This window comes from Syngnathoides biaculeatus, chromosome 11 (assembly GCF_019802595.1).
Source record: "Syngnathoides biaculeatus isolate LvHL_M chromosome 11, ASM1980259v1, whole genome shotgun sequence".
Lineage (NCBI taxonomy): Eukaryota > Metazoa > Chordata > Actinopteri > Syngnathiformes > Syngnathidae > Syngnathoides > Syngnathoides biaculeatus.
The window spans coordinates 23,976,517-24,120,695 of record NC_084650.1 but is presented as its reverse complement, the minus strand read 5'-3'; the positions used below and the strand labels follow the sequence as shown (position 1 = coordinate 24,120,695).

The 144,179-nt window shown below is 40.5% G+C and overlaps 7 protein-coding genes and 2 long non-coding RNA genes across 23 annotated transcripts in view; 4 read left to right on the top strand and 5 right to left on the bottom strand.

Annotated features, from left to right (window-relative positions):
• The first annotated feature begins 30,600 nt into the window (after positions 1–30,600).
• On the top strand, positions 30,601–48,636 carry eda (ectodysplasin A). Of its 2 annotated transcripts, none has more exons than XM_061835362.1 (8): positions 30,601–32,816; positions 42,816–42,915; positions 45,243–45,281; positions 45,688–45,858; positions 46,159–46,193; positions 46,301–46,352; positions 47,242–47,366; positions 47,621–48,636. In XM_061835362.1, the coding sequence occupies exons 1-8, from the start codon at positions 32,487–32,489 to the stop codon at positions 47,879–47,881; spliced, it is 1,113 nt and encodes a 370-aa protein (XP_061691346.1). In that variant the 5' UTR covers positions 30,601–32,486; the 3' UTR covers positions 47,882–48,636. The 2 variants fall into 2 exon arrangements, with proteins under 2 accessions (XP_061691346.1, XP_061691345.1); XM_061835361.1 differs by having other exon boundaries at positions 47,242–47,372.
• Positions 48,637–51,396: 2,760 nt separating this feature from the next.
• On the top strand, positions 51,397–53,728 carry LOC133508694 (transforming growth factor beta activator LRRC32-like). Its single transcript, XM_061835004.1, has 2 exons — positions 51,397–51,536; positions 51,641–53,728. Exons 1-2 carry the CDS (start codon positions 51,450–51,452, stop codon positions 53,519–53,521), a joined length of 1,968 nt encoding a protein of 655 aa, XP_061690988.1. The 5' UTR covers positions 51,397–51,449; the 3' UTR covers positions 53,522–53,728.
• A 4,664-nt stretch (positions 53,729–58,392) lies between these two features.
• gjb1a (gap junction protein beta 1a) lies at positions 58,393–79,793 on the top strand. Of its 10 annotated transcripts, none has more exons than XM_061835351.1 (10): positions 58,395–58,811; positions 59,003–59,200; positions 61,370–61,502; positions 64,205–65,279; positions 65,489–65,622; positions 66,724–66,884; positions 68,680–68,834; positions 69,109–69,194; positions 75,660–75,857; positions 75,936–79,793. In XM_061835351.1, exons 1-10 carry the CDS (start codon positions 58,737–58,739, stop codon positions 76,412–76,414), a joined length of 2,694 nt encoding a protein of 897 aa, XP_061691335.1. In that variant the 5' UTR covers positions 58,395–58,736; the 3' UTR covers positions 76,415–79,793. The 10 variants fall into 10 exon arrangements, with proteins under 10 accessions (XP_061691334.1, XP_061691335.1, XP_061691337.1 ...); XM_061835353.1 differs by having other exon boundaries at positions 58,407–58,811; positions 75,660–76,061; positions 76,156–76,317; XM_061835350.1 differs by having other exon boundaries at positions 58,393–58,811; positions 75,660–79,793.
• Positions 79,794–81,706: 1,913 nt separating this feature from the next.
• On the top strand, positions 81,707–89,721 carry gja2 (gap junction protein, alpha 2). Of its 3 annotated transcripts, XR_009797169.1 has the most exons (3): positions 81,707–82,054; positions 83,606–85,934; positions 88,865–89,721. XR_009797169.1 is itself a non-coding variant. In XM_061835372.1 (2 exons), the coding sequence occupies exon 2, from the start codon at positions 83,631–83,633 to the stop codon at positions 84,693–84,695; it is 1,065 nt and encodes a 354-aa protein (XP_061691356.1). In that variant the 5' UTR covers positions 81,707–82,054; positions 83,586–83,630; the 3' UTR covers positions 84,696–86,408. The 3 variants fall into 3 exon arrangements, 2 of the variants coding, with proteins under 2 accessions (XP_061691356.1, XP_061691355.1); XM_061835372.1 differs by lacking the exon at positions 88,865–89,721 and having other exon boundaries at positions 83,586–86,408; XM_061835371.1 differs by lacking the exon at positions 88,865–89,721 and having other exon boundaries at positions 83,606–86,407.
• A 1,454-nt stretch (positions 89,722–91,175) lies between these two features.
• On the bottom strand, positions 91,176–93,259 carry LOC133509162 (uncharacterized). Its single transcript, XR_009797243.1, has 3 exons — positions 93,169–93,259; positions 92,562–93,044; positions 91,176–91,371 (listed from the first exon to the last, which is right to left on the bottom strand). It is a non-coding gene; the product is annotated as an uncharacterized LOC133509162 (long non-coding RNA).
• Positions 93,260–93,433: 174 nt separating this feature from the next.
• On the bottom strand, positions 93,434–96,379 carry vma21 (vacuolar ATPase assembly factor VMA21). The gene is made up of 3 exons (XM_061834849.1): positions 96,057–96,379; positions 95,800–95,909; positions 93,434–95,019 (listed from the first exon to the last, which is right to left on the bottom strand). Exons 1-3 carry the CDS (start codon positions 96,116–96,118, stop codon positions 94,880–94,882), a joined length of 312 nt encoding a protein of 103 aa, XP_061690833.1. The 5' UTR covers positions 96,119–96,379; the 3' UTR covers positions 93,434–94,879.
• A 792-nt stretch (positions 96,380–97,171) lies between these two features.
• Positions 97,172–98,607, bottom strand: LOC133508777 (uncharacterized). The gene is made up of 2 exons (XR_009797143.1): positions 98,231–98,607; positions 97,172–97,519 (listed from the first exon to the last, which is right to left on the bottom strand). It is a non-coding gene; the product is annotated as an uncharacterized LOC133508777 (long non-coding RNA).
• Positions 98,608–109,683: 11,076 nt separating this feature from the next.
• On the bottom strand, positions 109,684–127,689 carry mtnr1c (melatonin receptor 1C). The gene is made up of 2 exons (XM_061834998.1): positions 127,497–127,689; positions 109,684–110,666 (listed from the first exon to the last, which is right to left on the bottom strand). Exons 1-2 carry the CDS (start codon positions 127,687–127,689, stop codon positions 109,801–109,803), a joined length of 1,059 nt encoding a protein of 352 aa, XP_061690982.1. The 3' UTR covers positions 109,684–109,800.
• A 5,040-nt stretch (positions 127,690–132,729) lies between these two features.
• neurl1b (neuralized E3 ubiquitin protein ligase 1B) overlaps positions 132,730–144,179 on the bottom strand; it is a 36,398-nt gene continuing 24,948 nt past the window's right edge. For all 3 annotated transcript variants that reach the window (XM_061834995.1, XM_061834996.1, XM_061834997.1), the window contains exons 2-6: positions 144,172–144,179; positions 142,000–142,333; positions 137,387–138,121; positions 135,311–135,436; positions 132,730–133,483 (exon numbers count right to left, since the gene is read on the bottom strand). The exon at positions 144,172–144,179 is cut by the window's right edge and continues 234 nt beyond it. In XM_061834995.1, the coding sequence (XP_061690979.1) occupies positions 133,236–133,483; positions 135,311–135,436; positions 137,387–138,121; positions 142,000–142,333; positions 144,172–144,179 (1,451 nt within the window). In that variant the 3' untranslated portion in view covers positions 132,730–133,235. The remainder of the gene's footprint in view (positions 133,484–135,310; positions 135,437–137,386; positions 138,122–141,999; positions 142,334–144,171) is intronic.

Below are 144,179 nucleotides of genomic sequence, written 5' to 3'. Positions count from 1 at the left end.
AAAAATGCTCACATGAAGTGATTAATAATTATGTCTTTCTTTTCCTCATGGGAAATGTAGTTAAATGCTCATCCTTAATTTCTATAAATCAGTTTACAACAGATTACATGAGATCTGCAAAATTGATTGCAATGAAAAAATATAACAGCTGCATTTAAAATATCCATTTATAAAGATAATCATGCTCAGTTTTGATTGCCCCTGTCAGAGAGATACAATTGTTTGGTAGAAACGGAGAGCATCATACTGTTATGAGTTTGTAACATTTTGGTAGCTTAGTTTAGCAACGTGAGAAGGGAATACTACATAAAATCTGAGCTTTACTATCCAAATAATTTATGGGCGAACATTGAACAGTCTTAAAAAGTGGCTTGTACTACATTGTGGAGGTGGTGTTATCACAGCCTCCAAGCCGAGATAAAAGGCCCACCAATATAAGCATCAATCTTTTCCCTTCTTTCTTAACATAGAACCGCTATGGGCATTCTTTACAAATTCTTTAAAGACATATTTTTCAGGGAGGATATTTCACGTGTACAATTTATGGGATTTTTCAACTCCACGGAATGCCTTATCAGTCAGTAGCTGCTACAGTTGAGCTTTCTCCCTTTGCAGTACCCCTGTTTAATAGAACAGTAAGACGATACTAGCCCCAAACGCAGTTTAAATTGATTACAAACTCCATGTGGGCTGGGGATTTTGATAAAGGATTGATTCATTTTGCAGAGGGCTCGAAATAATAATCATCTGTTAAACCTTCGTGGCCTTTGGCTAAAACTTTTAATAATGTTATCTGAGATATGAGAATAGGGTTTGACTCGAGGCCTACTGTAGCTCTTTTTAAACGTCCTGCAAAATCCTTTTTTTTTTTTTTTGTTCCTGTGTCATCATGTGTTTGTTTTTGTTTGCGGGATTGGGTTGGAAGACATTCAGGATTTTGCCCTTGGGTTTATTTAAAAGTTATCAGCACATTCGGACAGCCAGTAACATGAACTTGTGTAGTGGTTGTGAGGACCATAACTATAAGAATTAAGGAGAGGTTAAAGACGCTAGGAGGTCCAACCAGGCCAGACCAAGTGAGAATAGCAGTTCCATGCTTCACAGGCTGCAACCAAATGCTAATTTATGAAATGCTGGATTGAGGGCACAAAACAGACCATGATATAAACAAAACTAAAATAGTTTTAAACTGCCTCAGGGGGTCATAAAAACTAAATGGAATCTGTGCAATGTGTGAAATATTTAAAAACTGAAGAGCAATGGCCTTACAGTCTGTACAATCTTGTACAAAAGGGGAAACAAGAGAAACTTACAGAGTTGGTTTCATCTTAGTAGTAATATATTCAGGAATCTATGCTGAAGCTTTTGTAATATTGTTTGAAAAAACAGATGTTGTGTAATTGCGTCGGATTTCTCCTTCTTCAAAGGCTGTTCTGCTGGATCAAGGGTGCATAAACAGTACTGATGTTGATTGAAGCCTTTTGTAATTTTATGCTATGTACAGAACTTCACATCTGCTTAAGGGCACAATACCAGAACTGTGCTTGTTTGGCAGCTGAACAAAGAAAGCCACAAGTCATAAAAAAATTAAGAACGGAATACGCAAAAAATTATTTCACACTTTGAGTTAGTGAAAACCAGCTGGACAAAAATCCTAGCATTTTAGTATAGTAAAAGTAATATAAAGCAACTGTTTGGACAGAGAGCTGTTGTGTGTTAGTATTACTGTAACCGGCAAATAACCATTTAGACTGCAGATTCAGAGTAAGGCAGGGGCATATGGCAACATTTGCTCGGGTGCTCTATAGGAAAATTCATGATTAATCATTCAATACAATGATAACACCTCTCAGGTTCTTATGTTAACTATCACATACCCATTTAGAGTCTGCATTTAGTGTTACAGGACAGGTTCTTGATCGATTGTAAGGAGAATGAAAGATTAACGTTCCAGTTCAGTTTTATTTGTTGAAAATATTACCTTTATGAGATGGAAGGCTATTTGTCTGAATGTTCTGAACTTGATCCATGAGCAAAGCCGGATACTGGAGTTGTCGTTTAGAAGCTCTTTTTGCAGATGTAGCCCTATTTCATGTTGGTCTCTGTTGGACTGCAAACTAGTTGCAAGTGGATCAATCATGCTACTTCTGGTTGTCACCAATTAGTGCACTGCATTTTGCACCCAGCTGCTTCAACACAGGATTAATCAATCAAGTCTACACAGTCAACCAATTCCTAAGGACAATTAACGATTCATTATGCAATGTCATGCTCATCTGCAGTCAGAGCATTGCCATGACATTAAAACTGTTTATTTTATTTTATGTTTTACAAGTAAGAAGAAAAGACAATACTTGCACAGCGAACCAATAAAGGGTATAATTTAATATGGTCAGGACTACATAAATGTCAGGATTTACACTACCGTCAGCCCAAGATGTTAATACTTCACCAGGTGGGACATGTCTCTCACAGCCACAAAACCCCATTATGATTGATAACTGATAGCATGACTTAATCATGACAGGATAAAGGCTTCGACCATCCCTAATAGAATGCCAATTGAATTAATGACATTCATTTAGCCCCAGTGTGGGCTTTTAACCTTATCCTGTCAATTCATCTTCTTGGGATTGATTGAGGTAAAACATGAACAGAAAGAAAGAGGGGAAGGAAAAAAATACTGCTTGGCTGAGATAAGAAGAAAATGAGAAAAGGAACCCACAGAGGAAAACTAAAGAGAGGAAACACAAGAGGAAAACAATTTTGAAAAATAGGTTAATTGAAACATTCTCAGCTGGCAGGGTGTGGTGCCAATCAAAGATTATCCAACAGCAAACCACCATCAACTTGCATCCACTCAAGAACACCTGGTCCGGTGGCGCTCTGATGCCACATTTCAGCAAAATCCTACTGGAACATCTGCGACCACCACAACAGCAAGGGCTTGGTCTCTGTCCTCATTAATAGAACCACCCAGAGGCGTAATGTGTGCTCACAGACCTCAGACTGAGAGTTAGAGGATGTCATTCAGCTTCAAAAGCCTTGCTAATGTCAGATTTTACCTGTTCAATATTGCTGTAAACAGTGGCAGGCAGTGCGTTTGATAGCCAGGCCTTAAGTGGGAATTTACCACACTTAATCCACCTTTTAATACCACCACTGTCACGTCGTAATGATAGGAACGATCATTACAATACAAAAACACAATATAACATCCCACAACTGTGCCGCATACTCTATATCCTCTGGAGGTGTTTAAAATCTATATTTATTTAATAACATGATGAAAAATTATATAAAATGCATCATAGTTACAAGAGATGCTTAGTAGTAAATGTTTTATACATCCATCCATCTTCTGAGCTACTTATCCTCACAAGTGGCCCCTATCCCAGCTATCAGGGCAAGGGACGCCCTGAACTGGTTGCCGGCCAATCACATGACACATGGAGACAGACAACAGTCGCACTCAGAATCACACGTAGGGGCAATTTATAGAATCCAACTACTGCATGTTTTTGGAATCTGGGAGGAAACCGGAGTGCCCGGAGAAAACCCACGCAGGCACGGGGAGAACAGACATACTCAACACTGGTGGGGCTGGGATTCGAACCCCAGACCTCAGAACTGTGATGCCAACGCTCCACAGCTGCGCCACCATGCCTTAAATGTACTAGTGTTTCAATCGTTACAGATGCATTTTGCCAGTGGAAAGTGGCCATAAGTTTTGGTCTGATCAGATGCTGACCTAATCGAGGGCCAATCCTCTGGCCTCGACCGGCACTCTGTTGGGGAGTCCATTAGGACTCTCAATCTGGGCGCAGATGAATTTGTCAACAACTCCCTCCCAACTAAGAAGAACAAGTTGCAAAGTTCCAGAAATTCATTGCAACAAAAATAGCTAAGGATTCTATCGGACCAGACGACATCATAAAGTTGAATGAAGTGCTATTAACGTTTGACATGCCTCTAACTCGAACTGTGACAATCTATTATGATGAAAACAGTTGGCCACAAGAGAACGCACCTCAGTTGTGTTTTGAGCTGCACCGCTTCCAGACAAATCTTCCAACAATGGTTATTTTTAAGCAGATCACTATGCCAAAAGAAAAACTCCCAAAAGGCACTGTTGTTAAAGTTAACAAAAAAAGCTGAATGATGCAAAGCTCAATGGCTGAATAGTTGATGGAGTGTTATTGTAGCTCCCCAGGAGGATATCTTTTGATGGAAAAAAAATCGTAGTTTGTTTTGGACATAACAAATTCTGTGAAAACAGCCATCAAGAGATCAAACTCCACTCCTGATGTGATTCCCAAAGGTACGACAACGTTTTTGCAGCCACTGGACATCGGCGTGAATCGTGATTTTAAAGGAGGACTCCGAGGTGAGTGGGAGACTTAGATGACCAGCTGCAAGACGTTTTTAACAAAAACTGTTCACATGCGAAGAGTGTTCTTCTCTCATCAGTGGCTAAAGAAAGTGTGGACTTTTACCAAAGGAGAACAACACAACAACATTTCAGCGCGAACTGTACTTCAAGATGAAAATGATGAGGGCGACAGAGACACCAGACGTAAACGTGTGTGACGTAAACATTCTGAGGCTCTTCAATTCCCATACTGAAGATGAGGACTTCACAGTGAACAGGAGGACAAATAAAAACAATGACTTTTCTGCTGTGTTTGAGCTGTTTTACTGCCGTGTTTCAGTTAAAAAAAGGTATGTGAATAAACATTGATGTACAAAGTCTTTCAGTGTGTGTGTGTGTGTGTGTGCGCATGCGTGTGTATGTATCTATTACGTTCACAATGTAAAGGCACGTTTGGTATTACGCATGTATGAAAAAAAAAAAAGAGTGGGCGCTGCCTATGAACCTTTGCCCACTGTTGTCCAGAAAATAGGGTACTCATATTCTTGATGTACGTTCAGTTATTATGTCCCGCTTTACAGATTCTGAAGGCTGGCCAGATTGGCTTCACATGGCATAGGCAAAAAATTGAGTGGACAGGAAAGTCTAACATCTTGATAAACTACTGGAAGCAAAGTAGTGAAGTGAAATGCTACAAAATAAAGAGAATAGACAATTGAATAGATCTTAATACAACTTCATGAAACAATATTAGAATTCAGATATAATTTACGTAGTGCGTGGCGTTTGGATGCCCTGATCTTCGGTGGGTTTCTTGGTGGACAATGTGCACGTTCGGTTCATTGAACACAGAGTGTGAGTGTGATAGTTGCTAATGTGCCCTCTGATTGTCTGGCGACCAGTCCAAAGTGTACCCAGCCTCTCACTCAAAGGCAGATATAGGTTCATGCTCCCCCACGACACCAATGAGCATTAGCAGTGTGGGAAATGGAGTGGTGCAATTTAAAAGGTCTGAGCAATAGAAAATATTATTTTGCAACTAAAGCTGCATCAGTCATTAATCTTTTACCTAGTTTGGCTTAACCATGATTTGCCTGCAAATACAGCTTCTGGCAATATTTCAGTATTTTCTATCTGGCGACACTGGTTGTAAGTCAAGCTATGGTATGTATGTAAGTGATGTGAAGCCTTGTCTATCTATCAGATGTCAGTGTTTTCTTCCACTTTGCTGAGCTCATTAATTTTGGCAAGTTGTAAGAATTTTGTAATAGTTTTAATGCATTTCATTTTGTACTTTTGTCAGTTTTGATCATCACCAGTTGAAGAACACTGAACTAAGCGTCCCTGTTCCACCCTTGGGTGCAATCTAACAAGACTTACAGCAATCATTTCTTTCATCTCATTTCACAAAGTGGTTCATATTGCGGTTATACCTGTAGAGTTTTGTGGGGTTGTATAGTTACAAGATTTGACCTAGAATAACTTCTGTGGTCATTTCGATATGCAAATGATGCAAACATCATTTGAAGAATAGCTATCATATGGCATCTCGGTATTATTACAGAGTAAAACTGCCCTATTATGAATATTCAAGAAGTATTTGGGAATTTTGAAAGTGATTTGTTGGTGGAAACTTTAAAGATGTTTTGCAAAAGTGATAGCTGCATAATGTGAGTGAGCTCAGTAATGAGTCTCACTAATTAAACTACATGGAGTTATATGGAACAGGACCTCCTCAAACTGGAGCAGTATCTCCACTGGGTGCAACTCTCTCAACGACAAAACTCAACAGAAAGTTTGCACAATGTGTAAAAGAATCATCTGTGAACCTATAAAATGTCTGTGCATGGATTCTGCACAGTAAAACGCGACAACAAACCTAATTTTGGATTAAGTGGGTTTATGAAGTTAGTGCCAAACCCTTAATTCATATTTATATATGAATAATGTCTTCAAGCAAAGTAATATGACACCCACTCTTTAAAGTGCCACCTAGCTGCACCTTTTTTTTTTTTTTTTTTAACACTGATTTGATGATGATTCGCCGGAGAGCAGTTGAAGAAAAGCTATGTTGTTAAGCTTTAATAGTTGGAGTTTTGATTTTGAAAAATAATCTTTGGAGAATGAATAAATGAGTAATAAAGTTGTAACCAATGAATGTCAAAAAACACACCCTGAAACATAGCAACATAGAGATCTTGCAATGGCTCTGTTTCGAACTGCAGTATCCTCGAAATACAAAGTGGTGTCAGAGAGGTTTTAGGACTGGGTGACCAAAAATATATTGTAGTTCAAATTCAAACTACATTTTTTTCCATTGAAATGACATTCCAATTCAATCACACAGAGCCAGGTTAGGTGAGAAGTTGCTCCAGCACGGGGATGTTCTTCCTGCCCAGGAATTGTCAGATGCTGAGAGAATTGTGAGCAGAAGGATTATCATGGGGCGACACGGTGACTCAGCTGTTAAGTGCTAGCCTCACAGTTCCAAGGTCCAGGTTTCGATCCCACCCCTGCCTGTGTGGAGTTTGCATTTTCTTCCCATGCCTGGGTGGGTTTTCTCCAGGCACTCCAGTTTCCTCCCACATCCAAAAAACATGTAACATTAATTGGACAATAAATTACCCCTAGGTGTGATTGTGATTGCGGCTGTTTGTCTCGATGTGTCTTGTGATTTGCTGGCAACCAGTTCAGGGTGTACCCTGACTCCTGCCCGTTGACAGGTGGGATAGGCTCCAGCACTCCTGCAACCCATGTGAGGATAAGCAGCTAAGAAAATGGATGGATGGAAGGATTATCATGGTGAAGCACCCATGAGTTGTCCTGCCACAACCCTTACCTCTTCTCACACACTTCCTGAAACAAACCCAACAGGATCTCCTTGGAGACGTACTGGTTGATCACCTGGCCACCGTTGAGGGCGGAAAATTCATATTTTGTAGGTTGCGTTTGAAATATATCTTTAGAGACGGCAGTCCTTGAACTTTTCTGACACCCCTTGTATGTTGCAAGCTCACATTCCTTCAATTTTTTTCACATCAGTCAGACTCATGCTCATTTTGCGAAGCTTTATTGGGTCATCTGCAGCGAGACAGAGGGAAATGAAGAGCTCCATTCGGGGTATTATATTTTTATGCAGCAGCAGGGGATACATAAGACAAATCTGAAACATGTGCAAGTCTGCAGCATCTAAAAATATAACTTGAGTTTAAAAAGGCCATCTTAACTCCAGCTCAGCTGCTCCAAAGCCAGCCTATAACACAACTGAATATCCAGTTACTTGCATGCCCCTCGCCAACCCCCCTCCACCCACCACCACCAGCACCATCCGATTCTAATGCCCTTGATTGTCATTTAGGGTGACTTAAGTAAGCTGGTTTAGCCTTGTGCTGCTTCCCTGCACGTCCAATTAGAAAAGCTCCGCATTATGAGATCAGTCACTGCTGCTTTACACACTTCTAATTTTCCTGCTGCGTTATTTTGAGAGCAGAAAGAGACAGCTATCAAAGGAATGTGTAGTTTTAATTTGACGGCAAGAGCAGCTCCATCTTATTTCCTGTCATGCACATGTTCATAACATAGGAATATCAGACAGAAATCTGCTATTGCGGGTTATAATCCCAGACCAAACATCACTGACTGATATCTGAGAAAAAATGTGAGCAAAACTAGCTGAGGCGTATTGAATAGTTTGATTTAATGAAAATGTTAGCAATGGTACAGGTACTTGGAAAGCAGAGCAATGGACTAACGTTTTGGGGGAGAATATCCCGCAAATGTCGCACAAAAACCGCTGTCATCCGAGAGGGGTCATCATACCACCTAGACTTCAGCAGATCTTGCAAGATGTCCTAGTTATACCTCACTAAAACTGATTAACCACCATCAAAGTTATCTGTCAAGTCATGCAAAAAGACTTCCAAAAACAATTTCAGATGTAAAGTAAAGTAAATTTTTAATTAACTAATATTTTTGTGGTTATTATTTTGACGTGTATGTTAAAATTACCTGTGTGGTTAATATATATTTTATAAGGGCCGCTGTTGAGCCCGCAACAGATTATTGAATAAATATTTTTATGGGAAAAGTTGTTTCAAAATCTGAACAAATTGATAGTTGACTAACGTCCCGCAGCAGGTTGTTTTACCATTTCCTTTGTATACATTTTGTTTTCATAAATAAAACACACAAATTAACCAATTATGAATTAATTAATTAAAGTGGTTGATCAATGAGATGAAGCAGAATGGACAAATCTTCTCATGCACCACCATGAAAGGGCATCAACCTTTGTCCAAATTAGGCCACATAGCCAGGGGCAGACTGGGAGGGAAAGTGGCCCAGGAGTCATTGACAGACTGGCCCAGTTCATGCGTGCCATGGGGATCCAGCGAGCTTGCAACACAAATTGAATATAATGAGATGATAAAAAAATATATATCGATATCCATCCATCCATATTTCAATGCCGCTTATCCTTGTTAGGGTCACAGGGCACTGGAGCCTATCCCAGATGACTGAACTGGTCACCAGCCAATCACATGGCAATGATGTAGATTAGTGCATCTCAAATCTTTCACACAAATTAGCACCCCCAAAAATACTTGAATCTCCAAGTATCATCAGAATGACCAGTGTTAAAATACAGTAGCGGGATAGGTAGTGTTCATCAACAACACGACAGACGTTTCTTTTTTAAAAAGTATATTTGATACTATTATATTCCAGTGCAACATTACACACAGTTTAAACATTAACAATAAATATAGTCAAATATAAATAAGTAATTAATTAATTTCAAATATTTTCAAGTCAAACTATAATAAAAATTGTACCTAATCAGATATTTTTATACAAAGAATTCAAAAGTTCTTAAATGCAACTGTAATTAACTTAAAAAGTATACACAACTGGACTGTACTCAACAAATATGCTGTACTTGATTTTTAAATAAGTTTAAGACACTGCAAAATTTTTTGAATTTTGAACATTTAATTTAAAGGGGAATTCCGGTGGTTTAGATTAACAACGTAGCCAATAGGTCATGTCATATGTACAGTATCTTGAAAATGTGATGTTAAGCCTTTCTCATTTAATGGTGTTTTGAGAACATTTTTATCCACCATTATGAATTTTCATGGGCGCCACCATTTTGGCAAGTCACAAGATCTAGATTCGCAGATGTGACGTATTAAGTGCCACAAGAAAGAAATTATCGTCAGTTTCTAGTGTCTTCACATGTGGGACCACCACGATCGGACACAGTAAAATACCTTACTGTATCGTGAAATTTTGCCATAATTCGGATAGAAATAAACGGCGGAATATTCGGTGGCATGTTCTGCCCAGTAAGAAAAAGAATCATTTAAGGACTGGAAACCAGAGTGCCCGGAGAAAACCTACGTAGGCACGGGGAGAACATGCAAACTCCACAATTCTCCACACACACACACACACACACACACATTGCCAAGGGTTGGTCTACACAAGGAAAGCAATACAAGTGCACACGCGTACCCACACACACACAAAATTCCACAAAAAAAAAAAAAAAAAACACAAAAATTGAACCCAGGTCCTCAGATCTGTAAGGCCAATGCTTTACCAGATGATCCACCATGCCACTGTTGTGGAAGCAGTATTAACTTCCACCAAGCCAAAGATCACTTCATTATCACTTGGACCCTGGCCAGCCTATTGGTTAAAACAACCTTTCCCTCAATATAAGGTCAACTTTTCACTGATGGGTTCTACCATCCTTCATAGCCACGAGTGCTGTCCTCAGTGCAGTTCCCCACTGGCTGGCCTAAACGCACTCCAAAATCAATAGGATAGATGAATGGCGTCAGCCTCTGTGTAGTCAGACTCATGTCATTCTCGTCCAAAGAACCATCCAAATATTCAACAATATTTACAGCCACAGGTTCAAATCTGTATGGACATATTGCTCGGTCTTCCCGAGCAACCGATACTGCTATTTCTTCAGCACATGAGGATAAATCCAAGAAATCAGCGCTCTCCATGATTGTGTAGAAATTTAACCGAGCCTTTGTTTACACACTTAATGTACCACGTGTCAGCCGAGTTGTCAGACTCCACGTCATTCCCGTCCAAAGAACCATCTGAAAATTCTACATTATTTACAGCCACAGGTTCAAATCTGTATGGAAGTATTCCTCCGCCTTCCCAACCAACCGATACTCCTATTTCTTCATCAGATGAGGATAAATCCGAGAAATCAGTGCTGGCCATAATTGTTTCCCATTGTAAGCGAGCCTTTGTTGCCGCATCTAATATGTCACATCAACGCACGTATGTCATGTAACTCCCCAAAATGGTGGCGCCCATTAAAATTCATAATTGTCAATAAAAATATTCTCAAAACACCATTGAATGAGAGAGGATTAAAATCACATTTTCAAGTTACAGTATGACATGACCTATTGGATACATTGTGAATCCAAACCACTGAAATTCCCCTTTAAGGGTTGTTACATACCAGGAGGGAGCTGGCATAATATTAGTGGTAACTACAATTTGACGATCACTGAATTTTAGACAATTTGAGGGTCATGGTCCTCTTAGGAGTCCCCTGTGGAACATGCATGCTGGGCTATGATTGGGAGACAACAAAATATGGATATACACATGGCTATGCAATTATGACCTCAGTATTTCTGAAATCCTGCTTACGGCCCTGTAAACAATAGTAATTATTGAGTCTGTTTTCAAAATACAGACAATAAAACTGAGAGGGTCTACTGTTTGATGTGGGCTTTAAGTATTCAGATCAAAGCAGTCCCCGTTCTCTTTTTTTCACTTCCTCCCATTGTGACTCCACAGCAGCGGATCATCTGTGGGCCTATTAATTAGTCCAATCACTGCCAAACAGACCTGCATTATCACTATTGCACAACATTGTTCCAGAGCTGAAACGAAACCATGCACACAGACAATGCCAAGGAGAGGAGTGATTTAGCTGCACTTGGACAAACTACCACCATTAAGCGGCACGAAGATGCCTGAAAGTGCAACAGGAGAGTGTATGACAATGTCGGTAACTGAGAAATGATGTTCAAACAGAAGAGATATGAACTGTTGATACATGGGAACGCCCTGAAAGAGAGCCTTTGACTAGGATCTTTATTGCTATAACAGGAATGTCTATTTACAGAAGATGTGGCTGTTGGTACTCATACTTCCAGTCTATACTGTGTCCACTTTGACAATAGTTAATGAGATTTCCTAGAAATAGTGATTTTGTTCTTTGGCATTCTACACACCCTTAAAAACGCAGATGTTGGAAATAAACCCTTTACTTTTATTTTCTGGGGGGTGTCGATGGGGGCATGGGCTGTACCGTCCTTTAATAAAACTATTTACTGGATCACTCGAGTTTCCTGAATCAACAGGTCGCTGAGGAGAGAAGTGCCAGCACAAAGGCAGAGAAGACTGATGCCATCCTCTGTCCAAGTTAGTGGAGGAAAGAGCATCAATCCAGGAATACATCACCTCGTCCATCAAACAATGTGCAGGTGTGACAACAAAGGTTTGCTGTGTCCAAACTCACTTTATGTTGTTGAAGAGGATGGTGTGAAATGAGTCTACTGCATTATGCAAATAAATGCAGTCAGGTTAGGAATCTGACTGTATATGCAGTTAGCATTCAAATGTACTGGGTTATCCCATATGGGGCTCATCTAGCAAATCCAAGGGTGAAGTGCTTCAAACCAAGCCCATCTGGAGACTACCCTCCTTGGGATTTAGTCTCCCGTGGTTGAGAGGGGCGGAACACATTCTGCAGTTCAACAGCTGCCACATCCTTAGCCCAGCCGTCCAGGTGCTTGTTAAATAAGCCTCAGCCTGGGGAGTCAAAAGGATATGGAAGCCGTCTGGTGCTGCAGTGGGAGACGAACGAGAGCAGGGAGAGAAGAAAGTTGGCGAGCAAAGTGAGAGTGGGAGGGGATAATTGGGCATCTGGTAAACTACATGTCTGTGGTGAGAGGTGAGAGTGTTGCTATGCAAACAAACATCAAAGGCAGGTTTAATTGAGTTGATCTCTTTTGTAAGGATTGCACCTCCTGCCTCTTAAAATGAATGGAAAACTACGAAAAATCTCATCAGATTTTTTTTTTTATTTAAGGAAACTCCCACGCTTCCATACACTGAGATTATCTACGGTGTGCCTTGAATTGCCAGTGGACAATGCATTTTGATTGTGTGTCTCGATCATTGCTCTACATACTACGGGCTAAACAACTACACACTGTATTGATTCTGTACATGGTGTGCTAGTTGTTGCTCGCATATACACCTGTTTATGTGTGTAATCCTACAGTATATCTACCAAGTGGTTTGTTCACTTCATGTCACCATGCCACAGTTCAGATTAGTAAATCCTGATCAGGCTTGCCTTTTCAAGATCAGGCTGTCCTAAAGACATCTGGATAGCAATGGTTGTTTTGCAGATGGTTATTTTCATGTGTAATTTACATTAAATTATTTCTGCAAAATATCCCAGGAATTGTTATGCAACAATATATGACTTTCATTCTCTGTTGGATCTGAAATTATATTCCCATAATCATCACTATAATCTTGCCAAGGTTCTCACAGGTCCAGCCAGAAACTAATGAGTTATTAAAGTACACCTAAAGTATTTACCTCAAATGACCTGGAATAAGGAGTTGTTTTATCTCACAAGTATTCTGTTTGTCAGCATATAGAAAATGCTATGATGATGCACATCCTTCGTAGGGATGTCACAACTAAACTACGTATCTACCAGTCTGAACTTTTAACTCCAATTGTATCAATCAGCGAGCTCGCATCAACCAGCCAAGTGTACTTATGTGACTTCAGACTTCAGCGACGTCAGCTAATTGTCTCTAATACTATTCCCCAAAATGTTTATTTTCTTTATTTCCATCAATAATCCTGAACAGTTTCATAAGAATCAGGAGCGTTGATTTGATCTCTGACTACAGCTCTCTCGAACACTGTGTTGACGAACTCTACACAAATGTGTCAAATGATTTTCCCAGGAACTATACTGGGAAAAGGCTTTGGGGACTACTACACAAACCAGAATTACATCCGGTGTACATAAAACAAAGCAACAGTGGCGCAAACATGGTCAAATCAGTAAGCCAAATACTGCAGCTGCATCATTTATCAGGCCTAACAAGAAGGCTCGAGGGCACACGTGTCACAATAGAACCACACACAGACTGTCGAGGGAAACTTGACAGTGTTTACTGAAGGGTCAACATGCACAAGAGATGAGCTCACAGGAATGTCAATCGCACACACTAGTCCTGTTATGCTCATGTAACCATCAATCACCATTCCTAATACAAATATATTGCTGCCAAGTCAAACAATTACACCAGCCTAATTACAGGTAATGTCAGTGAAAGCTGAAAGTCACATCGGGGCAGGCCACAAAATAAATACTGAACAAATTTAGATAGAAACATGACAATTTACAACATGTCTTCCACTGGCTTTATACAAACGCCTGGTAGGTATTGAAACAAGCAACCGTGCACATTACACACGCCGTGGTGTTAAAACATGCTCAAGAAAAGCCCACAAATAAACATTTTGAGAAGTAAGACAAAAGCTCTAATTTCTGAATTTTAAAGACCTCTCTTGGCTGGGAAAGTCATGCGGAGGCATAATGCTCATGCATAAATCATGCAATCATCATCAATGCATATTCAGAGGGGTGGTATCAGTCTTTTTCTCTATGGGAGATAAGAAGGAGCTTGTGACAAAAAACAGATGATTACATCTTTTTTGTGGTGGGGGGGGGCCGCGTTTACAGCACTGACAAGAGAACCCAAATAGTTTGTGATACGACCCTCCTACTGTAGCGAGGAAGTCGAAAATTTCCTTTGGATCCTAAATTGGCTCCTGATATGGAAAATTTTCTGATGCAATATGAAGGAATTCAAAGGTAATGGGTGACGCATGTTTTCAATAATTGGCTTCCCACTATTAAATATGACTCAGCCTATTTAATACGCCATCACCATTGGAAAGTGTTAGATAAGTGAGAGGAAGGAGGGAATAAACACGGGAAAATAAATTATTTTCCAAGCGCAAGCAGAAAACATGTGCCTACGCTAAAAAGAGTGGGCAGAGATTAGTAATTCTTAAATTTTCAACGCAATTTTATCAGCCTGTATTGACTTCACCATGTGACAATATAAAGTCAGTCGATTACTTCAGCATCGATGCAGGGTTTTCAACTGATTGGTGATAAATTCAAACAAGCACACATCCGTCACTTATAAAATGTATCACTGTAATTTGCTATTTGGTACACAGTTCTTTGACTCGGTTCAAAAGGGCTCTCCATTCATTTTTCAGGAGTTTGGAATTTGTTATCATGTTATTACATAGAAACTAGTATGTCACTGGGACTGCTATTTCAGTAGATTGAATACAGTCTGTTGCTGGATGCTAAGTTTTTTTTTTCAATCGTAATCTGTCGCCAACGTAAAACCTTTTTTTTAACTATTAAGCCATTCTTCACTAACATTGTAACATTCTTATAGGATGTAAGTTTGATAAAAGTGACTCACTTTAAAAGTTGTAAGAACAACAAATAATACATTTGTACAGGTGGGATGCAAAGCTGAGTGATGTTGGAGGACATTGCCTACATATCATTTATAAAGGAAAGAATCTATTACTAATCATTATAAATCACTAAAGCAGTTTATCATTGATAACATTTATAAGAATAACAAAAGGATGGTGCTGCGAAGTCAGTAACTTCCAATCATCCATCCATCCATTTTCTTTGCCGCTTATCCTCACGAGGGTTGCAGGGAATGGTGGAGCCTATCCCAGCTGTCAACGGGCAGCAGGCTGGGTACACCCTGAGCTGGTTGCCAGCCAATCACAGGGCACATGGAGACAGACAACAGTTGCACTCACAATCACACTTAGGGGCAATTTAGAGTGTCCAATTAATGTTGCATGTTTTTGGGATATGGGAGGAACCGGAGTGTCCAGAGGAAATCTACGCAGGCACAGGGGGAACATGGAAACTCCACACAGGTGTGGCCGGAATTGAACCCGGGACCTCAGAACTGTGAGGCCAATGGTTTACCAGCTGATCCACTGTGCCGCCAACTTCCAATCAAAATATAGTATTTTCGCAACGAGATGTCAATGTTCTTTACCCCCCATACCCACACCTCCAGCCAAACAACATTAGTGTCACTTTTCCTTCCATCTGGATATGGATATATTGATGGCCTTCTGGCGACCAATTGCACAAGTACTACCAAATGTGCCAAAGGGGAAAAAAGGGAGTATATCATAACCTGTGTCCAGATATGAACTAAAAAAGATCTTTGCAGATTTAAAGTTGCACTGACCGTAACGCCAGAGAGTAAGGCCTGTTGGCATGGTAGCCAGATCATGCACACAAATGACATGACACCACAGTCTGTCACAAGCTGTTAGGTCAGTTCATTAACCTTTTGATTCCAGCCCAGATTTGGCCAGATGTGCAACACGAGACTCTCTTCAAATTGACCACCTGCTCAAAATGCAAACCATAATTGTTAATGTAATATTTTAACACTTTTTTAAAGGACTGCATACACCAGTATTTCTTTTGCATGAATTTGAGGAAAGAAAAGTTGGCAATTACTAGAAGAAAAAGATTTCAACCACACTTACTGTAGATGTGGGTTTATAGAGCTTATGTAATTGTTATTTAATTCCAACTCAATGCCAATAAAATGCCTGTAGTAAAAGTCAATGCTGACAATTTAAGTACCGTACTAGATTTTAAAATCAGTTTGGCCCTTATTACGTGGCGTATACATGTTTTTCCTGTGCTTGACTATCTTTTGTCTGCGTACTGCAGCTTGTTGTATTTTACACTTCATAAGGCGCCACACATTTTGGGAGACAGGTCTGGACTGCAGACAGGCCAGTAGTTTAGTAACCGCACTTTTATTATGAAGCCACACTGTTGTAACATGTGCAGAATGGGGTTTGGCATTGTCTTACTGAAATAAGCAGGGGTGTCAATGAAAATGACGTTGCTTGAATGCCAGCGTATGTTTCTTCAAAACTTCTATCTACCTTGCAGCATTAATGGTGCCTTCACAGATGTGTAAGTTACCCATGCCATTGGCACTGACACAGACCCATGCCAGTAGAGAGCCTGGCATTTGAACTTTGTGTCCATAAAAGTCTGGATGGTTCTTTTCCTCTTTGGCCAGGAGGACACGACGACCACGATTTACAAAAATAATATGAAATGTGGACTCATCGGACCACAGAACACTTTTCCACTTTGCATCAGTTCATCTTGCATGAGCTGGGTGTTGTTGATATGTTGGTGCTTTTGATTAGCAGTCGAATTTTGAAGTTGTGCTTACGGAAGTACCGCTGAACTGTATTAAATCACATTGGTTTTCTGAAGTGTTCCATGTGACGATCTTTACACATTGAGGTAGGTTTTAGATGCAGTGCCACCTGAAGGATCGAAGGTCACGGGCATTCAATGTTGGTTTTCGGCCTTGCTGCTTGCATGCATTTTTTTCTCCAGATTCTCTGTACCTTTTGATGATATTATGGATGAAATCCCTAAATTCCTTGGAATCGTACATTAAGGAACATTGTCCTTACACTGTTGGACTATTTTCTCACGGACTTGTTCACAAAGAGGCAAGCTTTGCCCAATCTTTGCTTGTGAATGACTGACCAATTCAGGGAAGCTCATTTTGTACCCAATCAGGGTACCCACATGTTCCCAATTAGCCTGTTCACCTGTGTGATATTATACACAGGTGTTTGATGAGCATTCCTCAACTTTCTTAGTCTTTTTTTGCCACCTGTCCCAGCTTTTTTGGAATAAGTTGCAGGCCTGCAGCAATAAAATTCAAAGTTAATGATTACTTTCTAAAAACTATAACATTTATCAGTTTGAACATTGAATGTCTTCTCTTTGTAGTGTATTCATTTAAATATAGGTTCAACATGATTTGTAAATCGTTGTACTGTATTCTGTTTTCAACACAACGTCCCAACTTCATTGGAATTGGGTTTGTAAACAGTCTATAAATCAGGGGGCGAACTGACTGAGACTCATCACCGGGAGAGAAAATTAAAAGACTCGGACAAGTCAGAATCCAGCAGCCGGTCGTATAAATTCAGATCTTCCTCGTAATCCGAAAAATCTGAGTCCAACAAGATATGTGGTGGTGAGCAGGTCATGATTGGCAAGTAATCAAGACACACAGGCAGTGCAGGTGACAAGGTAGGAGAGGACGATAGGACGGAGTTCACTCGGATAGGGTGTGCTTGGTCCGGGAGCGCCGGGAGGCAGACAAGCACCATGCACGACAGCGTGGCCGGCGATGCTGCGTCTTCCCTGCTGGGTCCTGTTTTGGCCAGTTCATTCCGTCACGATCCAGCGACACGGGGGCGGATCCAAATACAGGAGTTCCAGTCAATGACAATATTCAAAGTGGCTTTATTCCAGAAATAGGTCGATACCAAAAGGCAGTCCAAAACAAGGCAGAGGCACAAAAACGCTAGGCTAGAAGCAAGGTCCAAAAACATGAAACAAGGTCCGATGACTATGAGACAAACTAAGAAACTTGACAAGACGTAGTCAAACTTAAAGGTCACAGAATAGCTGTGACTAAGGATAGCTCTACACTAGAGTTTCGCACAACAGTGGGGAATCCACCATGCAGCAAATTCAACGCAACGAACTGGCAAATGCCAGTGACAAATTCCAAACCTAAATGGCTAGTCAATTAGAGTGCCGAATGCAAACCAGCTGTGACAGTTGTCAGAGGTGGTACCGCCCTGAGCAGTGGCCCTGCCACGCCCCCCACGGCAGCAGCCAGGCCTTGCTCATGACAGCCACTATTTATGCCTTTCAAAGAAGAGTGCCTAAATCACGGACTATTTTAAATACACCACAGAAGCAATTCTGGAAGCTGCTTTAAATATATTTCGATAAACGTTATCTACCACCTGAGAATTCCTGACCAAGTTTGATGACACTGTGGGTTATTAGATGGCAAGAAACCTGGGGACATCTCTAACCAAGTACCTACAGTACATGTAGCCCATGTCACTACCTAATGTGTATCAAACTGTGCCTGTGGTCTACCAGAGTTGACGAAGCAATATCCACACAAAGGGAGGCTGGGATGAGATGAGGGGAGCTGTTCCGACGTGGAGGAAATCCTAAATGTAAATTCCTTCCTCCGTGGCGGACAGATCCAAGGATTGGGCAGATCTCATTCCAGCCATGTACATACCTCAAAGACATGCGGAGTTTCTCATTTTAGGGCTCATCCAGTTTTTTTGCACATTCAACATTCTTTGATAATAGTAACTGGGTCAAACTAGCTCTCTCATATTCCGCTCACATCATTTCCATGGTGAGTGAACTTTTGAACATTTCCATTGTAGTCTTGAGTGCTGGAAAGAGGAGAGGACTTCAATTCAGCAAGTGAACTTTGGCGAATATGTTTTTCCTCCGAGAAGTGGAAGGAGTTAGACTACTTACAAAACTGGGATATGGTAATACTGTCGAAGAGTGGGGAATGATACTCTGCATTAAATATGTCCCAATACTCACCTAAAAGACAAATTATCAAACTTGAAATCTAAATGTTACAACAATTCTGTTCTCCTCATCATTGAAGAAAAATACAAGAATAATTCATACTGTGCGAATTCAACATGAGATTACAGATGCTGCTATTTACTTATAATGAGTTAGCATACATACAGAGGACATAAAATGGTAAAGAAAGAACTTAAATGATTTTACTGCAGAGTCTACTTACTATCTCACGCAATATGACATTACAACAGAGCCATATGGAGCATGTAGTCAGAGGGGCAATAAAACCCATAATAAACTGCAGACAGCAGTAAATAGAACATGCAGTTTAGCTGGTGGTGAAAAGTACTGATGACACATTGACTTTGTCAAAGAACTTAAAAACCAATTTTATCATTGAAAAACTTATCAAGAGTTCCCTGGCTTGGTGAAGAGACTGTGGTGAGGCTGTCAAATGAAAAGAATGATGCAAACTTAGACAAGATAAGGGAAGAAAATCTTAGTAAAGGCTTCTGGCAGTTATTCGAATGCCACACAGAAACCTGGGGCAGGTCACAGTGAACTGTCTTTAGAAATGGATGATCGGCTTAGCATTAAACGGTATTTTACTACTTATTCATGGACAATTTGGCCACTTTATATTTTGTGAGTTTGACACGGGCGCATTCCTGTCCATCCTTCGCCACTTCTGCTCATCACGGACAGACTGCATGACTAGGTAACCTAGATTAAGCTTCTCAAGGGAGCAACACAGAATAAATCCCAACAGGGATCACATTTATATACATTTGTACAAAGACTCCCGGGCTCAGCAGTATGTCTTATGAAGTTAAATGAAAACTCAAATACATAAATACAGTACCTCCCTAAACTTTTCTACAGTAAATAATGTTTTCCAAAAGTTCAACAGAAATGAAATGTTAATCGTTCTTTCATCTTTAATATCGTTATATCTGAGTTTCCAGGTTCTGCAGCATCTCTTACAAAATTAACAGAAAATTAAATAAATAGTAAGTAAACCTAAACTGTTCCCTGAAGTTTACCAGTTTTTTTTTTTAATGAATCTCTTAGTGGCAGATGGATTTTTAAGGAAATAAATGTCGGTATGAGTCAAAATGTCAAATATCACAGTCAATAATCAACCTGGCAAATAATTGGTTTATTCCTAGAAGGAGTTAAGCCTCAATTATCACCCCAAGCAATGTGTTAGCATTCACTTTTTTGTGGTATTTGGTGCCAAAAATTCAAAACTATCTTTCAACACTAACTTCTAACGCATGTTACTGATGTTATGGTTAATAAACAGTTAACTTTTGTATGTCTCTGATGTGGCGAGGCCCATACAAAACAATTCCGAGCAAAAGCACTTGTTCACTTAACGACCCCACTGTGGTACGGTTGAGTGAGCTTGTTACCTCACAGGCTAGCTTGTTAGCTCATGGGCTAGGGAAGGTCAAAAATCGTTAACTTTCCCTTAAGTGGCTCTGTTGTGTGCATCTATTTGCACTGCATGAAGCAAGGCTGTGAAGTATTGGACAGAGCCAACGGCAGTCCATTGCCGGTCCACGAGCCTATTAGCAGCTAATACGTTCTAGCCTAGCTGTTAGTAGCAGGCTTCTTGGCAGTGGCGCCATCCAACCAACAGTCAACTCTTCTTGCAAGCCGTGTGCACATCACCACAGTTCAGTACTAAATTGTTTTCAAGCTTAGCACGTTTTCAGCACTGCCCTTCAAACATATTTAACGTATTTTGAAACAAAACACAACAATGATTTATTTCAACTTTCAAAGCTTGCATTTCTTAATATGTTTGTCAAGTCTATGTAAAAATATCCATCCATCCTTCCACTTTCTGTAACGTTTATATCCTCACTAGTATCGTGGGCGGGCTGGTGCCTATCTCAGCTAACCCTGGGCGAGAGGCAGGGTGCACCCTCAACTCGTTTTTTTTTTTTTCCAAAGATTTCTGAGAACTGAAAGTAGTTATTTTGGGCTGGTGTTGATTTCTCTCTCCACCTTTTTATAGATAGGAATAACTTGCTGTTTTTGTTTTTTAAAGGAAACACCATTTTACTGCTGTTTGGCAATATTGATCATATAATACTATTTACTTATACACACTAATAAAAAGTGCTTTTGCAGTTATAAGTATTCAAAAGTCATTTATAGTGTATTTATTCATATATTCCTCAATTTGTTTTTTTCTTGGCTTGTGAAGTAAATCTCTTTGTAGTAGTAAGAGAATTCCTATACACTGTTCAAAGGTAAATCATTAAGGTGTATAATCTGAGCGTTTGAATTTTAATTTAAAAAGAGCATCATCCTATATCTTCTGCATTGTGTTATTCTATGATATTTTGTTCATGCTATAGCCAGTAAACATGGTGTAAATATTCAGGATCCTGATGGATAGTTTGATTATTAAAAGTGCATTCTATTTAAATTTGATGAGATACCGCAAGAAAATACAGTAGGTAGAAATACTACAATATTACTACCTTGCTTTCCAAAGTAATATAGTATATTATAAACAAATTAAGCTATTCGACCTTTTTGGCTCAGCTGTGGTCTCTTGCAGGATAACCATTAGTCTGACGTTAGACTACTTAATCTCTGGAAAATCTGGGTACATCAATCTGCCATGACTTGTTTATATTTAGGTTGATGTTGTGGCAAAGAGATGGAAAGAGAAGTTTTTCTTCCATTAATCCTTAGCTGCATCACAAAGTGATCATCCAGCCTTTTGTCTCATGGCAGATTGTTCTGCCAGTCCGTCTGCATTGCTAATGTGAAAATGCCAAAATCAACTAATCCCATCCTTCACCTCACCACCTTCGTATCTTCCTGATGAGCTCACGGAGTCATTTATTCTGCCCCTTTGTCTCTCCTTGAGGACTTGAGGAGTTGAGTTTGGTTCTGGCTTTCACTTTTAGAGTTTAAGGAGACATGCATCCCCCCAACAGGAGAGACAAAGCCTGTAGTTTTAAAAGACAGTCCTTATGACAATTTGCCAGGAAGTGAAATTCATGTGTTGTTATTTTTTTTGCAACGAATTACAAACAACTTTATCTATCTTTAATGAAAGATAACTTTTCAGCGCTTTCTAAAAACATAATTTTCACTCCACCTGACTTCCTAGGGTGCTCCACAGAGTATAGGGAAGATCAGAGACTGGCCCTTTCTTAGTCCCAACAATAACCACCAAGTGGGCTGCAAACAATGCATAAGTCAAATGTGGGTAGAGCCTAAAAATGTCATTCCTATGCTGCAGTATTTTTACATCAGATCTGACGAGCTAAGGACCTCTTCAAATTTGCTCTTCACATGATTATTTAAGTGCAGATCGTCCTCTTGTGGAGATCTGTGCTTTGGTTGGCCAAAACCATTCCTGGTATCAGTTTTAATAAGAAGCAACGTAATCGGGAGCACAGACCGACACAGATTCCCCATGGGAAAAGTAAAGCAGCACAGCTGACTCTGGAGCTGACAACCAGAGAGCATTAAGCACATTGCGGCCCAGTGCAAGAAATCAGTGAACCATGACGGTTTCATTTCTTTTAATAGGGCTTGTTTCTCTCAAGCAGGCTTCCTCATTCAGGGCTCTTCGTTTGAAGAAACGTCTTTTTTTCCTATTGTAGTGGAAATGAACAAACTCATTTCAGGAATTCATTTCCTTTATTCTTTAAATCCCGGACCTCATTGGGCTATTTTAAATGCCATACACAGGGATGCAGTTGTTGCTGAGAGTCCCAACAGACCGTGTGGAACTTTAATTGGTTTACTTAACCTTCAAAACACAATGAGCAGGCCATAATGAAGGGTACGAGTCAAGGCCATGTAATAAAGCTGAAGACGGCACTTCAACCAATGCTGCACACGCACATTCCTTAACACACTCCCAGGAACACGGCGGCATTTGTGCTTTAACACAACATCAAGAGCTTGTTGACAGACAGAGAAAAGCATTCATTCTTGGCAAGTGATTTTCATCAAAAACATGACAGCAATATGGTGACCTGGTGCTGTTCACCTAAATGTTGCATCCCAGAAGGGAAATGATTTGAGTATGTGACGTTTGACGACATGAAGATGTGCAGTCAGCAGCTTCTTAACACAAAATCTACCTTTTTTTGTAAGATTCACTCATTGGCTAAAGCCAAGTTAGATCCGATGCGGGGTATTTTGACAAAAGGCTTTCAGAGAGACGACATATCTGGCTCTCCGATAAGACATCGCATAGGACTAAAGGAACCTTGTCAGGACCAAAGGGGTGACATTTTCCCTGAAAGCTGAGTTAGCTTCTGTGAGTATGCAGGGCAGTGTGTGCATGTTTGTGTTGTGCATATCTGATGACTATTTTTAATGAACTGGCATACTTCTCAGAAATATTGCTGTGTCAGGGTATAGCCTGCCTTTTAAGGGCCTCTGAATAAGTTATGATATTTGGAGAGATAATGAGATGGAGGGAAAGCGATAGAGGATGAAAAAGGAGCTGAGATTGTCAGCCAGAAAGTCAACATAAAGTGACAGATGGAAGGTTCAGGCACTTTTCAAAGTCAAACTGATTACTTCTCATTCAAAAAATATTCCTTACAGCAGTGATTCACAAAGTAGGGTACACTTGTGGTTCACAGACCCCTCTAACTGGCTATGTACAGGTCAGTTGTATTGAACATTTAAAGTGGGACTGTCATCCCTATAACCTTCTAGAATAGATATTGTGATGAAAAATACATATAACACTATTCACTTCATTGTCTATACAAAAAAATATATAGGAGCCGATCGTGCGTCATCCATGCGCAAAGTTGCGCAATTGAGTGTCCCTCGACATCCAAGTGGTCGCCATATTAGTCGTGTCCTCTGTCCTTGACGTCATCGTCACTTCCGCCGTTGAAAACGCGCAGTCCCTGCTACTATGGAAGCCGAACAACAGAGATATTCGGATTTTTCCGACGCCCCTTCTGACTCCGAAGCTCTTTTCGAAAAGGACAACACCACACAACTAAGTGAAGTTACCGGGGCAATATTACACTATTGTTAAGAGCCCTCAGGGCAATATTACACTATTGTTTCGAGCCAGATTCGGATGATATGCGATCACGGCCAGACCACATCCCCGTCCGATCGACTTCCGCAGCGGAGATGAGCCATCGCGGCTCATCGCAGGCGGCCGGTGTGGTTTATGACAGAGCCGAGCGGTGCTGCTTTAGGGGGTGCTCACAGACGCCGCAGTACTGAGCAACACAGTCGAGCCGGGGAGCTTTATGCATGCACGCGACTGAGTAACGCATTCTCGGCTGGGTTCTTCAGAACTGCCCCCGTCGCAAAGCCCGACGCGCAGCCTTCGCAGAAGCTGTGACCGCCGAACGCGGCGCCTCAGCCGGTGTGGCTGATTTTCTGAGCTGGTGGCATATAAGGAGGAGGTGAGCTGAGCCATGCTGCTTTTAGGGGTATGTTCAAAGCCGCCGCAGTACGCGATGAACACTATCGAGAAGAGGCTGAGTGAGACATTGTTGGATGGGCGATGCGCACATCGACACAATTCATACGCGGATCTTTTGTTACGTTATGAGAGAGACCGATTACGTGGTCCGCCCCAAACTATTATTTTTTTTTAGTAGCTGTATGCGCACATCGACACATTTCATACACGGATCTTTTGTTACGTTATGAGAGAGACCGATTACGCGGTCAGCCCCAAGCTATTATTTTTTTTAGTAGCTGTATACACACCTACCTGTTATTTGGAACCCACGAAGCTCTCGTCCTCTGCACCCGTGCAATCCCTTTTTCACAACGAACAGCATCTCTTTCAAACTTATGAAGGGCATTTCCATTCTCCGGAGTATTCAAGCAATGTCCAGCAATGCAATGAGACGGCATTTTGGCTAACACGAAGGAAACACGAGCAACCTTCCCGGAGGTAAAATTAATGTAAACAAACGAGTCCACTAGGGGGGCCCGCTGTCCTTTACGTCACTTCCTGCTTCTTCTCGAAAACAAATCCCTGAGAGGATTTTCATGGCGGGAGTTACAAAAAGCTGTATACGTCAAAATCATGTGTTGGTGTGAAAAAATACATGGGACCATATTGGTTGTGGGTTTTTCATTAATAATATACCAAAAATCATCCATTTCATGACAGGCCCACTTTAAATTCAATACATTTGTAGTTAAGCGGCACAGTGAGTCAACTGGTTAGAGTATTGGCCTCATAGGTCTGAGGACCGGGGTTTAAATCCCAGTCCTGCCTGTGTGGAATTTGCATTTTCTCCTGTGCATGCGTGGGTTTTCTCCAGGCAGTCTGGTTTGCTCCCACATCTCAAAAACATGATGAGTGCGACTGTTGTCTGTCTCTGTGTGCCCTGCGATTGGGTGGCAACCAGTTCAGGGTGTACCCTGCCTCCTGCCCGATGAATTGGCCCCAGCACTCCCGCAACCCTTGTGAGGATAAACGACTCATAAGATGGATGGATGGATGGATATATTCAATGACATTGGTCAAAATCGGGTGTGGTCAACATGCAGCTCTTGGAACCTCAGTCTGGCTTATAAAGCACCACGTTATGTCAAAAGTAGTTAATTCTCTGGTGATTGATCAGCTGATTTTCCTTCTTACAAGAATGAGGAAGTACAGATTTCAGTGAACCTCTCGATGGGTTATCTTCAAATGGTGTATAGCAATCCAGCTCCAGATGAAGTCAAGTTCTTTAGCAAACCCATGGTCAAATTCTATTAAATAAAGGAAGTCGCAGAGCTGTTTTTTTTTTTTTTTGGTCATATGCTGCTGTTACAGACTGTGTATGCAGCTTCAGTTCTACGGTAATTGTTGCAATCATATGACCATGATGAGCCATTAAACCATTTGTTACTTACTGTACATACATTTAGGAATGTTCATCCATTATGGTCGTTAAATGGGATTAAAATAGTGTCATTTATAGTACAGAGAGAAATTTATTATTTTCATTAGAAAAAAAAACAGTGTACAGTAGTTGGAAAAAAAGAAGATGATCAATGTTGTGAAAAGGAAATTAGCCATTTTTATATATTTTTTTAAATCAAAGCTATTTAAGGTCTGGACCTTTACCCTTAGGAATCCCTTACAACTGGACCCTTCTAAATTTGGATTGAAAATCGCTATTCTAAATTTGACAGATTGATCTGACATCTCTATCTCCACACAGTCGGAAAGAGGAAACTATAATGCAACAGAAAACTAATAATAACAATAATAATAATGAGAAATCATTACAATAACTTCATGAAGAAGAAGACGAGCCTCCAATTACTATTCAGTGCGTTGCTGCCATCCAAGCATTGTGAAATGGTGTTGTTTTGGGGAAAACACAGCAATTCAGTTCCCTCTATTTTTGAACCAATAATAATTCAGTAGTAATCAGTAGTCAACAGTCATATTTAATTGGAGTCTTTTAAAGTGGGATACGCAAATGGACCAAAATGAATCAATTACTTTAACAAAACAATTTACAAATTACTTTCCCTTTCCTTTCATAAAAGCATAAATAAAACCAAGAGAAAGCACTTGAGTCACTTCCAAGACAGATGTGGATCAGCTGCAGCTTTTTCAAACTAGGAAGTTACACCTCCAAACAAGGTATCCAAATTAAAACTGTGAAATAGCGGTACTGATCAGAAGTCACCTTTGTGCATGATTATACAGTCAGGGGAAGAAGATCTGGTTTTTAACCTCTACTGAATATTAATATATAATGGACTGCCATGCAGCGTGAAGCCTACGCAATGAGAAATTGCAAAACAATGGTGAAACATTGTACCGCACAAAGCAATTTGATCAGGAAAAGATGGATTAACCAGTGTTTGTTCAGTTACCTTCCATAGCATTCGTTAGAGCGTGTCACAGGTGCCGAGACAATGTTGTGTAGAACCCAACACACAATGGTCCTTGCGCTGAGAGAGGCAGTGTAAGGGGCAAGTTTAAAAACAAATTAGTTCATTTCCAGTGATTGAACCCGTGCCATGTCGACCACCTGGGTAATTTAATATGCTGCTCTTTTTCTCCAAATATCATATTTGACGTTATTTCTACTCTCTAGTGAACACAACAGCAATTATTTTCTGTGGCTGGCCCTTTCACACTCCCATTCACAATTCTTTTGTGCTTGTCCATTCAGCTGTTGAAAAGAAGCGTGATTGTTAGATTTATCGTACTGCAGCCATTTTCAGTCTGAGAGCTCAAGTCATTCATCTTGTAGAGTACAGGTGAACACACATAAAATATAATGTGCACGCTGACACCAGAAAAGACATTTTTCCACCAACATTGACTGCTAAAACGCGGAAGTATCCAAGTTGAGAATATGAGGGAGATTGAGGGAGAAAGAACTAGGTGTGCAACAAAGTGCACAGTTGATGGCTTCGGAAATATAAAGTTACTTGTTCTTGGGGTGAAAAACCAAAACATTAACCTTTGAGGGTGCGCGTTCTCATGAAATAATACTACAGCAGATCCACAAATTAAGTCAAGAGGGTGATACTGGAAATGCCATTCACTTCAGGTAAAAAACAAGCTAATAGAATACAGAAAAGACAAGGGGACGAAATAGGCCAACTCTGGGTTCACCTCAGTTGGGCCTCTTGATCTGACCGCGACTTAAGAGGCTTTGATATGGATAGTGACTGTTTAATGGCGATGGCAGTGATAGTCTAATATGAGCCTGAAAAGCATCATGGCAAACGCCCTGGGAATAAAGACTATAACGATCATCTTGCCACATATAAAGGCTCATATAAACATGTATTACACTCATATTTCATCACAATATTGGACTTGGTTTCAGGGTCTCCAGCTTTATTATTGTAAGATCTGTGTTTTGTTTTATAAAACTCACATTTTCTGATTTCATGATTTTGTACACATTTACAAAAATTAAAAATGTTTATTTTTCAACAGCAGCCACTGATGGAGTAGTGATAGATTCACCTGACTTTGGCGCAGGCAGCGTGGGTTCAGTTCCCACTCAGTGACACCATCTATATGTGCCCTGCGAGTGACTGGTGACCAGTTCAGGGTGTAGTCTACCTTTCGCCCGAAGATGCCTGGGATAGGCTCCAGCAATTCTGTGACCTTTGTGAGGATAAGTGGCTTGGAAAATGGATGAATGAGTATTTCAGAGAGAAATGTGATTAGCATATCTGCCACACATTCAAGAGTTTTAGGATTAGAGTGTCGATTCTGTCACGGTTGGGGTCAGTGAAGGCAAGGCCTGGACGACCCAGGTGCAGGGAAGAAGGGAGGCAACCCAGGAGTTCAAGTGTCTCAACAAAAGGGTATTTAATCCCAAAAGAAGGCAAACAAGGCACATGAGTAAAAAAGGAGACTAAACAAAATAACAAAGAAACCCTTAACTAAACCCAAAACTAGGAAAACACAACTGATGACTAACATGACACAGACACAAATAAACATGAACAGCGCCATGGACAAACAACCGACCGACAAGAAATGAAAAAAAAAACTATGCAGCTAAATACACAAAGTGCCGAGACAATGAGGAACACCTGGTCAAGACACGAGTGGCTGGACAGAGCTGATTGGTCAACACAAGGTAGGAGGTTCAAGAGAGCAGGTGGACACAAATTGTCATGGCTAGAAGATGCGGCTGAACCCAAATGCACGACTCAGGCTTAGTAAGAGTTTGGGAAGAGTCTTTACTCCATTCAAAGTCCAAATACCGGTAAGCAGTCCGCGAAGGCAGCAGTAGTAGATTCGGCAGGCGGAAGAGAAAGGTCAATAACTGGTCCGGGGTCGGTACACGGGATAGCTAGAGCAGAAACAAGGAGTTACAGGAACGTGACATGGGATCAATAATCTGGCACAGACCAGACCACATGCGTGGCCATAAATACGTGGGAAGTAATTACATAGATGAGACACCGGTGCGCACATCTGCTGATAGGAGCAGGTGCACTGCACATCGGGGACCGGCACAGCCATAACAGGACCGGCACTGCCATGACACAACTAATGAACACAAGACATGCACTACAAGAAAACATCCATCCATTTTCTGAGCTGCTTACGCTCACGAGGGTCGTGGAAATGCTATAGCCAATCTCAGCTGTCATTGTGCAGGAGGAAGGGTGCACCCTGAACTGGCTGCCAGCCAACCGCAGGGCACATGGAGACAGACAACTGTCGCACTAACAATCACACCTAAGGGCAATTTAGACTCTGTAATTTATGCATGTTTTTGGGATGTGGGAGGAAACAGGAGTGCCTGGAGAAAACCCACATAGGCACGGGGAAAACGTGCAAACTCCACACATGCAAACCTAGGTCCTCAGAACTGTGAGGCCGACGCTCTACAGCTGCACAACCGTGCTGCCCAAAAAAACATGTAAAAACTAAATAAACCAAAATACAGACCAAGATAGACTTAGACTGTTCTTTGTGGAATTTTCATGTTTGCGCTATACATGTGTGTATTTATTTTGTGCACTCCAGCTTCTCCCCAACATTCCAAAAATATGCATCTATGTACATACAATATATGCATTTGCTATCAAGGACGAGGTCAGTTTTTACTTTACCAGGTTTTTCTTCACATTTTCTTAAAGAGTTGATGCAAATGACAGCTGGCATAATTTTTAAGTCATCAACTATCAGAATATAATTAAAATGTTTTTAAATAAACCTCCCAATGATATCCATTTTTATCATTATTAACAAAAATGTACCCATACGAGTTTCAAGACATTATACAAATTTTAAGATCTGAAAAGTAAAATTTGTCATATTTTGCTGTTAAGTATTCATACACAAACAATGATGAGAAAACTGCATAGCTGTGTGCTGCCAATAGGCAGTATAATGAGCTAGAACAGAAGAAAACATGAAGGAAGGTGGGTGGAAGCAATGGGGGGTTACGCTGCTTTCATCCACAACCCCTCAGAAATAGACAGTTTTGGTTTGTTGCAGAATTACATGAATAACTTCACCAAATTGGTCTGATGTCAACCTGTCAAATACATGTTGATTTTGCATCAAAATAGTTGAGATCCATTTTTGAAAGTTTGTAGTTTCAGTCCCCAAAATCATGTGACATTGTCGAGGGTGTATTTGATTGCTTTTTGTGAAAACTGAGACAATGTTAAATTTCCGTGATCTCTAGGACCATAAAATCAAAATCCAGTGTGTAGATACAAAGACTACCGAAGTTCCAGTTCCAGTGACTTCATCGCCGTGAATCACATCACTTATATGCATCCTCATAATGGCAATTAGAAGTCAGTTGTAGATGTTCAAGACACTTTGCCACAAAATAAGACAATGCAATATATCTCCTCATTGCCGGGACCAAGGCAAGTATCATCTTCCATTAGTGAGCTTTGGCTCATCCCACATCCTTTCATGGCAGAATGTAACATATCTATTCTGCTAACCTCATGAGGCATGGAAAGGCTCTAAATCTTATTATAAGCTCAGAGAGGCTTGTGGCACACCGTTTATACACACTGCATAGAAGCCCTGCGGATGGAAAAGGAATTACTCCTGCTTGCTATTTACTCAGATGTGGAAAAAAAAAAAAGAGGGGAATTTTTTTTTTTTTTTTTTGGGGGGGGGTCCCCTTGTCTCTGGGCCAACTAACAGAAAAGCAAGGTGGAAGGATTCTTTATGTCACACTTTTTCATATAGACTTGCCTAAATATATTGATGTATAAACGGAATGTTATGTGTCACCTATTCTGAATGCACTACTTCTCACGGTCGTTTTACGTGAGGCTCAGATGGAGAGTGTAACAAACAGGTTTAGACTGAGCCCCCACTCACTCACAACCCCTACGAGAGTTACTTTTCTCCTTTGATTCCATTTCTTCTTCCATCTTAGAAAGGGAGGAAGCGGAGGGTGATGCTCAAACTCTATTCCAAACAGAAGCTGCACCCAACTATCCATCCGCTCATGAAACAATGTGCTGATTTCATGTCATCAATATTGCATTAATTAAATTGTTATATTGTATCTTCTGTTAAACAGGATACTGGTATGCAGTTTATTTGATTTATGGCTTGGCAATGCTGCCCTTCAGTGGCAGCTGACTAGAATCACTTTGTAGGAAACAGCAAAGATGAGAAGCAGACAACTCTGCAATGACAGGCTGAACAAAATGAACCACAATACATTTGCTCCAGAGACTGTAGCATTCTTAAAGTAATCAACACCCTGCTAAGAATATCTCCCAGACATGGAACAGCCTTTCATCTCCAATTATCATATTGCTATTTTTCTTCAAAACACTAAATTAGTCATTATTTCAGGATATAGCAAGCCCTAACTAATTCTTGTTGCATGAGCTGGTGAAGCCTGCTCATTTGAGAGGAGAAACGTGTTCTAACGGCAGAACAGTCCAACGACCATCGATTCAATGCCCTGAGAATGAAATGAACTGGAGGAATGAAAATATTCCAAGAAACACAAAAATTAATCAGTGTCCACTGAGTAATTCTACATAACAAGGTTCAATCATACGCATTCATCTATAACGGCGACATATGGTGTAAGGCAGAATAATTGGATGCCCTTCCATGAAATGGTAGAAGGTACTGTTAACTTGTGAGTATATCGACTTTGCATTCAATTAAACATGCCTGAATTTCACTTTGTGTAAAATTGTTAACTGAGAGGGATCCTCATTGTTTTGAGCTTGGTCTGGCACTCGGGGAGCGGTGTACAAAGAGATATTTCTTGTGTAATAGGGGTGCAATGGCTTGATAAAGCTTGGGAAACACTGCGTCTGTGACTTTTTCTTCAGCTGGCTTTTGGGAAACTGTCTAGCTATTCACAAATTGAGCTGATATGTTTGGCGAAGTTGATGGTGTTGCACACAGACTGCTGACCTACCATATAATGTGACTCTCATGGCTGAGATGAATTGATTGTACAATACTTTTACAACATCTACAGTGTGTAGAGTCTGCATAAGAATGCCATGCTCTTCCACTCTTTGTGTGTCACACCTGTCCACAGCCTTTGTACCACCCACACAATATAAAACAAGATGCCAAACGTGGAAAAATAGCACGTTGACAGCCTGTACAAACAACATGCATCGCACCAGTAACCACACCACCGTGTTCACACTCATGTAGTAGAGAATAAACCAATGATGTGGTCACATGTCTCAAAGAATCACAAACAGAGGGGATTGATGTTTTTCACAGCACATCATCAGCATCCACGCGTTGCAGTAGCACAACGCGCCCGTTTGATGTCGCCCCACCACTGGGTCAGATGCGCCCAACCTTCCAACCTCTGGCGGGGTCCTTGGACCAATCGCAGAGGAGGTGGGTGGGGACGCTGGTGTCACTACGGATAGTGAAAGAAGTTTGAGCCGACCTGCCCGCGCCGCCGCCGCTGCTTGTGCTGCACCTATGAGTCTGCACGTAAATAAATAGCCGCGGCTGACTATGCCGAGTTAAAGAGCGACTGACTTGCGCCCTGTCCCATGATGGCACGCGATGTTCTACCCGTGGACGGTTTCACGGGCAAAGCGATGCCCAGAGGCGAGCCGTGTACATGCAGCGCCAACTGCCGGAGTCGGAGCAGCAGTGTCGTTTTCCTCGGATTATTCCTGCTGTCACTCTGCCTGCACGCGGTCACGCTCGTCTGCTACTTGGACCTGCGTTCGGAGGTCAAAAGGGAAATAATCCACCAAAAACGGGACTCCGTGCTGACACTAGCGGGGAGTGACTCGGGCAAAGCGGCGTCTGTGGTCCTACCGCCCGAGCCCCCGCGCCTCGACCCCGGTAGCAGTCGCTCAGCAGATGATCCTCAGGTAAATTGTATCTAAAATTTGACCAAAAAAAAAAGAGAGAGAAGAGAAAGGAAACAGCAGACATGAGCCGTTTGTCCGAGTGCGCGCATAGTCTGGCAGGGGTTGTCTATGATCTGACTTGTTTCATGGCAACTTTTTATAATTGACAGACCTGTACTGCCTGAATCTTTTAATGGGAATATAATTGAGTAAATGTTTGGGATTTCGCTCCTTGCCACTACGACAGCTTGGGCCCACACTTTACTTGGACCCATTTGGCCCTGTAACAGGTTCATATAGGGGACGGGGACATAAACACTGAATCATGCTGTTCGCCTCTGACTGACATTCATGCACAAGACATGAAATTACTGCATTGTGTAACCAAATTGAACACTAGCTTTTCTGTGATGATGGCTGAAAACCAAGTTGTCCACATAGGAAATAAGGTAAGAACAAATGATCAGTTTCAGTATCAAACTGTCACAGTCTAAAAACATTAACTACAGGCAATTTAGAAAGTAAAATTAGCAAATTTACGATGCTGTCATACAAATAAATGTGAACCACAGTATAATAACAGTCCAATTTTTTTAAAGTGTAACTTACTCTTTACTTCTTACACAAGTAATCTAACAAGCAAATAAAGAGCTCTCAGGAATTTGTTTGCTATGATTTTAGAATTTTACTGGAAATGATGAAATTAGTAAATATTCCCTGTCTGAAGGCAGAATAAGAAGACATCTTGACATGTTTGTTGCTTTTTCAGTGTCTACTGATGTGGAGCATTGTGACATACATTTTCAGCACTGTAAAAGTAAAAGTCTAAAAGTGTAAAAATGGCTCAGCTGGATAGCATTGGCCTCACAGTTCTGAGGTGCCGGGTTCAATCCTGGACCCGCCCGTGTGGAGTTCGCATGTTCTCCCCGTGCCTGCGTCAGTTTTCTCCGGGCACTCTGGTTTCCTCCCACAACCCTAAAACATGCACCATTAATTGGACACTCTAAATATGTGTGAATGTGAGTGCGACTGTTGTCTGTCTTCATGTGCCCTGATTGGCTGGCAACCAGTTCAGGGTGTACCCTGCCTCATGCCCGTTGACAGCTGGGATAGCCTCCAGCATTCCCTGTGACCCATATGAGGATAAGCGGCTAAGAAAATGGATGGATGGATAAAAGTCAGCAGGTTTGATGATGATTCTGTTCAGCTTATGTCACTACTTTGGGTGCGTTCAACTTTGGAGGTTGTACCCCACTCTGGCTTTATACTTCCTTAATGAAATCACAAGTGTGTTGTTTTCATAGCTCACCCCAGGTAAATATATTGTTGCACAAGCTGCGGGCTGGTTTTGCAATGATGGTCAAGTCAAAGTGCGGGTGGTCAGCTAAATCACTTATGAGCAGGTGCAGAGCCTGAAGCTTGATGTGCATTTATTGGCACTTGGACTAGTGACTGAAGCCAGCCACACCTTGTGTTTTCCTTTTGGCAGGAGTCAATTTAATGTTCATTGTGTTGTTGATGTCTTAAGAAATAGCACCCCATATAGTATTTTACTCTTAGCTTCATTAGCACTATTTAGGAGCAAACCGCAAGTTGGATTACACATAGCAATATGTCTTTTGTTAGTGGTTGTATAACCGTTTTATACTGATGAGAAGCCTCATTCAATGGGTAGAATAATAGCAGGTCTGAGTTTTTCTACCTTTGACTTCCAAAGAGACAGGGTTAGTACGTAGAACATTTTATCTCCAGAAATGCTACAAAGTTGCCATGAAGTCTCATACTTAGCCTTATGGTTAAACTTTAGGGACAAAACCAGAAAACATATATACAGTACCCTTACATATTGCACTGCAGACTCAATTTACATGATTAATAACAGGGAAAATGAATTTCAAAACGATTATTTTTAAGTTGGTAGGGGAATTTCTCTGAATGTTCTGAACCTACATTTCAATGTGAAGTTTATTTGTATAGCCCTTAATCACAAAAGAGTCTCGAAGGGCTTCACAGGTCCACAATTGTCAAAGATTGACAAGATCCTCTGATCTAAAACCCCAATCATGCAAAGGAAAACTGAATGCCAGTGTTGTTGAGTCAGATACATGCCATAACAGATGCCTGTGTGGGTGTAGCTCAACTTCCCACAGCTCTTTAAATCCATCCATCCATTTGCAACACAGTTTATCCCGGGTTAGGGTCATGGGGTGCTGGAGCCTATCACGGCTGACTCGTGGACTACACCCTGAACTGATCAGCAGTCAGTCACAGGCCACATATAGACACGGACACACATTCACATTCACTGATTGTGAAATGAACCCACGCTGCCTGCACCAAAGTAAGGTGAGTCCACCACTACACCATCAGTGACTAGCTCTTTAAATCAAAAACTAAAACTGAATCAACTGTGCCTCTGGAGATTGCACCCAAATAGTGCACAGCAATTTCCAAGTAAAGACATTACTTGGCATGAGATATGTTCATGTAAATGTGGGTGTTTGCTTTGTAACATTTTCCTTGTAGATAAAATAAACAGCAATGCTGAGACTATTGAGTTGGTCTCGTGTATCGCTTGCAAAGTCTGCTTTAGATGGTAGAAGTTTCCCTGGGTGAATCCAAGGAGATGGGTTGAGTATTCAGTCCAGATGGTGACGCTTCATGAAGTGAAAGACTGTGCCCCAGCTGTAAATATTTAACTGCGCTGTGATGCTGTACTCTCCAGATGTCTGCATTAAACAACTCTGATTACATATCCCACAGTTTACATAGTTGGAGAAACAGGAGCATGTGGCGTTTAGATGCAGCTGCCGCACTTGTTAGCTTTTGAGAGTTTTCCTTTGAAGAATCCTTTCCGGAGGCCGAAACATTATTCATTAGATTTTTCACTTCAGTATTCATCAAAGGCACTTTAGCAGCACTGCAGTGATTTAAAGTGTAGATACACAGCAAAGTGCAACAAGGGATTGTGTCCTCCAGTAATACAGAAATATACAAAAGCATTTGGCAAACCTGGGCATATTAGAGAACAGGACAGGACATCTCACATGCTGGACATGAACCATGTCTGCTTTCTCACTGTATAGAAGCAGCTCAGCAAAAATATTTTGTATATTTTTGTATACATACCACACTTTGAGCTTGTCAGAATTCATTTGGTAGATATCAGACCAATTAGTCAGCATTGGACATTCACCCCCAAAAGAGATTAAAAAGAGCCAATTGTTTTTTTTTTCTTTTGTTTTTTTTTTTTTTTTCTTCTTGAGCAGCGTGTGCATTAAAACAGGAATATCCTGTGTGGGGTTTTCATGTTCTCCCCATGGTTATCTTGGGTATTCTCTGGGTACTATGTCTGCCTCCCAAATTACCAAAACATACATGTTGGGTAAATTTAAGTCAAGTTCAGTGACCATATGTGCGAACATGAGCATCAATGGTTGTTGTTTTCTGTAGATGCCCTGTGATTGACTGGCAACCAGTCCATGTTGTACCTCACCTCATAACTTGTGTGGTGTGTATTGCCAAATGATGTGTACAGTTAAGTGAATGCATTTTCATACTGTGGATAAGTTACTGCCACTCAGCAGCTGCTTAATGCAAATAATGAAATAAGTTGTAAGTTAATTCACTTTTGAAATCAAGTAATCAGTAAAGTAACTAATTTTTCAAGGCAAGTGTGGCCATACCTCCCCCGACCCCAATGAGGACATGTGATATTCTGTCGATATGGATGTTGGGATTTAGCATTATTTTCTCAGTAGTGTGTACGACTGTAGATTTAATGTGTAAGATTCTTACCATGCTACAACTTCTAAATACTTGCAAAATACTGCACATACTAACACGCCACGACAACATACTTTTCAGTATTATTAGAATTTCTCATGTATAATGCGTACCCATGTATAATATGCACACCCAAGGTTGACCTAAAAATACAGGAAATTCTTTCTACCTATGTTTAATGTATTTTTACAACGCATGATTTTGCTTCTACCAATCGGATCAAAATATGAAGTATTGTCTGGATTTTCTTTGTTGTTTCAAAGAATTATTCTGAGATTAACCACTTTATTTGAACGTGCAATTCTTATTTACTTGCTCTTATTTTTAAATTCACAGCCCTACTTTTATTTAGTAAATGAGAAAACACACAGTTGTGTTCATTTGTTAGATTACTAAGGAGTATTTGTAGAAGGTGTAGATGTCTTTTAAGAAAACATGAAAGGCTTGCCGAAACGTATTTTACTGTGATTCAAATTAAACTGTCTAGCATTTCAGAAAAGCATAATCATGAAACAGAAAATTACCCTAAAGAAATTAATGACTGTTGTTTAGTCATCAATCATATTTAAAAAAAAAAAAAAGATCACATTTTACCTGGGTATTTAAACTTAAACTGAACACAACATTATTGTCTATATACAGGATGTCCCAAAAAGTGTATACAGTACACACTTTAAATAATTGTAAACTTGATGTTTATTATTATTCAAATAATTTTTAACATGAAAAATTATTAACAAATATCATTATTTAAAGTGTATATACATTTTTTGGGACATTAGATTTCAATGTTCATTTGGTATCCTCAATTTCATTTTTTTCTATTTTGCAAACAATGATCTCAGGTTGGTTTAATAAGAGTCTTGTAATATAACCAGGGAATGTTTTGTAAAAAAAAAAAAAAAAGCCCTGCGATTGGCTGGCAACCAGTTCAGGGTGTACCCTGCCTCCTGTCTGTTGGGATAGGCTCCAGCACTCCCCGTGACCCTTGTGACGGTAAGCGGTTAAGAAAATGGATGGATGGCTATATATGAGTTTTTGTTTTTTTTTAAGGGCACTAAGTAGGTTACGCTCTGGTTGTGAGGAGACTTACAGTATACCTTTCTTAGAACAACTGTAAAGTATTTTTGTGCCAAATAATTTTCTGCTCAAACATTCGCCTTCAAAGTCCTGCATAAACCAGATGTTAAAACATCTGGAGTCCCATTAACAGCTATCAGAAAAAAAAAATCTTGATGGGGCACTGAATCCAGCCTACATGTTGCGTTGGCACCCGGGTGGGTTGTCACCAGCAACTAATTCAAGACTACACCTCCAAAATCAGGCATTGATCAGTAGACTTATAAAAGCAAGGGCTTCTTACTGTTCATCCAATATAGCCAATTGTCCGTTACATTGACCCATTTTTTTCGGCCATATACACCCATATTTCGATACAGTACAACATTTTTTGTAGGGTTTTTTTTTTTTTGTGAATTAAAATGACCAGTACAGTACAAAGTTCATTCATTCAAAACGGGAGCCTTTTCTATCCCAATCATTTTCAGGTCTAGAGGTGGGGTACACCCTGAACTGGTCACCAGGCAGTAAACCACTGCTTGTTCCCCTCTCCATACTGCATGACTGACAAAACACGACAAGACTTAAAATGTGATTTGTTGGCAAATGATGGGGCATCTCTGTTGTAAATCCACTGTAATAATAGCTGAGGTTTGACCACTCATTTTGTATGAGAACCCATTTCACCAACATGGCGCAGAATTAACCTTACCAATATGTATTTAGTGCATGCTGCCAATGTAACACTGATGGGCCCTAGATTTCACTGTGCATCTGGTATCCTCAACTGTATCATTCAGTTTTACCTTGACTTTCCCACTGCAATTTTGTGGTTGTATTTCTTCACCATTTTGCAGTTTTGGATAATTACCCCTCGAATTCAATGTGAGGGCATCATAAGTGAGTCCACATTGAAAGCATCATTGTTTAATGCTTTACAGTTGTTCCCCTCTCATAATCAGCATAAAATCTTTATAAATTCCAGGTTCCTGAGTGCAGAAATGATGAGAAAACAAGCAATTGTTTTAAACTGAGTTAATAAAAACCCGTGATTTGAAAAAAAAATTCACATCCCTGGGGTGATTGAAATTTAGTCATATCCTCACAGAACAATGAGGAATGGTGTCCTCGACCCACACCGGAAACCCCTTACCTCACTTTAAAGAGTTGAAAGCCTTGTAATTATTAGCATTTTCTTCTTGTTGAAAAGTAAATCGTTTACTCAATATTTGGCATATAGCATACCAGCACATTGTCAGCCTGATTTACTGTAATTCCTTTGAAAAGTACAAAGGCTATGAATATTCTGATGAAGTTGTTCACATTAAATTATTTCATGTTATTTCATCCAAAACAGCAGTTTTACCTTAGTAGTAGCCTGGCAGATACTGCAGTTTATTTTTTGGCAATCGGCTGCAGCTTCATCTTGGGCCAAAACCTGCATGTGGAATGATGTTTGGCTGTCAGAACAGACGAAAGTTTAACGCCATGTGTCTGAACATACACCCGCAATTCTTTGAGAGGTAACAGGGCCTTATACCAACAGCTGTAGAGGAGATGTGGAGACACCTGCACACCAAATGAAACACAAACATCTGGAGGTCTGTGTGAAGACAAACCATAGTAGTCACACTCCAATCATCCCGAACTGCTCAGAAGTTCAGACGTCAAGTCAATTGGTCAAATGGGTCGCTATCAGCAGCAACTGGGGAGATCCCTTCCTAAATTTCACAAGTCTGGAAGGTCCTACCTTAAGTTCTGTCCAATAATTACATAAAACGCGGTTTATTGTTTTGTTTTGCCAAATTGAACTGACGTTATGTTATAGTCACTGCTCAAAGTTTAGATGCATTCTTGTTTTCACTATGCACTAAAACTGCAGAGGGCGCAGTTGGGTCCAACTAGTTTGCTGTCTCATGGGCCACCGAATTGAAACAAATCAAACAAACAAAATGTTTGCTTTCGTAAAGTATCATTCTGAATGAAAAATGAAATCACTGAAGTTGTCAGTTACCTATCTTCAAAATCGGTGCCGTTACACTACCTGTTGGCAAGTGCATTTGATTGTTAAGAGGTTTTCATTTACTGCTCTGCTTTATTTTTTTCTATTGTGCAAACAATGATATCAGGTTGCTTTAATAAGAGCTTTGTAATATAACTGTTAATGTTTTGTAAAAAAAAAAAAAATGATATTTCAACTACCCTCCTACTGTGGACATGAGCGCCTCCCAAACCTGTTGGTGATGAATTGCAAAGAATATTTTTACAGCTTTTATTGTGGCCCTGTAGCTCAGTGGTTAGAGCACTGGTTTGGTAAACCAGGGGCTGTGGGTTCGTATCCCACTGGGGCCTCCACTCCCTGAGAAGAGTTACGCCAGAAAGGGCATCCGGCGTAAAAATTATGCCAAACATATATGTGCGTTCATCTCAGATGACACGCTGTGGCACACCGAAAGGGACAAGCTGAAAGAAACTTACTTTATTTTTACAGCATCATACTGTGAGTAAATATGCGATTCCCAGTCTTCATGACCACATACACAAGTAAAAGAAATTAAAAATACACCAGGAAATAAATTACCTACCATCTAGCAATGTCATTGTTATTCAGACCCTCTTAAATCTTTCACTGTGCTGTATTGCAGCTGTTTACTAAAATCATTTGGGTGTTTTCCTCATTAAAAAACAAACAGCACGCCATATTAATAGAGAAAAAAATGGGATTTTTGAACTTTTCGCTAATTCAAAAAGAAAAACAGAAGTATGACACAGCCATAAATATTCAGACCCCTTGCTGTGACACTCATATTTAAAAGCCACACACCTATCTATATCAGACTAAGGTCTTATATACCTCACAGCTATATAAGCTCATGGTGCATCTCAAACCAAATGATGTCAAAGAAACTGCCTGAAGAGCTCAGAGGCGGAATTCTGGCAAGGCACGGATCTGGTCAAGGTTACAATAAATGTCTGCTGCACTTGAGGTTCCTAAGACCACAGCGGCCTCAATAATCCTTAAATTGAAGATGTCTGGTACCTTCAACAGAGTGCTCAGAACTTCAGGACTGGGCCAAAAGTTCATCTTCAAACAACACAATGACCCTAAGCTTAGAGATAAAATAATGAAGGAGTTGGGCAATTGGGCATCTGTGGAAAAACCTGAAAATGGCGACCCAGAAATGTTAACCATCCAACCTGACAGAACTAGGGACGATATGCAAGGAGGAATGTCACATGATTCACATATCCAGGTGTGAAGTACTTGTTTTCTCATTCCCCAAAAGAATCATGGTTGTATTAGATCAAAAGGGTCCTTCTACTAAATACTAAGCAAAGGGTCCGAGTACTTATGGCTGTGTGATAGTTCAATTTCTTTTTTTAATAAATCTGCAAAAATGTAATCAATCCCATTTTTTAAATATGTGGTCCTGTGTGTACATTAATGTTGAAAAAAATGGAGTTAAATGATTTTAGCAAATGGCTATAATATAAAGTGAAAAATGTAAGGGGGTCCACATATTTTCCGTACCTACTCTGAGAAATTTTGCTTTGCTTTGCCTTAAACATTCCCAAAAGAGGCCTACAATGTCACGTTAGAACGAACTAGAAATTACTTTGGCAGGATTCAATTAAATGTCATCCCTGAAATCAATCTGTGGATCCTTCCTTGACATTGACATGCACCATTTAACTACAGTGAGTTATTTTCTGTTTTTATAATATGGTGTTTCAGTTGCTCTCCATGAAACCACAAAAAAAAAGAGATTCTGTAAATTCATCCACCTTGGATGAGAAATTTGTCTCCTTTCGGGAATTGTGAATTTGAGTTATGTTTACTTCACTCTGAGCCAAATGACTAAATGATACATAGTTATGTACAGCTTTTTGAACCATGTAAGGATGCTGCATGTGTTCTTGCTTTGAGGATGTCATTGCATACTTTCAAAGCAGATGTTCAGTCCCTCAGACTTGGATCATCATTTGTGAAAAGTGTGACTGAACTCTTTGTTGATCACTGGGTGGTCTTGATGTGTTTCCAGCATTATAACTCTTTTACTTTAATATTTTACTTTTCTGCTAGTTCCCTTGTAGTGCAGCAGTTCAATCTGCAAAGACTGAACTCTAAGAGCATTGGTTTAAGGAAGGTGGAAGGTTTAAGAGTTGTTATGGACCTTGAAAAAGCCCATGAAGTGCTATGGAATTGACACTGATTAAAAAAAAAAAAAAATGGGGAAATACTGATACTAGTCCCAATTTGCATATGAACAATCCTACTGAAGGGGGTTGGTTGTCTTTTTGCCCTGTAATGATGCAATCACAAAGTAGCCTACACAGACAGATTTTGTAGTTTGAAAAAAGCTTCAAAGCTAAACTTGAAAAATTCTGTTCCATAGTTAATTTTGTGTCAATGCTAAGTTTAGCACATTAGAGTTCACTTGACTGTAGGTCGAAGAGACCCAATCAAAAGAAAATACAATGTCTCAAGAGAACAGACTCCCCACTGGCAATATTCTTATAAAAGATGGGCTCACATCAGTCCTTTCATTGACTTACATTATTCCATTCAGGCTATGCAACTCTGCAGGAATGGGACCAGGTGCTATTTGAACGTGCAATGACTCAGCTCAGACTCAACACAATTCTTGTCCTCTTTTTATAAATGGTCAGGAGTTTCACAGCATTTGTGACGAAGTGGATGTCTTGAGCATGTTAAGCATTGACAAAGTTGGCTTAAGTTACAGGATAGTTTACAGACCCAGAAGGAAAGACAATGACTTGGCAATATCATGTTGAATGTTCTTGCTTTCACATCTATCTTGAACAAACCCAGAATCTGAAGAAGGGAAGGCTATAACAGATAATGTGACTCATGTACATATTAAATTAATCAATAGTCTGTGCTAGAGTCCGCATTAATTGGTACCGTAGCAGTCCCATGAATTGTACTTTTTTAATATTTTGTGCTTCATTACATTAAACTGAAACATGATTCTAACATTCTGGTTTGCTCATGTATCTGAATAGTATTGAACAAACACTATTCAACCATCACCATCATAATTAATCATAATCTTTGTAAAAGCAAAATGAAAAACAAAAGTGTTGTTTTATAGTAAATTGTTCACTGTCTAAATGAAGGGACATGAATTAAATGGTCCCATGTTTCCCTAGGTGCAATTACTGATCAGAAATAGGGACACGGCTGCCAGAGAAGACAACACGGGCAAAACTCAAAGGGAGAAAAGAAGTGCCGCCAAGCAGCCAGAAACAGGTATGTGCTGTAAATATTCCAGAGTTTGAATGGTAAGCTTTATTGTTATTTTTTCAGCCAATTTTTTTTTATAAAAAAAAAAAAAAAAAGAAAATGCAACTGTAGTATTTTTAAACTGGGGATAGATTGTTGGATAAATGTGTCCTTTTCCCTCCTATTTCTTTAGCAAGTTCATCTATCCATCAATGTATTTTCTGTCATGTATGTTCTAACTAGGGTAGTGGGTGTTCTGCAGACACCCCCAGCCGACTTTGGGCACAAGGTTGGCTACGTCCTGAACTGAGTTACACCTACGGACAGTTTCAAGTCTTTAATTAACCTACCATGCATGTTTAGGGAATGTGGGAGAAACCCCACGTATGCACGCAGAAAACATGCACACACAGGATGGCCAGAGCCCGAATTTTAACTTGCAATTTCAATACTGATGTGCTAACTGGTCTCTTACCATGCTACAAAAGAATATTCATCCATCCATTTTCTGTGCTATCTATCCTAACAAGGATCACGAGAGTACTGGAGGCAATCCCAGCTATCCTCAGGCAGAATACACCCTGAACTGGTTGGCAGCCAATTGCAGGGCACATAGAAACAAATAACCATTCACACTCACAATCACACCTAAGGGCAATCTACTGTGTCTAATTAATGCATGTTTTAGGGATGTGGGAGGAAACCGGAGCTCCCGGAGAAAACTCATGCAGGCACGGGGAGAACATGCAAACACAGGGGCTGGTATTTTAACTCCGGTCCTCAAAACTGTGACGCCAACATTCTAACCAGTTGGTCTTCTGTTCCCAGAGAAGATTCAGTTCAGTGTAAATCAGAAGTTGATGCACAGGTTAAAAGCTTCAGTATTTTAAAACAGATTGTTGTTGAGCTCTCAGGTTTGACAATTTTTTTTATTTACTTTATAATATTGCCGTACCTTTATCTAACTGAGGTTAAGCAGTATGCAATCTAATAAAATGGGATTGATTATTACTTGGATGGCAAGCACCGAGTTTCACGAATGGGTTTCACCTCAGAGAAAAGCCTGTGTTTATTTCCCCCTTCTTAAAATATCACATCCCTGAAAAAATTTTTTGAGATTTCTATTGAGCAGAAAGGCTCTGTGTTATCAATCAATCTCCACTTTCAGTAAATATATTGTAAAAATCGTGGTTTCGAAGAGAATGCATTTTTTCAGTCAGCCATGCAATCATTTAAAAAGGCGGTCATCATCTGAGACTCTAGCGGCTTTCATAAATCCAGCGGAACTGATTCATCGTAATCGATGACTTGACAGCAAACCACATGGGCTGATACATTTGAACTAGCTTTCATACCTGTTTTTGTTTAGAATGTTAGCAATGCGAATTAAAAAAAAAGGGAAACCTTTGAAGTTTCACATCCGGGCCTAACAAGTGATCATAAGGCAAGCATTATGACATCGATGGCATGACACTGAATACTTAGTCGGGAGTGAGTTGGTGATTGTGTTTAATTTAGAAGTAAAAAGAAAAACCTCACCTTTGAGACTTGATACATAAATCAGTAAAGTCTTGAGCCTCTAAACACTAATCATTGCCAGCTCTCTCCTCAGATCGCGCTATACAGACAAAGGTTTTTCTAATCCCTGCCTTAGATGTGTGTGTGTGTGAGTGTGTGTGTGTGTGTGTGTACGCATGTGTCAACGTGTGTTCTCTGCCCTCATAACGGGCACCAGATTCCAGATAGGGCTTCTCATTAAGAAAAATCTATGCGGATGCATCCATTCATGTACCCAGAGGAGAAACTATGGCCATATGTTCATAGAGGATTCAAACTGTGAGGTTTTCAGGTTAAATGGCCTTTGTAGTTGTAATGACATGGTAAACACAAGAATACAGAGACGGCCTTTTGAAAAGAATTCATCTACACACAAAGAAGGCATGCTCAAGGTACATTCGCGTAGTGCCATAGATGCCCCACCGTCGTCTACACGCACACATATGCGCGTGGCCGTAAAATAAAGACACATGAACATTCACACACTTTCATCTGCATTCTCCATCTGGGCTTAATACAAAGAAAAGGATTTTGGCAGGATAAAGTATCTCTCTAATGATCTTCTCCAGTTCCACTGCCTGTGAATGCTTAAGGCACTTGTTCATACAGATGAGGTGAAACCACACTTACAAATTGCTCCACTGGACAAACCCGCAGGACTAACGTCAGTGCTCCCTACCCACTATGTCTGCACAGAGAGGATGCCTATGTGGCATTTACTGGGCTCTTGAGATGCAATACAAGATAACGATTGGTCTGAAAAGCTTTAAGATCAATCTTTTTTTTCCCCCTTCCAGAATCAACAGGCAAGGAAAAAAGGAAAGAGAAGAAAAAAGGTAATCAGATCTAATTTGTCTAAGATGATGCTCAGCTATCTGTGTTATCTAAGGTGGGCTAAATTGAGGGAGATTTTAGATCCAGTTTTTTGTAGATTCTTAGTCATCAAGTTCTCAGTAATTGGCAAAAGTCTGAAGGATTTTTCAAGGATCAACCATCTTTAGTCACCAGGAAGCCTAGTTATTTTGATTCCATTTCTGTGGCTGCAGATCCAGTAATTTTGAACATTAGTTTTCCAATACTAACTACATTCCTAGAATTCAGTAATCCAGATTCTGCCCACCATTTATGAAGCCCTTATCAATCGTGCGGCTGTTGCATGGATTGTCATGGGCCTTTACGATCATCACTGTCAAATAATTGACTTTCCCCATTTGCCAACCACCTTGCATTTTGTCTTCTAAGGCAAAAAAAGACCAATATCAGGCCCTCCTGGTCCTCCCGGCCCCCCAGGTCCGCAGGGGCCTCCAGGAATTCCTGGCATCCCTGGGATCCCAGGAAGTAATGCTGTGGGTCCGACTGGACCTCCTGGCCCCCCTGGACCACAGGGCCCTCCAGGTGCTCAAGGCCCAGCAGGTACGAAGTTCAAAATAGATGAGTGGTTACTTTACTACGAAAGCCCAAACTCAAGTGTTGTGCCCACTCTTCAATTAAACAGTACAAAGCTTGCTGCATGTAGCCATGTTCCCATGCTCATAAGAGGCAGAGTTGTCAAAATAAATAAATTCAAAGGCTTAACTGTGAGATTTTCTAATGCTGGGTGGCATACATTTTCTGGGATCGCAGTGAACTCTATGTATTCTATGGTATTTCATAATTTTCTTCCGCTGCAGTGGTATGGGCCAGAATCATGTTTTTTTGTTGTTGTTGTTCCAGGAGTTCCTGATAGGATGAAAACAAAAGAATTTCAGGTAGCAAATGTCACATACAGAAACATCAGTTATGTATTATATCAAACACAAGAAAACTGCTATGACTGCCTATTCATTCTAAATGCCATGGTATCTTTGCTTTTCAGCCTGCAGTGGTCCATTTGCAAGGGCAGGAAACAACCATCCAAGTAAGAGAAGGTGGGTTTCCTATCTTTCCTATTTTTCTTCCATCCGCACTCTCAGCTAGTCAACATCCTTGCTAAAATAAATATATAAATAAATAAGTAAGTAAATAAATATATAAAAGCAAACATGACTTATTGATAGGCAATGTAATGTGCCAAAATTGTACAATTTTTGAGAGTTTGGTTCCCTGAGATGTAGTGAATTAGTAGATAATTAATGGGATTGTCGAGGAGTAGTAATATACTGATATTGAGTTCCTTCTTTCATGTAGACTCTGGAGTAAAATATATTGCTGCACAGTGTTGTGCTGTTCTCTGACACTGCAGAGCTGCCAACCAACAGAGATTCACTACCAAAATTCTGAATTTCTGAAATTATATTAAGATTATTTACCCTGTGGCAGTTCAGTTGCGCAACAATTATTACTGTGTAATAATAATAATAATAAACTACGGCTTCAGTATATATTTTATGTATTGCATCAACCTTGTAATGGCGGATGCAATTGCATTCTGTATCACGGGACCGGTATATGAGATTTCAACTTGCCATTGTCAAAAATATCCCATCTGTGGCTGAATTAGCCTTTACCGATTGTTTTCGACTGCAGTAAAGAAAGTAAGTCTACTTAATCAGATTGATCAAATCTCAAAAGTCAAAATTAAATCAATTTTCCTGAAGGAAAAAGGTGAAGAATAAATACAGTATATAATCTTTATGAATATTGTGTTTAATAAATACTTCTTTGGCAAATTGAACACATGTCTTTATAAAGGTAGATGTTTTTTTTCATTAAAGCTCTTGTTGAGGATCTCTACACATTACTCTCCTCTACAGTGTAGTTTAAGGTGATCACTCGCCTTAACATTTGCTTTTTCTTGGTTTTCTCCAACATGTTTAGATCTTTCTGAAGGTATCCTCAGGAATTGGAAGATGGTGTCCATCCATCACCGTGTGTTTAAAATGCACTCTCGCTCTGGAGAGCTAGAAGTGCTGTTGGACGGGGTCTACTTCATATATAGTCAGGTAGAAGTGAGTACGGTCCTTGACGTAACTCTTATAATTTACTGGTCATTTCAATATAGTATCTAATTCCTGTTTCCAAAGCTTAGCCGTATGTCTACATTGAAAACTGGTTTTGTTCTTCCATACATGTCTGAATGTAAAGTTTAGTAATGTTAGCTATTCCACTACACAGCTGTTTCAGCTTAACACACTATATCTTGCTTGTACAAGCCTTAACTATCATTCATAAATTGGATCTCTCGCCTTTTCACCAGGTGTATTACCTCAACTTCACGGACATCGCCAGCTACGAAGTGATGGTGGATTCCAACCCGTTTCTCCGTTGCACCTGCAGCATTGAGACAGGCCAGCGCAAGTTCAACACCTGCTACACAGCTGGGGTGAGCCTGCTGCGTGCAGGCCAGAGAATATCCATTCGCATAGTATATGAGGACACGCTCATCAGCATGACCAACCACACCACTTTCCTGGGAAGTGTCAGACTTGGAGAGGTGCCATCTGCTGGACAGAACTGATGACTACACAAGTCAGCCCTCTCAACGCAAGTTTGTCTGCGTTTGAAGAAACCGTTTGGTCTGGATGCTTCCAGTCTTGCCCTGTGAGATCCTGCTAGGACATTGTGAAAGCATGTTGGGTGATAAAATTGAGGATCACTCAAGTTCACTCTCACAGTAATCACTCTCATTATGTCGGGAGGACATAATGGACTGTTCTTCTTGTGAATGAGAAGACAGAATGTCTGTTGACTATTCAAACAAATGTCACTAATTATAGTCCCCAGCTTCTCTTATCTTATCTCTCACCCCCCTCTTTCTTTCTTTCTTTCTTTCTTTCTTTGTTCATAACAAGGAATGATACTGCACAAACAGGTATTTTAAATTAACATGTTGTATCTCCCAAAAGGAACAACAATTAAAAATTGAGAAATATTGTTTAGTTGTACACTACCACTACTTAACTTTATTACCTACCTATTTGTGGTCTACCATAAGGAGCTCTAGATTCTACTACAGCTCTGAAGTTACAAAAATAAAAGTTGAGAAAATCTTTGCAACTAGAGTCAAGAGGTATTCAAAGAGCAACAGCACTATATATTTTGCGCACATTTTGCACTACAATATCCCTGCAGAATATCAGTGATATGTTCTGTGACAGTGCTATTGAGTTACTGTATGAAAGCATACATGTAGAATAAAGATTTGTTTATATGTCTGTGTACATATTGTATATAAAAATGGGATATACTTTTGTAACTTGAGAGGATGGATAGATTAAAATGTTTTGTTCTGTTGTAACACGTGTGTCATTTATGTTTGAGTAGTCTGAAGTTGAGTAGCTGAGCGGGCACATTGACTTGATCAGAAAACGATGATGTTTGGAGATTTTCTCATTAGCATATATAGAATTTTTTCTCAGGAAGTATCTACATTTCTTGTGTGATTTCCTCCTTTTGAGCAGTAACTAAAGTAAATATTGTAACCATTTATTTTGTTGGAGATTTCCTATTACACAGATCCAGTATTGGAAAAATTAAATGTATTTTGATCACTAAAGAAGAATGTAATCATGAAACAACTGAACTATGAAAAATCTGTTAGAAATAATAAGGTAATATAAGCAGAGGTTGGTAGAGTAGCCAAATATTGTACTTAAGTTGGAGTAAAGTAGTATTCCAAATAATTATTTGAGTTAAGAGTGAGAATCCTTTAAAAACTCCAAGTAGTGAGTAAATGGAAAGCTTACAAACAGTCAAAAAAAAAAGAGTATATGGATCCCTGTTCAAATGCCTGGTTTGAACAGGGTTCCGTATCATGTGGCAGTGGTCAAGAGTAACCAATCAGACTCAAACTCATTATATGGGAGTCCACACATACCTGCCAGGCTGCCATCAATTAAATATTTAAATGCTCCAATACACATGCACGCCTTTCACTTTATTCACAAAAATGACTGATTAAATGAGCTGTCTGCTGACCACTTATTGAAAGTGTTTGTGCGCACATCCCTGCGCACTTGTATCTGTGTACGTGTCCAAGTGAGCCTGAGAGATTACAGAGCTTGCCCGAAAGTTGCATGTTTCACAGGTTCTTATGACCATGGAATAGAGCAAATGCTGCACAGCCAAAACAAAACCATCTGGAACTTACCACAAGGTGTTTTCCCAAGTGTGGGCTGAAATATCCTAGTTTGGGCAGTCACAACATAAGACTATCAGGCATGACAAACTTGTTGTTTTTCGGGGTCTATAATGCTAACACATGTCGCTCAGTGGATTTTTTTCCACCCATTTTGACTCCTTTTGATTAGTGAAGGCTTTATGTGCGATCATGTGGCTCCCTTGTACTGAATTGAAAATTCAAAGTTGAGGATTTGTTTTTGATAGCTGTTCCAGAGAAACTCTCAAACGGTGGTCCAAAAAGGTGTCAATGCAAGTGAAAAGGCTCATTCTGCTGGGAAACAGCCAAAATAAGTAGACATTTGAGGAGACCAAATCTATAATCGACAGAGGAATGTACTGGCCACCTCAGTCACCGCAAAAGATCTGGAAAACCAGCGAAGACAAATAAAGTGTAAAGTGGATAATCACAGAAATCTATCCTTTGAGGGAAACATTTCACAATATGTAACCTGGTCGAGAATTTTACAGAGAAGCTTGGTGTATCAATGTCAAACTACAAAAATAGAGGCCAGAGGGTGAACATGAGGTCAAAATCACTACCAAGTAACACTCGAGAATAAAAATGGTTCCACCATTCCTGCGTTTGTGTGAGATATGCTTCTCTGTGGTGTGCGGCACAAATATGGAACAGAATGAAAGGGGTCAAAAGCCATCTATCCATCCATTTTTCCATTCTGCTCATGCTTCTTCGGGTTGCAGGTGAGATAAAGCCTGTAAAAGCTGGTTTACACCCTGGACTGGTACCAACCAATCGTAGGCCAACAACAACAACCATTCACATTCAAACCAAATGATAATTTAGTCTTCAATGAACCTAGGATGCATGTTTCTGGAATTTGTAACGAAGCTGAAATACCAGGGGAGAATCCATTGAAGCATGGGGAAGAAAATACAAATTCCATACAAAAAGGCCAGAGCCAGGATTTCAAACACTCAACCTCAGAACTGTGTGGATGATGTCCTAACTCTTGAATGTTTACATGAACGTTATTCAGGTGCGCATTCATGCAAGAGTTGGTATCAACCACAACTCACACCCAGTCACTCGACAGACACTCTAACTTGAGCCAATGCTGAAGTTGAAATGGTCCTTTCCCCTTTCATCTTTGCCAGATGGCAGACATATTGTGGTACAACAATATTCTCCACTGTCAAATTTAAAGTTCTGTAACAGTAACTGCTAAGTTTTCATTTTTCACAGAAAAGAAGATAACACTGATGCTTGCTGCAGGAACCAGGAAGTAGTGCTGTATGTGGAATGATAACAAATGGGTGATAGGAGCAGGAAGCCTGCTGATCTGAAAGATCATTTTAAATTTCAGTAAAAGCAGAAATGCTGTAGTTTCAAGTCGTCAATTATACTAACGCAAAGAAAATAGTTAACTTCAAAAGCATTATGTTTTTTAGCTCTCTTGTGTATGTGCCCTGCATCTTTGTTTACAACTGCAAACACAGTCTGGGTAAACCTATTTATACTGTACCGTGTCAGTGGCTTCCATCCCCTGCAAAACTGTGCCTTACTTTTTCTTGTCTGGCCTATTATAAAATATTTTCCATTTTGTCCGATTCTAGAAAAAAGAAATATAAGCATTCATAAGTTTCCCCCAGATAGAACTACCTAATGAAGTGTGTGAACACAAAATACATGGGGGAATTTTATTCAGTAAGATGAAATATCGTTCATGTGTTTGTATAATGGGTCAAACATGAGAATTTTCTTTACATAAAAGGCAATTTCAGACAAAGTGCAAAGACAATGCTCTCCATTCATTAATTGTCTAAAAATAGCATCCTGTAGCCTATCTGGTATCCACAGCTGCTTTGTTCCTCCCTTTTTTAAGAAGCGTGGCAATGAAAAAGGTTGTGTAAGAGGGTGAGAGAAGAACTGGAACAGCAGAGGAAACATGGTCAAACACATATTTGCTGATCTACTACTATGGTCACTAGGCCATGCACTTTATGGAACTGCAAAAATGGATGATGGTGAAAAGGTAGGCTCAAAAAAGTGAAATTATTGGATTCCTTACTCTCTATTCGTGTATAAATTTCTTCTGTGATCTTAAAAGTACACACTGACTGACTGTTTTATTTAAAGGGGCAATCTTGGAGAAACCAGAACCTTGACTCCATCCCTCTGAATTTGGATGTAGGGTTGAGGAGTCTTGACCTATCCAATAATTTCATCAGACATCTGCACAAACTTGATTTGCCATACTTGGAGCAGCTGGACTTGAGCAGCAACCAGCTGGAGCTCATCTCTGAAGGAGCTCTTGGAGACCTTGCTCTACTGGGGAAGTTGAATTTGTCCATAAATGCACTGAACAACAACCTTGACATGAACAGCAAAGGCCTCCAATCTATTGGTGGACTGAAGAGTTTAGACCTATCCCTGAACAGTTTGGGCAATGAAGCGGTGAAACTATATCTACGAAACAAATCTTCACTTGAGGAACTTAAGATGAGTGGGAATTCTTTAACATGGCTCACACACTACTTGTTCAAAGAGAGTGAAGGTCTAAGAAGCATTATCATTGATGACAATCTCATATCAGCAATTGATAGGGGAACTTTTGAACCACTGGAAAAACTAGAGAAGCTTAATCTGGCCAGAAATAACCTTGCACATATATGTGACTTTAAATTACAGCGAGTTAAATATTTAAATCTAAGTAGAAATTCCATTCAGTTTTTCATTGCTGTTGAGGATAACCACATGTACAGTCTTGAAATTCTTGACCTCAGTCATAACAAACTACTTTATTTCCCAATTCTTCCAGAATTCAACCAACTGAAATATCTTTATTTACATCATAATTTGGTGGGCACCCTAAATTCAGAGGCAACAATGGTGTTCGAGGCTAATACACTTTACAATGAGGTCGTCAGACAGGGTGATCATAGAATTGGGAAAAATAAACTCCACTCAACCTGGAGACTGATGTCGTCACTAAAGTACATTGATCTCAGCTATAACCACTTCACATCTTTCCCACTGGAAACGTTGAGCCTTCTCTCAGCTTTGGAAGGGCTTGATTTCGGTTTCAACTGTGTGCAAAGGCTAACATGGAATGTTCGCCATGACAGCGCATCCGAATACTACAGACAGATTTATTTTCCCTCCTTGAAGTATCTGAACATGCAAAGCAATGGATTAGTATCTATTTCGCCACTCTTTTTCTGGGCACTCACACAAATCGAGACAATAAATCTCCAAGACAACTCACTGCAGCCTTGTGGTCCCGTGGACCAAGTGCGCAGCTCCTCATCACCGCAGCAACTAAACTTAAACTCATCTTGTGTTGCCTTTGGAAAATTAAGAACTCTCAAACATCTAAGCCTTGAAGACAACAACATAAGGATTCTTCATGCTAAAGCATTTCAGAAAAGCTCTTTGGTCTCTCTCAACTTAGCGAGAAATTCGCATATGGTTATGCAGGCTGGCGCACTGGAGGACATAAAGGAAACCCTCCAGTCGTTGACAATCAGTGAATTAAATAGGACCGATTCTGAACTGTTCTTGCCCTGCATGCCAATGTTAATGCATCTGAATATTTCCAACAATAATTTGAATGCCTTACCAAACAATTTAAGTTGCTCTCCTCTGAGAGAATTCAACATAAGGAATAATGCCTTTGTGTCTTTAAACTACTCTTTGATTCGAGCTATATCAGGACAGCTTCGTGTTATGCATATTAGTGGAAATTACTTTTCCTGTTGTGACAGTCAGTGGCTGAGCACCCTCAGTAATTCAAGTATTGAAATGCCTGACATCACAAATACTGAATGCTTTATTGGTGATAGCAGTATCCCAATCAATGAGTATTTGAACAATTCGTCACAATACTGTTCACGTCACATCGAAGGGATTCACTTTGGACAAATTATTATAGTTGTTCTGTTTGTAACTGTACTGGTAACAGCGCTCACTATGTTCACTAGAAAAATGTGTTGTCTAAAAAGGTCATTCATAGTGTGACAAACTCACTGTTCCAATTTTTGGATTTCTGGAAAGGTAACCACTGCGGGGGAGATAATTTCATCTCCAAAAGGCGAGTGCTGCAAAAAAAAAAGGTTTGAGAACCACTGGGTTAAATGCTTGATAGTTTGTGTGCCTTTTGCCTTAATATTTGATTGTGACTTTTGTATACTGTACTTCTCTGTATGATGATATAGCTTGTTTTTTTTTTTTGGGGGGGGGTTAACTACTATTATGAACAACTGTGACATGTACCTACCTGTTAATGTTCAACAACATTTGGGGGGGGGGGAATCAGTAAAAGTCAAGTGACAAAGGTACAAAAGGAATACTTTTATCATACTATCAAAGTGATGAATCAGCTCTGAAGATATATTTATCTATCAGTTTTGACTATAGTATGGTAGAACTGAATCATATCAACCTAAGAGTGGTACTACTAGGCTAAAAAGGGCAGTTACCTAGCCAAGGAAAACCCAAGAACCATGTCAAAATTTAACACAGCTGCCCCAAAACTGGAAAGAAAAGCAGCTAAAACTCAACTAGCTGTCTTGACGGACTTTATCAAAACTACTGTGAAATCAACACTGGCTGATGTGTAGCAAATAATCAATTGACCACTTCAGTCAGGCAAGTTTCCTAAAACCTTTGTTGGATCCTTTCATTATCTTTTTTTGTGTGTGGTCGAGTGTGTGTGTTCTATTCCGCTGTGAGGTCAAGCAGAAGGGAGAATTTGCATTCCTCTTGTGCCAGAATATTGTGTCACAATGGAGTTTTTTAGCTTCATCTGTGATTTCCCAGTATTTTGAGTTCTAAGTTTATTGAGGATCAGAGTAGATCAGTCAAAAGAACAGAATTTATAGAAGGGAGACAGAGATAAAAGACAAAGCGGTAACTGTAAACAGAACTCTTCTTCTTCTTTTCCTTTCGGCTTGTTCCGTTAGGGGTCGCCACGTCGTGTCACCGTTTTGCATCTAAGCCTACGTATCTTGTGCATGCTCCTCTGTAACACACACTGTCCTCATGTCCTCCCTCACAACATCCATCAACCTTTTCTTTCGTCTTCCTCTCACTCTTTTGCCTGGCAGCTCCATCCTCAGCACCCTTCCACGAATATACTCGCTCTCTCGCCTCTGAACATGTCCAAACCATCGAAGTCTGCTCTCTCGAATCTTGTCCCCAAAACATCCAACTTTTGCTGTTCCTCTATTGAGCTCATTTCTAATGCTATCCAACCTGCTCACTCCAAGCGAGAACCTCAGCATCTTCATTTCTGCTACCTACAGTTCTCCTTCCTGTTTTTTCTTCAGTCCTACCGTCTCTAATCCGTACATCATGGCCGGGCTCGTCACTGTTTTATAAACTTTGCCCTTCATCCTAGCAGAGACTCTCCTGTCACATAGAACACCAGACACCTTCCGCCAACTGTTCCACACTGCTTGGACCCGTTTCTTCACTTCTTTACCACACTCTCCATTGCCCTGCATTGTTGACCCCAAGTATTTGAAGTCATCCACCCTCACCATCTCTTTTCCCTGGAGCTTCACTCTTCCTCCTCCACCCCTCACATTCATGCACATATATTCTGTTTTACTTGGGCTAATATTCACTCATCTCCTTTCCAGTGCGTGCCTCCATTTTTCTAATTGTTCCTCCGCCTGCTCTCTGATTTCCCTGCAGATCACAATATCATCTGTGAACATCCTAAACAGAATGTGAAAAGTAAATGAAGTTTTGTGCAGATGGTAGAAAACCAGCTGCTCACGCACCGAATCATATGAAATTTCGTATGAAGAATGTAAAATACCAAATCTAATAGTCTTTGCAATTTTTATCTGAAATCCTACTTACCTTTTATAAGATGGAAGGGTTTTTTTGTGACATAAAATTTTACAAAGCTGAAGCAGCTATCTTGTAAATCAGAAATTGAAAAAAGGAGTCAAACAAAGCATTGTTCAATCCTGAGTCCATTGAGACAAAACAAAAATATGTCTTGTAGCACAACACCCAGAGTTTTGTCCAATAACATTAAACATTTAGAAGGTGATAATAAATGAAGGTACGTGGAAAAATTAGAGACACTTGGCATGGAGGACCCATATTTAATGCCGAAGTCGATGTTTTCACCGATAAGAAAGTGGACTGTTCACCTGCTTCTGCTTGTCTTGGACAATTGGATCTACACATGTATCTGGTGAGGAAGCCGACGAGATATACACAGAAGAGTTTGAAAGCGTATAAAAGTCTGGACGCATACAAATACTTCGATGCCAGATCTGTTTTCAATCAAGTATAAATCCCACATAGTTATGGAGCCACTCAGATTTTTTCAATACAAACATCAATATTTAAATAAATGACCCCTGGTTTTACACAAACTCGCATTCATTAACTATGATTGGAAAAAAGAGGACGGAGACGGCTCCTCCATACATGGAAGCATTTTGCTGCCACACATAAACTTCTGCCAACCTTCTTTATGACAGATAGTTCATTTTCTTTTTTTAATATGCATTGTTCTCAAATGAGTGAATTTTGCATTATAAATACTTATTGGTAATTTGAGATTGACAAGAATAACTTACCTGAAATGAAATGATCGCTACACAGGCTTGTGTACTTGGTTGGGCAACAGCCATCACGTTTAATTGCCGAAATCCATTGATGTTGTTTTGGTCTTTTCAGATGGTACTCCATACAAATACTAATATTTAAACAACTGACCCCTAGTTTTACACAAACTTGCATTCATTAACTATGATTGGAAAAAAAAAAAAACAAAGGACACCGAGTCTGCTCCTTTGTACACGGAAGCGTATCGCTGCCACACGTAAAACTCTCTGCTACAGACGGTTTATTTTCATTTTTAAATATGCATTGTTCTCAAATGAGTCAACTTGGCAGTATAGCTACTTATTTGTAATTTGAGCTGGAGAAAAAGTCTCCTACCTGAAATGAAGTGATCGCTACACATGCATATGTATTTGGTTGGGCACCATCCATCACGTTTAATTGCCGAAATCCATCGTTCTTTTCTGGTCTTTTCAGCTGGTATGCTTTCGAATGATCTCTTTGAATATCTGTCTCGTCTGTTGTGACAACCAACAGCACCACAGGTCTCGGGTATTGTAAATATTGTCTTCCTGTTCAATGTGTCCCACAATGTCGAGCAGCTCTTTTTGACCGACAATATGGCGCCGTGAAAATGGTGACGTCACGTGTGCGAGCTCTATACAATACCCGACAGAAACATTCTCAGCTGTCAAGATGTACCAGCTGAAAATGGTAAATATAGTCCAGTGGAGTGGCCCAAATTCACGTTCGGGCAACTTAACGATATATGATTGAGTGTTTGATGGTTAATGAAGCCCACAATTTATTAATGAAACCTTTTTCATTTCAGATTATTCTGTGTGCTGCTTCTTTAGACAGCTGTTGTAGACCATGTGGCCGGTTGTGGTCATTGGAATTATTACAACGTTACCATTTTTAGGCTTTTGCGTGACACTGTTTTCTCAGTAGTACTGTTTTCATACAGCCTAATATTCAGTTTCATGTCTACGTTGGGGCGGATGCACGAGAGAAAATACGTCACATTTCACGGAGTTATCAAGCAGAACAAAAATAGCCCAGTTACAAATAAAGAGAGGAAGATCTCAAAGAACATTATAATAATGGGCTTTTACCAGGAGACTTAATCCTGTCCTTAGGACATGAGTGAGGGAGGATATTATGGTAGTAGCAGGGTTTGTCTTTTCATAACTTATCATCTCTGTCACATTAAGTTGTTGTGTAATGTTTGTAATGGGCAAAGAAATGTGAACTTTTCAAGTATCTTAAAATTGTCATTTAAAAAAAAGCACTTTTCAAAGATTTTCCACATCTCAGATTTAGAAGAACTCTTAGCTTTCAGGATAAAGTAAACCTATGAAAATACCATACGCATACAGCATATGGACAGAATATCTATCATATTGTAAAAGGAGTCACTGACAGTGTAGGGGTACACACGCCTGACTTTAAAAGATCTTAATTGATATAGATAGCAGAATGGTAGCTATGCAAGTTAGAACCCCACAAAAAGTGTGTAAAAACTCACCTGGTGTATAAACTATCCCTGTAAATGGATGGCGCTAGAGCATCGGGCCCACAACCGGCCATCACTGGCAGTTTTTGGCTTGTTCAGTGCCTGAGCCATGCCCCAACGTATAGGAGGGCCACCGGGGGAACAAGAACTTTTAAGGCTCAAGTGAAGAAGGGTTCCAGGTGAATAGCAGTTGAACATGGGTCAGTCTTGCCTAACGGATAGACGAGTGCTGTTCAGAAGGGCGAGGCGATGGGCTGCATTCCCCGGGCGAGTGAAAGGGAGTCAAGTTCAGATCCCTGTACCTGGAGGTGTGTAGACGGACGACATTCAGTAGTAAAATTGGCTTATTTGTTGGGTGTAATTTCATGATGAAAAGCCCCACAATGGTTTGAAAACCGGTTTCAAATTATTTCATTCATTAATGAAGAAAACTATCAACTAAACTAAACAACCATCCACCCATTTCCTGAGGCGTTTATCCTTAAAAGTGTTGCGGGAGTGCTGGAGCCTATCCCACCTATCTTTGGGCAAGAGGCGGAGTACACAGTCCCTTGTATCGAGGTTCCACTGTCTATAATATAAATACTAATTGATACATAAATTAATCCAGTTGAAATTCTCGAGCAGTGGTTTTTAACCTGGATTTGATCAAGCCCCAGGGGTTTGGTAAACCAGTCACTGGGGCTCAATGGAAGACTCGACGCAGACAGTGTGTGCAAACGTGCATGCAGTCCGATCCTCTGCCATAAAAGTGGCAGTTACCAAGGGGAATGCCAAGAGCAAAATTCACATTCACTAACAGTAAATGTCCTTTCAATTTATTCCCCCGGTGGAATTCGAGTTTTGTTATTTTAGTTCTTTCAACACTGAATTTTGTGTGGCACTAATGAGTGGTTCATTTTTGGCCATCACTTGGATGCCTGACAATTTACACACACACAATAAACTATACAACGTTTCAATTTAAAATAACCTACACGTTATTATTAGAAAAGGGTATGTGAACTCCCGATGAAACTGGTATGAATCCCTATGTCTAACAAGGTTATGAACTACTGATCGTGTTCAGGCCAGTAGACAAGGCGATGAAGGCCCTGAGTAAACGCCATTTACGTTTCAACCAAGCTAATGCTACATGTGCCAGAGCAAACAGCGCATTGTAATGTCGGTCACGATTGTGAACACACCCTTCATTGCTTTCAGGTGACGATTTAGAACCCTACATTTTACATACACAAAATAGTAACCCTTGTGACAAGATAAGACAAGCTTATGTTCTTGAAAATAACTGTATACCTTACATATAAGCGGAGTTGCTAAAGACGGGCAGCATCGTACCTTGTTTAGTTTGTTTATCCAGTGATTTCCCGGCTGCGTGCCCTCTGCGATACCAGATACCAGTTTTCCGCCGCCATATGCGACTCCGAAAGAAGATGAACCCCTTGTCACCAAAGACGCCTAATCTACAACTACTACAAAGGCGGGAGCAGCATCCCCACGCTTCCAACATGCTACAGTTACTTTCAAAAGTTTTGCTCCTCGAAGCTACTCGGAACCAGCTGGTAAAAGAGCTTCGTATCATCACAAACAAGGTACAGTAATTACGAGTCCGGCATAAATATTTAGCTATCAAATAGTTTGGCACCGATTCGTGACCAAAACAAGTTAAAATGATTAAAATGATCAATTTTAACATGTTACATATACATATAACATGTAAAATACGCAGGAACTGCGCCTGGCTAATTTGCCACGAGATTAGCTGTTTTGAAGGAAATCAATGTCAAGCGGCACTATCAGACATAATATGCTGACCAGGACAAGCTTACTGGAGACGAATGTGGCGAAAATTTGAAACAAATGGAAGCTTTTTAACAGCACAGCAGCACTTTTTCCACAAGAGTCCGTGAGTAAAATGTAAAATGAAAATACTACAATGCTGATTCCCGAGCACTGCAAACCTTTCACTGAGGGTGAATATGTCAAACACTGTGTTGCAAAAACAGTTGGGAAAATGTGTCCTGAGAAGAAACAATATTTTGCTATTGTTTGGCTGGTTATTAACACTTGTGCAGAGAATTGAAGGTGTTTCATTAGATAGATAGATCTTGACCTACAGAGCCTCAAAGATCAAACAAGAGGAACTATTTATTTGTTTCTTTGTTCTGCCATAGATGACATGAAACTACAATTGAAAAAAAGTCACTGGGATTTTTACAGATGGTGCACCCACCATGGCTGGCTAGCGAAGTGGATTATCAACCCTTGTCTATAACAAAGTCAGCAAGAAGGAAGCAAAGCTACTAAACCTCACTGTATTTTTCATCAAGAAGTTCTCTATGCCAAACACATTAAATATGATCATGCTATGAAACCAGTGATATAGGCTATCAACTGTATTCGCTCCAAAGCTTTGTGCCAACAGCTCTTTTAACAGTTTCTGCTTGACATCCAGGCTGAATACTGAGATATTGTGTATCACAATGACGTAAGACAGCTCAATTGGGGGTCAGCACTTCTAATGTCTTTGGGAGGAAATCGGACAATTTTTGGCAAGAAAGGGACAACCAAAACCAAAAATTCTACATTTTTAGTTGACAGAACACAATATCTAAATAAACTGAACACAAGCCTTTAGGTAGTTTCCCACAGAACAATATTTGTGCCCAAATGTCAAGATATGCAGGAGACATCTCATCACTGGCAGAGGAGTTTCAGCAGCGCATTCAAGATTTTGCTGCTATTGAAAAGGACACACTTTTTTTCCTCTCCTTTTTCCGTGGATCCCGATGACGCTCCAAGTCTCCTACAGCTGGAGCTCATTGAGTTTCAATGTGACATCGAGTGTCACAGCCGGTACTAACAGCTCTCGCTGGTCGACTTCTATCACCAGCTGGATCGAGGCAGGTTTCCAGAGATTCGAACAGTTGCTAGGAAAATGCTGAGCTTGTTTGGCTGAACACACTTATGTGAAAAGACATTCTCGGTCATGAACATTACCGAGGCGTGTGAGAACAAGACTAAGTGGCTCTCAACTTTGTGACATCTTGCAAAACAAAACAATAGTCATTGAGCCAGAGCGGGACTACATTGTGCAGGCAAGATCTCAGTTACACCCTTCACACTAGTGGAGGCAAGATATATTTTGAGTCTTCCTTGGTAAATAAATTCTAAAATAGCCATTTTTTTTTATGATCAGAACTACAGTTTTGAATATGCACTGGCCACAGTTTTGAATATAAAAGTTTATAGTGAGTTATATGTACTGTTTCAAAGATATTAGGTATGTTTAATAGTCCCAAAAGGATTTCTTTTTTCAGACAGACTTTTTCTTCATTTCATCTGGTCTTCAAATCGACTGATTTTGGTCAGAAACTTGAACATGGAAAAAAAAGGGTGTGTATGGCAGTGCCAAGTCTGCCATTTTGGGGAAAAATAATAATAATTCTTTTGTATATAATGTTATTGTATCAAAAAAAAATACCAGCTTGAATGCTCGGTCCCTTTTAACCTTACCAAATCTGGCCCTCATGGGAAAAAGTTTGGACACCCCTGAGAGTGTACCGATGCGCATATTAATTTATCCAGCAAGTGCAGTGGTGAAATAATCATCTTCATCCAAATATTCACATACATAAATGTATGAAGTGCTAATCACAGTATTGGTTCACTTAAGTATAATTGCTTCTTAATTCTTTTAGAACTAACGAGACACTAGTAAAAGTGCAAGCAGCTAACTGTCGAATTTTTCTTTCATGAAGGTATATGAAGATGTCAACATTTTCTTGATGTCACCTTTTTCGTCAAGCGTCTTTGAAGATATCTCAAAGGCTTTAGATGAGAAATATCAATCAATTGAAAAATTATCAGTTCTACTGAAGCACCTAACATTTGGTAAGTACACAAGGAAATCCTTAAAGGTCCCCTCCCATCATTCAGACATCCATTTTGTAAGACGCTTATCCTTACAAGGGTCATGGGAGTGTTAAATTAGTCTTTTGATGCAGCGTTCAGACTCTCACCCCTAGACCTGCCCCCCAATGTTACACCGCGAGTGGCCACAGCAACAAGCGGGATCCCCGTACCCTGTTGCTATCATTGTGAAGCACAATTCGTCGTGTTGGATCATTATCTAAAGCAGACATTAGGGTACAAAAAATGAAGAGATGGCAGGGTTCGCACGCAGCCCTAAAACTCCCTAAATTTTCGAAAGTGCATCTAGGGGCTCCTAAAAGTCTTTAGAAATCCGCGAAAACCAGTCAAGCCCCTAAAAAGGCCTTAAATTTTAAAAAATCAAAGGGAGGACTTCTACCGCCAAAATTCTCCCTAAAAAAAATTCATCTTTTATTTAAAAAAAATTAGCGATCCGTCTGGCGTCCAAAACAGCCGGAAATTGTCAAAGGAAGTCACCGTGTTGACAACTAGTCGCCATCTTGTCGATATTCCATTGTTTGTTTCCGTGAGTAGGCATTTCACTTCGTCTTCGTTACGACGTAGCATAGTTCTTTCATTGATCCAACTTGTATCACGGGGAAGTGCATTTTTCAAGAAGCTTGGGTTGAAAGTAAAGAGTTTGGGAGCTGGGTTCGTCGAGATCCAAAAGATTGGCACATGTTTTACTGCCATCTGTGCAAGCAGAGTTACCAGCTTGAAAAGATGGCCGTCAAAGCGCTGGAGTCGGACCGGAAAAACAGGAGACATGCTGATTTGGCGAAGACCCTCTCATCTTCCGTTGGTAATCATCTGTTTCTAAAATATCAAGATAGTGAAGCATCAACTTCAGGCAGTGGTACTAGCAGTGCATGCGCACCTACAGTTGTCCAGCCATCAACTTAAACCAGCCAGAAGTCAGGCTCTATGAACGTAGTTCAATACACGAAGGCAGACTCGTGAAAGGCAGAGATCGTGTGGACTTAAAAAGTGATCTGCAGCCATTACAGTTACAACTCTTGTGAAAATAATTCGAAAGTGTTTGCAGTCATGTTCCCAGACAGTGACATTGCTAAAAACTACCACTGTGGGGAAATGAAGACTTCGTACCTGGCTACATTTGGCATCGCTTTTCACTTTTGATCTCTACTGCCTCAAAGCCAAAAAAGCCAGAATAGAGAGTGACATATCAACGCTTATTGAGAAGGCTGACAGGCTGTGTGAGGAGGCAGAAGAAAAGAGGAATTTGAGGTTTATCACCGAGGCCAATGCACTCAGAGGCAGAGCGAAGGACAAGAGAGCCACTTTGGCACCTGTGCAGCAACAAATAGAGGAGGCACTGGGTAGGCTCAAGGAGCTAGAGTAAGGGTGCTGAGACAGACATCAGTAGAAGACATTTGTGTATATAGTTGCAATTGTAGTTAGAATCAGTTTTTCTGTATACTGTTATGTGAAGACGTTGACAATGGTCATATCAATGAGAACAACCACAAGGGGCGACAGGTGATCACTGTCACAGGTACTGAGGTACTGGAACCTTTGATGAACCAAGAACGGTTGATGGCACCATTGGGTGAGTCTTTTTTCCTTACTCTTGATTTCCCACGAAGGCCCTAAATTTTTCGTGTCGGCCCTAAACTTTTTTCATGTCAGCCCTAAATTTTTCTTGTCAGCCCCTAAGAATGCCCCTAAAAAGCGCTTAATTTTTTTTGGTCAGACTGAGTATGAACCCTTGATAGGGATATATAGAGGATATGCTAGTCAACTACTCCCATTTTTTTTTTAATTTAACCTGTCACAATGATGATTACTAGCAGCAATGAATTCCAGTTTCAATATTTCATCCACTCATAAATTATGAATATACACTATATATTGTGAAAGGTATATGTTTACCTGCCTTGACTAACTTTAATTTAGCTGTTGACACATTCTTAATCCATACAGTTTAATAGCGCATTGGTGAACCCTTTGTAGGTGGAACATCTTAACGAAACATCTAAAATACTTAACATCTTAACCATACAGTTTAATAGCACATTGGTCAACGCTTTGCAGGTAGAACATCTTAACGAAACATTTAAAATTCTTAAGATCTTAAACGTTCATGGAAAGGCTTTCAAAAAAGTTTCGTAGTGTGTTTATGGGAATCTTTGATCTTTTTATCCAAGAGCATAGTTGTCAAGTTACACACTGACGTTGGACTAAAAGGCCTGGCTTTCAGTGTCCAGTCTAATTCATTCAAATGTATTCTATATGGTTCAGGTCAGAATTGCACAGGCCAGTCAAGTTCATCCACATCAAATGATCCGATCCATGTCTTTATGAAGCCTGATTTGTGCACTGATACTGATATTTGTACAGACACGTTGGAACAGGAAGGGTCCATCTCTAAATTGTTCCCACTTGAGAAATTTCCAAATTATTAGCCGCTGAGCTCCAATGGAAAGAACTCTGAATGCTTCAGTGTACCAGGGAACCTCATACTGTAGATATCAAAATTAAACTGTCACAGATGCATTTTCACATATGTTATGCATAGAATTGAAGAAAAAAATATTCTAATGGGATGGACCTGTGAGAAGTACCTAGCTTTTGGGATTTAGGGAATATTTGCTGCTCATCTTGGTTCATCTGTTTTACTCTCTTCCCCTGCTTTCTGATAGACCCTAAAATATGTCTGCAGCCTTTTTGCAAAAAGACAGTGATGACAAACCAATGGCAACCATTTGGAGTTAAAAGGCTCCTGCACGCTGATTCACTCTGGATTGGGACTATGTTGCAGAACTTCATGATGGCCACGTCTTTCATCAAAGATTTCCAGGTGTTTAGAACGAGACCTAACATTCAGTTGCTGACAGGATTCCTCATTCCCCAGCTCCCAGAAAAGCAGATGGATGAAATGCCTGTAGAGAATAGTTCTGTTGGGACTGTCATCTCTTCATTAACTCATAACTCTGAAGGGGTAGAAAACGAAATATGTTGTGAGGAGGAACGCAAGCAGACTGTGATAGTTCCTGCGAAATCCCAACCAGAGACTGTGTTTGTTCCTGTTGCTCACAATAAGAGGCCTAAGGTCAATACTGAGCCAACTCTGACTTTTTTTAATGGGCCTGAGGATGTACCTGTGCATCACAAAAAACAAACATCCACCCAACTTCTGGACTTCCTACGAGCTAAACTCACAACCGTTCAGCCAACAGAGGCCTCTTTCATCGAAGTGATTAAGTGCTCGTCAAAGCCCATGCGGCTCTTTGTGGAAACACAAGGTACTCCTATCAGGCATGCATCACGTGAGCAGATTGATGCCGCAGATTCAGAAACACTCTTCAAAGATACAGTAAACCAAGATCCTGTTTTCAGCGTCAAACGGGGCGAGCCAAATGGCTCACTTACATATGCTGGTGTGATTGCAACCAAGACTGAACTGTGGGATTTTAGAGATGTTGAGACAGTTGTCACAGCAGAGGGGGCCGAAGGAAAATCCAATATCTGGTGCTCTGACAGCAAAGATTTTCAGAGTGAGAAGTCAGAGGACGGCGAGGCCTGCATGACTAAACCCCGAAAACCCCTTTCTGAAAATTACGCAAAAAAGCCCCAAACAACGTCAGCAAATATTCCAGAATTCAGGGTACAAAGATTTGAGGAACCTGAGGTTGTTGTGTCTCATGTTGTAAGTCCAAGCAACTTCTACATTCAGCATGCAAATGCCATCGCTAAGATGCAGGCACTTGTTACTGGGTAAGTTATTTAATTCTCATCTCCTTTTTCAAAGCTTTTTTTTTTTTTTTTTTACAACCCTCCCCTGATTCCGTGATCACACTTTCAAAACTTAAGAGGCCGTTATCCTTATTGTGACATGACTGTTCTTTCTAAGAACCCCCTTCCCCTTTTTTTAATATTCCATGTGTTTCTGATTGCTATTGCTTTTTTCTCTCCTCATCTTGAAGCTGCTGGAAATCTAGTAGTTCATATGCTGAGCAGAACTGCATTCCAGACATCGGAACCCATGTAGTAGCCTGGTTCCCTAAGCAAAAACAATGGTGCAGGGCTCAGGTGACAAAGATATGTGGCGTGAGCATAGGTGGGTCTGTGTATACGTATTAGAAGTTTTGTAGATGTAACCACTCGGTCAGGTATGGGCACTTGGCAGACAACCACGCCCTCTCATGCAAGTATGTAGGTGAATGTAAAGTGTAATCTAAAAAGACTCAAATTACACACAATGGGAGATTAAAAAATAGGATAAGCCAAGAACACTGTGACAAAGCCCACATTGGAATGCCATTTATTTTTTCGTTTTCTAATTTAACCTATATTTAGCCAAATTAAGTTAATTGAGATTATAAATCTATTTACAAGAGTGTCCGGGTAAGGGCAGCCGACAAACAGGTTTGACAGCACGAACTAAAATCCTTCACACAATCAATGCCGCGTTGGGCCCGCCTGTAAGTGCACTGGTAGGACAGAGCAGCAATGGAAGCTCGGCATACATTACAGTACAGTAGTTATCACGCCTAGTTATCGTGCCCACCATTGAGAGGTTTGAAGGTGATGGTCAGGGGGAGCATGGTCATCAACACACTTTTTTTTTCTACTTCCTTTCCTGTCTGTTTTTGCAAACAGTAAAAATAATTTTCCCAGTTTTCCATTAAGGTGCTGCACACAAATGTGTCAAAGTGGCAAAGATGCTCTTATTTTTAACTGCAAAACTACTGAGCCAGGTGCTCACATTTACAATAGACCATTTGATGTGTTAAATGCATCACGGAATTGGGTGTCTTTGACATGACCTAGGTTTCCACTATTGCTCATATAAGTTAGTGTCACTCTGAAGAATAATTGGCACTCATCCGGACTTTTGAGTCTGTTCATTACAGTAAAATGATGAAAATAATAACTCTCATAAAGGAAAGGCATATAGGATTTAAATAAAACTTGATATATATATATATATATATATATATTTTTTTTTTTTTTTTTTTTTTTAATCAACTATTTTAGTGGTAGGTTGCCTTTGCATTCACGTCCACAGTCTGGTCCTCCGAGGTTATGGATATACCATCTGGTCCGTAGTATTGTCAAAGTTGCCCATCCCTGCTGTAGGTGGTAGCAGCGTCTCATCTCACGTGTCTGTGGCCTGCGGGTTGAGACTCCCTCATGCATTCTGGCTCTTTGTCACAAGATGACGCCAGTGATGGAGCCAAGGGTGAGACTTCCATCAAGGTGGAGGTGAGGAGACTAGATCACGGCGACACTCACTCTGTATCACTGTGCAACCTGAAAGAGATGAGCCCAGAAATGTGCAACTTACCACTCCAATCAATGAAAGTCTCGCTAGCAAATGTGAGTAGCTCCTTTTTTAATCATTTTTACAGCGTCTCCTTCATGATGTTTCACTGGCATGGAAAAAAGTTTTGAGGTCACATGTGAACTAATCATTCGTTACTTCTATGTGGTTCTATAAACATTAATGGGGTGCAGAATAAGGCCGCAATCACTTTTTGTGACCAACACCGTCTCAGATGAATGAAAATTCGCCAATGCTCAATCTGTCCCACATGCTGGTGATGAGCAAATAGAACAGATCACAAAATGACAGCTTCAACTTCATCTAGTGAGCATGAACCTAGTAATCTTCATAGAATTGATCTTTGGATCTGTGCTTTGTTTTTTTTCCTTTTTTTTTTTTTTTTTTTTTTTACACAAGGGAGTTTTTTTTTTTTTTTTTTAAATGGTAGTCTTAAGGCGACTTCCGAAAATCCAGTAGCTGTAATATTTATTCACAACATTTATAATAGGTTTTATGCCACGGACTTTCGCCATAAATATTCTGCCACCATAAATTTGCCACCCCAAATACTTCCGGTGCCACAGTCACCTTGGTGTCAGGGTCAGATTTTTGGAAACACTATGCCAATCGACATGTTTCCAAAATAAAATTCACTTTCAAGTGAAGAAAAAACACTATTGTCTGCCACTGATGCGTGCCTTTAATTTTTTAAATCCCGCCACCTTTGTTCGAGGCGTCCATAGAATTAGCCTGCGAGAACGGCAGCCACACACCACACGGCGCCGCTGAGCGAAGCATATGAAAAAATTTAGGTCATGTGAATATGATATAACTCCTTTCAGTTCTTGATCTCGATGCTTTTCACAATGTGTTTTAAACCCAGTCATTTGCGAGTTGGGCACATACGATTTCTACTGGTGTAATCTCGAATGAAATAAAACTGACTGCTGTTTGGGTCACCCAAATCATCTTTCGATTTATTTTACATTCCTTAGTATTTTATTGCCTCGCCTTTCCACAAAAAAAGTGCAAAATCGTCTTTTAAGTTCAGTACAACAAACCTGGCCGGCTGCCATCCTGCTCACCGTCCCTAATCAAATGGTCGGCCTCACAGATTATAAACAGCTTGCTACTTGAAATCACCATAAAAGGCGAAAACAAGAAGATGTGTTAAGGTAGTTTGCTTAAAGACAAAGTGTCAATGGTTGTCATTTCTTGTAGTTTTTGACCAAAGAATAAGTGGGCAGTATGAGCTATCATTAATAGCTACGCTAATTACGCATCAGATGATCGGTCCATTTTGAACTCAGTATTGACGTGGTCAAGTGAATGAGTTTCCTTAAATGATGCAACTCAATTTTTGGTGACATTTTTGGTGTGCCTAGAGCAGGGGTGCTCAATGCGTCGATTGCGAGGCAGTCTTGGTTGATCGCCATTGTGCACCGCCAATGCAGTCTCTTCGCAGATATTCTGTGTTGTGTGCAAAAAAAAAAAAAAAATCCAATACAAATTGAAATTATAACATACAGCTATTCAGTTTGTGGCATTTTGCGATGTGATTCAATGAGTGAGGGATGACTGGTTGTTACATCCAGTGGCACAATTCACATACATACTGTAAAAAAATAAAAAGAGGAAGCCACTGGTTTCTTTTAGGCAGCACATGCAACTTTCTCTAACAATGACCGCTGCTCTGCCACACACAGTTTCCTACTTTTCCTTACTTCCGCCCCTGGCTCTCCTCCCCCCGCTCTCTAAAGTACACTTTAAACCCTCATCAAAGACAGCTGCTGGGCAAGGGGACCACTAAAAATGCAGCTCTCCATTTTTTTTGTCCCTCCAATTTAGGTGATTCCGATAAATGGGACAAACTGGTCTGAGGAAGCAGTGGATTGGTTTAGAAGGATGGTGCACAACCGGGTGTTCTACGCTAGAATTTACACGCACGGGCCCCGCGCGTCAGTCGAGCTTTACTTGGAAAAGGGGAAACTTGGAGCTATGAGGTACTTGCCAATAAAAATAGGCTAATCAATCAATGCAAAATGTGTGATTATCTGAATTGTAAGTGAATGTAAATTTAGCTCAAATTTATGTTGACAGTCTAACTGGTTCCTGATGTGTGTTTACCGTACACAAAACCGTGGTTTTAACAGAAGTGCACTATATATATATATATATATATATATATATACATACACACACACACACACCCAGAGTATATCTATGGTTGTGCAGGTACAACGTATAAGTAATGGGTTTGTTATTCATGCATTGCAGGAGGGGGCCGCCATTATCTGTACGACTAGCACAGAATGGACACGCCAAACACACCAAACTGATGAATATTAGTTTACCAAGAAACAGTAAGTGTTTGAGCAAAATGAAATTCTACTTGTACTATAGCCAATCAACATTGTTTTGATTGTGTTTTTATTCACAACTTTTTTCTAGTGCCTAGGGCATTGGTGTCAAACACAAGGCCCAGGGGCCAGATGTGGCCTGCCACATGATTTTATGTGGCCCACAAAGGCATGATATTTTTCATGAGTTTTGTTTAAATCTGTACCAAAATTTCAAATTGTCAAATCATACAGTGATGAAAGTCCACCGGATTTTCCCCAAAATCTGGATTTTCAAGTTTTCATCACAACTTCTCTGGAAAATTGAGGAAGAAATGCCTAAAATTAATCTGGATTTTAGTTGACAACATTGAACGAACATGCGTTTGAGTTCGTTGTTTTACTTTCACAAGCATAGCTATGTTGAGGCACTAACACGAGGAAAAGTAACGCCGCTCCCCTCGCATTCTCTCAAGACTTCGCTTATTTTGTGTGGTCTTGACATTAATTTACGTGTTTATTTCATAAACGTTGTTAACTAATTACGGCTGCTTCAAAAAACAACCGGTATTCACCCGGAAACAGGAAATGCAAGTTAAACATACTGAGGATGTACGAAGCGCACGTTCAGAACTGCTTCACGTAATGTGAGCACATTTACGTCGAAAGTCATCAGCATCATGAGCCATGTCAAAGGAAATTCAGTTACACCAGGTAGGGGTGCTCTTTGCGTCGATCGCGAGGCAGTGTTACGGCGTTAAAAAAAACAAAACAGACTATCATCCACCTCCGACGCATGCACATAAAGGCACGTTCTAGCAAGCCAGCCTCCTATTTTCGGCAGTCCCGTGGTGCGTTTCCTCCCACAACAATACGTCATGATTGCCGACAGGAATGGTTGTTCCAATGTATCGCTAGCTTGTTGGCACGAACGCCAATTATGTTGAAGTAAACTTTCAGCATTTTCAAAACATTGCGGGTACAGACCGTTAGTGTTTATTCCTTTACAGGCCAGTGTATTTAACTTGTCTTCAGATCAAGTTTGGCAGATCAATTTATAGATTATTGATGAAAATTTTTAAATACCGTAGCGTTCCGTTCAGTTGAAATTGGAAATTATCATTTATGAGTTTAAAATTTAGTTTTCTACTTTAGTTATGTATTTGTTTATTTTATTATATTTATAGTTATGTTATATTAATCCAGTAAGTTATTTTAAGGCCATCCCTAATCACACCCGCAACTTTATCTACGAGCATGACTGACCACACCTGTACATTTTTCAAATGTGACTGTGTGTATATACGCGACCTAACAAGTTTGAGACTTAAACGTTAATAGTAATTACTACAGATCAACTTCTTTAACATGTTTTGCTGTATGGTGTAGAAATTCTAGGATATATTTTCGTGTATATTCTATATCTATAATATGTATAATGTGGGGAAAAGGACAATTTTAGATGCCTTTTGACTGAATAGTTCACTTAATTTATTTTTTTTAAGATAATTTGGCATATTTTAAGCACATGTTAATGACAAATATGATTTTGTACTATCCAGTGATAGGAGGATGGGGGGCACCTCTGCCCAATTTTTTGGGGGTTCAGGACTTGGAAATTTTACTTTCAATTTTTGTCTGAATTTTGTTCACAGATGTCGCCAGAATGCACCACAGCCATCCATTTTTTTTTCAAAAATTTCCCGGGGGGGGTAGTGCCCCCAGATCCCCTAGTGCTCGCATTTTCATTTTCAGGAATTTTCACGAAAGTCCACTTTCATCTCTAAATCATAAATCATGACGTTGAGGTATTGCAAACATTTTTGTGTTACCAAACATTAACAATAGTTGAAAAACCCATTATCCTTTATTCCTGATTCCAAAACTAGTTGATAACTTTAATGTGTAAATATGATGGGTCAATTCAAGAGTTTCATGGTTTCAATCATAACAGCCTGACAGTGACAGAAAGCGTAACTACAATGTGGTCCGCGATAAAAATGAGTTTGACACCCCCGGCCTAGGGGATGTACGACTTACGTTTTTCTTTTTTTTTCTGTCCATAGTAATAGGGTGAAAGTTAAGTAGACGAGTGATTACGGATTAGGATGATTTTTTTTTTTTTTTTTTTTTTTTCCCTGAATGGTTGAGATTTTTGTTGTTGGCAAATAGTGTTCCCCTATTATTTGCGGGGGTTATGTTCCTTACATCCCCGTGAATAATGAAAATCCACCAATAATATATTGCAGTATTAATATACGTATGCACATGTACCATATTTTACCAATTGTGTGACCTGTCCAATGAAGTACACGTGCATACACTGGTTACATTGTTAGCAAGCAACTAATCCTTAGTACTGCAAAGCATACAGCATCTGCATGTTTGGATGATTTGTGTCAATTATTTCTTGATTCATTATTTTTTTTTTTATTATTTGCTGGTTAGGATATTCTGTTTGCTGTGGTATGAAATTTTTAGTTTTGATGTGACACCCTGAGTGTGTAGAACATCATCAGTGATAACCTGCCAACACAGGCAGCGTGTGGGCAAATGTAAACTTCTTATGCTTACAGATTGTGAAAAGCAATTGTTCCTCATTCCCTCATGAGAGCCATCATATGGTAGTTTACATATGCGCTATAACATGTGCTAGCATGCATGCTTACGGTGTAACCAGTGTGTTTAAGTATACCTTGTTAGGACGAGTCACACATTTGTACATTTCTATTTGTTCCCTGTCTAATGTGGCGCCTCCTCTATTTAGAAGAGAATTTTCAGACCTCTACAATTGTGGAAAAAATACAGTACGTTGGGGGAAAAAAAAGAAAAAAATTGGGGAGAAATATCCGTGAATGTGAACTGCAAATAGCCAAGGGCACTGTAATCAGAACTTTTCATGTGAGGTGGAATAATTGCCCACCCTCCTTCCACTTTTTGTTATTGTGTATTGTGCCAGGCTTCTTTCACAATGTAAACTTTTATTCACGCCTAACCCTCAGCAACACTTGGACAATATTGGTGTTAAATGTATTGCACTTGTCACCTGTTAAGTGAGGCCTTTAAAATCAAAGCATAGCAACACATATAATTGCACCACAATGTGGATTTAAAAAAGTAATAATTCAATGTTCTGCTTGACCCTGGCTTTTCCCTTTTTACTGGTTTTCCCCACATTTAGCAAAGTTGTGCATTAAGAAATAGAAGACCATTTAAACACGGGATAAGCAACTAGTCATTGTCATGCTCTAAATGTCAGTGTGGAATAGTAAAGTTGACTAGTCTGCACAACTCGTACTAGTGTCACTATGTTGTCTGATGGCCACTCATTAACTGTGTAATTTACTTTTCAGAAAATGGTCGAACTCAAATGACAAACCAAGAGTCACACAAGAAGTATCTCACGTCAAGCTCCACTCAGCGGAAATACTAGCTCACAGAAAAATGGGGATGTCTAAAATTCTGTATCATATACTATGTCTAAAAATATGTGATAATAGTGCTCTGCGGTAGATTCTCAAATTGGGATCCTTCAGTGAGTTGACTTGTTGTCTGAGGCTTATCAAAGTGTTTAAAAATTGTCATTTTTGTTTCAATTTGAATACTGGATTTTATTGGATTTTGTTTTTCAATACTGGATATCAAACCATTTCATAGCAGTACATCATAATTTACATCTAAACAGGAAATATTTGTCACACCAATAAGACTGTCAAATTCACCTAATTCACTTTCCTCCTTTCATTGATATACATTGTATATATGTACATATAGTGTATTTGTCAGTCTAAATGTAGTATTTACCACCTCTTGTTTAAAAAAAAAAAAAAAAAAGCTACATATAATTCTACTCCTGTCTCTGTGTCCATTCCATTGTGCATCAGTTCACGTGAGAATTTGAATAATTCAAAATGTAAGAGAGCCAAAACAGCCGCCCCCTACAGCATCATGAGTTACGCAGTCACTTACTGCTCATAGAGCAATCCACCATGTTTTTTTTTTTTTTTTTTTTTTTTTTTGGCAGGGGGGTTTAAGAGTGGTGAGGATATTTTTCAATGTATTTATTTTGCTTTATACTGATTGGGGAGATACAGTTAATATTGGGAACTTTTGTTTTTTTGGCTAGATATTTGATATTCATGCATGCATGTAGACAACCCCCCATTTTTACAGTGATTTCTTTAGCTTTTGCTCCAATAATGATACAACATAGTTTTATAATGTAAGACCTGTTTTGTGTTAAGATGAATAAATGTTCAGACCACAAAATGACTCCAAAAATTGTCTTTAAAGAACAAAAATGTAATAGAGCTACATTATGAATATAAAAAGAAGAATGAAGTTACTATTTTAAAGTGAATGGATGTCAACATTATCGCAGAAATGTGTTTGGTTCTGAAACCGTCTGTGGAAGCCTTCTTTCACTTACATGACATATTGTGTAGAGCTCGTGCACGTGACGGCGCCGTATTGCTGGTCAAAAAGAGCTACTCGACAGTGTGGGGGACATTGAACCGGAGCAGAATATTCACAATGCGCGAGACTTGTTGTGCTGTTGGTTGTTACAACAAACAAGACAGATATTCAAAGAGGTCATTCTATAGAATACCAGCTGAAAAGACCAAAAAAAAAAATCGATGGATTAAACGTGATGGATGATGCCCAACCAAATACGCACGACTATGTAGCGATCACTTCAGGTAGGAATTATTCTTATCAATCTCAAATTCTCAAGAAATATTTGTAATGCCAAGTTGGCTCATGTGAGAACAATGTGTTTAAAAAAAAAAAAAAAAAAAAGACTGAGTCGTCTCCAAGGTAGACAGAAGCGTGTTGCGGCCACACGCTAAACTTTGGTAAAGCTCTCCCTGATAGATGTTTTTTTTTTTTTTTTTCATAATATGCATTATTCTCAAATTGGTTCAATGCATATTAAAAAAAAATAAAATAAACCATTGGTCACACAGAGGTTTACGTAGGTTAACGTGTGCCCGCAACACCCCTCCGTGTAAGGGGGCTGAAGCCTAGCCCCAGTGGTTTATAGCGGTGTCTCATTTTTCCACATACCTTCGTTTATAATTGCCTAAATGTTTAACGGTATCAGACAAAACTGGGCGTCATGCCGTAAGGCGTATTTTCGTGTCGTCTCCAACCGACTTAGCATTGAACAATGGTTTGTTTGACCGGCGCTTCCGGCCAGTGACGTGATTTCATGATGTAGGTGCACGAGCTCTATATTAAATGGGTAACACTTGTGCTAGATGACAAACAAAAAAAAACAATCTGTGGACATTAGTTCTTTCTTAACAGCATTCACAATAAACAAATTACATTTTTTTGCCATTCTTGGAATATTTCAATTTAATTCTGATGTAGAATGTATCTTTGATGTGGCTCTGACACTTCTTTGTAGGCTAGGCTAGCTGAAGTCCAGGAACAGGTTATCTTTACTAACCAATGAGAAGTGTTACGTAATATGTTGCCCGTAGTTTGAGGGTTCATGCATCATCTTGACTCATGCAACCTGTGACTTCGAGCAGCTTAGGTTAAAGGTTTCCTTCAGCCTTCTGTCCTCCCTAGCACAATAAATAATGAGGCATGGTCCCCGGGGCCTTTGTGTCCACACAGATTCCTTCTCGAGGCCGGGGGTAGGCGGAAATTGAGGCGTTTGATGTGAAAGAGTCTTGTTGCAGTGCAATAAATGCTGCCATTGTATGGTAATGCTTTAGACAAGACCATATGACCACTACGGTGCAGGGCACTGGCTTGTGGTGGAGGAATGATTAGCATTTTCCAACGCATGGTGTTCTCAACACAACCTTTTGGTGTGCTTGAAAAATATATATTTGAATTCATTTCTTCCTGCTTTGTACACTTTGTGTGTACCATCACAGCTTAAGGTAAAATGCATTTTATCATTTGCTTGTTTGTAGGATTAAGTCTTAGATTGGTTACAACTGGTGTGAGTGATAGCCAACATCCTCCAGAAGACCATCGTGAGTAACTTGCAGTTGAGACCAACTTTTTGATTGCAAACTCAGTAGTTTGAAGCCTTTCTCTAAAACAATAGATGTCTTTCACTCAGCTGGCTGCTTCTTTCGAGGAATTTGTTGACTGTCTGATTCTGGGCTCTATATTTGTTTGGGAGGTTGGTATTAATACAGAATGAGCGAATCACGTGGCCCAGCCGATGTTTCACAATTGGCTTCAACATTTTGCGTATTGTGACGATGCTAGGCCATCGCCCCTGCTTTTATAGAGCAACACACAACTTGGCATTTCCTGTTGTGGTTCCTGACACTGCCATAGTCAACTCATCTGTTAAGATGATCACCTTTCGACCCGGCACAGTTGCCGGTTGCACAGCTGGCTAAGCCTGGTAAAGATCTAAAGCTAATGTTGCAACTTTTTATAACAGTAATAGATGACCTGAACCACAGATATTTGGTTGTCAATATTTATGATGTTGTTGGGTTTCTTTTTTTCCAGCTCTGGAGTCAAAAATGAACTGGGGGTCCTTTTACGCCGTGATCAGCGGCGTAAACAGGCACTCAACGGGCATCGGACGAATATGGCTCTCCGTCATCTTCATTTTCCGTATCTTCGTCCTGGTGGTTGCGGCGGAGAGCGTTTGGGGAGACGAGAAATCCGGCTTCACCTGCAACACCCAACAGCCCGGCTGCAACAGTGTCTGCTACGACCAGTTCTTTCCCATCTCGCACATCCGCCTATGGGCACTCCAGCTAATTCTGGTCTCCACGCCAGCTCTCCTTGTGGCCATGCATGTGGCCCATCGGCGCCACATTGAAAAGAAGATCCTCAAGAGAGCTGGCCGTAACAGTCCTAAGGAGCTGGAGCACATCAAGAACCAGAAGTTTCACATCACTGGAGGTCTGTGGTGGACGTACATGATCAGCATTGTCTTCCGAATCCTCTTTGAAGTTGCTTTTCTCTACATTTTCTACATGATCTACCCGGGTTTCAGGATGGTGCGCTTGGTGAAGTGCGATTCATACCCGTGCCCCAACACGGTGGACTGTTTTGTGTCCAGGCCCACAGAGAAGACCGTTTTCACCGTCTTCATGCTGGCCGTGTCTGGAGTGTGTGTGTTGCTCAACCTGGCTGAGGTGGTCTACCTCGTAGGCAGGGCGTGCAAACGATTCTTTCGCCGCTCTGAGGAAGAGTCCAAAATGGACTGGATGAGTCAGAAATTGTCTTCCTACAAAGTGAGATCGATCAGCTGATGGTAAACCATTTTTTTTTACTGTGAGATAAAAGAGAGAGGGGTGAGAGGATGGGGAGAGGGTTCTCTCAAAATTGTTTACACAACTATATCTGCAATTTACAGATTTTTCTGATCTGAAAATATATCCGTGGTGTACGTGTTTTTCAGAGCCACCAAGCTGTATATCCATGATTTACGCACGAATTCCAAATGTACAAATAGATCCAATTATGTATTATCTGCCATTTACATGATTTGTAATGTTGTATGTGCATTTATCATGACTTATCATTTGTAGATATTCATTTTTGCTTGTGAATTGTTGAAGCAACTTTTGTGGATCAGTGGGCTCACGCATTTATTTGCGGGACAAACGTAACGCAGTGTTCAAGATATTCGCGTACACAAGTTAAGAATATGCACGTGTGGGAAGTCTTCCCTCCATCCATCCATATGGATGACTGTAAGTCATTTTTATGAGAATCCAAAAATTGTGATTTAAAAAAAAATATATTTTAAAATCATTTTCGTTTTGAAATGTGTTAGAAATTACCAGCCGCACGCTTAGACAACACTGCATACACTCGAATGGTGGATCCTGTTACAGATACGCTAAGTCACACTTCTTCTTTTCGGCTTGTCCTGTTAGGGGTCGCCACAGCGTGTCATCTTAGATGAACGCAAATTTGTTTTGGCACAGTTTTTACACCGGATGTCCTTCCTAACGCAACCTTACAGCACCTGGTATTCCCAGGCAGTTTCCCGTCCATGTGGTAACCAGGGCCAAACCCGCTTAGCTTCCGAGATCTGACGACGTTGCACGTTCACAGGGTAGCATGGCCATAAGTTATCTTAGTCGCACTAATGCAACAAAAACACACCATATTAGAATGGGTTGCATTGGAAAGTTCACCCTGGGTGGGTTCTCTGCAACCAGGAACCTTCGGTAACTCAGAGCGTTTGTAGTGTGTGTGCTATTCGATATAAGTAAAAGTGGCAAATTCAATATGGCAGATACAGTATACTGACACATGTTCAGCAGTAAAGATATCGTAAGTGAAGTGATGCTCTGCCTCTTGGTGCTGGACTGAATTTCCGAACAGATCCCAAGTACAAGGCTGCAGGGAAGATTGATCGGTGATGGAAACAGTTTTGGCCACAAAACTAGCGAGCAAGAACTACGGCGATCTCTTCAGTGCGGACACTGATCTGAGCCACGTGGCGGAGAGCCCAGTGCTGAACCTTTATAAATGTTACTGACTTTGTATTTTTGAAGAAATTGTTAAGCTTTTCATCCTGCCTAATCGTTGAAGATTTATCTCAACCAGAATAAAAGAACCGGGCAAAAGAGGTTTTATACCGTCTGCAGGTTATCCCCGACCTGCGGGTATTCTTTATTCTCTTTTATTAACCTCTAACAAATATCACATCTGATTTTTATGAATGTGGTTTTGTTGTTGTTGATTTGGTTGTGGGATAGCACAGGGGATTTTTTTTTTTTTTTACATGATTTTTTTTTTAAATCGGGGTCGGGAGAAATATGTGGAAGCTTAAAATTAGCTTTGTTTTACAATGCAACTTCAGAACCTACCTATATATGCAAGCCTAATACAGGGAATACTTTGTGTGTGTGAATATCTTGAAAACTGCATTATGATTGTAAGCACGAATGCACCTTCAACAATTTACAAGCAGAATTGAATATTTACAAATGATAAGTCATGATTAATGTACACACGACACTAAAAAAAAAACATGTAAGTTGCAGATATATTTGAGAATCTGAAAAATATGGAAATTGTGACTATATTTGTGGAGCTGAAAATCGCGAATATATTTGTCCAAGTCATTTTGAGACAAATCTCTCCCCATACGAGGCATTCTATGTTTTGACACAGACCCCCCCCCCCCATCCCCCCTTCAAACCACTAAACGTCTACTGGGGATGTTGTTCAGCACTCATGCCACTCTATTTATATGCAGTGTAAAATAGTACACGTATTATATTTATTGTATGAACTGCCTGTCAAAAACAGCTTTTCCTTTTCAATTTTTACTGACAAACAGTTTCAGCATGTCTTGAGGATGGGTGAAGATTCTTTGATCGTATCAGTCCCTGCCCATGTTTGAATCACGTAAAATCAGCTCATTTACAGTTTTCATATATATTTAGAAGCATTTACCCTGGATATAAAGTCAATGCAACCCATTCAAATGTGTTTGTGATGTAAATTAATAAAACCAAGATAAAGCATTTAAAAAAAAAATTCCCGCCATTAATGTGCTATTTAACCTGTACAACGCAGTGGAAATTTCTTTCTTGATCTTTGTATGAGGGGAAACTACAAAAATAAACAACTGAGATGATGATGTGTAACAAAATCCCCCATATGCACATAGGAAAATGTGTTGTGGTCCGATAAAACTAAGGTTGAACTTTGGCCCCAAATCCAACAATCTGTTGTGTAAATTGGCGCTAAAATAAAACATCGCAAAAAAGAACACTACACCAACAGTGAAGCAGAGCGGTGGCGGCAGCATTACGCTTTGAGGATATTTTTTTTAAATTTGTTTTCTTTTCTTTTGTAGTTGCAACTGATACTTCAGTTACGGTGGAGGAAATTGTGAAAATTTTCCAAATTGCAGTCAGTCTCAGTGGAAAACCTTCAGGTTTCTGCTAGAAAGGAAAACAAAGAAGCCGAGAATAACATCTGAACTTCATTTGAGGTGAATCAGGGCCACTTCTGCGCTGACTCCAATTTAACATGACTTTGATTGGAGTTCATTCTGAACCACTTCCCCTGCCCCCACCCCTTTTTAAGAGGTTGTGCACACTCGAGCAACCATATTATTTCAGTTTGATTTTACTTGGTCTCTTACAAAGAAAAAGAAATGGGGGGGGTCTCATTTTTTTCCCCAAAATATTCATTTGAACTGAGGTGTGAAAAGTTTTTATATCCATTGACTTTTTTTCAATATAAAATAAAATTCGGGGTGAGCAAGTGGCTCTCGGCTAACAAAAATTGCCTTTTAAAAATCTTTACTGATCAAAATGTACCGACAATAGCTGCATGGAAACCCGTCTTCAAAACGAGAACAGTGCTTGGTTTTCATGAAGTGACACTTGTTTGTTTATTTGTGTTGTACATACTAACGACTTTTGGATCTAGTTAGGGTGGGCTATTGTTTGCTTACATTGATAAGTTTATGTTGAGGGTGCGCAAAATGGATCTGCCCTGAGTGCGATCTTATCATGCGGAAGCTTTTTCCCAACACAAGATTACTAAAGTCCCAAAATGTACTACAACTAACCACTCACGTGCTCCCTCTCTCTTTCATGTGCAATACATCTTAATTGAATCCGTGTTTAAGTACACTTGTTTTTTGTTATATATTATATTTGAGCACAGTACAAGCAGTACAAAATGTTACTGTTACTTACAATAATATTAAATGTACTTTTCAAGAATAAAACCTCTGCTTTGTTTTCTTATGAACACTTGGGACTACTATACTACAGTATTTTAATGTTTGTTATTTTGGTGGTGTCTGAGGTGCCACGTATTTTTGAGCTGGTGGTGGGGGCAAAACCTTTGAGAGGCAGTGGCTTGAATCACTGCAGGGTAGTTTAGTATATTCATACAAAATAAAAAGCAGCAATGAAGCCTTCCAGTAATTATGTACTCATGCTTCCACAAATGTTGCTTGCACGTGCTGGTGGGTGAAATATTTCATTTTAGTGTTGCCAGAAGTCATTCATACAACAGCTTTTCAATACTGTTTTTGTATGTGCTTGTGTCTTACAAACAGCTAATGGTGAAACCACAATTGTGCTCAGATGTTTAGTTCAGTAGTACCATGCAAGAAGAGATATTTGTTAGCTTGTATGACTGTTTCAGCTTGGCTGTCAATTGAGAGTAGACATGGCAATTAACACACAATGCGACAGCACATCTTTCTCCTCCAGTCAGTTTAATGGAAAATATGGTGTTTGTATTTAAAAATGGTCACACCCACTTTAGTAGTTTCAGTTAAAAAATATATATATAATAATTACTGCTATAAATTAACATCATCATAAAAACCTATATTATATCTCATGTTCACTGTCCTACGCATACTGTTTGAAGACTAATTAACAATTGTTTGTCTGAGACACCGGCAGTAGCATTGACCTACATTTACAACCTAAATTCTACTGTATATTCTATGACGTTTTATTTTTATTTTCCCATCCGTCTAGTCTATTCATAATGTAGTGTTTCACTTGTCTCCACTGTTTGGAGTAGTGTGTGAGATGTGGATGTAGGATTTGAGCCTCCATGTAAATCTAAACTGCGGAGGACCTTCAGAATCAATAGCACTGGCCTATCTAGCCATCCACTCATCCATCCATTTCTGAACCGTTCCTCCTCACTATGGAATTTAAACCATGTAGCAATTTAACCATTCAGATTGCAGGCTGTTATTAATATTTCTCAAGCCACTGTTTGGCCAGAGCAAAACTTCTAATAGCCAAATTCTATGAGCGATTTCCACAGAAACCATTTAATAATCAGCTTCTCTGGTGAGTACGGGTTAATTTTTGTCAAATATTGTTTCTTAACTCCTTCAGATCTATGGCATGTGGCATGGGTGTACAGTGTTATATATTGTGCCTTTCTATGAATGGTTTCTGTTATTTGATTTACAACGTGTTTGCATTGTAATGCATTGAGAAGTGAGTGAAGATGAATTAAATCAAGCTCAGTTAAAACTACTCATCTTTTAATGGCTCTGGACAGATCCTGAAAGGAGGAGAACAGGAAGTTGTTTGCACTGTCAGAGGCAATTTATGGCTACTACTGGAAATAATAAAGATATGTCACACAACGTTTGCCTAATGTCTTGCGTGACTTTATACGACGACGACGCGTTGAACTCCAACTTTGTAGACTGACTTATGAGGCCACAAAATATTGGTTGACCGCTAAATTGCACTATAATAGGGAGCATTCCATGTCATGGCTCCACTGTACTTTAAAATCCCAGTGTATTATTTGCATGCATTTATCATAGCTACGAAAGCTGACTTCCAGTTAATTTCAGCAAGCATTTAAACCTCCACATTACTTATCATGGACTAAGTTTGCTTTATTGGTGTAATCATTTCTCCTGCGGCTTTCATTCCACTGTGAAGATGCAAAGGCCTACTCATCTCCAAATCATGCCCTCCGTGATAGGAGAGACCCCTGCACTATATTTAGCCACCAGGACCACTTGTGGCCTGAAGGAAACACAGTAGAGCGCGTCATTGGCCGGCTGCCCCGTCAGTCACGCAGACAACCAAGTGGACGGGCTGTAATAGTTTACATCCAAGTGCACTGGGGCCAAATTTAACCACAGGAGGAGGCGCAGGCCGGACATGGCTGAGAGTTTGTCCAGTAGTGTGTTGTGGCCAGTGGAAGAAGCTCATTTTGGGGGTCGTCCTGGATCTTGCCTGCCTGAGCTGTTAGGTGTGGACCTGTGACGCCGTGGCTGATCTGAGTCACTTTTCAAGGGCGTTACTGGAACGGTACGAATATCACGCTTGTTCCGAGGCCCGTCAAGGCGGCGTTCGGCCTCATGGACCCCCGAAGACTCGTAGGAGTTCAATACGAGGGATGTGGAAGGTGACGAGGTGGGTGTATTGCTAAATTGAATGTATACGCATTAAGGGCTTAATGCCATTTCTTTTGAGAATTAATTTTAAGTTAGAAACCCGCTCTGAATGGGCCACCCATTCTTGCCCCAATATGAACATTATTTCAGTAGTACCAATATGAACTTCATCCTCCTCTAGCTGGTATATCCTTTCACTCAATGATCACGTTGCCACTGCTGGGGCCACGAGGGCCACAACTTGCAGGATCACGACTGGGAAGCTAGCTGCCTCTCCTTGTCCCCACATGCCAAGTATATATAGCCTCTTAAAGTAAATATAATCCTGTTGGGGGTCTACGTGGACAAGACCGGTAGTCGTCAAGTTGTTCACTCGCTTTAGCAGCCTGAGTCTTGAGACTCATTTGCTGTAAGGTCTGCTGAACTTGGTAAGGCATTTTAGAGGAGGGAGGAGGATAGTTATTGTAATTGTTAAATTGTGTTGTTTCAGTAATGTAATATACGCACACTATATGGACAAAAGGATTTGGACACCTCGCCATTATACTAACATCAGTTTGAAATGGAGGAAAATATGGAGATGATCCCACTTTCACAGTTCTATCAACGTCTACTCTTCTGGGAGGAATTACTTCAATGCCGGAGGGGGTCAGGGTTGTTTTTTGTTCATCCATCCAGAGAAGCAGGGTTAAGTTCAGGGCTTTGTGCAAGTTGTTACGCACTAAACCCGTTGAACCATGCCTTGATGCACTTTACTTGCGCTGAATCTATCCGTAGCTTGTAAGTGCCTTACTTACACAACCGAAATCTTCTCTAACTATTATTATTAGTCGTAGTAGTAATATATATTTTTTTTTTTTTTTTGCTGTTGGTGATAGCAATACCACTGAAACTCATACTGTTGAACATATAGTTTTAGTTATAATAAAACACTTATTTTATGTCTAACATTTTTGTAGCTGATTTCGGACAAATTTGATGTGCTGAATCCAAATATCGCATTGGTTTTGCTCAATCAGTCAACTTTTGGAACTATGGCCAGATGTTTTTGTCTACATGCGACAATATTTTCACTTAGTATTTCAGATAAACAGAGGCTCGTGCCCTGAATTTTGAACAATGATGACTTAACATTCAATTTAAAGGTCTTTTTGTCAGTCTACTTAATATTTCACTAATAAATTGCTAACATCCAAGCACAATAAAACCTGAATCAGAGGAATTGATGTCGTGTTTGGAATAAACAATACAAAGTTGTCCTAAATCTGGTTTATAACAGTTTTTTTTATTCTGAACTATGGGGCAGGAGTATTGCACTGTCAGACGTAATAGTAGTAGCATGTTACTGATGCATCATTTAAAAGCACTATACTTCAAGAAAATAATGTCTGATTAATATTATGGTTGTTATTATGATGATAATTATTGCTTTTTTCTCCATGTTACCTCATAGTTTTAAGACTCTACAGTCGTGAGGAATTTTGGTTTCTTTTTAAAACACAGATAATGTAAAAGATTCAAAAGTGTGTCAAGAGTTTTGTACTAAACAGCCTTTTCCCGATGCTTCCAGTCCCAGCTGCGTGCTCACATAGATCATGGGGGACTGGAACCTTCTCGGAAAGCTCTTGGAAAATGCCCAGGAGCACTCCACCGTGGTGGGCAAGGTGTGGCTCACGGTACTGTTCATTTTCCGCATTCTGATCCTGAGCGCCGCCACAGAGAAGGTGTGGGGCGACGAGCAGTCGGGCTTCACCTGCGATACCAAGCAGCCCGGTTGCGAGAACGTCTGCTATGACATCACTTTCCCCATCTCCCACGTTCGTTTCTGGGTGCTGCAGATCATCTTTGTGTCCACACCTACGCTGATCTACCTGGGCCACATCCTGCATCTGGTGCGTATGGAGGAGAAGCAAAAGGAGAAAGAGAAGACTCAAGCACATCCCCCCGACAAGCTGGGCCTCGTTGTGGATGGCCACAAGCACAAAAAGGCCCTAATGAGAGACGAGAAAGGACATGTGCGCCTGCAGGGGGAGCTCTTGCGCACCTATGTCTTTAATGTCATTTTTAAGACCCTCTTTGAGGTGGGCTTCATTGTGGCCCAGTACCTGTTGTACGGATTTGAGCTGAAACCCATGTACACCTGCGACAGGCCGCCTTGTCCCAATGCGGTCAACTGCTACATCTCCCGTCCCACTGAGAAAACCATCTTTATCATATTCATGCTGGGTGTGGCCAGCGTTTCCCTCTTCCTCAACCTGATTGAGATCTATCACCTGGGTTTCACCAAGTGCCGCCAGGGGATTACCTTCAGGAGAAGGAACCGGTCACCTGAGACCCTGTCCAAGGGACACAGTGACACCGAAGTACCGTTCGGGCCTGCGTATGAAGACTACTTCCAAGAGCATCGTCCCCCCAGCTACAACCTCTCACCACTGTCCGAGGGCGCCAGCTCCTCCTTTCACCCTTGTAACAGCAAAGCGGCCTACAAACAGAACAAGAACAACTTGGCGGTGGAAAGGAGCAGTGGCAAGCCAGAGGAATGTGACCTGAAAGGGAAAAAGCGTGAGGGATCTGCCCCGGGGTCACCCACGCACAGCAGGCAAGGCCGCAGTGCCAAGCACGGCAACAACAAGACTAGAATAGATGATCTGAAGATATGAGACATGTTGCTCTCTCGGGGTGGTCTTAAACTGGAACGAAGGGACTCAATGTCATTAGCAAACAAATGTATTCATTGTAAGTGGTTTGACTCATTCCAAATAAGACTCTCAAGGTCCTCGGAATTGGTTTTGTGAAATGTGGACTGATAGTAGATGTAGGAAATGACACAAGGTCCATTTGTTGAGGAAATACAGTACAGTGGAACCTGCGAAAGTTGCACACACTTCATTCCGGAAAACTGGCATTTGGTGTTGTTCTAACTTCAAAATAACTTTTCCATTGGAATTAATTATCCATCCGTCAATTTTCTTTGCCACTTATACTCACGCGGGTCGCGGGAGTGCTTGAGCCTATCCTAGCTGTCAAAGGGCAGGAGGCGGGGTATACCCTGAACCGGTTGCCAGCCAATCGCAGGGCACACAGAGACAAACAGCCGCACTCACAATCACACCTAGGGACAATTTAGAGTGTCCAATTAATGTTGCATGTTTTTGGGATGTGGGAGAGTGAATGGAGAAAACCCACACAGGCACGGGGACAACATGCAAACTCCACACAGGCGGGTCCAGGATTGATCCCGGGACCTCAGAACTCTGAGGGCAACACCTTCCAGCTGAGACACTGTGCCGCGGATTATTAATTACCCCAACATTTTTTGGTTGTTGTTGTTTTAACTATTAAAACTGATTGATTTGACCTTCCTTAACGAAGCTAGCTCAAATAAATAGTAAATTTAAACTCATTTAAGTAAAAGTGAACTTTAGTATTTGCAGAATACTGCCACCTTTTGAAAAGCATTTCTGGAATTCAAAATGCCCTTTGGTAAAATTAGTTTGTGTATCTATCCATCCATTCAGCCATCCATTTTCTGTACTGCTTATCCACACGTGTTATTGATATATTTGAATTTTGTTGCTCATATTGTACTGAGCAGCCAGATTCTTTCCAATGTTGTAATAAGTTCCATATTTGCTTCTATGGTTATCATCATGTTTCTCCTCTTTGCCGTCACTGGTACCCTGCAGTGGTGCTGTCACCGAAAAAAAAAAAAAAAAAAAAAAAAAACATCAATGCATTTTCTGTACCAGTTATCCTCACTAGGGTCACGGGTGAGCTGGAGAGTTTTGCACCTCTTTTCGGGCGAGAGGTGGTGTACACCCAGAACTGGTCACCAGCCAATTGCAGAAAACATCGTAATAGTTCATCCTTTATATGCTTACTGAGCTGACGTTTCGCAGGTATGTGGGTCCTGTATGGTGGTTTTGTAAAATCTGATTTTTTTTTTTTAACTTTGGTTCTTTGTATTTGTAATTGGTTTTCCCAAGTTTTTTTTAAATTTTATTTTAATTGTGTGTATTTAAAGTACCTTGAAAGTGAAGATGTTTGTCTTCTAAATTTGACACACCAAAAAGAAGTGTGATGCTAAAAACCATCCCAAATTTTAATCAGTATTGAAAAAGAGCCTTTAATGACATCTGGAATTTATCCTGCGGGAAATTTCTTTAATGCCCCGACACCAAGGCACGCACTCCAAAGCCCTCACACCAGTTTGAAGCCACATGCTGGATGTCAAGCCTTTTTTTATTACTTTTTTTTTCAGCAATTATCTGCAAACAATAAATTTAGAAATCAATCTAAATTCACTTTACATGCTTTTTAACTGATTAGTGAACAGCTTTTGATCTTTTCCACTGAACAAAAAAAAAAAAAAAATCAAAACAAGTAGAGGTCTGCTTGGGTTCTTCAACTGAACTTTTGCTAATCGTTATACTACATTAAAGAAATCCCTTTTCTAAACCTGCAGGAGGGACATATTTACAGTAAGGAAAATAAATATTTGAACACCCTGCAATATTGCAAATTCTCCCACTTGGAAATCATGGAGGGGTCTGAAATTTTCATCATAGGTCCATGTGGTGAGAGAGAGAATCTAAAAAGAAAAATCCAGAAATCACACTGTATGATTTTTTTAACGATTTATGTGTGTGATACAGCTGCAAATAAGTATTTGAACACATGAGAAAACCAGTGTTAATATTTGGTACAGTGTTGTTTGCAATTACAGCGGTCAAACGTTTCGTGTAGTTGTTCACCAGGGTTGCACACACTGCAGGAGTGATTTTGGCCCACTCCTCCACACAGATCTTCTCTAGAGCTGACAGGTTTCTGGGCTGTCGCTGAGAAACATGGACTTTCAGCTGCCTCCCTGCCTCCAAAGATTTTCTATTGTGTTTAGGTCTGGAGACTGGCTAGGCCACGCCAGACATTGATATGCTTCTTATGGCGCCAGTCCTTGGTTTTCATGGCTGTGTGCTTCAGGTGTTTTTCATGTTGAAAGACCCAGCCATGACCCATCTTCAATGCTCTGACTGAGGGAAAGAGGTTGTTCCCCAAAATGTCAATATACATGGCCACGGAGATCCTCTCCTCAATACAGAGCAGTCGTCCTGTCCCATGTGCAGAAAAATATCCTCAAAGCATGATGTTACCACCCCCATGCTTCACAGTAGGGATGGTGTTCTTGGGATGGAACTCATCATTTGTCTTACTCCAAACACGGTTACTGGAATTATAAACAAAAAGTTCCATTTAGGTCTCATCTGACCACAAAACCTTCTCCCATGACTCCTCTGTATCATCCAAATGGTCAATGGCAAACTTAAGACAGGCCTTGACATGTGCTGGTTTAAGCAGGGGTATCTTTCGTGCCATGCATGATTTTAAACCATGACGTCTTAAAGTATTACCAACAGTTACCTTGAAACGGTGGTCCCAGCTCTTTTCTGGTCATTGACCAAGTCCTGTCGCATAGTCTTGGGATGATTACTCATCTTTCTAAGGATCATTGAGACCCCACAATGTGATATCTTGCATGGGGCTCCACTCCAATTGAGATTGGTCATTATGTTTAGCTTGTGATTTCTATATTTTTCTTTTTAGATTATCACTCTCTCAGTGGACATGGACCTACGATGAAAATTTCAGACCCCTCCATGATTTCTAAGTGGGAGAACTTGCAATATAGCAGGGTGTTCAAATATTTATTTTTTTCACTCTATGACCTTTGATTAAAAAAAACAACAGAGTTGACAAGTGTGATGTTGTGAAAGACCCGGCACTAATTCTAAAGCGGTCCTGAGTAGAGATTGCATTCATCTCAGGAGTTTCCATTTTTGTTACTATTTCTCATTTTATCACCATGTCAAAAGCCTTTTGTTTGTGTTATTTTATCGCTGTAAAGGACTTAACGACGCTGGTCTTTAAAAAGAAACAAACAAATCTTTCTTGAAATTGCCACTTAGCATTCCATGTCATGGGAGCCAATGAATCATGATCTACTTAAAAAGTGAAGGCGGGATTGAAGCATATCCGGTCCGTTTTTGAATCAAAGTCAGCAAAGGCTTAATCTGAGATTTTCCTGTTGAGTGGGGTGTGTAATGAGTGATTTTTCTTCAATCACAATTTAAAATCATCAGTGTTTAATACGTTCAGTGTTAAATTTTGCAAATGAACACAGTACAGTATGTGTGCGGTCAATGCAAAGTTGGGCCGAGCCACAATCTCTGTGATTGTGACAAAATGATAATGAGGAGGGGGAAAAAAATGAAGCTCTTCGCTTTTAAAAGGTGTGTAGTAAATACAGTAAAGGAGTAACTGGTTGTGTTGTATAAGGTGTCCTCTAAGTCAGTGGTTCCCAAACATTTTTTTCTAACCAAATACCACTTCAAAAAATGCCGAGTAACACCAGCCAGAAGTTTCATTCTGACAAAGTATACGGTATTTTATATTATTGGATCATGATATTGTACAATCTTAACACTGCACATAAATTACATAAAACTTGAGAAAAAATTGCAGCTGCCATCTTGACATAACATATGCCAGTGTCTTGTACTTAAATTGACTACAACACCAGAGTACTAAACAAATGCACTGTACTGAATTTAAAAAAAAAAAAAAGAACTCACTGTAACGTTGTGCCCATTTTGAACATTTAATTTTGTGATTCTTTCACTTTCCACTAGATGTAGCCTATCTACCAAATGTGATACACGACCCACACTTCGAGAAATCTTTTAGCACAAGAAAAGGACCTAAGAGAATTGGCAACTTCAATGTAATTCTTGGATGAGCTAATAACTGGCTCCGCGTATTCAATTTCTTCCAGTAATTCTTCTTCCTGGCGTCTCGTGTCAGCGTGGACACCCTGCGGCGCTGCGATACCTCTCACAGGTTAGTCTACGACAAGAGACGTGGTTTTATACTGTATGTGTGTGTTATAAGAGCAATGAAAAACATGGCGACTGTTTCCCCTCATGATGTGTGCGCTCTAGTTCATTCGGAAAATCTGTTAGGATGTTTTAAAAATATATACATATGTAGCCATATTAAATTGTGGCTGAAATAATTAGCCTTATTTGCAAATAGTCTGACAAGAAGGATGTGACATTTACCAATATATATTCTCTCATTTTGGAGATAATGGAAGTGGAAAGAATCTGTTCCAGGCTCACACTGGAACGATTTCCAAGAGATGTTAACATTTTACACAAAAGTAAACTGTCATTAGTGAAAAGTGAAAACAATCAAATCACCCTTTAAAGTAATGAGGAGCTTATAGAGAGCGATTATTACTTGTGCTAAAGAGGTACTTAGTCTATGTCTCTTCGCATAAAGAACTCATTTTCTGGTGTACATTCCATTCTTGTCCTCGGTTATTTCGGCCACGCCTGCAAAATTGTGCTAAGCTGCCGGGAAAAAAAAAAAAACATGTATACTGCTTTTCTATGTGTCAACAATTTCCATTTTTTATTCTATGGTTATCAACATGTTTCCTCTCCCTTTCAGATACTGTGTCACAAAAAGCTACGTATTTCATATAATGTAATTTAATAATGTTATTTTTTTGTGACAACCAAGACCACTGGACTGCTGACAGTTTCCTTTTTTTTTGTATTGTTACACAAGTCAACTGCAAACTTATTGTTGTGTGTATGTGTGTGCGTGTCTACTCACACATGCACGTATTGAGCTCATCCAGGAAATCACGTTGGTGCCGCTGGTATTTAAAAAAAAAACAGCAACAACTTGTAAATGAGTTAACAACATAGCATGTTCATGACGACGAAGCCTCCTGCCTGGTGTGATAATAGTATTCCTGTTAACGCTTAATGTAAAGGGAAGAGGAAATGTGTGTTCTTTGTAATACAAATGTATTAAAAACAAACAACAGATCATTAAAGTTAAGATGTCTTGGTGTATGCACGTTTTTTTTTTCATTTTTCACCAAGCGTTTGTTCAATAAGAAACACATTTCTCAAAATATGCAAATGTCAAGCCACGAAGAAAAAAAAAGCATGATGTGGGAGCATGATCTATAATTTATGGCTTGATAAATGTACATTACGGTCAGGACTAGTAAAGTCTCTTTTTTTTTACCTTTCATAATATATTGCGAATGGAAACAACACATATGGGTTATGATGCCTCTTGAAAAATTGTTCACTATTTGCTAACGTGCAGCTAATTGTGAAGTGAGTTGAGCTGGGGTCACTACCTTTTCTTTTCTTTCTTCACGGCGCTCGTATCACAAGTCCATCTTCTTTTGTGCCCTCACAATGATACTGAGAGACAACTGTTACACCACAAGGGGTGAATTGAACAATATGTTTATTATTATAGTTGAAGTGTTGGGGCCGCTTGATTACGCTGTGGTTAGCACATCTGCTTCGCAGTGCTGAGGTTTGTGGATCAAATCTTGGCTCTGGACTTTTTATGTGACGTTTATAAAGGACAGTACATGCATACGTACGTACACCTGCAGCTCCCTCCCACAACGCTAAATTATGTTATTATTAAGTATATATATAACAATATAGTTGTTTGTGTATAGGTATATACTCTCTGGTTGGGTGGTGACAAATGCACAAACTCATGCACAAAAGGTGCATACTCACAAAAACGTGCCGTATGTTCTTTTTCACGATGAATTTCAGCCGTATCAATGGTGAGATGGCCGTGGTGCGGCACCTTATATGTCACATCCGTGTACGTAAGTCATGTGACTAGCAAAAATGGCAGCGCCCCTGAAAATTCGTAATTGTCGATAAAAATCTTCTCAAAACACTATTAAATGAGAGAGGATTTAGCATCACATTGTCAAAATAGAGTACATATTACACGACCTATTGGATACATTGTTCATGCCAAGCACTGGATTTCCCCATTCAAGGGGATGCTGCGAAATAATTGTCATAAATCTGCACATGAAAAATTTGCGCTGATGAACAATCAATGCATTTACACTCTCAGAGGGCTCACTGGAGGTTACTGTTTGCCCACATTTGTTGTGAGTTATAAAAATACATGGTATTTACCTTGTGGGTCAGCCACATGTGCTCCCATGACCCCTGGGAGTGCAGCGTCAGCCGTGTCGCAGCAACTCTCTCCTCAAATGGGACTGGGGGGGGGGGGTTCCTTCCACCTGTCCTGGGCACACATTGGCGGTGGGCAGCTGTCCTCCACTTCACTTCTACCTTCTTTTTTAGTTCCAACACCACGGCATTGACAGCCGCACATGTGCTGGCCCATTAACTCCTCTTTAGCTTGTTGTCAACGCCGGAGGACAGCGTGCCAAAAGACGATTTCCTTGCGCGCCTCCACTTCATTGAGGAACTTTACATTAAAAAAAAAAAAATCTTTATTACCTTCCACATTGTTATATACGTATATATTTTTTCATGATCAAGTGAAGCTCGGGGTCTCAGGTGCAAGATTCTTTTAGATATTATTTGCATATTTAAATGTGGGCATGAACACGGAGGGGTCGGTTTCCTTTTCAGACCCCCTCTGTGCTAATAATGCCCTTAAACACAAGTGAGAAATGTTTAATGGGGATTAAACGTCTGTGTTGGGAGAACTAAAAATGTGCCCATGGGGCTCTTTTCTAATTCAAGGAAACACCTGGAGAGAATTTCATGGGGAATAACATCTTATTGTTGATATTTAATTGAGGGTGTTAAGTCAGGTGAGTCGCTGTGTGAATTCACTGCTGGTTTGTCATCTTGTTATAAAGATACAATTTTTTCCGACTGTGGTATCTCAGTTGGAACACTCGGGGCACTATGTAACACTTTTACATCAAAAAGAGGTGAAGAAAAGAACGTAGACATGCTAGCTGTGTGCTAATCAATTGGTAATTACAGTGAATTTTAAAAAACTACAGTATCATGATTTGAGCAGTTGTTTTGCTGAGTTTTTACTTTCATTCACCACTTTTGAAGAAAGGATCTGTCTAATTACTATTCCTAACTTTGTCAATTTTTTCAACCTCCACAGATGAAAATGGGACGTGGGACGTTAAAAAAAAAAAAAAGATGTCAACAGAGAGCAGTTAAGTCAAACAGTTAATAATTTAATTGATGTACTGCTCGAGATGTTGATAACTGAAAAAGAAATTCTGAGAAAGAAGATAATGATTCCGTATAGTTTATTTAAGACATTTGCTTGAAGCTGTCGGCTTTAAGATTACTATTTGGGGAATATGCATTCTGTTATGTCAGTCTAACTAACTAACTAACTAACTAACTAACTAACTAACTAACAGTATCATTATATTTTTGTTACTTCTTGTTGGTAAATTTATGGGACCAGCTTCCATAGACCACATTTTCAAGATGGAAATTACTTTTGTGCTGACATATTTTTTTTACCCCCGTTGCACCAACTTGACGAAATTGCTATTGTATGGTACATTTCACTTCTTCACTTTTCTTTTCTTTTAATCCTTTTACTAGTCTCTTTTTTATTTTTTTTTTACACAAGTATCTGTACTTGTATTAAAGTAGAGAGTATGAGTAGCCTACTTTAGCTTCATCCGTTTAGGCCTCCCTCGGCGAGATGCTGCTGCTGCGCCATCTTCTGGCCAACGAAGAAACTTCCATTTTCCAAGGGTGCACAGAGGAGACAGATATCGTTGATGAATTCCAAAGTGGCTTCTTCATCTGTTCATCCATAACACACGCACACACACACACACACACACAAAAGTGGATTCAAAGCACCAACAAAAACACGGAAGGGTTTATTTAAATCCTCATCTTGAGAAAAAGTTTTGTTCCGACTTCGGGCCTGCTTTTCATTACACGGACAGTACACGTCCAACCTGCTAATGTGTGATAAATGATAAACAGCCAGAAGCGCAGCTTACAATTGCAGTAGGTTGGCTCGATGCTTTGAAGAAGCAGCCAAGAGGACAAATGGACCTCGTGATGTGCGCTGACTGAAAGGGTCTGATTGCCTCCAGGCCTGTCGCCTCATCACTATCACTTCCACGCAAAGGCACCCCTCTGCATCACAACCCCGCCGCACAGCAAAAAAAAGAAATAAAGTTGCAGAGTAGGGGAAATAAAAAATAAAATAAAGAACGAAGCAGCTGCAGATATGCTCCGTGAAGCAGAAAATGGTCATTACTGCGTGACTTTTGGTCCGAGTTGTTATGCTCGCTTTTCTGCAGTCTCTGCATGGGCAGAAAGTCCTGTTTACTGCCACCACGAAAGAGCAGGATGTCCCTGTAAAAATAAATAAATAAATATATCAATCGGCCTCTTTGGACTGGAACGTACTTCAAAGCTCTTCTGCTTTGAGCTAATTGATTATTGGACCATATTTTTTTTTTATCAGAATCTGAATCAAATTCAATTTATTTGGTGTCACGCTTAATAGACTAAAACAAGTAAAATCATCATAATTATTCATAGTCGCCGTTTTCCATCAGCGCTTCTCGAGGTTTGAAATCCTGTTAGTTACACATGTACATGAACATAATTGAGATTAAACATGCACACTTGCGTGCACATTTTATTGTTGCATCTTAACCAATTCTAACCTTGCATCTCTGTTGAGATCCATCACTTGAACTTCAAGCACAGTACTTCAAACTGAGCTACTTTCCAATTTCGACAGGGTTTTAGCAACATCTTTGCCCATTTCAGAAAACTACTGCAAATAGTTGATTTTTCCTCCCCAGCAAATAGATAGGGATGGGTTTCACAGAATGAAAACAAAAAGGTTCATTTATGGGCAGCGAACTGCAAACAGGCAGATTACTATAGTAGGCCTTGATTTATCCTTTAACATAAAGATTATTCAGGTTACAAAAAATGATGAAACAGAACATTTTACTTCAGAAATGTATTGGAGGTCACCAAATATCAGGTGTACAAGAGAAAACGCTATACAATTTGAAGATCGAAGCGTCACGGCACCTTTCTACCACAGAACAAAGACAGAAAGCTAAAAAAAAAAAAAAAAAAAAAAGACATTTAATGAAATCTGCAATTTCTTGTTTTTTTCCTTTCTACTCGATGAAGGATTGAAACCTCATTTCTAGAACAGTGATGGTCAGAAGGAGCTACATTGTGTCTTTGTAGACCTAGAGAAAGCCTATGACAGGGTACAAAGAGAGGAACTATGGTACTGCATACACAAGTCTGGTGTGGCGGCGTACAGGGCATGTATGAGGGCAGCAGAACATCGGTGAGATGTGCCGTAGGTGTGCCAGAAGAATTTAAGGTGGAGGTGGGACTGCATCAGGGATCCGCGCTGAGCCCCTTCCTGTTTGTGATACTAATGGATAGGTTGACAGATGAAGTTAGACTGGAATCTGCTTAGACTATGATGTTCGCAAATGATATTGTGATGATTGTGGGTGTTAAGAGAGGAAGATGCAGGATACACTCTTGGATGGAAAAAGATATCACGCTCTGGAGACCCCTACTGGGACAGGTCGAAAAGAAAAGAAGACTTGAATGATTGACAAACCCCCGGCATTGTAATTCTGTGGGTCAAATGACAGTGGCGATTCAGAACCAAAAACTTCAATGATGTGCACAAATAAAGCAATCCAGGAGATGTGTTGTTACATGACAGGGACTTGTAAAACTTTTGTACAAATGAACAGAATGTCTCTTTAAAAGGAAGTCAAAAGGGGTTGTGGATAACATCCCACCCGGCAGACTCCCTATAACTAACTTCGAGCCCGACACACATCAGATCCCTGAACTGTTTCGTGTGGCTGTTTGGCAGCACTTGAGTCAGGATAGTGGCGGTGGTGCTGCTGCCAGTTATGAGGATCCCTTCCAAAGGACTGTGCATTTCTGTAGATCCTACAGCGGGACACGCTTTAATCATATTTGCCTTTCCCTTTGGGCGTGCCTTCATTCCAGGCCACATAAACGAACAAGGCCAAGACCACGTGCACTGCCAGCACGGCCACGATGGCGGCGTAGAAGTAGCTGTCTGAGCTCGACATCTTCATTGAACCTGACAGGGATGGAAAATACGTTTTGATATGATTCACTGATGAAGTGGAAAAAAATTAGACCGACCGACAGATAAATAAACCTTTGGGGATTTTACAATTTAAAGGGGGGTGATGAAAATACAAAACGTACAATAGTTTTGGAATAAAAGATGATGAACCCTTGGACCTACCACACTACTACTGTATTTTACCGTTTGCCATAATGGTGGAGCTTGAAGAAACTATTTTTTGAGGTGACACTTGGTGTAAAAAGTTTGTGAACCAATGCCCCTTAAAAGGTAGATACAATAATTATCATTTTTTTGACAAAATCATTTCATTTTTGTCATTTCATAAGATTAAGAGAGGTAGAAGAATACTTGGCTTTCCAAATGTATTGCTGTGGTTGGAAAGAATGTTAAGCGCTGCATCATTGCAACCAACAATGACAATAAGTAAATGCTATGCATGTTACGATACTTAAAAAATATCTTTGTAAAGGCAAACAGTTTGGTTGGAAATGTTGAATTGATAACTGATAAAGATTTTACTATTTCAGAAGTGTCAAGCAATTTTATAGCAACTATTTGCCATGTCATATACGGTGTATTGCACAATTTATTGTCATATAATATGCATTTAATGTTTCCCGGGCTAGAGATCTGATTCAAGCTCGTTAGACACCATGTCACACAGCATTAAAATCTGGTGTTAATGAATGTCCCTCCGTGTGTTTGTTTAAATATTGCACTGGGTCATAGAAAGAAAAAAAAAAACGACAGAAGAGAAACAAATCGCACCTTCAAAGATGTAAGCCTTTGAAGCGAAATACAACCCAATCGGTAGCGTGACCATTAAGATAGTGAAGAACAACAGTGTCTTGAGGGCTGAAACCAACGAGCCTTCATTCCTGGGTGGAAACGTACACAAGTATTAATATCACTGGAACATTTTTTACATAAAGACATTTTGTCATGCTAAAAACAAAAAAACAGATTGCAGCTGCACACAACTACCGTGCTATTGGACACAAGAGTAAGAAGCGGGCTTTTCTTACGTTCTAAAATGAGGCGGGGGTCCGTCAGCGGTGCCTGCTGACGCGCCGATGGAACCGTCCATTGCAGAATGAATGTGCAAATTAATTTTTTTTTAAAACAAAAAGGGAGGAAACAGCTGCAATTATCGGCACGAATATGCCTGCTATTTTGTGTCCGCACTTCCGCATCGAGTCACGAGCCCGACAGATTAACGTTTAAGATCTCAGATAGTATCGCGAGAACTGGGTCCTCCCGATCAAAAGAACACGACTGACCATCGTCCATTATTTTCCTGAATACAAAAAGTCACGAAATGCATTGTAAAAATAACAATCGCAATTGTTGATAACGTTTCACTGCAATACGAATATTCATAGATAACCAAAGACGCGTTGCAGCCCCGATAAACAACGTGCCTAAGTGGCGGCCATGTTGGGAAGGTGGACGTTCTCTTCAAAAGCGATGAATGAACATTGAAATTAAGTCGCAACTTGATAATTTCTCAAGCGCTTTTCGTTAGGCTTACTTTATTTTCAAGGCCAGAACGTGTGCTATCAATACATTAAAAATATATTGTATTTTTACCTGGAAAAGGCTACTCTACTTCCTTTTGTCATAAATGCACGGCATTGTCCGCACTGGAATGCAGCTAACTCAAATGTACCGGCATCCTCGGTCTTTTGGGTTTATTGCTGTCCGTTACACACGCGGAACAAAAAATTACCGCCCGCCCCAAGGTTTGGAAACTTGTTTCCACAATTGTTTTCTACCACCCCCTCATTTAAAAAAAAAAAAAAAAAAAGCACATCACAAATTCACATTTGTGTGTGACAAAGCAAACAGCGCCCCTTACTGACACACCCCCCCCCCTTCATACTTTTGACTCCATCGCCACATGAACTGGAGTTGTGTATCGTGACTAAACTGTTTTTAAGACCTCGTTCCACCAAATTTCCCAAAGTCCTATTTATAGGGAGAAGTTCCCTCTCGACATTTTAAAAAATTAAGTAATCACAAAATTGGGACACCCGCACAACTCCCCCTAAAACAGATTTACTGCGGTCACGTTTGGAGAGTTTGTCTTGTTGGTGTGCAGCCATGAAGAAGACACAAGCGAAGGGAAGGCAGGCAGAAGTTCAGGGTAATCTCCAAAAGGGATTTATTACAACAACACACACACGCACAAAAAAAAACAAACCGCAAAAAAGGTACATTGTAACAATACTAATAAAAACAACTAAGCTAAAAAGCAATCGTACGAATAATTATTTAATAATTGCCTTATCAGGGGAGAAAAAAAATCTGAATTGTGCTACTCATGTTAATAATGGTTGTATTTATCTCCCGCATGTCCACATAGTATCTTGATGATTCTTCCATCAGCTTCAAAACTGCCTTTTTTTTGGGAGGTCTTACACAGCACTGCAATGTCAAAAGTAGGTTTTCTTTTTAGCCAGTAACTGCTATGGCTGCGCAGCATTGCCTTGAATAAACAGAGCAAAACCACATTATTACACAAAGATAATAACACAGGCATTATTTTTGTCCTATCAGGTGTTTTTCACCCAAATAATGACTGTAATAATAACTTTACTACTCTGAGACTTTAGATTAGTGAGACTACAACACACAGTTGACTTGCGTACAAATTCTCTACGTGAGCAAAAAATAAAAAGAGGAGCCCAGTCCAATGAAAGATAAGAGTATCCAAGGTAAGACTACTCAGAGAGTTGTGTGTGTGGAAACCTATTTTGGGTGAGGGAGCATTAAAAAAAATAAATAAAAAAGAATAAAAAGAAGCACTAACCGCCAAGCCGTTTCCAAGCGCATTTCATATTTCACACGTTGCAAGCCGAATGTGACGTGTCCATGCCCCCAGGAGCCAAGAATTTATGTTGCTGCCCTAAAATGCGCTAGCCTTATACATTTTATGTAATTGTGATGGCCAATTTTACTTTATTTCTGCGTATGAAGTCATGTTATTATTCCTCACTTTCTTAACAGGCATTTGGGACATGTTGGTGTTTCAAAAAAAAAAAAATACTATAAATATGGGGCAGCGCGACAAAAGGAGACCTGGAGCGTATGAGACGAGTTATTATCATAATAACTACTGGCTTTTTTGAGCAGAGTACAGCTACACGTCTTTTGTCACTTGGGTCCAAAATGTGCTTCTTTCCAGTCAAGAACCTACCTTGCACCACATTTCACCTGCCTAGAGGCAGCGTGTCGCTGGTTTTGGTGGATTGGGGCAAATCACCAAAAAGCTCCAATGTCGCAGATGGACTGGACGGCGCTTCGTTTTTCGTTCGAGGTCCCTCGTCTCGACGCCGGCATCAAAGGCGCCCTGCCAGGCCAACTTCGTTACGCGTGTGGAGTATATTTTGAGTGGCTGCCAACATTCTCCTTCAGTTTTGCACCTTTCTTTTTTCAGTCAAGAGTACGCCGAAACAAGTTTTACATAATCACCAGTAGACACGACAATCACCTATTTTCACTCGATTCGAATTCTGCGCCATTGCTATGAACGCAATCATTTCTTCTTCGTGATTTCCGGCAGATTGGGCAAGTTTTGTTTATTTCTGCCCTCTACTGGTTCGAGCATGCATACCCATAGAAGAGCAAATTATCGAGTGTTGCTAAAGTTCATATTTTGTACAAGAGCGAAATTTGATGGTAACCTTTCCGAAAATGTACCTTGACATTTACAAAAACATCAAACCAACAAAACACAAAAACCTGTTACTCTAATGATGCAAGGACACAATGGCTATGTCCTTTTTCATGGTTCTGAAAGTGGTTCAATAAATAACTGTCACGTAAAATGAAAATGAAGCGCCCGCTATCATACAATTGTAAACATATGCTAAACAAAAATGGACACACTAATGGGCATGTCCATTATATATAAGCTAAATACTTGTTTGTGTAATGTTTTTGGTATTTTTCCTGCAAAAAATTTTCTATAGAAATTCTAGAGAAATCTATAGAATTATATAGAATTTGTACAGAACAACATGTTCTATAGAAATTTGGCTGTGATTTTTTATATCATTTCTACAGAAAAATAGAATTTCTGTAGATATTCTATAGAAATTGGGTCCTAAAGTTCTATAGTTCTTTACAAATTCTTTAGAAATGTTCTATAGAAATTTTTTAGCAGGGTTTGTCACAGACAAAGAAATGAACTCATCTTGAGATCCTTCATTGTGTAGATCTTGCACTCTACGGGAGAAAATAATAAAATCATCACAAACAATATTTGTAAAAATGGGACAAGAGTCGTGGCTGTGGGGGATGGTTAAAGAAATTCAAAGACCAAAGGACCACCCTCGTTTTCTTCACTCCAAGAGTCAGCAGCACTTAATAAACCCCACACTTTTAATGACTGTTTAACCAACAAGTCACAGGATTTATTTAATAATTTCCCGTTTGTAGGGTAAACGCAAGCTAGAAATTAACAGTGTGAAAGTCCAGCAGGCCTTGGTATACCCTCATATCCAGTCCAGGGTTGGGGGTCAGCACGTGTCCTCGGTCCCAACTGGAAGACGGGGGGATAATCAACTATTTAGGCCAAGACAACAACCCTGCTTAATATGCAGCTCTTTTTGCAATTCACCAGCTAATTTGCTGTCACGTGGTTATAGAGAGACCTATTAGAAAATTGATTTTTGATCTTTTCTTGCTCAGTGTTCGCTCTTGTGCACCTTCAGAGTGTCACAGCTGCTGAGCGTTCCCTTTCGTCTGAGAGCAGCTAGGAAAGGGGAGAGGATGGGTGGATTCAGGACTGTGTAACACGGATGTGTCATTTTTATTTTTATTTTTTTACCAGCTCGCTACTCGTATGGACTCAGATCAAGTTAGCATAGGCCTTAGGCCATTGCATTTCCCCCCTCGCGAGCAGCCAGGAAAGGAGGAAGGATGGGCAGACAAGCTGTTTTGTTATTTTTTTCTGATCTGTCCACAAGTGGCGTGTCGCTTCAGATTGGCGAGCTTGACAGGACACAGATCTTTAAGGTCAATGTGACAAATTTGTAAGCGGCGTCGTAATCAAATATTTAACTGATCTGTAGGCCATGCATGGTTTTGAATTCGCTGTGAAATGCGCTATCATAGATTGTCTTTTTACTACTTGGAATCAATATTTTTCACCAGAGTCATTAAAGGGTAAAGATTTGAAAAGTGTTTTCTTCAAGGAATATTTTGATCGTAAATGCTCATTATTACAAGATTTTCTCATTAAGATTATTTACAGTATGTTTAAAGGAAAAATCTAATGGTTTGGAAGAACAATGTATCCAATAGGTCATGTCATATGAACTCTATTTTGATAATGTGATGTTAAATCCTCTCTCATTTAATAGTTTTTTGAGAAGATTTGTATTGACAATTCTGAATTTTCAGGTACGCCGCCATTTTCGCGAGACACATGACCTACGTTAGCAGATGTGACGTGTTACGTGCCGTTTCAAATGCTCCATTACATGGGACACCATTATGCTCAGCGCTGATTTCTCGGATTTTTCCTCATGTGATGAAGAAATAGCAGTATCAGTTGATCGGGAAGACGGTGGAACACTTCCATACAGATTTAAACCTGTGGCTGTAAATAATGTTGAATATTCGGATGGTTCTTCGGGCGGAATGACGCGGAGTATGACGAGCGAGCTCCGCCGAGTGGCAGAGCTGTGAGCTTGCTCGCCGGGGAGCAATTTCCGCCGAGTGGCGGAGCCGTGAGCTTGCTCAGCCGCGCCAAGCATCTTTAAAAAAAACAAAACAAAACAGGTGTAACATATATTGTACTGCAGTTCCGATTGAGGTATGAGAATTAGCAGAACACAATGAATTGAATTTGAATGAGTAGAATTAAAATTCCTAGTATTTTATATCTTATTATTTTGTATCCTGTCTGGAATTTTGTTGGCTGCAATTAATACATTATCGTATGCGCGAGTGAGAAAATATACTGGGGTGCTGTGATAACATCTCAGTATGATGGATGTTAAGATGGACTTTATTAGCCCCCAGTACTGTATTATTTTTAAGTCTTGACACGTGATGATCACTACCTTATCAAAGTTCATTTAAGGCCAATAATTTTTTTGGCAGATTCAAGACTGTCTTCTGACGGTTGACCCACTTCATAATCAATCCAAGCATCCAAATTTAATCACATCAAAGTCAGTCCCACCAACTTCCGCGCCTTTCTTGGCAATATCGCCCTACTCATTCTTTGTTTCGGCCTCAAAGCTACGGTTTATGATACCGCATGTAAGGTTTGGATAAATGATCAAAGAAGGAACTTTGGAAGTTTAGTTTTAATATATTTTGGGCAATTTATTAAAAAAAAACCTTTTAAGTCTATCAAGAATGCCATTAAAAAGTCTACAGTATATTAAGCACATGGGTCTTCAGCACTTTACCTTCTCAGTCAACCTTCCAAATGCTCAATGGCAGCCTTCTCCACCTGAAGTATTTACTGGAGGGAAACTACTACAAGAAATCACAGTTACTCAAAAATCAATCATCTGAATCGATGTCAGCAAACATTTTTAACATCCATATGTCCATCCATCCTATCAGACAAGGAAATACTCAAAACCACATTTTGGGAAAAAGGAAACCTTCATAACAGTGAAAATTAATCTTGTACTTGTTTATGATATATCCAAGTTGGCAGCATATAAATATTGAACAAAAGTGTCATGATCCTGCCAGCTGTGCAGGTCCCCTGACACACCGGCATTCATCAGGAGGCGCACACCTGCGCCTCATCCCCGGTAATTACCTGCAGTACTTATAGGACCCGGAGGACGGTCTGGCTTTGCCAGATCATTGCCGTTGATGCCTCGTTCCCACACTTCCTCGACTCTGATCTCGACTCCCAGTGTACCGACCCCTGCCTGTCTCCTGACCTACCCTGTAATCCTGACGTCATTATCACTGCTGCTCTCGTGGACTGCCTGCCTGGTTACCGATTTAGGACTGAATAAAGATAATCCCCGAACTGCCGCCACGTTTCCTGAGTCGTGCATTTGGGTCAAACGCCGCGTTCTGGTTATGACAAAAAGAGGGCCGAATACCAATCCTGCAAGTCTCCCAACTGATATTGTAATACAAAGCGTTCTGTCTGAAATATAAGATCTAAACCAAGAAAGTAATGAGCCTGTAATATGCGTTTTGAGGCAATCTAGTAGTGTACTGTGACCAACTGTATCAAAGGCAGTGCTGAGCTTAAGTAATAATAGTATTGAGGTGTCGTGAACCATTGCAGTACTAGTAAAAGATCATTCGGCACTTTTGAAGGAGACATTATGGTAGAGTGCTCTGCTCTGAATCAGGACTGTCCATCAATCCATTTTCTTTTTCGCTTATACTCACGAGGGTCGCGGGGAGTGGTGGAGCCTATCCTAGCTGTCAACGGGAGGGAGGCGGTGTACACTCTGAACTGGTTGCCAGCCAATCGCAGGGGACATAGAGACAAAAACCCGATCGCACTCACAATCACACCTAGGGGCAATTTAGAGTGTCCAATTAATGTTGCATGCTTTGGGGGATGTGGGAGGAAACCGAAGTGCCCGGAGAAAACCCACACAGGCACGGGGAGAACATACAAACTCCACACAGGCGGGGCCGTGATCGAACCCTAATCAGGACTGAAGAAGTTCAAATAAATCGCTAAAGACATTATGATCTCTAAGCTGTTGTACTGCATTTTTTTTTTTCAAATAAATGGGAGATTTGACACTGGCCTCCAATTGCAGTGATTTTCAGGGTCGTGGTAGGCTATCTTTAAAGCTCCGCTTCTGAGGAGTATCGTTACCGTGGAGCGAGGGCTAGGCGTAATGAATCGAAAAAGACGGTGACGTCATGCTAATTGCATCCAACAATTTTCAAAGACTACAACACTGAGCTTAGAAAATCGCTGCATAGAGGCGGAAATGAATGTGCAAGCATTACCACACGAGGATGTCTTCTTCAACGAGGCACCTCAGACATCCTTGTAAACAGACTTTTTACTGTCCTCAACACCCCCCCCCCCCATGAAATTATAAAAGCAGAAAACCTAGTACTTCAATAAGGAAATGTGAGTAGTCTTAACGTGCTTGATATATTTATGTAGAGACTTTTTTTCAACCACGTGACTACATTCAGGGCACCTGGCCATGTTGACTGGGTTCACTCTACTGACGCGCCGTTCACTCTATGGCTTTTGCATACAGTTACACAAATGTTCGTACGACTGTTAAAAGTGGCGCATGATGGCTAAAAAGACTTTGGAAAGTTATCGGTGCTCATTAGATGTTTCAAGAAACCGTTACGACAAGAAGTGTGCTTTGATCGACAATATCGACCCATATGCCTTGGAGAAACACAACTGTGGGCGTTGGTAACCTATCCAGACATTGTCAACTATCTCCTTTCCTCAACAAGTGCTTATCATCTATTACAAAGGTCTGGAGGCCTACAACCAATTCATCAATGGTTGTGTTCGTGATGCGGCGGTATCTATTGTAAGCAACCCGTGTCACACTGCTAAGGTCAGTGTAGTGCACAATACAATTTAAATATGTACCACATGATTACAGTCAGCGATGTATACTATTATTTTCGTTTTTGTTACCGAGAGGGAGAGAGAGAGGTTCGACCAGGACCAGTTTCAAGTGGAGCCCGCACCTCTTTCTCCACTTCCACATCTACATTTTTAACTCAACTCACAAAACATCTACCGGTGCGGTAACTCGTTTTTGCAAACTTATTATAATAAAACAGAAAATGCAGATATTGGAGACATGCATTGCATTCACCCACGAGTATTATGTAGGCCCTTGGCCCTAAAGAATACATCTCCTTCAAAGAACTTAGTAATTGCTAAGTAGGTGTGAAATTCTTAAAGGTATCCAATACTTACCAAAAACAAATTTCTCTCAGCATACTCGGACATAAGGGAATGACTTGGCTGCTAGATGGGCTCTGCTGGTACGAGACAGCCACAGTTGCCGTTTGGTTGATAACTGGTCCATTTTCTTGCACTGGTTCTTGATAACAGCTGGCAAGTTGAAAGAAAGAGGCTTTACAACGCCAACTTTCATTTGAGCAACTGATAACATAGCAGTGCACCCCCATTCATACGCCTTTCTGAAATGATTCCTGCTTAGTTATGGGTTGTTTACTCGAATTCACCCCACCAAATTGGTGATCGCTTTCTAAACCGAGGTGTGTGACGTACGTCGAAAACAGTCTGTTGACATATGTACATATAGAGCATGAAGGAAAATCATTAAACACAACATGTGCTTCATCCAGCCAACAGCATGTATTACTTTCATCACATTTATCATACCGTCTTACGTGCTGCATGGTGCAGAATGACAGTCCCCAGTTCTACTCTCCTAGAAGAACACAACAATGACTTTGTGGGTTGTGAAATAATCTCTTTTTGATAAGGGTAGTAAAATGTGTCATTTTCATGCTTGTCATTAGTCATTAGAGCTATACGTTACTTACATTCGGATCTGCTTGGTATAAACGTATTTGTGCATGTATTTTATCACTCCCAATGTATTAGGAAATCGGGTACTATGTCTGAATGAAGTTCTACGGGTATCATCACACTTTTTTTTCATTCTGAAGTGAAATCACAAAAAGAAGACAACTCCACTTTTTGTTTGATTTTGTGAGGTAGAGAATTTCATAAAAGTTTAGTGAAAGTCCAAATGTTACCACTTTTGGCTTGGTTGACTTTAGAGGTTTCACTGTACAAGTTTAATCTGAGTAAAAAAAAAAAAAAAACCACAAACTTCACAGATCCTATTTTCCAACAGCAAGCTGTTTTGTCTCATGCAAGTTTAAAACAAACACTTGACAATCTCTCACATACATGTAAACTACAGTTATTACTGCAGATGAAAATAGCATCCCCTAAAACCACTGGCTGCATATTTTCTCTGCAAACACTTGAAAAAGAATCACAATTACAATAGATGGTTTGTTCCATTGGGTTTTGAAAAAAAAAAAAAAAACAGCTGCCACACTTGATCGCCCCCGTTATGGTAGGATTAGGAATTTTAATAAAAGAAGCATGTCAAAAATAGGAGCGTAATAAAAGGTCATGTTCTCAACGGAATTAGGGCGTATAGAATTGGAAGTTCAATAGTGAGTTGTCATCCCTCGTGGTTTGGCACATCTGACCTTGCGAGTAAGATTTCCCATGGTTCTCTGGGCGGAAACCTCAGCTCTGTCCTTTTGCGTTCCTCATTTGCTGCGAGCTTGCAATCAAATGAGTCTACACCTGTTGTTTGTCTTTAATGTGTCCTGAGCTAGTTAGGATAATGTCATATTAAAAATAGATTGGCAGCTGCGCATACAACTCCCAATAAAGACTGAATATGAAGGACTGAGCGCAGTGATGGAAAGATGTACTGATATGACATTTGGCCTTTTGTTTTGGTTGTCAGTCAAAAACAACAGGGTTCATATTTTGATGTTGGTAAATAATCCCCGAGGAGTGGAACATTAATTGAAATACTGTACACTCAAAGTAGAGTGCAACAAAATGAAGCGCTCTGGTTAATGTACAGCATAATATTTGTACATTCAATTTCTTCAGTGCTGGTCCACTTTAGGATTGCGAGTTGGGGCCTGTCCCAGCTGACTTTGAGTAAGAGACGTGGGTACACCCTGAACTGGTCACCCCTAATACATTGGCCGCATAAAGGTCAACAACCATTCACACTCACACTAATAACTTCAATGATAGGTTAATGGAAGACGAAAATTGTCTTTAGGTGTGAATGTGACTGTGAATAGTTGTTTGTGAGGATATGTGACTGGCAACCAGACCAGGGTGTGCCCTGCCTGTGGGCCAAAGTCATCTTGGATCGAGTCCTGCTCAGTGGCCACCCTAATGAGGAAAAGTGCTGGAAGAAGTAGGCGAACCCTCTGGTCATCAGGCTGCTGAGTTCCTCTTCACTTTTCATGCTTATTGCTAAATTCTATAGCAAGAAGACGACTGATTTCTAATTATATATGATCCCACTGTTGCTCTTTTTTGTATTTTACCAATCAATATTTTTCGCATTTTCAACTTTAATTTTATGCTGTCACAAGTTCTATATTGGTATCTGTCAAATGATTTCAGTAGCTGAGATAATATTGATGTCCATTTTTTTTGTATCTTTTTGTTAATCTGCCAGCAGTGACCAATTAATTATAGCTTTATAAAAAATTATCAAGGAAGACATCTTTTCGTTAGTTTCAACAAACAAGAAGGATGGGAAGAATACATTAGTTTATTTAAAGAATGCCAACCAAAGTCCCTCCAACACTATATCAAGCCATCTAAAAATAAGTCAAAACATTTGACTTAAATAATGTTCACCATCCCAATTTCCTGCTCTCATTTGCCTCGTTGGACCCACGACACCTAAAAGCTCCTGTTGTGATTGGGACTCAAATCCCATCGAGACTTGTTGGAACGCATTATATGCATGAGAACACATGGAGCACGAAATCCAAAGCGCAAATCCATTAGGAGACGCCAGTCGCTGATGTATGCTGCTGTAAAATGCAATGGAGTGCAAGAGCCGTAGAAATGGCCGTGCGCTAAGACGACTTGCATCATTGCACGGCCGCCATGTACAAGGGAATGCTTCATTTCGTTTCAATTTTTGTTGTAACTGAGTTAGACGCTCAGTTTTGGCTCGTGGTAGAAATTGTTATCCCCCACTAATGACTTTTTTTTTTCGTTTGTTTCGTTCTTTAGTCTGATCATATCCCACCAGACTCTGAAGCAACTTTTACTTTAGTTTCTTTGCGATGAACGTGGAATGCAGAAAAGAGAGCATTTACTTCATGTCATGTTTTAGCCAGAGAGTATAAGGACGGGTAATGTGTTTCACCCAGAGTAGTGGGCGATGTGTTAGTATAACGTAAAAATCAAAGACAAAGTTGTTGTTTTGAATAAATCAAGAAAGACATAAACTAACATGGTCCCATGCTTCTTCTGTAGCTCTATGGGGAACTTTTTAAATGTCATTGATGTTCCCACAAACTAATATCTAAGACAGGGAGTTTCCACGAATGAAAGTGCTTGCAACATTTGAATGCAACCTCACTTTCCGAATTCACCTCCAGTCTTTAAGAGAGGCAGTTATTTTTTCGAGATTCCCACCGGGTCCTGAAACTAATCAGAAGTTGCTTCTCCGTGTTTTAGCTGGGGCCCATAAAACGTTGACCACATATAAAAGGTTTTAAGATGAGATTCAAAAAGCAGAAAAATGAGTAAACATGACTTCTCAGTTGGAATGAATCTGAATAATGCCTTAAAAAAAGTGTGATCAGTAAAAATCAGTTTGAAAAGTCAGACAACGACGAGAAACTGACACTAATCGGCTGCTGCTGAGCACAAAACAAGGAAAACCACATCGAGTCATGTATTGACCGAAAACTTGGGGTCCTATGAAGCCAAATGTATCTATGTACCCACAAGACGCTGTAATAAAGTCCCTCGTGGTGTAAACAAAATATCAATGTTGCTACGCTGATGCTAACCCTAAAACGCTGTTTTCGAGCTTTAATCGGACATCAATTCATTTTCCTTATGGCATCTTTTTCACCTGCTTAACCCAATCTATTCATCAGTGGTAAGCATTTTTAATACCTTTTCAGCAAATGTACTCCATTTTCATTTACTCAAACGATGGCCGTGGACCTTCCGATTGGTTTCATCCTGCAAGGTCACGTGTGTTCAATAATAGGTAGATCCTAAGCTCAGATGTTACATTTAACAATCATAATTATAGTAATAATATTATTACCATGATAAAGTGTTTGTTGGGAGTGTACACCTTAAAATGGCTGATCTGGCATGTATCAAAAAGTAGCTAAGGGGATATAAATGAAGGACAAGGAACTTTTGTGTTCTTCTTTATTACAAGAACAAAATGAACTTAGTTTGAGAAAATATGCTTTTCCCATTCTGTTCTTGCCAACCAGAAACCAAAAAAATGGAAGTGCACAGTTAAATTATTTTGGTGTACTCGTCACAACTTTCAACAGTTAATACTCCAAAAATGACCTTCTACACAGCACAGAGCCAAACAACCAACTGTATTTGTGTTTTACACTCGGACCAAAATTCCAACATTCCAAAGGCCAATTCAGAACGAAAAGTCCCACTGCAGATAACGTGAAATGGTGAACTCTTTGCCTATTCAGCTTTTTTTTGTAACTGGCAAGGTGCTATACATTTTGGTGGTTGTTATAAAAGCATTTGTTGTTTTACATTTTAACACTTAATTGTGATTTAAATATATATATATATATATATATATATATATTTTTTTTTTTTTTTTTTTTTTTCTCAAGCATGACAGTTATTCTTAAAGCTGTTTTATTTCACCCTCCCCCACATTTGGCAGATTTTTTTTTTATTCTTTTATTGTGTATCGTGTATTACAATCACAGTGATTTATGATAATTGTGTCATACATGTGTGACCGTTTTGGCCGTTTTGCCGCTCTGCGGAGTGACTGACAGTGCCCATTTTGAGTTACATCAGCATTATCCCTTGCCTGCATCTGTAAATATCCCCAGTTTGATTTTAATCACACATCTAATGCATTTTGGAGCCTTTCTGTGAGTAAAACTGAGATAAGATTCTTGGGAAATTATGTATTATCATGCAATCACGCTACTGGCTCCCTGATGCATATCATGCCACTGTGCTTGACTTTTAATAACCATGAATGTTTGCTTTGTTTAAACATCTGCTCTTTCCTTTCTTTAGTGTGTTTCAGGCAAAACCCTGAGAAATTTCATTTTTAACCATTTAAATAAGGTCAGTGTTAAAATCGAATTTGAGAAATGACACTCATAACAAAACGTGCATTTTTATGATGGATCCGAGGCACAACAGTCCAATAGCGTCATAGTTACAAGTAATGAAATCTACATTCTCAGTGAAAAAGAGGCTTGCATTCCACATTTAGATGCATAGAAGATGAACTAATACATCAGTACGAGATTCCGTAATGCCAGATTGCGCTTTTAATGTGAGTACACTAAATTCCAAGTAAGTCTATACTCCTTGGGATATGAGCTCCTTGTTGAATGAAAAGGCTTCAGTTTGAATCCCACATAGGCTGGAGAAAGCCTTTCACTGAACAAAAGTGATCCTTATTTATCATTTAAGTGTCTCTAAAGATCAAAGCACAGTGCAATAGAAAACACACTTGTTTTCTTTTTTTTTCTTTTTTTTTTTCACTTGTTGACATGCTCATAATGGATCCAACTGAAAAAAAAAAATGCAGTGACTCAATACCACATGTGATGTGGACATGCGGGGTTGAGATTTGAAAAACCCAAAAAGATTTATTGTATTCCAGACTTTGGGTGATCCGCCAGCAGAAGTGAGGCTCTTTGTGCGTGTGTGTGTGTGAGTCTGTGTGTGTGTGTGTGTGTGTGTGTGTGAATAATGGTAAATAGAGCGAGACTTGCTCTATGTTTCAATTCATTGGTTTCCACTGTGGAAAAAAAGGATGGTGCAAATTGTATTACATTTCCCACTCAATCCTCGGATCACAAACATTCTGTTAATACAGTCACAACAATGCAGTCCATGGTGGACTCTGCCTTTTGCTTGGGTGCTGTGACCATGAACAGGGTAAATGCCTCAGAAAATGGATGTAGTGACTACTTGGAAATGATACACAGGCACAGAGTGAACACAAGATTCCTGGTTTTCCCCAGGACGACTTTCTGCTATACATTTATCTCTGCTATGTTATTGTTCGTTACGGCAGCTGAGGGTTTACTCTTTAGGCCCTCGGTGGCACATCTGGAGTTTTCCACCAGGAGCAAACGGGGCACACACAGAGCAAGGAGAATTGTCTTGTACTCTTTTCTAAAGTTTTGGTTCAATAGTCCATAAATTATGGCGTTGAGGCAGCTGTTGAAGTACGCCATGAAGTAGCTGGTGACAAAGAGCCATTGGGGTATGTTGGGCGCAACTTTTACTGGGTTTATTGCCACTGCCAAGCCTATGAGATTTAATGGTGCCCAGCACACGGCAAACAACACAAAAACCATAAACATAGTAAGGAAGTTTCTCACGTCGCTTGGTCTTAGTTTGGCGCCTTGCTCCGGTTTCACCCGGTGTTTCACTTGGATCACCCGCACCCATATCCTCAAGTAGCAGTAGGACACCACCAGCAGCGGGATCAGGAAGTGGATGACCACCACTGAGATGGTGTAGTACGAGCTAACGGTCTGGGCAAAGGTGCAGGAGTAGATGCGAGGATCATACTGCAACGAACCCACAAAGAAGTTGGGCACGGTGGCGATTGCGGTGAAAGCCCAGGTCAGGCCCAGGTAGCAGCAGGTTTTCCTTAGGGTGAACATGCGGTCATATTGCAGGCTGTGGCAGATGTAGCAGTAGCGGTTGATGGCAATCGCTGTGATGTTGAAGATGGAGCCGATGACGCTGATTCCCATGATGAACCCGCTCGCCTGGCAGTGCAGGTCCCCCATGGTCCAGTTTTCGTGATAGATGGCTGTCAGGACCAAAGGGTAGGGGTACAGCGCCACCACCAGGTCAGCAACCGACAGACTTACCACAAAGATGTTGCCTGGAGAAAGAGAGCATCGTAAAAAAAAAAAAAAAAAAAAAAAAAAGAACAAAAATAACCACAGCAGACGGCGCCCGATTACTTCAAACTGTGACTTCCTCTCATACAAGTCTATTTTGTTCTCTGAGGCTTGTTTTGTCTCAGGAAAGGCCTAAAACTATGGTGGCTTCGACTCCAAACTCCTCACAGGCGGAGCCGGGATTGAGCCCGGGTACTCAGACCTGTGAGGCAAATTTTGATTTGAACGGTTTCACTTGTCACGCAGCTGTACGTCCAATAATTACAAATTGAAGACAGTCGTTTTTAATCTAGATTGCTCATGTTTTCACAATTCACATAGGCCTAAAATATCTATTTGTAAAGAAATTGCATTAAAATACTTAACCGCAAAAAATAACACACAAACATGGATTGTGGTTTTAGTGTTGTATTCTGCATTATCCATCATCCTATCCTCCAGAGATCAAAGCTGGAGGTTGCATGACACTTGATCGTCTCAGAGGCGAACATCACAAAATGACATCTGACGTTGTTTCAGTGCAGCTGTGGCTAGGCCAGGAATATAAAATATAAATCATATTGTAATGTTTCAGATTACAAACTGTATCAGATAAAAGAGGTCATGCAATGGAGTCCAAATTGAAACTGCAGTACTTGGGTGCTTTCGGACAAGCATTATCATTAGCCTCTCTTTTTTTCAACAATGAATATGTCACTATCCTTGTATTTTGATTACAATCTCAATCAGATGTTGAATAAATTAAGTGATCCCATTAGGTTGAAATGTTAATGAAACATGTTTTATTAAATCAGACAAAAGCAATTGGAAAACAGGGTTTACCAGAGATAGTGTGTGATTCTGGACAATGCCTGTGAGGTTCCCATCCCCCTTTATTAATCTATTTTTAGTTTGATGTATGTACTTTATTAACCCACTCACTGGCATTTTCATTTTCATGTACAAAATAATGGCGGGGCACCAATCACCTAGGCAACCAGGAAAAGCACATTATTCTCTCTCCCTGTCAGTTTTTGTTTTTCCATTCGATATGTCTGTCCTGAATGAGCAATTAGCGTACAAGCAGAACTGACACATTTAATGTGGCGGATGCTTTAAAGTTTGTGTGCCTTCTTCTTTCTTTTGAACCAGGTAGCTATGACACTGTTCTCAGTCGTTGCACCGAGCTGATACTGATGTAATGAAAACATTTGTCTTTTCCACAGATGGGCCACACCCTTGTTGAAATAAACCGATTTGTTCTTACTTCTCAACTCAGCTCTCAGCTGTCAGTTTGTGTTTGTGACGCTCAACTCGTTGTGCGCATTTGTCCTTATGCAGGGCTTTGAATTCTGCCTGACATGCTGCAAAGCAACGTTTTCTGTCTGCACTGTCTGGGTGGGCTGGGCTACAGCCTGAACTCTGGCAATCTCTCCTCTTTATTGTCAAGAGGATGAGGTAAGGACTAAAACAGCTGGAGGATAGTGGCTATTTATTTCTACATCATCTCCATCACTTTTGTTGAAAAGACGACAGGCATATGTAGTATTTCAACCTGCAACATCTTCGTAATCCTCATCATTATCATCATCATATTGACAAGAAAAGGTAAAAAGAAATGGTGTCTCTGTCATTGTCACAACAACAGACTGATATACCAGCCCTTCTCGTTGTGTTCATACTAGTGCTGATATAAAAATAGAAGTGGAGTTTTTTTTAACTGTCTTGCATTATACTTTGATTGGCTGCCCACCACTTCAGGGATGACCCAGCCTCTCGCCTAAAGAGCCAGCACGCCCGTGATCCTCGTCAGGATAAGCGGTACACAAGATCAATGGATGGATGCTATTTCGTGTAATCACATAAAATCTGAGCAACTTTAAATAGCAATAACCTGATGTGCTCTCCGAACGGAGTGTCCATGTAAAGTTAGAATATATGTCTTTTAGATTCGACACACCACAGAAAACCATTGTTAACAACAATGCCAAATTAAATGATTAAAAAAAAAAGCATATGCAGTGAAGAAAATGAGTAGCCTCATTTCATGTTCTCCCACTTAGAAATCATTGAGGACTCTGAAATTTGCATCATAAGTGTGTGTCCAGTGTGAGAGAGAAAATCTAAAAAGAAAAATCCAGAAATCACAATGTATTAATGTTTGTAATGATTATTTGTGTGATAAAGCTGCAAATGAGTATTTGAACACCCGAGAAAATTAATATTTGGTACAGTAGCCTTTGTTTGGAAATACAGAGGTCAAATGTTTCCTGTAGTTATTCACCAGGTTTGTACACACTGCAGGAGGGATTTTGGCCCACTCCTCCACACAGAACTTCTCTAGATCGGACAGGTTTCTGGGCTGTCGCTGAGAAACACGGCATTTAGCTCCCTCCAAAGATTTTCTATCGAGTTTAGGTCTGGAGACTGGCTAGGCCACGCCAGTACCTTGATATGCTTCATACTCCTTGGTTTTCCTGGCTGTGTGCTTCGGGTCATTGTCATGTTGAAAGACCCAGCCATGACCCATCTTCAATGCTCTGACTGAGGAAAAGAGGTTGTTCCCCAAAATCTCACAATACATGCCTGTGGTCATCCTCTCCTTAAAACAGTGCAGGCCTCCTGTCCCATGTGCAGAACCCCCACCCCCCAAAAGCATGATGCTACCACCCCCATGCTTCACAGTAGGGATAGTGTTCTTGGGATGGAACTCATCATTCATCTTCCTCCAAACACGGTTAGTGGAATTATGACCAAAAAGTTCCATTTTGGTCTCATCTGACCCCAAAACTTTCTCCTGTGACTCCTCTGTATCATCCAAATGATCACTGGCAAACTTAAGACAGGCCTTGACATGTGCTGGTTTAAGCAGGGGAACCTTCCATGCCATACATGATTTCAAACCATGCCGTCTTAGTGTATTACCAACAGTCACCTTGGAAACGGTGGTCGCAGCTCTTTTCTGGTCATTGACCAAGTCCTGTCGTGTAGTCTTGGGATGATTCCTCATCTTTCTAAGCATCATTGAGACCCCACAATGTGATATCTTGCATGGGGCTCCACTCCAATTGAGATTGATCATCATGTTTAGCTTCTTCCATTTTCTAATGATTGCTCCAACTGTGAACCTTTTTTCACCAAGCTCCTTGGCAATTTCTCGGTAGCCCTTTCCAGCCGTGTGGAATTGTATAATTTTGTCTCCGGTGTCTTTGGACAGCTCGTTGGTGTTGGCCATGTAACAGGTTTGAGTCTTATTGATTGTATGCGGTGGACAGGTGTCTTTGTGCAGCTAACGACCCCACACAGGTGCATCTGATTCAGGATAATACATGGAGTGGAGGTGGACTTTTAAAGGCGGACGAACAGGTATTTGAGGGTCAGAATTCTAGCTGTTAGACAGGTGTTCAAATACCTATTTGCAGCTGTATCACACAAATAAATAGTTAAAAAAATCATACATTGTTATTTCTAGATTTTTCTTTTTAGATTGTCTCTCTCACAGTGGACATTCACCTACGATGAAAATTCCAGACCCCTCCATGATTTCTAAGTGGGAGAACTTGCAATATAGCAGGGTGTTCAAATACTTATTTTCTTCACTGCAAAATCAGGCTTCAAAATAATGAAAAATCAACCCTTAGCCTAACCCTCTCAGATATAGAGAGCTATGGACATGTCCAAGCGTTAAATCTGTCCCCTATTCTTTGGTCAGCTGTCAATCATTCACAAATCGAATTCCCACATAGTTTACACACGCATCTTAATCCCGCTACATTTAAGTCAAATATTTCTCTTCCCATCTTGAAGAAGTTGGCTGCGTTCAGCAGGGATGCAAATCATATATCTGCAGACATTCAGGAACGTAACAAACAGCAGCGAGCCATATATTTGCACGAGATGGTTGTCAGCTGTGTACAAAAGGTCTGCAAGACTTTCAGAAATATAACTTGACTCGTTCGCTCCCATCTCGCCTAGAAGCTTGCATACGGGCATAAAAATAGATTCCATATGTCGGAATATTTAATGCACATTGTGTCATTGCTACAACACTGCCAAAACACAGACACGACGAAAATAAAGCAACACTGCACGGGGCAGGTGGGGGAAGTGGGGAATAAATGCACCGAGAGAAAAGTTGGATGGGTGCACTTGGATCTCCAGTTGCTCTGGTTTGATATTCGGCCCTCAGCTCTCACCTCACACCAAGGAGCACTCATTTAATATGGCTGAATTTCATTTATTGCATCCAGAGTGCATTGAGTAAGAATATGGACTTATGCTTGCTGCACTAAAGTCAGTTATGCGAACCTATTTCATCACCAGTGACATTTAGTTTATTTTGCAGCATATTATGATGCATGATGTCATTTTGGGTCCAGTCAAAATTGGTAAACTTCTACAAAAAGATTCAAGAGAAGCAGCACTGATGTGTGGGGTCCTCAGACTTCGTAGTTACATAGTCACACACCACAAAAAGCCCCATTACTGTTTTTCATTTGAGCATTTCATATTTATGGCCAGTGGCACAGTAGAGCAGCTGGAAAGCATTGGCCTCATTGTTCTGAGGTCTAGGGTTCGATCCCCGCCTTGCCTATGTGGAATTTGGATGTTCTCGCTGTGCCTGCATGGATTTTCTCTGGCACTTTGGTCTCCTCCTACATTACAAAAGCATACAACATGAATTGACCGCTCTAAATTGCCCCGAGATGTGATTGTGAGTGCGGCTGTTTGTGTCTATGTGCCTTGTGGCAACCAGTTCAGGGTGTAATCTGCCTCCTGCCCGATGACAGCTGGGATAGGCTCCGGCACTCCCGCGACCCTTGTGAGGATCAGAAAATGGATGGATGGATATTTCTGGCTTACAACACTTAGAATCATACAAACATTAACTTGCTACTGCGTTAGTGATGGACTACCATGTGTTCTGACTTGCATCGTTGCCATAGAAATTGAACTCTGTTGGAAACAAAAGATCCCAACATTTTAATAACATTATTTCTGCTGTTATAGCAGAAATTTAGAGCAGCTGATGATGTGCACAATTTTGGGGGCAATATTGTATCCCTATAAAGTTGCTCAAAACTACTGCATACAGTTCTAATTGGCGAGATCTAAGTCATTTTAGTGAGCAAACAATTAACTCTGGATGAGTCTTTCTGTCTTTCTGGAGCATTTTGTAATATCTAGTTAAATTATATTAAAAATAAAGAAATTGAAAATTAATAAAATGAAACATTTACCCAAAAACTGGTCGCCAGCCAATCAGGGCATATCAAAACGAATAAAAATGCACACTCACATTCAGACATACGGGCAATTTTGAGTCTTCAATTAATCTACCATGCATATTTTTGGGATAAAACCAAAAGAAAAAAAACACACAGGGATGGGGAGGACACCAAACTCCATGCAGGGAAGGCTGGAATTTGAACCCGTGCCTTCAGAACTATGAGGCAGATGTGCTTACTCGCTGTCCACTGTTCCACCAGTTAGAAATATTCATCCATCCATCCATTTTCTTTTGCTGCTTAGAAATACTCTTTTCCAAATAATGTTTGACATATTGACAAATTGTAGGCGTGGGTCCAAGGCATGAAAATGGAAATTTGTTGCTTCTTTAGAATGAAGTTATTACAGTTGTGTGTTAACTCGGGTCGAATCAATACACACACTACCACTTACAGTGTGTGGATGGAAAGAGAATGAAGTGTAATGCAATTGTCATTATCATTTCTGTTGTAATTTAACATCATTATTCTAACATTCTCCATACTTACCACATTAGAAATAAATAATATGTCATCCTGTGTTTAGTTTCTCGGAAATTACGACATGCTTTATTTAATGTAGCATCCTAAGAGATATTCTCTTAGGAGCCATCCTGTCAATTTAAGACGCTCGGCCTGGTTTGACTCATTCGGTCCAATGACTCAATTAACCCCCCCGCCCCCACCCCCTCAAGGACACCACGGTTTTCAGGATTTATTTGTGACAACAGCAAGCAAGTTGTATTGGATGACTTGAAAAAACAAAACATCCGTGCCCAGATTGACATGAAGCACAGTGCCTGACATGGAGGTTCAAGCACGTCGTTCTTTCCACCATCTGCTCCGTCTGCCTATCTCTGAGCGCTTTTTGTGAGCGTATTTTTAGTTCCTTTAACCCCACTGGAACGAGGTAGTCTTACCATCCTGTTGGCGGTGCCACAGTGTCATTGTGCCCGCTATGCCCTGTCACTTTGGAGCAGCGCCGGGTTGCCGCTAAGGGTGCTGTTGCTTGAGGGGCCGCCACAAAAAAAACAAATTGGGAAAAAATACACATTTAATATACTGTTATTAGATTGAAAGTAGTTATTTTAGTATTTTCTCTTAGAAATCTCACCCATGGTGCTGAATCGTGTGGTTGCCTTGGTAACAAGCGCTCCTGTTCTTTCAATGTTTTTGTGTTTTTCGTTCATCTTTGGAGACATTACGTGACTTACTGACACAAGGGAAGACTTGCTAAGACGTTAGGGAGTGTACTCTGGATTTACTTTACCCAACTTTTACAATTTTTTTTTTCTCTGAGTTACTCACCATTGCAGTGGCTGTGATCAACTGCGCATGGAGGCAACACCACAGGGGAGAAGCGAATCGCGTACAAGTCAAGCTCTGGAGGGAAGATTCTGAATAACACTCCCCTTGATTCACCTCCCAAATCTATGCACTCTACCCAATAAACTGGATGACTTTCATCATCACACAAAAAACAGTTAAGATTCCACCACCCTGTGCCGCACAAAAACACGGTCCAGTGTAGTGTTGTAACTCTTTTGGGTTTCTAGCTACATCGAGTGGACTGCATCACAAAGCTATCAGGGAAAACAAAAGGACAAACGAGAGGACACAGAGCCCTGTAAAATTGCGGCACAAATTGTCTGACAAAAGAAATTTAACATCGCAAAGAGGAATTACACATTGCAGAGTTATAACATAATCACAAATTCCGAATTATTCTATATACAGAAAATGTAATCATAAATTTAGAATGAATTGTGCATAAATGAATACATAAAAAGATCCATCCATCCATTTTTTTGCTGCTTATCATCACAAGGGTTATGGGGTGTGCTGCAGCCTATCCCAGCCGTCAACAGGCAGTGTACACCCAGAACGGGTCGCCAGCCAACCGCAGGGCACATCGAGACAAAGAGCACCACTCACAACCATACCTAGGGGCAATTTAGAGTGTCCAATTAATGTTGCATGTTTTTGGGATGTGGAAGGAAACCAGAGTGCCCGGAGAAAACCCACGCAGGCATGGAGAGAACATGCAAACTCCACACAGGTGGGTCTGGGATTGAGACCTCAGAACTGTGAGGCCAACGGTTTCCATCTGAGCCACAGTGCCGCCTCATCAAACATACACACCTAAATACGTGTCGCAAATATCTTATTCTATGGCTATATAGCTACTTTCTCATGATACTCATCATAAATTCCACTTATTTTATGTATTTAACTGTAGATCAGGTCATTTGATCAATGCAGACTATTAATTCCGCACTTTACATCACTCCATTCCAGAACAAGAAGTAAAGATGAATATGATGATTAATATTGTAAAATACAAGGACTGAAACTCAAAACTATATCATTAAAAAAAAACTCAGAATGTTAGTGCCTTAGACCTGTATGTAAATTTTGGTCTGAGTGTACTGACTCATCATTGCAGTCTTGCATAAATCCGCCCAGCCGGCCATATTTGATGGGGCAGATCTGCCTGTAAAATGATGCAAGATGATGAACTGATGAACTTCATAAAGGAGCAATCTGAAAAGTGTGGTGTGGATGAAAGTTGCTATCAAGGTGGCTCCTTCCTTTTAGTGCATGACCTAAGTGCCTTCGAAGAAGACAGCGCCAAACCACCAAACCCCCAATACTCAACATGACCTGCACCACCACCAAACTCCTCACATCCTAACTCCAGTTCTGCTATAGCCACTTTGGTCCTGTAGCCAAACACATTTTTGTATGTCACCATCTTGATACTGCGATACAGCATAATGCAAACAACCGTTCAAACTCAGATGCATTAGCCTTCAATTAAACTAATTGAAACTAATAAACTAAATTAATAAACTAAAAGTCATTCCTTGCAGCCCAGTTCCTCACCCGTTGTTGTTATGAGGTGACAAAGTGCTAAACAATCTCCATTGTACTGTGACTGCAGTATCAGACCAGCCGCCCCTTAAAGGGATGAGGTAAACATGAAAGAGAACTTGTTCAGTTTTTTGCAGACTTTGTTTTCCTTGAAGGAACTTAGTAGAATTAAACATTCATATCAGAAAACAATGATATAAATGTCTTGTTAAGAACAGAACACTGGTACTGCTACACATTACATTCACTTCAGACAAAGAAGGGAAATTAAATGAAACATAGCTTGGGATATACCCTCAGGAGTGAATTCCCTTGGAGGATGAATTAGGTTATCTATCCCGACATCTCTCTTGCTACCTTTTGATTTATTGACACTTTCACATGTGCCGACTATATGAGAATACTGTAAACGCCTGTGACTGCTCTCATCAGTCAGTCCAAATTGTTTGGGGCTATCGACAAAGGATGCCGTGTCCACGGCGCGTCCACATCCATAAAAGACTTTGCAACAGGGCTTTTTACCCACGGCACTTTTTATCTGAGGCCAGCCAACTGTGAGATTTTTGTTCACCTTGGTGCAATACGTCTTGCCAACTAGCTTTTGGCACAGGAATACAGCCACATGTGCTTATGTAATGTATTTGAAACTGTAAAAGCTCATTTATTCCAAGCACTCTCTGACCCATCATACCGTGCGCTCATTAGCATCATTGTGGGACCAGAGACTCTTAGTCATTGATTTGCTCACAAGAATTGACAATTTTCACAAGGATGACAAGGTACAAAAGGCCTAGTATTTTCATTACATAACCTTTGAATTACATCTGAACATAATAAGTAAGCAAAAAACATAAAAACCCACGAGCTTGTTTGGGTTTTTTCCGGATATTTGGCTTTATTTAATTGAAGACTAAATTGTTAAGTGTCGATATTTGTGCATTTGTGCATTGTGATTGGCTGGGATCAGTTCAAGGTTCAGAGGTCAGCTGGGATAGGGTCCAGCTCACCCATGGTAAGGAGTATATATTTGGGGAATGTGCAGCAGAACTCTATACATCGTATGTACTCGTATCAAATGTTGTCTGCTAATGTCAACAACCTGTTTAGAAAAAAATGAGGCTTGTCATCATGAAAGGCAATAGCGTGTCAATGCAGAGACAGATTGAGATTGCAATCTGCGGTAATCCCACAGTCTCTCCACAGTCTGGGACTGAACTTGAGCCTTAAAATGTCCGCATACACTCTCACTGTTTATCAAGGACTGCCTTGGAAATTTGGGAGTTGAAAGAAAAGTGCAGCCTTCCAAAGACGAGTAAGCGCTCAGCTCGGCCGTGCTGATTGTGTTGGAGGCAACAACATAAACACGTTGGCTGACTTGTAATGACTTCTGCTTGGGGAGTTGACTGCCAACCCGCAGCGACGTGTGGCCGACCAGCATGAGGATGGAATGCCGAGCTATATATAGTAGCTGCGTAAGGTTTTACCACACCCCCGTGATTGCCAAAAGATTCATTTGTAAAATTTCCATTGTTACTTATAAGATTTTAAGTCTTCAAAAAAAAAAAAAAAAACTGTCCAATGTTATTTGCAACAACAGATAAAGTTGTTTGGCATGAACTGCAAGGAGTTGGCAAATCTTACACCAGAGCAGCACACTTCCTCTTTTGTGCTAGTTATTCCACAAGTGCTTGTTTTTACAAATGAGAACTGAACAGACTTTCCAATTTTATAACATTTGTTGGTGGGACCAATTCACAAAAACAATCAGATTCTTCAAACAGAGAATTCCAGGCTTTTAATTTGGTGACACTTTGGTGTGATAAACAATTTTTTAACACTTTTGAAGAGGACAAAATGCAGCGGTGTCTTGGCAACTTGGGGGACTCGAGTCAAATGACTCAACTTAAGTTGCCAGTTTTATGACTTGCCTCTTGCTTGCCAAAGACCCGACTTGACTTTAAATTGAACTACATGGCTTGACAAGTTTCATTTTTAGAGTTGTAGATCAGCATTTTAATAGCGACAGAGCTTTTATAAGCAAGTAAGAAATGTTTTTGTCATGTCATTCGCATCTACCTGCCAACACAGTCTGCACTGTTGTGCACTTGCCAGTGTTACGTAACCACCTGCATGAGCAATGATGGAAGGAGCGCCAAAGATATTACAGTTTGGATTCAAGGAATATGTTGTTGATCAAGAGAGAAAAGACATCTGCATGTTTTGCAAATCGCACATTAAAGACACAAAAACGACAACGTTGAACTTCATCCGTCACTACAAAACTCTTAAAGGCAGGTATGCTAAATTGACAGTTAAGATAGCTGGTCAATGTTCTTTCATCCACTGGTTTGGGACAAAAAAAAATAATAAAAGAATGTGATTGTGAAAATATTAGTACAGCTAAGTAACATAACTACAGGAGGGACAGATTATGATAATTGGCCAAAGCTTTTGTTTTACTTGTGTGGTATGCAAGTTATTTCTTTTCACTCTAGAGCAGAAACTACCCCCTAAAATATGAGGGAAAAACTGCTGAATGCAGAAGAAGTGAAGTGGCGCTGCTACTGCTGTGGAAATTTTTAAAAAGATGTTTGCAGGCATGACGAAAGAGCCAGCACTGGTAGATGTCGGGTGTGTTGTAGGTCTCCCGTATCGGATCACTATGCATCACGATCAGAGCAGTAAAAACGTTGACAGTTTAAGAATAATAAACGCAGACAGAAGTGTGTTCCATTATGACGAAGTACAGTGCAAATTGTGAGTAGCTACATGCGAACATAATGGCTCTGTGATAAAGCATCCGGCACGATGGTCTTAAAAGTAAGACCACAGCATATAAAAGAAGGGTCTCAAACTCAGTTTTCCTGATGTAAACCCACCCCCACCCCCGAGAGCCATATAACCTACCATTATTGGTAGGTTTGTCAGCGCCACACACAACAATGTAAAAGTGCCATTCATATAAAACTTGAGGACTGCACGAACATTAAACTTTCATATTTAGGCTGGGGCCACAAAATATTGTCTTAGGGGCGCAAGTGGCCCGCAGGCCGCTAGTTTGAGACCCCTGATATAAAACAGAACCTTTAATCTAATGACAACTGTCAATCATCCAGAGTCAGTGCTTCTAAATAATTAACAAACAAGCCCAATTGAGTGATTTCATTAAATTAGAGGTAATGCAGATTTTGTTCACGTTTTCTTTTTTGAAGGACGACAAAATTTTTATATCATGCATAATTCTGCTAGTTATGAATCTTTCATTCTCCTTCGGCCCATTAGGTACACATCTAATTATATTTGAGAGACAGAACACTGTCTTGACTTTAGCTTAATTATGTTCTCTGAAGAATCGACGGAGTTACAAGGCTGGTCTCACAAAGGACGGAAACATTTGTTCAGAAATAAAGTTCGGTTAAACTGACTTTGAAATCTAACTTTAAAACAATTCAGTGCAATAGATTATGTCAAACATAATATCAGCTGTCCATTTGTTTTCTTATGTGCAAAAATGTGATGAATCCGCTTCAGAGATCCCGCTAGTAGATGGCAGCAGCAAACTTCACAACATCTGGCCATCATCAATTGACATTCATTTCCTTGCAGTGGGAGGACATTCATTGATGGGGGTACTCATGGGGAGGTTGCTAACTGCCAATAGACACCATGAAACAATGAAGCACAGTACATTTTGTGTTTTGAGCTGGAGTTTGGAGGTGATTTGGAGAGCAAATTTCATTTGTTTTTATACAGTATAATGCTATTTGAGTGATTTTTTTTTGGGGGGGGTGGAGCAGGTTGAATGGATTCATAGCATTTCAAAGGAAAAAAATGATTTGCGATATGAGTGTTGTGACGGAACAAATTAGTCATATCTCAAGACACCACTACTTAATTTGTATCTCATATTTTATGAAAGTTCTACTGTGCTTCATCTTGTCATGGTACTAAAGCTATCCGGTTAATTCACCCCACAGCAAAAGCGGAAGAAATCTGGGGTATCCGACACTGTAAATGTGAAGTAAATAAAATGATCTGAAATAACGGCTTCCTGTAAACTACCGTAATAAATCACAGCCACAGATGGATGCTTTGTTTTTACGATGGCTGTTGATGGAAATGAATTTTTGTTTGTTCCACTGTTGTCATTCTACTATGGCCATCACTAAGAAGACGATAACTTATTAAAAATGTCTTTCATCTGTCCATTTTCCATAACGCTTATCCTCACGAGGGCCACAGGGTGCGCTGGAGCCTATCCCACCTGTATTTGGATGGGAGGTGAGGTACACCCTGAACTGGTTGCCAGCCAATTTTAGGGCACATATAAACAACCATTCGCACTCACATTCACACCTACGGGCAATTTAATCTTCAATCAAGCTGCCATGCCGTGGGATAGTGGGAGGAAATTGGATTACCCCGAGCAAACCCACCCCCATGGAAACAACATGCAAACCCACACAGGGGAGGCTGGGATTTGAACCACGGTCCTGAGAACTGTTAGGCAGATGTTCTAACGGGTCTTCCATCCAGCTGTCTTTGAATGCCTCAGAATTGAATCTTCCCACAACTGATATCCAAAAGGCATCACGGCAGGATTTTGTGGCCAGATGAAACTGAAATAGACAGAGGGGGCCTAGGTGGGACGGCATTTTCTCAAAGGTAAGAAAAACAGCATGAAAGTGACGCTAATAAACATCTTGCTCACCTTCACGCTGCCCCTGGAACCCTTCATGTGTACGACATGGTATGATGATATGTGGTGATACGACACTCCCTCACCTTGGCAGCTCATGAAGCACTACGGGGCCCCACACAGGGAAGGGGATGTGATTTATCAGAGATGCTGGATCAAGGATAAAGCCAAATGGAGGGAAGGGGGTGTTATTTATGGAGAGATGAGACCCAAGACAGGCAAGGCCGTCGACACACCTATGGGGACTAACTTTAGATAAAACCTTGTCATGCACAGGCTTGCCTGTGGCTTTTAAGTCATGTGGTTTTTTTTTTTTTAAGAGGATTTAGGTGCAACTGAGCTGTGTACTCTGAGCATTTAGTGTAGCTGATACTGTGGATGCTGTGGAACTCAAACTGCCAGTGTCAACTTGTGATATCAACAATAGGAGCAATTTCATCTGGACTCATTGAGTGTCAAACATTTTGTGTGGGCAACGTAAACCATTTCACTTATGTTTGTATTATAGGTATTAATAAAGTTATATACAGTGAAGAAAATAAGTATTTGAACACCCTGTTATTTTGCAATTTCTCCCACTCAGAAATCATGCAGGAGTCTGAAATATTCATTGTAGGTGCATGTCCACTCTGAGAGAGATAATCTAAAAAGAAAAATCAAAAAATCACAATGTATGAGTTTGTAATGATTTATTTGTGTGATACAGCTGCAAATAAGTATTTGAACACCTGAGAAAACCAATGTTAATATTTGGCACAGTAGCCTTTATTTGCAATTACAGAAGTCAACCGTTTCCTTGAGTTGTTCACCAGGTTTGCACACACTGCAGGAGGGATTTTGGCCCACTCCTCCACACAGATCATCTCTAGATCAGACAGGTTTCTGGGCTGTCGCTGAGAAACACGGAGTTTCAGCTCCCTCCAAAGATTTTCTATTGGGTTTAGCTCTGGAGACTGGCGAGGCCACGCCAGAACCTTGATATCCTTCTTACGGGGTGACTCCTTGGTTTTCCTGGCTCTGTGCTTTGGGTCATTGTCATGTTGAAAGACCCAGCCATGACCCATCTTCAGTTCTCTGACTGAGGGAAAGAGGTTGCTCCCCAAAATCTCACAATACATGGCCGCAGTCATCCTTTCCTTAATACAGTGCAGTTGTCCTGTCCCATGTGCGGAAAGATACCCCAAAGCATGATGCTACCAGCTCCATGCTTCACAGTAGGGATGGTGTTCTTGGGATGGAACTCATCATTCGTCTTCCTCCAAACAAGTTTATTGGAATTATGACCAAAAAGTTCCATTTTGGTTTCATCTGAACACAAAACATTCTCCCGTGACTCCTCTGCATCATCCAAATGGTTATTGGCTAACTTAAGACGGGCCTTGACATGTGCTGGTTTAAGCAGGGGAACCTTCTGTGCCATGCATGATTTCAAACCATGACGTCTTAGTGTATTACCAAGTCACCTTGGAAACGGTGGTCCAAGCTCTTTTCAGGTCATTGACCAAGTCCTGTCGTGTAGTCCTGAGCTGATTTCTCACCTTTGCCTCAAGGATCAATGAGACCCCACGAGGTGATATCTTGCATTGGGCTCCACTCCGATTGAGATTGACCGTCCTGTTTAGTTTCTTCCATTTTTTAATGATTGCTCCAACTGTGGACCTTTTGTCACCAAGCTGCTTGGCAATTTCTCCGTAGCCCTTTCCAGCCATATGGAGTTGTACAATTTTGTCTCTGGTGTTATTGGACAGCTCTTTCTAGTGTGGTTTCATCTACACGTGTACTGGAAAGCATCTAGACTAGCTTTCTTCTGATAACTGGTCCCAAAATTCTGATTGTATAGAACACTGAGATTGGAACCTGTGACCTCTCCAGTCCAAAAACCAAATCCCTTGGGCCACAGTCACAAATGTATTGCACTGTGACAAGTTATCGTAAAAGTACTGTAACTTGGAATGCATGGCTCAAGTACCAACAGGAAATAGACAACTACTACATATACCACCAAAAATTCTGGATTTCATCTACAAATGCACCACAGTCTGTATTTATAACCTAACCGGATGATGATGATTATTGTATGTGTAACTTTATTTTATTTATTGAGCACTTTAAAAGAACTACGGGTCTACTAAAGTGTTATACATAAATCACGAAATATCTTTTTTTCAAATGAATACTTTTTTTTATTAAAATATAGGAAAAGCAATGCCTTCACAATAGCATTTGGTATAAAAATAAAACAGAATGAAATAAAAATTAAAAAACAAAAAGAATGGCTAAAATGGTTCAAGACAGATAAAAAAAGAAGACATTATGTAAAATTTCTAAAACGCTGGGCAAAGTTCAAAAAGGGTTCGCATGACACAAAACTAATACTAAATGTTCAAAAAAAAAAAGAGAGAGAATCGATTGCCTGGCAACCAGTTAAGATTGTATTTACCCCGTCACCTGCCAGTTGATAGCTGGGATAGGTTCCAGCACTACCACGACCCTTGTAAGGATAAGCGGCTTGGACAACGAATGAATGAATAAATGAGAATCTATCCGACTTGATATGCATTGTATTTACGTCAAAAATGTATTAAAATAGTAATCTTGAATTTGGTTGTGGATAACAATAATATACAGCACCAGACATCATCTTGATTTTAGCTGTAAATGAGTAACTAACCTGTTATGATATAAGATTGTTCATATTTCTAAAGGATTCCATTAGCCATTGTGTCTATTTCAGTGGCAAATTTAACATCCATCCATCTTTTATACTACTCATCATAGCGAGTATTAATTTTAAGAACTAGGAAATCATAGCTGTGGACAATTACAACATTTCCCAGAAGTGGTCTTCTGGAGTTTGGTAACTAATTTCTATCCAACTTTTTTAATAGCAGTTATCCTCAGGCCCGCTGGAGCCTATCATAGCTGACTTTGTGCAAAAGCTGGGTTACACCCTGGACTAGTCGCCAGACAATCACAGGGCACATACGGTATAGCAAACACAACCTTTCACACATAAGGACAATACAAAGCCTTCACCAAATCTAATATACAATATTTTTTTGGAATGTCGAAGCAAAGCGGAGTACACGGAGATACCCCACTCAAGAATGAGGAGACCATCCATCCAAACCTCACATGAAAAAACTGGAGCGGAAATTCAAACCCTTAACCGCAAACCTGCTGCCAATCACAAAATTTATTCTTATAAATAAACATAGTAGGCGGCGTGGTGGGCAAAATCTGAAATAGACTTCTTAAAGAACCATGACGGAGAATGTACTTACTCTTGAGGCTATTATATAAAATGCAGGCCAGCACAGTGAGCGTTGGCATCGCAGTTCTGTGAACACTGGTTCAATCCCGGCCCTCCTTGTGTGGAGTTTGCATGTTCTCCCTGTGCCTGCGTGGGTTTTCTCCAAGCACTCCAGTTTCCTCCCACATCCCCAAAACAAGCATTACTGTAATTGAAAACTCTAAATTGCCCCCAGGTGGGACTGTGAGTGCGACTGTTGTCTGTCTCCAGGTGCCCTGCGATTGGGTGGCAACTAGTTCAGGGTGTACCCTGCCTCCTGCCTGAAGATAGCTGTGATACGCTCCAGTACTCCCATGACCCTTGTGAGGATAAGTGGTGGAGAAAATGGATGAACGAACATAGTCATGACATTCAAGCAATCAAGGGTCATGTATCCCACATGACATCTGTATTCGGGTCTCCAAATCATAATTTAGGGGTTCAAGAAGTATCTGTCTGTGTGCGAGTGCGTGTGTGCGAGTGCGTGTGCGTGTGTGTGTGTGTGTCCTCCAAGAAGATTCTGAATTGTGTACGGATTATGTAAGGCATGGTTTACGGTGGCCACCCGGCCAGTTCAGTGCCAGTTGGCATCCGTTACGCATGCACAAATACAACACTACAGTGAAAAATGAATTTCCAATGTGGCCTTTTTTTTTTTTTTTTTTTTTTTTTACATGAGCTCACTACCTCACTGTCTCACCTGCATTCCTAAGCTTTTTATTCCTGTACACTGACAGGATGACGAGTACGTTGCCCAGAATGTCGACCACGATGGTGAATATCAGCACGCTGGCCAGCGCAGTGGACACTCCGGCGGAGGCGCTCAGTCCCGTGCCGCTTTCATTCCGGGACAAACAAGTGGAGCCGTTCAGCCCCCTTGCCTCCAAATCCATCTCCCCTCAGGGTACGGCGACCATGGTGGAAGTGTTCCTCCCTCTTTTGAGTGGGGTCAATTTTAAATGTAAAAACAAAAAAGAAGGCTTAACCAAAAGGAGTCTGCAACTTCCTGGTGGTCCGAAACCAAAAGAACGCTCCGACGTGTCTGCTGTTGGCGCTGCAGCAATCGTGAAAATTTGACGCCATTCGAGGAAATAAGTTGATGAACGAAGTCAGAGGGGTCCGGATGCTCCTCCTGAGTCCATTCCTCGGTGCCGTTTTCGTGCGTAATGGAAGGATGCCAAACTCACTCCGTTTTGGCTTTTTCTGCTGCACTTGCGTTGACGCTCTCGAGGCGGACGACTTGTGAGCGCCTTTCATTTCAAGTGCGCGCGTGTGTGGCTCGCCGTGCGCTCTGACGGGCCCACCGAGCCACCCCACCCCTTGCCCCTATCCCACTGATCAAGACGCGTTTAAAGTATGTGGTTTATGCACATTTCGAGGTTATTGATCTCAACATGACACCGGGAAATGGCGCCCTCGTGCGTCCACAGGGGATTCTTACAATCTCCCCCCCCGCCTTAATGAAACATTGCCCGAAAACTGTTTCAACTATTTAATCCTGCGTGAATGCACCAAATTCATGACCTCTTGCACAAACTTTAATTAAGCAGCAATAAGAGATTTATGCAGGAGCTATTCAAAAATCTTCCTTTTCCAGAGGTGCCAAAAACACTCACTCACACTGTAGGTTTATTTCGAAGAGCTTAGAAACACTAAGACCGTGGACAAAAATTTTATCATAAAAGAAGTTACTGAACGAGTTTTGGCGTGAGGCAGAAGAATAATTATCATGGATCCTGTCGATAAATGGTACTCACAGTACCCTCGGCCCTTATTTTGAGTTCAGATTTATTTTTATTTGTTGTCCTTTTAGCTTGAAATGACAGTTAACAGAAACAGAAAGTTGCAAAAACAGAAAGCTGTGGTATGAGGATGCCTATTCATAATAATCAGAAAAAACTTTTGTCCGGGAGAAAGTTGCCTCTATTTTCATTATACATTGATAACAAATGTTCTAAAATATGAGTTTGAAAGAAAGTCCTCATACTAGAAGTCACCGGGATCCTTTGTTTGTGACTCCTCAAGTAGAGGAATCATAAGCACCACATTAATTCTAAGAGACTACTTGCAGAATTAATTCAAAGAGATATCTTTGAGAAGGTTTTGTTATTCTGCCATGCAGACTCAAAAGGATAACGAAAGGGGGCCTATATGACAGTATTGTTCATTAACGTCGAAATAAATGAAAGCCAAACCATTCCCTTTCCTCTCAGTCAGTCATTAAACAGAATTACGCATAGAGGTTCAATGGTGTGTGTGTATATATATATGTATATGTATATGTTGACCCATTTGCTCCATCAGTGTTTGAATGAACTGTTGGTTTCACTGGATGAATGTGGTGCAAAAAAAATAAAACACACAAAAAAACGTCATACTGAGATGCTGCGTATTAAATGTATTAATGAAGCAGATTGAAGACTAAAAAAGACTCCTTACTTGAAGTTAGCTGTAAATTCGGTGGTTAAAGCTGCAGCACGTACCCTGTAAGGATTTCTCATATATAAAAGTCCTACTAAAGTAATTCGAAAAATGTCTTGTAAATCTGAAACACCACAGAGAAGAATATTGTTAACAAGCTGGACCAGTGAATTAAACAATGGCTTGTGAAAATGTTTCAAAATGTCATGGGGTGACTTCTTGGGCCTGGCCCCAAAAATCTATTTACCGTAATTCCCGGACTACAGAGTGCACCGGGTTATAAGCCTCACCCAGTACATTTGTAAAGGATATACCATTTGGTACATACGCCGCAGCTGTGTAAATGCCGCAAGTGCCCATATTGAAAACCACATTAAAACACGAGATATTTACAAAGAAAGACGGCACACAGAGAGTTTAACGCTAACGTTAGCGCCGGGCTAACGCGAGCACCACACTAACAGGGCCGGTTCAAAAGAAAACATACCGGTAAAAATCACCGAGAGACGGCAGTAACGCACTAGCGCAGCACTAACAGGGCCAGACCGGTAAAAGTCACTTTCTTGGTACATATATTTCACCGGTCTCACTCTTACCTTTTCCGCTCGAGTGCCCCCTTGCGGCCGTTGTAAAAAAATGCACAAATTAGCCGCATCACGGCATAAACAGCAGGTTGAAAGCACGTGAAAAAAGCCCTGGCTTATAGGCAGGAAATTACGGTATTTAGTTAAAGTCATGTAGTTCTAGAATGTTGAGTGACACCTCACCCTTTAGAAAGCCAGTTGAGGCCAATGGCGTTACATTGATGCAACTACTTTGCTTCTATCTGTTTACAAGTAGCAACAAGTCACTCGTTCTCTTCGAACCATCACCACTAAACCATTTGAAAGGAGCATCTTCATCTCCAACGGTAGTCGAGGGAATCTGTTTGGCGAAGAGCTCAATTTGGGCAAATGGGTATAAAATGGGAAGACTGATAAGAACAGCAAAGGTGGGGGGGAAACACAGTATGGTAGTCATGCAATTAAATTGTCGTAATTTGTATTAATTTGTGTCTTTGAAAGAATGACAGACTTCTTCTGTTCTACTTATGTCCCGGAAAGAAGGAGAGATGAGAGTGCGTGCTTGCTTTATTTTGAAAAGCTTAAAGCCAGAGACGGCAGCACAGACCCATTGATCACACACCAACCAAATCAAAAGGCAACACTGTTGATCAGAACACCAAGATTTCATGGATCTTAAGACCATCAAACAAGGACAGAGCCTCACGATGCAGTTATTGAGGTCATGGCTTTTTATTTTGGTGGGTCGGGGACCATCAAAGCTTTCTTGATCTGAAAAACATGACTTTACAAACATTTAAGGGGGGAAAAAAAAACAATGTTCCTGCATAATCCTTGACAAAAGCATTAATTCACACGAATCACAGTCCTCCTAGGGAAGATTTAGTCTGCTGTCTGCCTTCATGCATACTGTGTATAATTCACATTATTTCATATTCATCTGCACAATTAATTGATCATTTTCAATGCAAAAACATTATCTATGCATTTTTCAAATTTCTTATTATTATATAGTTCACAATATGCATCCTTGTCTGTCCAGACTCTGGGGGACTAACAAAGACCAGGGGAGTTATCGGCTGTCTCTCATTTATTTCCATCCATCCATTATCTTAGCTGCTTATCCTCACAAGGGTCACGGTGAGTGCTGGAGCCTATCCCAGCTGTCAACCAGCAGGAGGCATGGTACAACCTGAACTGGTTGCCAACCAATCGCAGGGCACATGGAGATAAACAGCCACACTCACAATCACACCTAGGGGCAACTTAGAGTGTCCAATTAATGTTGCATCTTTTTGGGAGAACTTGGAAACTCCACACAGGCGGGGCCGGGACCGAACACAGGTCCTCAGAACTGTGAGGCCAACGCTTTACCAGCTGATTCACCGTGCCTCTTGTTTATTTGTTATTATTATTTTTTGCATTGTAAAAGAATGATACCACGTCCACATGGGGTGGGGGACGTGCCTCTAAATTGGAGGATAAATATTTGCGTTTTCCACACAAGCACTAGCTAGTGCAGCCTAGATAAGCGCATGAGCTGATGACTCCTGCTCAGATGGGAGGTGAAATGTCTTCTAAGACAAACAGCAGTCCAGTTGTGATTGATTCGATGCCCTTAGAACGCTGTACAAAATGAATGCAGGGTGAGTGTGACCACTTTGAGGGATACTGGAACCAAAACTGTACTTGATGTCAAGTATTGTATAGACTCTTGCAGTATTTTATTTATCTCCTTACTATTTTGTATGAAATCCTGGTGGATAAAATTACATCCTTGATGGATCCTCTACTACTTCTGCTCTGATAATAATAAGAAAATGGAGCATAGTCTAACAGAAAGAACTCAGAGACACATATTGTTTTTTACTGTACCCACTTTAAGTGTATACTATTAGAAAGTAGAAAGTACAGGTTAAGCAGAAGAAAACAAACAATTATCATAGCAATACTGGAACATTAAGCATGAGTGTGAGGCCAAAACACTTGATTCTTTTTACCTGCTTGCAGCTAAAAGCTTGAGGAAAGTAGTCACGCAACTGTATTCTTCCATTTGTGCTCTTCATCCAACTCTTACGGTCATCTTTAATTCACAGACAGGGCCGTCTCTGACAATTATTAATCACTCTGCAAGCTGCTCTTTTCCCTGCACAGCATGCAGCACCGCACTATGCTTTTTTCACAAGCACAAAAAAGGTGGATGTTCCTTGTCATCCCTTGATCACCTCCAAACTTATATATGAAAGGGAGGGCGATGGTATATATACTAGCCCCATTTTACATTTCAGTTATTACGAGGGTAGGAATTGTTTTTTTTATCCATACAAATGAAGTGATTCGTCAAATTAGGTAAGGCTATTATCCCCGACTAGTACCTACCTTTTCCAGTAGCTTAATGTTGCTATTTTTTTAATTTGCTGCTGTTTAGTTACTTGTTTGATAAGTGATTCGCAGTTGTGTGTAGTACTCTTTTTCTATCCATCCATCCATCCATTTTCTTTGTCGCTCATCCTCACGAGGGTCGCGGGGAGTGCTGGATCCTATCCCAGCTGTCATCGGGCAGGAGGCAGGGTACACCCCAAACTGGTCTCCAGCCAATCGCAGGACACATGCAGACAAACAGCCGCACTCACAATCACACCTAGGGGCAATTTAGAGTGTCCAATTAATGTTGCATGTTTTTGGAATGTGGGAGGAAACCAGAGTGCCCGCAGGCACGGGGAGAACATGCAAACTACACACAGGTGGGTCCGGGATTGAACCCGGGACCTCAAAACTGTGAGGCCAACGCTTTACCAGCTAATCCACCTTGCCGCCGTACTCTATTTCAATTATGTATGATATAACTTCATTTATATTTAATCTTTGTTTAATGTCTGTTTTTTTCTTTTCATCTCACTTCCACACACATTTGAAATAAATGATGTATTCAAAATCAATCACTTAACATTGACCACTATTAACTCTCTTTTATTTGTCTCAACGTGTAAAACCAGACTTTTCATTCACAACAACCTCTCCGTACACATGATTTTATTTGCTGTTCACGTTCTCGCTCCTTTTATTGCTTAAGCTCTATTTCTCAATCACCAACTTTATTGTACACAAAAAAAATATATGGCCTTGATTGTCAGTTAATCATTTAAAATGAGACCAATTAATAATCTAAGGCACTGAAAGTTAGCCACATTTTCCAGCTGAAGCATAAAAAGGTTTACAACAACAACCTTCGACTTGATGATGATTAAAGAAGAGCGGCACATCATTTGTCGCGACGTTCTTTACCAAAATTAAAGGCGCTCATATACTGTATGCAGTCTATTTGATAAAATGATAATCAGAGAGCGAAGCCTTTGTTGGCGTTCCAGAGATGATTAGCATAGAAAGTCCCACAGGCACAAATGTCCGTCCGCTAATGGCCAATGCCCGAGAAAAGGAGACAAGGCAACGCGTCTTCACGGCCGATATGTTTTGATCACATCTTTGATGGGCCTCCTGCAAATCGGGCAGCAGGCGTTGATCTGCCTCTTGAGCTTCAGTCCGCAGTCGTTGCACAGGCACATGTGGCCGCACGTGTAGATGACCGTGTCCACTTCTTGGTCGAAGCAAATGGTGCACTCCCCGTTCTTTTCGCAGGAGGGCCACTCTGAGCCAGCCAGGCAGCGAGAGACGGGGGGGCTCAGAGGGGAGCTGGGAGCCGTCACTGCGTGGAAGGGGAGAGGAATTGTGGGTGGGAGGAACATTGTTGGGCACATTATTTTCAAAAAGTCATTAGTTATACCCACTAGGTACTTTCCCTCCCAAAAGTAAATACATTAGTCAATGAGTTATTTGTGCATGAGTGTCTTAGTCACTTAGCGTTATGTACTTTCAAAGTCTAATCTTGCTTCTGGGCGATTAGCCTCAACATGGTACGCTCATCAGTAACTAACCATTTTACTGCATTTCTCTCACTCGAAGGGGGCTGAACTCATCATTTATAGACATTGAACCTCCTCAGTGCATGTCTGTATTGACCTGAGTTTGTTGTATTTACATCTCTCAAGTTGTTTTTCCTGCTTTTAATAGTCAATCAAAATGAGATTTGTTTTTTTTTTTAACTCTTTTACAAACAGCTGAAAGCAAATGTTTACAAATACTGTAATTTATCAAAAGACATACCATAATTTCTCGTGTACAGTGCATATCAATGAAGAATATGCACCCCCAAAGTTGACTTCAAAATTCTGAAAAACCCTTCTGCCGATGTGTGATTTTGCTTTTACCCATAGGATCAAAATATGAAGTCATATCTAAATTTTGTTCCATTATTTTTAAGTTAAACACTTTATCTGAAAATGTAACACTTTTTATTGATTTAGTCTTTTATTAGTAACATTATTTTTAACACCATTACACATAACACTCGGACTCCAACCTAACAGCCAATACCCAAAAAAGAGAGCACGGATGTGGCCTTCTACCTTTTTAGAGGAGTTACTATTTAAGTCAGACTTTACGGTCTTAAAGGCTAACCATCCACCTGTTATTTCCGTGTGTTACTGTCCCGAGTGTCGGACGTTTATTGCTGCAGGAGCTCCCATTAAACAGACATTAATGGACAGTTGTGTCATTTTATGTCATTGTCCTCACATTTCCTATAACCTGTTTCATGTGGCATGATCGGCTGCACTTGTTTCTTGTTTCTTTCTCTTTCTCTGCATTTTTCCTTCCATGTCTTAGCGTGCTTCCTTATTGAATTTCTACACATTGGCAGTACTAACTTGCTCTTGGTTCTCAGTTCACACACCCCCCATGACACAAACCTCTTCATTCCCCCTCCCAGTAATATGAGGTGCACACGCCTGTAGAGGTGCAAGCCAAAAAGTCTCTCTCTCTTTCTCTCTCTCTCTCTCTCTCTCTCTCTCTCTCTCTCTCACTCTGTTGCTCTTTTACGCTGTCTCTTTCCTCTTGTACTGGCCCGACTGGGTCGAGACAAAAGGCCACACCACACCGTTTCAGGTCTGTTCAGGATTTCTTCCCAAGGGGGAGTTTTGGCAAGCATCCATACACACACCGACAACCAGGCCTAATTTGATAATTTTTCCTCTCCTCTGATGAATCCATAAAAGACCAAATGTCAGATGTCTCTGAAAAGTTATGTTTACCAATTACCTTGTGATGTGGAGATGTGCTAAGAGTTACTGTTTTTCTCCGATCTGTCGGGAAAATGGTGAGGACCAACAAACGTAAAAATATCTGTTCTATGTGGACAATCGCAAGTCCTTTTGTGTGTGGTCAACATTGAGATCAGATTCCGTAGTTGGGATGTAAAATGGAACGAGTCCATCTTGGAGGAGAATAACGATTGTCGGTGGAGACGTCATGTATGCGGTGTACTGGTGTGCTGTGGTGTATTCCTTATCCTGTGTATCCTCACATTTTAAAAGTAGATGGGATGCTAAAAACTGCCATGTGTGTAACCCACTTTAGCTGCGCCACCTTCGTACACAGCAATCGACCGCCGCGTATGCAAGTGTTTTTTTCTCACCTAAAGAGGATTCAGACGCAGAGGAGGATCTGTTAACGCTGAAGGCCAGATCTGAATCACTGTCTTCTGGACTACTGCTCTGGGAATTGCCTGGGGATGTGGAAGGAGGACTGGGCTGCAGCGTTCCTGGGTCATAAAGATAAAGATGCTGATGAAAAGATATGCGTGGACACTGAGTAGAAAGTGTGTTTTTCCTTTGATGCACGCTGTGCTTGAACTGCTTGGATTGCTCATTTTACGCCTCAGTTATAATGTTTTTTTTTTTTTTTTTCTTTTCTATGATGCTCATGATGTTGGATCTCAAATTATGGGTCCGAGAAGATGGGAATTTATAGGGGGAGTTGTGGGACTGGGACACAAAGATGAGCTCATTAAAAAACTGAGATTGGTGAGCCACAAATGAGTGAGTGTGAAGTGAAAGGATAGGTAATCTTTTGAAGCCTGTCAAATGTTTGGATACACTTTCTCATGCTATGGAAGGAGAAACTGTGTGCAGACAATTGACTTGTGGCGTACAGTTTTTGTCTTTGTCCTCATTGGGGACTTTTTTTTGTGGATTAATCTTCCGTTGCCAACCCTGTCTGCCCCTGACCTTCCTGCCTCGTTATTCTCTCAGTAATCCTCCGAGTTTTCTGCCCCCAACAACAAATTTTGCCTTTGCAATGTTTGCTTGTCCACATGGCTGTTTGGTGTTTTGCTACAATGACAACAAAGTCTGACATTACCCATTCCTCTATCTGGGGATTACAGAACATAATATGGCCTGGGCCTAAATCCCTTTCCAATCTCCAAAGATTCCTAATCTGGATTTTGAAGTTGAGCGCTATTTATCTAGACATTGAAGTTAACTGCTTTACTATTCAACCCATTTGTTGATCGACTTGTCACAGTTCTTATTAAAAGTCAATTCCAACTAGCCTTTGTGGTCTGGTGTACTGTAGTTGGGTTCTACACATGCCCGTGTCAGGAGCTGAGATTCAAGCATACAATCTCATAACTGTGAAGGACATGTTCCAATCACGAGTCCACCATGACAGTCAATGTCATTTATTGCTGTCTATTCCCTTTTTCTGGTCATCACACACACTCTGGTTGTAAAAAGTTCCGCTCGCTATGTTGTAGATGGTCAAACCATTCCATTGTACCTATGTCACACACCATTTGAATCTTAACTGGTATGGTCCAGTGTCTTCCGTCACATTTTTTTTGTTTTGTTTTACAATTTAAATCAATAATCAATTCTTTTCCCCAACCCATTACAAATATGGCGCTCTGTGACCTTTTCTTCCTGGGATTTTGGTATTTATTTTCTCTGTTTGAGTCACAATGGAACTGTGTCCCGTGGCCCACAGCGAAAAACAGATCAGTCTCTTTATCTTAGCGAGTCTCTCATGGACTCGGAAGAAGTCTCCTCACATGCAGACAAACAAACACAAGTGCAGCTCTCAATCCTTTTTTTGTTGCTCTGCCAGAGACTCATAAATGGTTCTGTCTTACAGTCAAACCGTGTGTACCAGGAAATGGCTTTCTTAGAATCGGAAGGGCATAAAAGCAAAATTATAGTGCTCCAAGATGATTTCTCTTATTGTATAGTTTAACTTTGGCAGAGTTCTAGTCTAGTTGATCACTTGTGTTCTTCTCCAGTGTTTCTCAGCCTTCAACCAACTTTTTTTTTTCAATTGAACCAAGAAACACATTTTAGATAAGTAAATATTCACAGCACGCAACCAACTACAAAAAATGGGTCGAAATCTGGACCTATTGAGTTGAACAGTTATTATTTTGTTGTATGAATGGCAGCAGGAGGATACACAGGTCAAGTGTACCTTGAGTGGAATGTTTAATTTATCTGCCTGTCACAAAAAGTCATTGGCATAGATAGATGAACAAAGGTGCATTTTTTCCCAGTAAATAAGAATTTCTTATGACCAATTGTGCCATGTGACATCATCAGGAGTGATGAAGCTTATTGGAAGTCACTGTTGTACCCGAAGGCCACATATTTAAAATTTTGGTGCCGAAACACATCCTCCTTGCTCCTGTTTATTTTCCTTGCTTTACATACTATCAACTTACCAAGTATCCTGAGTCTGTTGACAGCCCCATGCAACGCGAAGAAGGCCCACAGCACCTGCGAAGAGTCCACACAAAGCAGCCTGCCACGGCCCACTCCATTCACCCCATGGTGCACCTCTCCGTTGGGCAACAGACCGAAGCTGAGCACATCCCCGGAGCACGGCATGGGAAATCCACGATGCACCACCCAGTACTCTTTACGGTCCAGCAGAACCTCTGGGTCTGCCGGCAGGTCTCCGGCGTGTAGACTGGCTGGGTCACAGGATGTCAAACCGAACAAAAGCGCCCCGAAGTAAGGAAGACCCAGATGGCCGACCTCAACGTATAACGTCTCTCCCGTGTGCAGCGGCCGATCACTGAACACGATAGTTCGACTGCTGTCCAGAAAGTGGATACAGGCAACTGAGCGGTCTGCAGACAGTATGACGTCAGAGCCGCGGATGGGGTGAAAGTGCAAGTTGCTGTCAAGCAGGGAGGGATGGCTGCGGACCACCCTGGAGAATCCGGTGGAGGCAGATGAGGCTGGCAAGGTGGAAGAAGCGTTGGAAGAGTAGCAAGGGATTAGCTGAGTGTACGTATTGAGCTGGATGTTGGCCATCTTGGCAGCGGCAGCCTGGTTGTTTTCCAGTTGATTGTTGCTGTAATTGGCCGAGTCGTGGCTGCTTTGGGGCAGATAGGCACTCAGGCGAGCTGCGCTCAGGCAGCTCGAGCCAACGCTCTCAGCAAATGTGCTTTCTGTATGGGGAGAAGAAGTGCGTGACTTGATTACATGGGGGTCATGTCTTGTAAACACAATTGCTCTTGAGCTGAAAATGGGATCTACAGTGTCCTTCAAAAGTATTGGCACGGCAAGGTCACTGTCTTTGTTTTGTTGTATACCATAGACATTTCTGTTTCTGATTAAAAGATGAATACGAGACAAAGGTTCTGAATTCTATCTTTCATTTCATGGTATGTGCAACTCGGTGTGCTAAACAACTGGGGACAAAGCACCTTTTGGAACAGAAAAATTAAGTTAAAGTGAATAAGAGTGAATATATATTGGCACCACCCTTACTTGCAATAACTGCATCAACCCTGTGACTCATTAAGTTCATCAGACTGTTGCATTCTTCAGTTGAAATCTTTTCCAGGCCTTTAATGCAACATATTTCAGTTCTTGTTTGTTTCAGGAGGTTTCAGGTTTCAGACAAAATGTTTTTGTAGACTTCATATATTATTCTGCTGCTACCATCATAAGTTACATAATCAATATGGACAAGTGAGCCCATTCTAGAAGGAGCCATGCAAGGCCCAACCATGACATTACCTCCACTAGGCTTCACTGATGAGTTTGTGCAATTTGGATCAAAAGTAGACTGTTTCTTTCTCCTTACTTTGGATTTTCCATCACTTTGTTAGAGATTGATCTTTATCTCATCAGTCCATAAAACTTGGTTTCAAAACATTTGGGGCTTATCTCTGTACTTCTATGCAAAATCCGATCTGGCCTTCTGATTCTTTTTGCTGATTAGTGGTTTGCATCATGTGCCATGACATGGCTTCTGTCAAAGTCTTCTTTGAACTGTGGATTATTATACCTACACTGCTCCCCTGTGGATTTTGGCAACCCATTTTGTCTGGCAACTTAAATAATAATGCATCCAAACTCTCTACGATCTCTACGGCAGGAGGCATCCAATAGCTGTGCCCGAGGAGCTGCACGGATGTTCACAGCAGCCACCATTTCAAGTTAGCTGACTAGGAAGGAAACAAATGGTCCAAACTAGCGCGGAGTTATGCGTTTTATGTCTGCCTGTTACAAAAACAGGCGTAAAACCAAGATTCTACCTTTGACCGTGGTATGGTGTGAGTTCCTGGTTAAAGTCATTTAAATAAAAAGTTTTAGAGGCCGAACCTGAGCATTGTTATAGAGTTAACATTTATCTACTTGACAGATTTTATGAGCACGTTTTCATTTTTTTTACATCGTCTACAATGACCTGGCCCATCTGTGCATTGTGAAAATCAAATGTGGCCTTTGTGCACAAAAGCCTGCCCACCCTGACTTATGAGAAGGTTACAGTGAGTCGCAGAAGCACCTCACCGAGCTCAATTATTTTAATCATTTTTAGTTGTTTCGTGAGTGTAAAAGAAGGTAAAACAACAAATACAAGTGATGACGCATCAGATCACACCAGATAAAGTATTGAAGTACGCAGAAATCTTACTGCTTTGAATGTGAGTGTGTCAGTGCATCGTCTTTGTCTTATCTCACCTTCTTCTTCTCTCACCATCCCTTTGTTGACGTTTTCACGACTCAAGGCGTTCAGGTTTGGGTTAAGGGTTAAGACATGCTAAGACCGAAATTGGTTACTGAAGACACGGTAGGAGCCAGCAATAAATAATAAAATAGCACAATTAGTCAAATTTGCCTTTCTATTGGAATATGTGTCCCTCAAATTAAATAAAAGGTTAATTCATTTTGGATGCTTGTAGAGCTGGTGCCTTGTCTGACATTTTCAACTGAAAATTTACATCATGTTAGATGTGTATTTTCCTCTAAAATGTTGTTGTTGGATAACTTCCAAATGTAGACATTCCACAGTACCTTACACGTAATGCATGTATGATTAGCAGGGAGGTTTTCCAGCCTCAAACAAATAACAATGCAAGGCATTTTATTGCTGTCGCCATGACTTCCCTCCGCACTCACTACACTACAGTATTGTAAACGTTTCGAACCACAAGTGCTGTAAACCAATCTGGCACTAGTCATGTCCCATTTGAGTTATGGTTCATTCCTTTATGACTATTTCTAGTGATGGCGTGCAGCAGATGAGCGCACCGGCCCCTCACTAAAGCTCCTGGGATCTGCCGCCTTGACCAAACATGGCTGTAGCTCCTCTCAGACTGAATATAAACAGAGTGAGGGAGGGAGGGAACTACAGGGCAAGCGCTGATGGAAATAAATGGAAACACCAAGGGGCCCAACAAAGCGCGGGAAAGAAATAGTGAAAGACTGTTGACTGTTGAAGCAGTCATTATTGGAGCAAAATGGAGACTGCGTATATCTGAACAGTTTGTTGTTGCTCCCACTGGGATGCTTCTACCTACCTATATGTGCAGTCCAGAGATGCCATAAGAACTGGGCGGCACAGCTGCTCTCTGCCCTCGCTGGAAGCTGCTTAAATTAGCTCAGTATTTAGTGACACTATGTAAATATGTCCCTGAGGTTTAGCTGTTGTTAAACTGTGTTTTACCTACACAGGCCTTCAAGTAAATGCAATAAAAAAAAATAATTTTAATTACTTTTCAGACAATACATCCTGAGATTCCCCTCACTCAACAACTGTCGCTAGTCCCCATGAAGTAATCACAGATTAGCAGTACGGAAATTGGCAGAAAAGGAACAAGCTTGCATTACGTGGGCTCACTAATCCCTGAGGTTTTAATAATCCACTCATTTAATCCATGATTAACCAAAAGTAAAGTAGACTGGGGCTAGAACTAAAGCATTAGAAAGCTAGTTTGTTTTAGTGGCTATATTACTGGAAAAATGGTGTTTCTGCTAAGGCAGTATTCACCGAAGCGGGACGTTCACACAGCCATTGCGGCTTCCCCTGCCAAGATAATTAGTCGCATAGCGGCATCAGTATGACAGTGACATTTGTTTCCAAAATAAACAAATGATGGAATAACTCACTAGTGTTGATCTTAATTTGGACCGTCACACTGGGGGGTGTCGATACACCTGATACATATTGAACGCCAAAACCCCATGCTGCATAAAAAGCTGCTTTAGATGTCCAATGTGGAAGGCTCTTAAGACAATTGTGAGGATTATCCCAATGTGTTTTCGCTTTGTATATCCTACTAGCGTAAAAATGTTAATGAAAGTGTAAATACATTGAAATCCAGTATATACATTTCGAAGCTTTATTTTGTTTTAGAATTATAAAAGTTAAAACAAATGACAATAATGAGATCTGTCATTATTGTGATCATTATAAATAAATAATAAATAATAATTTGTACTGAGCTATTATTATTATTGTTATTATTGTTGTTATTGTTGTTGCAAAGCTTGTTTTTGTTATTGTTTGTATAAACCCACTTCCAATGAAGTGGGGACATTGTGTTCTTGAGAAATGTTTTTTGCTTTGCATAGTAGAGTTTTAAATTGCACTTACAGATGTAGCGCTGAACTGTATTTACTGCCATTGGCTTTCTGAAGTGTTTCTGAGCCCATGTGGTGATATCCTTTCGACAATGATTTTTTTTTTTTTTTTTTTTTTTTTTTTTTGATGCGGTGCCACCCGAGGATTCAAAGGTCATAGGCATTCAATGTTGGTCTTCAGCCTTTCCGCTTACATGCAATGATTTCTCCAGATTCTCTGAACTTTTTGAGAATATGTGGATGGTAGATGAAACCCCCAAATACATTGCAATTGTTGAGAAACATTGTCCTTAAACTGTTCGACTATTTTCTCACTCATCCAAGTTTATGATTGTTTTTAAAAGGTTGGATTTATGATACAGGACTTGTATTGTGCTTCATTAAATTGTGTTATGATTGCTGTTAAGTGTATTGGCTCAGGCTGAGGAAGGTGGCAGACGAATGCAGCATTTACCAAGCAGCGTGACCTCCTGAGTAATGCCATAGATATCGATGATGGCCCAGAGTGGACAGCCGACGTTGAGGCCACAGTGAAAGAGGATTGGCTCGCCATCGTTGATACTGTAGAAGACCCTGTCATGGCGATCGGCCCAGAACGCCAGCATGCTGTCCTTCACGGCAAGTCTCTCGGGCAGTGCCTTGGCCCAGTAGCCGGCCCGCGTCACCAAATCTGGGCATGCATACTTGGGGATGTCAGATATGGTCAAATCGCTGGGGTCCAGACTCGTGAAACCAAAGCGTAGAGCGCCGCTCCAGCCGTTGTGCACGCCGGTGAGACGAAGCCGCACCTGAATCAGAAGAATGCAGATATAGACGTACTGTTTGTAGACAATAGATGCCAGAATACTTCAAGGTGAGATAGGAGTGAGTGGTTTCCACTGATCTGAAATGTTTGAGGTAGTGCCACCACACAGACAGACTGCAACATTTTTAGATTAAAAAAAAAAAAATCTCCCAAAAGACTTTGCAAAATACAACGTCTTGGAGATTTACACACCACAGAGAAGAGTGTTGTTTACAAGCCAGACAAACGTGAATAAATAAGAAAAAGGCAAAGTATTTGAAATCAGGCTTCAAAATAGCCAAGAAATGAAAAGTTCTTTCTGCTTCCAGATGCTGTGAGTGTGTCGCCGAATGCTCTGAAAACGTAGCACCTTGGAACTTGCAGCTGTCAATCAAACATGTGCCTTCTTCTAAAATGGGAATGGAGAATTCCCAACGATGCACGTTGGACACATTCTCAAGGGCCGGAGACAGACATTTCACAAACAAAACAACACTACAATCCGAGCAATATAAAAGTAATTTAGTTAGCCAGTTCTTCTATAATAAAGTTACAGTAACTCCATCAGATTTTTTTCTTTGTTCAAACTTTTGAATTGATTTACCTGTGGACATAAAAATACAGCCAGTGTTCTGTCTCCCTAGTCAGGACTTCACCTCATATAACTGCTTCTTTTCCAGTGACATTTCACACATTCAAATTTTTGCTTTTTGAGGACTGCATCTGGCTCGTAGATTAATCTTAGCTGACCGTCATTCAAACGATACCGTCAAGAGGGATGGTGCTCGGCCATTTTGCGACTTGCCTGAATGAAATCCGGATTTTTCTTGAAACAGAAAAGATCAAGCATCCTGAGCTAGGTAACACTGAGCGGCTTCTCAGGTTTATTAGTTTGGACATGACTCAACATCTGAACCACCTCAATGTGAAAATGTAAGACATTGAAAAAATATTGTCTTCACCCTCGTGTAAGTCTGTTCGCATTTACAAACAATCTGGAATGCTTTGTTGCTGATATAGAAGCAGTTTATTTGCCACACTTTGAAAAACAGATCATTTAAAGTTTACTACACGGCAAGTGACCCCGCTCCACATTTTGGCCTCCAGCAGCTAGCTGGAATCACATTCAATCTCCTGCAGTCATTCAGAGAACGCTTTGGAGAATTTCGTGGGGATGAAACGCTTGTATCAACCTTAATGTCAGCACATGGTATTCCATCTATCCATCCATCCATTTTCTTTGCCTTATCCTCACGAGGGTCGCGTGGAGTGCTGGAGCCTATCCCAGCTGTCAACAGGCAAGAGTTGAGGGGCAGCCTGAACTGGTTCCCAGCCAATCACAGGGCACATGGAGACAAACAGCCATACTCACAATCACACCTAGGGGCAATTTAGTCTCCAATGAATGTTGCATATTTTTGAGATGTGGGAGGAAACCGGAGTGCCCAAAGAAAACCCACGCAGGCACAGGGAGAACATGCAAACCCCACACAGGCGGGTTCGGGATCGGGATCACTTCAGAACTGTGAGGCTAATGCTTTACCAGCTGATCCACTGTGCCGCCACAGATATTATTATTATTTTTATTATTATTATTATTATATTCTTGGTGAAACAATATTCTATGCCTCTCACAGAAAGACTCCCGACCCCTGGGTTACAAGAAAGGTAAAAATTATCATTCACACCATTTTCACTGCTTTCTCAATCACCCTGCCTGGATTTCCGCTAAGTGTGAGATGGCATAAAAGGGTTTGTTTATTATTTCCACCTGGATGTACGTGTGACGCCATGGTGAAAAGCTGTAATGTTTTTAAGTGCTCAACAAGAACGCAAACTTACCTTCTCAT

Excerpts from the sequence above, each read along its gene's own strand:
- eda (XM_061835361.1), top strand. The coding sequence starts at position 32,487 with ATGATGGCACGCGATGTTCTACCCGTGGACGGTTTCACGGGCAAAGCG. Across the intron at positions 32,817-42,815 it reads GCTCAGCAGATGATCCTCAG|GTGCAATTACTGATCAGAAA; the intron begins GTAAATTGTATC and ends ATGTTTCCCTAG. Across the intron at positions 45,282-45,687 it reads AAGGAAAGAGAAGAAAAAAG|GCAAAAAAAGACCAATATCA; the intron begins GTAATCAGATCT and ends TTGTCTTCTAAG.
- LOC133508694 (XM_061835004.1), top strand. The coding sequence starts at position 51,450 with ATGGTCAAACACATATTTGCTGATCTACTACTATGGTCACTAGGCCAT. Across the intron at positions 51,537-51,640 it reads AAATGGATGATGGTGAAAAG|GGGCAATCTTGGAGAAACCA; the intron begins GTAGGCTCAAAA and ends TTTTATTTAAAG.
- gjb1a (XM_061835350.1), top strand. The coding sequence starts at position 58,737 with ATGCTACATGTGCCAGAGCAAACAGCGCATTGTAATGTCGGTCACGAT. Across the intron at positions 58,812-59,002 it reads ACACCCTTCATTGCTTTCAG|ATACCAGTTTTCCGCCGCCA; the intron begins GTGACGATTTAG and ends CTGCGATACCAG. Across the intron at positions 66,885-68,679 it reads TGAAAGTCTCGCTAGCAAAT|GTGATTCCGATAAATGGGAC; the intron begins GTGAGTAGCTCC and ends CCTCCAATTTAG.
- gja2 (XM_061835372.1), top strand. The coding sequence starts at position 83,631 with ATGGGGGACTGGAACCTTCTCGGAAAGCTCTTGGAAAATGCCCAGGAG.
- vma21 (XM_061834849.1), bottom strand. The coding sequence starts at position 96,118 with ATGGACGGTTCCATCGGCGCGTCAGCAGGCACCGCTGACGGACCCCCG. Across the intron at positions 95,910-96,056 it reads CCCCCGCCTCATTTTAGAAC|GAATGAAGGCTCGTTGGTTT; the intron begins GTAAGAAAAGCC and ends GTTTCCACCCAG. Across the intron at positions 95,020-95,799 it reads AAAGGCTTACATCTTTGAAG|GTTCAATGAAGATGTCGAGC; the intron begins GTGCGATTTGTT and ends CATCCCTGTCAG.
- mtnr1c (XM_061834998.1), bottom strand. The coding sequence starts at position 127,689 with ATGGATTTGGAGGCAAGGGGGCTGAACGGCTCCACTTGTTTGTCCCGG. Across the intron at positions 110,667-127,496 it reads TAAAAAGCTTAGGAATGCAG|GCAACATCTTTGTGGTAAGT; the intron begins GTGAGACAGTGA and ends CTCTTTCTCCAG.